Source organism: Mastigoproctus giganteus, chromosome 8 (genome assembly GCF_048544385.1).
Source record: "Mastigoproctus giganteus isolate SK-2022 chromosome 8, ASM4854438v1, whole genome shotgun sequence".
In the NCBI taxonomy this organism is placed as follows: domain Eukaryota; kingdom Metazoa; phylum Arthropoda; class Arachnida; order Uropygi; family Thelyphonidae; genus Mastigoproctus; species Mastigoproctus giganteus.
Window position 1 is genome coordinate 137,150,869 of NC_143582.1, and position 144,179 is coordinate 137,295,047.

Here is a 144,179-nt window from a genome sequence, read left to right on the forward strand (position 1 = left end):
GACTGGCTGCAAGAGTAGCTCATGATGTCTTTTCAATGATATACAGGAATTTTTCTAGCAAGTATAAGGAGGTGATTATTCCCTTGTATAAGGGAATAGTCGGGCCACATCTTGAGTACTGTATACAGGTCTGGAGGCCTCATTGGCCCGTCTGCCCTGCTCAGAGCTGCTGGAATGAGTACAGAGAAGGGCAAAAAAATTAGTGAATGGAACAAAGGGGTACTCTTATGAAGAAAGGCTTGAGTTTTGAAAATTACAGTGTCTGGAGACTAGGCACCAGCGAGATGATCTGATAGAGGTGGATAAAGCCTTGAAGGGTTTGAGCATGCTCAAAGTTGATGGGATTCTTCCTCTTGCTCAGAATAATCACCTGAGAGGGCATAAATTCAAATTGAGGAAAAAGACAGATGTAGGATAGGCGTGCGGAAATTTGCCTTTAGCCAGCCGGTACTTGGGTGGTGGAACAAACTTCCATCCCTTGTCGGGGAAGTTGATAGCCTAAATAAATTTAAGTCTCAGCTGGACAGGTATTTCGAACGAACGGAGGGGTGAAGTGGAAGTGGGTTTTTTTTTTTTTTTTTTTTGGCTGATGCTGCATAAGCTCGCTTTCTTGCATCATATGCCTCTATTAATGCTAATTCTAATGCTAAATCAACTCTAGAACTTTCCTAAAATGAGGCCTGAATACTTGTACGAAGTACTCATGGCGTGACTACACCATTGCCTTATACAAAGGGAAAATCACCTCCATTTCCCAACCAGCAAAATTTATTCATGTATATTATTGATAATACGACGTGACCTGTATTGGCAGTCTAACTGCACTGCTCACCAAACTTCATATCTGCCTGCACAATTACTCTCATATGTTTTTCATTCTGTACCAACCCACAATCTGTACGCTTTCCAGTGTTGCTTCTACCCATACGCAATACTTTGCATTTGCACTGTTAAACTTCAGTTGCGACTTCTCAGTCCATAGATGGCGCCACAGTCTGCCTCATTCTCCAAATTGGAGCAGTAGGGTATCAAGGGAAAGTTGCTACACTGCATAAAACGGTGCTGAGTGGGAGAAGACAGAGAATGGTAACCAATAGGCGCTGCTCTACGTGGATTGATTTTATTATAGGAGTCCCTTCGGCTTATGTCCAGTGGTAGAACTACCACTGGACATAAGCCGAAGTTAAAGAGGTCTTTCCATAGATGTATGATGTCGTCTGCGCGAGTAGCACAGTAGTAACGTCACCGTACTCCCACATCGGGTGACAAAGGCCTGGGTTTGAATCCCGTCGATGATGCGAGGAACTTTAATGATTTTTTTCACTCCATAGCAGAGTTAGCAAGGTTTTCCCCCATAAACTGGGGTTTTTCGTCCAGCAAATAGACAAATCAGCCAAAGAAAACACGCAATTAACAGACATTAGACACAGCATGGCAGGTGAATTTAATTATTCGGGGTAGCCTAAATATAATAGTTTGGTTTAGATGGATGATGTCACAGAGAAATATTAATCATACTGCATCGAGTGTTGTGCAGGATAAAGTTACTCGTGTTCATGCCTTAGGCAGAGGGGACGGTTCGAAAAATTAGATGTTGTTTCCCAATGAAGACAGTGGAGTGAGTGACTATCACAAGAGAAGGGCAAGACTAACCAGCCCCACCAACTGGAAATGCTTCCTGCGCAACTGCGCTTGTGACCAACCAGAAAGGGAGAAAACGCCAATGCATGAAGTGGAGCATCGAAATGAATACATACATCATGCAAGCCTACGAAATCACGAAGCTGGAGACATATGCCAACTTACCGGGCGAGATTGCTTGCCTAGTGGCTGGGACAATTCCCGGGTATTCAGGTCTGAGAGCTCCTGCAATCTTGGAAAAAGTCAAGCAGGAAGTGAGCGATCAACTACCAAGGAGAAGAAATATGGAACCAGAGGAGGAAGAACATACCATCACCGAACCAGAGGAGGACAGTCAGTGATTTTCTCGACCAATAGTAACACCAGACACAAAAACAACCAACCTGTATACTGGTAGCAATACCCGTCACGAGGTGGAACTCCCAATTAGGAAAAATAAATAAATAAAATAATAATAATAATAATAATTAACCTGTAGGATAGCCAGAGAGTTCCTACACCAACAGTAGCACCATACCTAACAACAACCACCCCATGCACTTGGTAGCAGGACTCTCACTAGGTGGAAGCCCCAATCCCAATCAGGGAGAAATAATAATAATAATGAGTAAAAGCAGTAGCACTCCACCAGGCCACAAGGAAGATAGAGAAGGTGTAAGGTGTATTGTTGTCATGCGGCCCCAGGGGTTTCCCCCATCTCCGCGTTGCTTTCTTTGTGGGTGTACCAGTTTCCTGGGAATGCCAGAGGTTTAAAAGTGTGTGGGTATTGTACCTGTGTAATGTCGTGTACCGTTGTTCATCTGGTCATTTAGCCGCTGGACCCCTGCTGGAGCCCAGCGTTGCCCCACCTTCGCCCCGTGGAGGCAGACCAGGAAACACCAGTAGACTAAGATTTACTCTGGCAGGTCCTGCCGCTTAATTTCCTGAGATTTCGGCAGCTAGGACCTAAAGAAAAAAAAAAAAAAAAAAAAAAAACTTATGTACACATACACATATATGCACATATACACAACAGTGATACATAATATATACGCATCCATGCAATCGTAATTACTTTGGATGTTTGCATACAGCAAGTGTGCATGCATTCATATGGCAGGAGTAGGGCATTGCGTAGGATAATTAGGCCGAGACTGGGCGAAGATTATTTTTTTGCTAGATTAAATTTAGTGTGTAGGGCGCTCGCGTTGTGTATAGATAGAGTGGGGGAGGGGAGGAAGAAGGTTGGGGGGGAAAGGCAGAAGTATGGGGGACACAGAAGAGATTCCCCCAGGTGGTCAGTGAGGCATGCCCATGCCTCACCAGAAGGAAAGGTGGGGTAGCAGGGGGCGAGGCGACTGGTCATCTCGTCCTCCTGCCAGGAAGGGATATTAAAGGAGAGCCAGGCTAGTGCTTGGCTCAGGCCGCCAGAACAGCTGCTATTCGTCCTTCATTCAGATTTTTTGTCTATCTTCATGGTTGCTTAGTAGTCCATCTTTGGTGTTATGCACATTTTGGCTTCTAGCCATTATGTGGCTAATGTGCATTCAGGTCCCGTCTTCTTCTGTACAGGGCTTCAGCGAACTTTGAGAAGGCAATATATTCCTGTCTCCCATCCAGGAGGTGTTGTTCTCTATCTCTGGGCAAAAAAGTGATCCGAGTGATGAGTTGGCAGCGGAGGTCATCATAAAGCTGGCATTCATGCATGAGGTGGTGCCAGCTCTCCAGCTCTCCACAGCAGCAAGTAGGGTCATCTGTAATGCCCAGGGCTGTAAGTTTAGCCTTAAAGGCACCATGTCCTGTTAGCAGGAAGGTCGCGTGGAGTCCCGGCGTGAACCATGCTGGAGCCATTGGATAGAGTTTTCCAACGTTGGGGAAGAATCGTTTGGTGACTTCTCCCTTTGGGGAATTCTCCCATCTGGTTTGCCAGGTTTTGCATGAGATGATTTGCAAGTCTCTTTTTCTCAGTCAAACGATTTGTGGTAGGATCTGCGTCGAAGCCGGCGAAGGTGCAGGCTCTTCCCTTGGAGAGTTCATATAATACTCCACATTTAGCTACTTCGAGGTCTAAAGGTAGATAGAGAAGCGGTATATTCCACTCAACGTTAGCGAAGAGTCCCCTCCCAACCAGCAGGTACAAATGAAACTAGAAAGAGGGGCAGAGAAGGCACGCCATGACAGACACTACTGTGATCTCCATCAAGATCACAGTAGATCACATAGATAAAATTGCTTCCAATGCATGGCTCACGAGCGTGACGCTCTTCTTCTTCGGGACTGAAGGATTCATGCTCGCCATCCAAGACCAGGTAATCCACACCAGGAACTATAGAAACTACGTCGCCAAGGAGCCTGGAGTGTTCGATGACACATGTCGACGATGCCACCTGGCCTCAGGAACGATCCAACACATCACTACAGGATGAAGGTGATCGCCCAGACTGAGTACACTCATAGGCACGACCAGGTAGCCAGGATAATACATTAGAAGCTAGCAAGGAAATACCAGTTGGTCGAAGAAAGTGTACCATACTACAAGTACGAATCCCAGGCATAGTAGAGACCCTCAACCCACAAGCTCTACTAGGACCGCATCATAATAACGGAAATAACGGATAGGACAATCCCGCACAACAGACCGGACATAAGCCTTGTGGACAAGAAGGAAAAGGCTACCTATCTTATTGACATAGTGGTTCCCAATATTGACAACATGCAGAAAATCCACGGGGAAAAAAATCCAGGAAGTACACGAATCTAAGACAAGAGATCAAAGAGACGTGCCATATGCAACAAGTCACGACCATCCCCGATCATCGTGTCAAAAACATTTATGGTGCCAAACCCCACATAACAGCCTAGCAGCAATAGGTCTCCCAGTGAACACCTAAAAGGAACTCCAGAAAGTCGCCATCCTGAACACCTGTAGGATAGTCAGAGAGTTCATTGATCAAGTAATACCAGAGATAACAACAACCACCCTGTGTACTTGGTAGCAATACCCGTGACGAAATGTAACCCCTAATCAGGGAGAAATAATATAAGTAGAATAATAATAATAATAAGTAAAGGTCATTGTTGCGAGTTAAGATTATATTTGAAAGTTTTTGTAATTCTAACCAGACACATACAATAGAAGAGATTGTATGAGGAGGGCGTTGTCAATAAATTCAGCCTTGGAGAGATTGTGGAAGGCTCATGGTGCAGAATTTTTCTTAACGTGGTATGTGTTTGTTAACACGAGAGACGGCTTCTACACGGATGGGATACATTTGATTGGAAGGTGTGCAAGTGTGTTGATGCTATCGTGGCAGTGTTAGGTGGATCGGAAAACTACTGTTTTGGAGGGATTCACAGCCTACAATATTAATAGTAACCAAAGGTGACACGGGTAATTACAGAACTGTGGGCTTACGTCCTGTTACGGCGAAAATAATGGAGACGGTGGTTAAAGAAGCATTGTAGGATAATTTAAAGAAGATTACAGTACAAACACAACATGGGTTTCTTAAAGGAAAGTTTTGTGTGACAAGTTTGATTGGATACTATGATGTGGTCACAAAGGAACTGGTTGCAAAAAATAATTTAGATATCATATGCAGTACTTGGCTTAGAAAGCTTGTGATACCGTTCCGCATGGACGTGACGGGTACTGCTACCAAGTACACAGGGTGGTTGTAATGTCTGGTGTTCCTGTTGATCGAGGAAATCTCTGACTATCCTACAGGTGTTCAGGATTGCGACTTTCTGGAGTTCCTTGTAGGTGTTCTCTGGGAGACCTATTGCTACTAGGCTGCTATGTAGAGTCTTTGGTTCCATATCGATGGTTGACACAATGATCGGGATGGTTGATAATTCTTGCATATGCCACATCTCCTTGACCTCACGAATCAGGTTCGTGTACGTCCTAATTTTTTCCTCATGGGTTTTCTGGACATTGTTAGTGTTGGGCACCACTATGTCAAACAGGTAGGTAGCCTTTTTCATCTTGTTCAGAATGGTTATGTCCGGTCTGTTGTGCGGGATGGTCTTATCCGTTGTTATGGCGCGATCCCAGTACATCTTCTGGATTCGCATCTCTAGTACTGCCTGGGGTTCGTGCTTGTAGTATGGTACACTTTCTTTTGTCAACTGGTATTTCCTCTCTAGCTTCTGTGGTATTATCCTGGCTACCTGGTCGTGTCTATGAGAGTACTCACTCTAGGTTATCACCTTGCACCGCGGTGTGATGGGTTGGTTCGTTTCTGGGGCCAGGTGGCATCGACGACGTGTGTCATCTGACATTCCGGGCTCTTTTGCGATGTATTTTCTATAGTTTCTGGTTGATTAACTGGTGTTGGATGGCCAGCATGAATTCTTCAATCTCGGGGAACAGCGTCCCGCTTGTGAGCCATGCATTGGAAGCAATGTTATCGATATGACATTGATGAAGGTCATTGTAGTGTCTGCCGTGGAGTGTCTTCTTTGCCCATCTTTCTAACTTCGTTTCTTGTACCGTCTGGGCGGGAGGGGGTTCCTTGCTTAGGTTGAGTGGGGTATAGCACTTATCTATCTTAATTATTGCCTGGTGGAGGGGTGTTGCATTGTTCTCGAAAAAATCCTTCAAGTTAACTATCGCTGTTTTCTGATGCTCTATCCAGGCCTCTTCCTCCCTCCTTCCGAGGCGTTGTTAGTCTCTCCAGTGCTGACTTCGGGTGGTGTTGGCGACTCTTCGTTATCATTGTCCTTGTATTTCGCATGATACATTCTAGCTCGGTGTTAGTCCAATCTATGAGCCCGAATGTATAAGTTAGTACTGGAGCTGCATAAGTGCTTATGGCTTTAAACTGTGTTCCCTCCGTTCAATTTGGCTTTCAGTAGGCTTCTGAGTTTGTGATGAAATTTCTCGGTCAGGCACTTTTTGATTTACTTGTGCTATAACTGATGAGCCTGCATCATCTGTAGGTATTTGTAGGTCTCTCCTGTTATAGCTTCGATGCCTTTTCCAGTCAGCAGCTGGCAGTTTCGGCCAACTAATTTTCCCTGCTGCAGTGTGTGTGTGGGTCTTGCATTTGTTTATACCAAATTCCATTCTGATCTCCTTGCTGAACTCTACGATGATCCGGAGTAGTTTCTGGAGTTGCTTCTCGGTTGCCGCATAGAGCTTGATGTCATCTATGTACATCAGGTGGGTGAGGGTGTACAAGTTCTTTCTTCCTTCTTTTAGATTATATCTATACTTGCTGCCGTTAAGCATGGTGGATAGCGGATTGAGTGCTAGACAAAACGCAGTGGGCCCAGAGGATCTCCCTGAAAGATTCCTCTTCTAATGAGGATTGGTTTGGTTGTGATGTTCTCGACCTTAATGGTGGTACTACATTTCGCTATTGTTCCCCCCTAGGAAGTTTGTCACTATCGTATTGACCTTGTAGATCTTCAGGGTACCTATTAGCGAGCTATGAGGTTCAGAGTCGAAGGCCTTGCGGTAATCGACGTAGGCCTTATGGACTACATTAGGTATAGGTTGCGGTGCTTCTTGTAGGCTTGCTCTATGACTGCAGTATGTATGGTTAATTGCTCTTTGCATCCTTTGCTCCTCCACGTGCATCCTTTATGCTCTTTGGCCATTACGTTCTGACTCTCTAAGTGGTCTGATATCAGTTGGTTATGCAACTGGTCAGGATCTTGTGCATCGTTGGGAGGCAGGTGATTGGCCTGTACTTCGCCGGGTTTCTTGTATCTTCGTCTTTAAGCTTCAGATATGTGACTCCTTCGATGAGAAACTTTGGGATTGTCTCCGGGTGCCTTATCATTCGAGTGAACTGCTCGGCTATGCGCTTGTGTGTGCAGGTGAGCTTCTTGTACCAGTGGTTGTGCATGTTATCAATTCCTGGGGTTCGCCAGTTGTTGCTGTTCCTGATCGATTGTTTTACTTCTTCTTCTCAAATCCCCCACTCTCTCATCTCTGGTATGTGCTTGGTGTTCTTCGTTTGTACTTCTATCCAGGGTGCTCTGCTGTTAAGTCTTATTTCACTGCTCCAGATATTACCCCAGAACTCCTCGATCGTCTTCTTCTCGGGTGGTTCATTTCCTGCTTTCTCATCTTCACCCAGTTTCCTCTTTGGTCCTCATCGAAGATTCGGTCTTTATTTTTCTCTGGGAGCTCTCTTTGTATATGCATAGTCTCTTGCTGATTGCGAGAAGGTTCGGCTTCAGTTTGTCCAAGTATTCTCCTATTCTCTGAGTTCTGGTCTCATGTTCGCTTTGGACACTGTCTCACTTGAGGATGCCCTTCACCTTTCCAATCAATTTCTTACTTCTATTACCCTCTTGGTATTGGGTCAACTGACCTATCTTGTGTCAAATCTTCCACCTTCTGCTGAAGTCTTATTTTCCAAGCTGGCGGTTAATTCTGTTTTCGGTTCTTCTGCTGCTGCTGCTGGTCTCTCGTTTCTTTTCCATTAATTCTAGTATTAGTATTAGTATTAGTATTAGTATTAGTAATTGGCCGCATGGTGCAAGAAAGCCTATGGCTTATGCTGCACCAGCCAAAAAAAAAAAAAATCCGAACAAAACAAAAAAAAAAAAAAATAATAAAAATAATAAATAAATAAATAATAGTAATTAATAAAAAAAAAGGAAATTAAACCTATCATCCTATGCGCTTCCCTTACACGAAAGTACTGTCCAGATGACCTTTGAATTTCCCCAAACTCTCGGCCTCTACCACCCATGAAGGCAACTTATTCCAGTAATTTATAACTCGCTGGCTAAAATAAAACTTACTGCAGTCCAATCTAAACATTTCCCCCCATAACTTGACTTGAATTTATGTCCCCTAGTTCTAGCATCATTTATAATCTTGAAAATTTCGTCCTCATTCATTTTACTGATGCACCCAAGAGCCTTAAACACCTCAATCAAGTCTCCTCTACGGTGTCTAGTTTCCAAACTCTGCAACCCACATATTCGAAGTCTTTCTTCATAAGGACACCCTTTTGCCGATCTCACCAGGCGAGTTACCAGTCTTTGCACCCTTTCAAGAAGCTTGATGTCTTTCTTTAGGTGCGGTCTCCATACTTGAACACAGTATTCCAAGTGTGGTCTAACATAAGCCATATATAATGGGATTATCATGTCCCTATCTCTACTTGCAAAAGTTTGATAGATCATCGATAGGACACCATGGGCCTTCCTTGCAACCTGTTTACAATGCTCAGAGAATTTCATGTCTGACCGTATCGTAACACCCAAGTCCCTTTCCTCCAGTACTGGGTTTAGTTGAACTCCACCAAGTGAATACGTTTTTTTGGGATTACTGTTTCCCGTGTGTAACACCTTACACTTTGTTCGATTAAAGCATAGCTGCCATTTTTCTGACCATCCCTGAAGTCTATCTAGGTCTCTCTGAAGAAGCTCAGCTTGACAGTGATCGTTAACTACTCTACCAATTTTAACATCATCTGCAAATTTAGTCATTACGCCCTCTATCCCTTCATCGATGTCGTTTATGAAAATTAAAAACAACAGTGGTCCTAATACTGATCCTTGGGGAACCCCACTTCTTGCATCAACCCAATCTGAGGAATAGCCATTTATCACAACTCTCTGCCTCCTACCTTGAAGCCATCCTTCTATCCATCTAAGGATTTTCCCAGTGATTCCAACCTGTTCCAGTTTATAAAGCAACCGCTCATGTGGGACTGAGTCAAAAGCTTTGCTGAAATCTAAATAAACAATGTCGAAATTATTCCCTAAATCCAGCTCGTGAGTGACCCTTTCGAAATAGCGAACCAGATTTGTTAAACATGATTTTCCCTTTACAAAACCATGCTGAGTATCCTTGAGAATTTCAATTCTATCCAAATGATCCTGAATTCCACTCTTGATCATTGCCTCCATGATTTTCCCTACTACTGAAGTCAGACTGACAGGTCGATAATTTCCAACTTCACTCTTAGAGCCACCCTTATGTATGGGAGATACACTTGAACTTTTCCAATCCAAGGGAATCTCCCCAGAGTCAAGTGATGCTCGCATAATTAGCCTCAATGGTTCAATGCACTTACTTGCCGCCTCCCTTAAGATTATAGGGTATATTCCATCAACTCCAGGAGCCTTACTGGTCTGTAGGCTCGAAAGTTTTTTCATTAAATAATCTTGCGAAATTTCAATATCATTAATTACATTTTTTTTAACTTCGCTCCCACAATTTCCCATTGCCACAAAAGGCTTTTCATTTGTAAATATCAATGCAAAATAAATGTTGAGTTCATCTGCAATGGCAGCTGGTGTATTTATTACTATTCCCTTTCCCTTACGTAAAGGTCCGATCTGGTTTGTCCTGCTCTTCTTGGCATTTATATATGTGAAGAATTCTTTATCCCCCCCCCCCCTCTTTGCTCTGTTTTCTAGTGATTTCTCATAAACTGCCTTTGCCTGTCGATCCTTTTCTGTGGCTCTATTACACATCACCTTGTAGCTGTTATAGGCTTCATACTTTTTATTGCTCTGTAACCTTTCCATGCCACCTTTTTCTGCTCAAGTAATGTGGCAACTTCACTATTCATCCAACTTGGAACCATCCTCGTGGAGTATTTTTTTAATGGTATATACGCATTTTAATGGTATATAGTAGCTATTATGGAAGCACAGTATACGGCTGTGTAGATAGCCTCCAGCGTTACACCATTGTTGTTAAGGTAATGTGGCATTATTTGCCGATTGAGGTGGTCTGTTACTCTTCACCGGTTTTTATTTGGCCTCTGCTTATGTATCACGTGGGTCCTTGTGGTGTCCATTCCGACGAATTCTCTTAGCGCGTTCTCCCACTCATCTTCTATTCTGGATATCACGACTTCGTCTCTTTCCATTTCAGCTACTCTGGGTTGTATTTCTTCTTGCTGTTCCACCTCTTGTCCCATGGTATGATGTTCCTACTCTGGTTCCATATTGACCATATACTTTGTGCTTTGTAGTTGATCACTGACATCCTGCTTGATTTTTTCCAAGATGGCAGGAGCTATTAGGTTCTTCGTGACGATGGCCCTTCTTTGGCCTGCTAATCACTGTTCTGTGACCTGAATATCCGGATATCGTTCCAACCACTTGGTATGTAGTCGCGACTTGTACATTGTCATATCAGTCTCTAGCCTGGTTATTTCATAGTATGCTCCTAGGATGTACGTATTCATTTCAATGCTTTGCTTCATGCATTGGCGTTTTCTTCCTTTGTGGGTGGCCAGTACCGCAGTTGTGTAGGAAGCACTTCCAGTTGGTGGGGCTGAATGGTGTTTCTCTTCTCTTGTGGTAGCCTTACAGGGGACAGTGCCATTTGCTCCACTGTCTTGCTCAGCAGACTGTCTCCAACTTTTCGAACCGACCCCTCTGCCTGAGGCCTGAACGCGAGTGAATTTATCCTGCGCCACACTCGATGCAGTATGAATAATAGTTCTCTGCGATATCATCCATCTATGGAGGTGGACTTATTTAGCTTCGGCTTAGGTCCGGTAGTTTTTTAATCTATTTTTAGTTCTGGCGAGTGATACCAGATGGCGCCACTATCTGCATCAGCTGTCACTCCGACTTAGGGAAGGTAAATCCAATGAGGTAACTTTCGCGATGTTTTTTTTTTATCACCATTTAATGTATTATTATATCGGTCTTCCACTGTGGTAGAGCCGCGTTATTATTAATATTATTATGGTGCAAAGAAGCCTGAAGCTTATGCTGCACCAGCCAAAAAAATTACCCCGAATTACCCTGAGAGAGAGAGAGAAGTAGAAAGGAATCGCCAAGAAATAAAAAAATAATGATATCAATCTCAGGACCTTGTGCCCATACTCATCAGACGTGAGCCCCTGTTCTTGTTAAGTAAATCTGCAAATCTCCTACTCTTATCATTGCTGTCAACGTTCACGACAAAATCATCCTTTGGCTCCTAAAAGATGCTATCTACGCTAAAACCTCATCAATGTTTGCCCATGGCAGACATACCCTGGTCCTAAGCCACGTATCCTTTTTGCACACAAAAAAATCAAATTATTATATTATGGTCACCTAATGTCCCTAAATTGTCCCGATATTGCGTGCGTTCTCTGTCGATTTGCCTGTTTTGCTGGAAGAAATAAACCCCAATTTCTGATTGAAAAATTCTTGCTATCTATTAGTGAGACCGACTAACTCAGTCACGGAGTGATAAAAGCCCATTAAAGTTCCTCGCGTCATGGACGGGATTCGAACCAAGGCCTTTTCCACCCGGTGTTGGGAGGACGGTAACGATACTAATGTGCTCCCGGTGTAGATATGCTTTTTGGAGAGGAGACCGTCGCATTCTCACTCAGCATGTCAGTTGAGTGAAAAAGTGCTCTACTACTATATTGGTCTAATTTTAATTGCCTGAATAGTTAATAGCAGTGCAATTTGGGATCATCGGGAAGAGGAAAATTTATTCTGCAAAATGAATTTATCAGCTTCTGAAAGAAATTATCAGGTAAAGTTATTTTATTATGTTTTAGATCTGCATAAGCAACCTTACTGACAAAAGATTATCCAACACATGTAGTTCAACTCGTACAAGAAGGGACAATTATGCTGCACCAGAGTCAAGTTAGCGCACATATTGGAGCGATAATTTAATTGCTTCCTCCCTGCTACCCTTTGTCTTATGCTTATTTAACCATCTGACGTGAATAACCTCAAGGGTAAAAACCCTTGATCCCACAGAATTGCCTTTTGTTGCTAAAAATTGCAAAGTTTCAAGATGACAGAAGCTATTAGTGAAGCTATTAACTTACCCTGTGATAAAGGAGACTTCTCCTCTCTGGATTCCACCCAAAACCCCCAACGTGGAAGAAAATACTGGCGCCACTAATTTGTCGGTTACACCTATGAGTTTCCACCTCTAGTTTCTTCACAGGAAGACAGTTATTATTATTGTTGTTATTGTTATTTGGTTTTTTTTAGGAGCATTAGCAACTAAGGCCATATTGCTCCAGGATATGCGGTGGTCATTCCCTGACCTTTCCGAATCCTCTGTATTTGGTGGTGACGGGCTCGAACCCTGGTCTAGGAAGAAAGTAAGATAAAGGAAACTACAAGTGTAACCGCTCCTAAGACTAAACCACAACATCTTGAATTATCAAGTAAAGTACCAATTTCTACCACCACAAATGTCGCTACTGATTCTTCACAAATAAAACATTTTAGTCCTGACACGTTGACTAGGGCTGCTACTTCAACTGCCAGGAAAATTAAAATACCAAACGTCGGGACTGTCTTACTTTCAGATCTTTCCCCTGTCGATGTACTTACTTTCCTGCGAGCAGAAATTGAAACTTACTTATTAAACGACAATAGTAAGATCACCAAAACTGCCATCAAAGCTATTCTTCATTGTTGGAGCAGTCTTGAACTAGTTGTGAATGGTTTGATTACCGAAAACGAAGCTCTTAAGATGAAAATTAAGATGTGGCAGATATGAAGTGATGACTCAAAAACTATGCCCACACCTCTCTCATATGCTTCGGTGGCAAACTCTTCAACCTCTACAGAATTAGTTGATGCTTCTTTAAACGTAGTTTCTCCTGAAAACTTATCTGAAGCTACCGCACAATCCCTTGCAAAATTTCTATTAACCAAACAGCAGCCTGAAATCCGCTAATGTTAAAACTATTTCAACTAGAAAACCATATTTATTATTCCTAAAGGCATCTGAGAGTTATACTCTTACTACGAGCACTGATATTAAAGAACTTGTAGTCAAAACCATGAAGCAAGGCTTGAAAGAAGTCAAAGTTAAAGCTCTCTGTCTCATTAAAAACAAAGGCGTAATTTTAGAAACTAATTCTCGTAAAGATTTGGATACCATCTTTTCCTCAAAAATCCTCTGATGTTGGAATCACCCCTGAGATACCTAAGAAATTGAATCCAACCTTATTGGCATCCAATATTGATAATGATTTAACCAAAGACTTCAAAAACCTGAAAGAATTTAAATTCACACGTGAAGAAATCTCATAAGAGCTCACTTTCCGATTTAAAATTAGCTCCAAATCAAAGAACACTTCGAATTGGGTGTTTGATTTTATCCCACGTAACTTTTCAGCTATTTCTACTTTAGACAGGTTATTTATTGATTGGACCGCTCACCGATTTAAGCCTCCATTGTTGTGAAGAAGTGCTATTGTTGTCTTGCTTTCGTACACACTTCAAGTACATATAAACAAGAAAGACCTTGTGGATATTGTGGAAAACAAGGCTATATCTTTGCCCCAGAAAGGATTTACCGTCTGTCTGCATTAATTGCAAGAGGCAGAAACATGATGCCAATCATTCAGTCAGAGATATTAACTGTCCTGAATACATAAAGGCTCAAGGCACAGTAAAGCAACGAACAATTCCCATTTAATATCACAGTCTTTTCGAGTTCAAGCGCTTCCCAGCCAAATATCTCGGCTGTCAACTTAAAATTTCTGTAAGCCAATGCTAACCATTCACGCATCGTGGCAGAAGAACTACGTCGTGTCTGTGGAGGAACTCATTGACAATCTTATTCTTCAAGAACTATATCATAGAAAAGGACGAATTGTCGGATATCCTTGCTCTTCTCGGATTTTACAACCAACTCATCGAGATTCTAATGTTGCCATCGTAATATTTAATAAAAAATTTTGACGTTTTACTTTTGTCCTGTTTAACATCACAGCATGCCATATGCATTCAAGTCTTGCGCCCTAATCACTCGACTTATGTTATCTGAATATATTGCCCTGCGTCCTCTGACATAAATTCCTTACTTACGCTATATCGATTCCATATTCAGATTATTAGGCCCTATTCCTTTGTTAATTCTACTCGACTCAAACTCTAAGCCTGCATTGGGGCATAGTTCTTTCACAGATGCTCGGGGATTATTGCTTGGGGATACCATCTTCTCCAATCAGCTTACTGTCTTGAATCAACCAAACCAGCCATGTACCTTTTTTAATTTCCTGGGTGAATCAAATATAGTCATTTCTCTAGCTACAGGCCCTATTGCTCTTTATATTACTGACTGGCACGTAGAAACTGACATAACAACAAGTGACCATCGCTCTATCGTCTTCCTGCTGGGATCAACTCTTCCTCTTCACCAACCTATTCGTAATCTCATACGTTACACTCTCAGAAAAATAAAACGGTTTCGTTTTAATCGTTCGGTTCTCTCTGATATGCCTGAAGATAACCTAGAAAATTTTAATTCTCTTACCGCCGAACAATTAGCACTTCAGATTCAAAACATTATCATTACTGCAACTCAGAAATCTACGCATAAAAAGAAGCTAAAAACTAACTTGGAGGAACAACGATCTTTCTTCTACTCGGAAACTTGTACACAAAACCAGAAGAAATTTTCAACGCAAACGGCGTATTTGACCCCAAGAAGAAGTTGACAGATTACCTGAAAAATACAAAACTCTCAAAAACAAAAAAAAAAAAAAAAAAAAAAACGTAAAATTGATTCATGAAAGCAAATTGCAATCTTGGCACAATTTTGTCCGTACATCTGGGAATAATAATCCTTGGGGTGTCATTTATAAAATTTAAAAAATAAAATGACCCTTGGTGACATTTTTAACTAAATTATCTCCAACAGCATGGAAACTCTTACATTAACAGACTCCATAAATGACATCTTGGACCAACTGCTGCCTAATGATGATCTGACTATTGACACTTCATACTATCTATCTATTCGAAATTTAAACCAAAAATACCTTCCTTTAGAAGAAACAAGTCCATTCACTGCAGAGGAACACTTCAATCCTGAAAAAAATTCAGTCAAATAAATGTCCTGACGATGACCTAATTGATAATGTATTTATCAAACATTTTTATGACCTAAGGCCCAAAGTTCTACTTAAATTATTCAACAACTGCTTAAATACTGGAACGTTTCCCAAAACATGGAAACACGCCATGCTTAAGATTTTACATAAACCTGGTAAGCCACTAGACCCTACCGCCCTCTCTCACCTGGAAAAAATGTTAGCGAGAATAATCGCTAACAAATAATAATAAAATTACCACACTGCTGGAAGTTACAGGCTCCACATCCTCTCTTGAATAAGGTTTTAGGCAAGGGCTTGGATGCGAAATCACCTTATTGATAGCTCCACTTCCAAGTACGTTATGGCGACCTTTATCGATTTTGAGGGTGCTTTTGATACTTTATGGTGGAAGAGAGAGCCCTAAGTAGACCCCGTTCCAATCATTGCTCTCTTCAGCTTTATAATCTTGTAGAAACTACTTTGCTGATCGCACTGTCCCGTCATCACTAAAAGCATGAAGATTCACAGATCTCTCTCCCGTGGTTTTAGCCCAAGGATCAATTTTGGGTTCCTTGATTTGGAACCTAGTTCTTGATGATTGGCTGTTTATGACGACTGAATTTCCAAAATGTGCAACAATTTGCATATGCAGATGACCTTGTCATCTTGGTGAATGGAAACTCAAGATCTGATTTAGAACTCTATGCCAATAAAGTACTCTTTGAACTATCGTCTTGGTCCTTTAAGTACAAATCGAAATTATCCCCAACCAAATCGAAGATCATGATTTTTAAACACAAATTAGATTATGGCAGACCATCAGTTGCAAAACTTGACAAGAAATGACTTCCACTTGTCCGAAGCATCAAATTATTTGGAGTCATCATCGACGACCGCTTTTACTTTACTGCACATAATCAACCTCTGTCCGTCAAAGTCAACAGTTTTAGTGCAATGCTGCTCCAAATTACCAGACAACACTGGGGATTGAACACTAAAATCCTACATCTATTTTATAATGCTGCTTTAATCCCAATTACAACCTATGCTGCGAGCCTGTGGTTTAGATGTACTGCATTTAAAACTGTGCAAACTAAGTTATCCACTATTCAACGTTGTTTTCTCCTTAGTCTACTTCACGTTTGCTGAACAGTATCAGCTCCAGCTCTACAGACTCTTGCAGGCACTACACAATCCTCGAATTGCATGTTGTGTTTAGAAGTCTACTTCACGTTTGCCGAACAGTATCAGCTCCAGCTCTACAGACTCTTGCAGGCACTATACCCCTCGAATTGCATGTTGTGTTTAGAAGGTTTTGTGCTTTTACAACCGCAGTGGCATTTCTCCAGAATTTCAGGGAATTATTGTCAATCCTCGGGCTGATTCCAAAACTGAATGAACCCGATGCTGGAATTTGTCAGTGAACACCTGGCAGAATATATGGAATTGTTCCGAAAAGGAGCTATTAGCAAAAAATTCATTCCAGACGTAACTGCACTACTTTCATCATCCACCAGAAAATGGTTTTCACCCCTACTGTATACCTCCTGCATACTAACTGGACATGGTTCGCTTAACGCAAAATTCTACCAATTCAGATTTTCTAATGCAGTCTCCTGTCGATGTGTGCTACCGGAAGACGCCCCTCACGTCCTTTTCGAATGCTCCATTTAGGAGGACCTAAGATTGGCTCTTAAGGCAACAATACAAAACTTGTCTTCAATCAACGTGAAAACACTTCAATGAAAATGCAACCTGTTGTCTCGTTTGTCGTCCTGATTACTTAATGTCCAAAATTTTGCTGGTTTTCAAGAACCCACGAAGATTTTAACAGATGCTGTACTTTTCTGGTTATTCATTCTTTATCAAGACTCTGCACAACTAAATCCTTCCTCTACACAATGATACCATCATCAATCAGTGACTTCTGATACCACTCCAGATTAATAGAATTATATCTAGAACTTGTTCTTGCTGATCTGGTTTTTGAATGACATTACTACTGCTGTTTGACTGTACACCTTTTCTCTTTGTGGGCTACTTCGGGCAGCACTGCATAAAGACGTGGGCAAAGACATAGATAAAGATTTTATTCATTTTATTTTATTATTTTTATTTATTTTTGTTTTATTTATTTATTTATTTATTTTTATTTATTATTATTATTTTTTACTCTATGCTATTCTCTTTATTTTTTCTTTTGTTGCTGTCCTGTCTCCTGGGAGTGGTGTGTGTGTGTGTGTGTGTGTGTGTGTGTGTGTGTGTGTGTGTGTGTGTGTGTGTGACTGGGCAGGCTTTCCAGGTGATGGCCTACCTGGTGATAAAAGGGCAGAAACAACACAACAACTCACACACTGCATGAACATAATATTACACACATTTCAGACCTGTTACATTGCTCTGTAACCATGACAGTGTACAAAAGCGTAGTTGAACTTTCGTTCAGGTGCCGTCCTACACACGATACTATACATACATACATATTAACATCCTTTTTGCAGAATATATTTTCTATCTCCCTGACAATATAGTGGCAATCAGACAACACAGTGGCAATCTCCAAGTCAGAATGCGCCAGTCCTGGGACTGGCGCATTCTGACTTGGAGATTGCCACTGTGTTGTCTGATGCACAAGAGTGAACTCTGGTGCTGAGTTGGCAGTCTGAGAGCTTGATGGATCCCCCACTTTAATATCTTCGATGGCATCTAACTGAATCTTCTGACTCTCCTAAGCGCCCATCAGAACGCTGTGTTGGTGCATAATTTCTTGGCAGTCCCAGCAACTAGCAAACACAAAGACACAAACATTTCATATTTTGCACATTTTTTACGCTGTGATGCGTTGGAGAATCGCCCCCCTCGGTTCTCCCCCGATCCGCAGCACTCCTGCTAATTTGTGCTCGTTGCTTTGCTGATCTAGTCTGAGGCATGATGTCCAATTGATTAAAACGAAAATTAATAACTTTAATTAACTAATTATTAATGCTATATTATGCTATCTAGTTTTACGTTAGACCTACATATTTACCATAATTAAAAATTTGAATTCCTCCCACTTACTTTATACCACCAAGATAAAGTTACTACTCTGTGCTCTTTATTATAACAATGGAGGCAAGATTCGACCGAAACAACGGTTTTCAATTTTTTTATTATATTTATTACTAGCCATATAATGCAAGGAATCACGAGGCTTATGCTGCTACAGCTAAAAACAAATTTCTGAGTTACCCTGAGAGAGAGAGAGAGAGAGAGAGAGAGAGAGAGAGAGAATTACCAAGAAAGAGAAGAATGATGATATCCAGCTCAAGAACCTGAGTGTGCTAAGCCCGAATCCCGGAAAAAATATCCCCGGTTAATCGATTTTCATGAAATATTGTATTTGGCTTCTTCCCTCCTCCCCTGTTTTTTAAATAAACGTTTATCAAGTCATTACAAAATTCAAATCTGCCAGCTAGAAATTCGAACAAACAAATCAAGTGCTGTTGGGTGTATTTTTACCGGTTAGCGCCTAGGGTGTTTCTCCCCACTTGACGATGTTTTTAAATCACGAACTCGTTTACCGATTTTAAAACAGCTGGATAAGGGGAAAACACCTACCTCAGCTAAGACCCCCCCCCCCCTCGACGACACAAATTAATCAGGAAGAAAACGCTCTCGCCTTAACCGAATCACAAAATTCGACTGTACAATCAATCCATTTTTACCGGTTACAGCCAAACCTATACTCATCAGATGTGAGCCCGGGGGTTTTACGTATACTGAATAATAACCTACAAAATTTCTATCTAAATTAGAAATAAAATAACGCGCGTAACTAGGACTATAAAGCTACTTATAAAGTTCGATTTATTATGACAATTAACGGCAAAAGTCTTAAAAAATTTATGATTTCTTGCAGCTTGAAATTCACTTCCATCACTCGTAATGGCACTCAACGCCCTCTTGCTGAATGTGTTTGTATTCGTCTTAAGAGTTCTGTAGAATGGTTTGTGTGAAATTATGTCTAATGGATTGTTAAACAAAGATTTCAGCAAGGAAGAGGATGACTATGAAGAAAGTGACAATGATGATAGCGAATTAGACACTCATCGAATTTTAGAAGCTATTGATCCCCGATTTCACATTGCAGTTGGCGACTACACGAGTGAGAACAGATTCAACGGAACAAATAAAAGTAACACAAATGAAATGCATTTTCCGTACGTATGAAAAACTACTAGCTTATGTACTGTGGAGTTAATTTTTTTTTATCTAAAAAAAGATTTTTTAAGATGTGGATATTTTTGACCTTACAAAATGATCATCTTAAGCAGCCAAGAATTAGTATATTAATAAGAATAACAGGCATAATGAGCTTATTGAATTACAAGTGAAGTAAATATCGTCATGTAGTAAAGTGCGGATCGTCGTACGTGTGCTGCCAAGGGAACAAATTAGCGTTCGTTAAGATTAGTAAATTTTAATTAGTAAAAGTAAGATTAGTAAATTTTAATTAGTAAAAGTAAGATTAGTAGGTAATCGTTCACTTTAATGTGAGTCACGGTCAGCCCGCAAGTTACCGCCAGCTCGAACCTAGCGTGAATCATATTCTGAAGGGCAGTTCCAACTTGACTGAACATGCGCGACACTGGCAATATACTACATACGCGCAGTAATTTTTTATTTATTTATTTATTATTTTTTTTTTATTACTCCAAAACAGCCGAAGCCTTACAGAGGAGGAATTTTTCAGTAGCGATACAGTAATCATTCTATTTACAATCTGTACACAATGTCAGGTATCAATATACAATTTCAAATATACAAGGTAATTTACAACATATACAATGCATATCATATGTTACAAGCGATTTGCATTTGAGCAAAGCTGTGGTAACAGAGAAATTTGTTTTACTAAGCATTTGTTGTTTTCTTTTCTTGATAGTTAACAAAAAGTAGTTGCACTAATTGATTTGTGTTATTATAATCTTATGGTTATCCCTATTTTTTTTTTTTCTCAATCATTTTTTAAACTTAAAGCTAAGTAAACCTATCTTTATAGTATTATTATTGTTGTTATTATTAAATTAGTCATTTATTTTCATTCTCTATTAGTTTGATTGTAATACCTTTGTAGCTCTTTTTTGATATTAATGTTTTCATTTAGGATATCAATGTTGGATTCATTCAGCAATTTTGTAGTTCTGTTGAAGTAATGGAATCTGAGTTGATCAGTTCTGAATGGGTCTTGTGCCAGCATATTTTGTCTTCTCAAGACTCTTGGAGGACAGCTGAAGTTTATGAGGTAGAGCAGCTCGGGGGCATCCAATTTTCCAGCCACAAGATGCATTAAGAATTTGCAGTCTGCTTCAGCTCTTCTTTGGTATAGTGGTACAATCCCGAAGTGATTGCACCATTCATCGTAGGATTTTGTTTTAAATTCCAACCTAGATTTGTACACCAGGAATCTGACTATGGATTTCTGAATACGTTCCAGTTGTTTTATTAGAATTTTGGTGTGAGGATTCCAGATTTGTGAGGCATATTCTAGAATTGGGTTGATTATCATCATGCAAGCTGTTTTTATGAGCTGTACGTTGGTGAAATCGAAGCAGATTCTTTTAACCAGTCCAAGGGATTTGGAGGCCTTAGCTGTAGTTTTATTTACATGTTTGTTGAAGTTTCCCTTCTCAGAAAACCATACTCCCAAATCTGAAACCTCATGTATTCTCAATAGCTCATGATTATTAGCTTTATAGGGATAATTAATCTTGTGTTTTTTGTGATAGTCTGCGACAGACATGGTGCAGCATTTGTTTAAGTTTAGCGTTAGACCATTGTTTGTGATCCATCGGGTGATGGTGTCTAGTCCATTTTCCAGTGATTCACAGTCTTGTGTTGTTTTGTAAATTTTCAAGTCATCTGCATATGAGAGCACTTTGATGTCAACATGTTGCATACCATCTTGTATGTCATTAATATATACAACAAAGAGTAGTGGCCCCAGAGGAGAACCCTGTGGGACTCCCCTTTGTATATGGAAAGTGGAGGAGAATTTTCCTTCAAAATATACTCTGCTTTTCCTATTTTCAAGGAAGTTAGACATAAGTGATAAGGCATTACTTGATAAACCTATGTACTTTAATTTGAGCAACTTGTGTGGTATTATTGAATCAAAGGCTTTCTGTAGGTCCAGGTATATAATGTCTATCTGATTGTTATTGTCAAGGCTAAGTTTTATGTCATGTTCTATGGAGAGTAGGTTTGTCACTGTTGATCTGCCCATTAGGAAGCCATGATGAATGTGGCTGAATTTATTTTTCATGAAGGAGCAGAGTTGAGAGTAAAGGACAGGAGCGGATTAAGGTCGGTTGAGGCCCCGGGCGCAGATGAAAATAGTGGGCCCCTTAAAAAAAAAGAGAGAGATAGGGAAAATAAAAAAAAAGGTTAACCATTTTTTTAAATAAATAAAAAATATTATTTAATAGTAATGTTTTATTTCCAATAAAATTTGAATATAATATATGTATAATATAATTAATAATAGCATAATAATAATCACAAAGTTTTGAACATATTAGTTTAACTATTAGTTGAACTAATATATTCAACTAATTTGTTGGGGTTTTGCGTGGGCCCTTCAGAAGTTGGGGCCCAGGGCGGGCGCCTGGTGCGCCCGCCGTTAAATCCGCCTCTGGTAAAGGAGGTTCTCAATAATCTTGCTTAGGGGATTAGATTTCTGTATGGGTCGAAATGAGGAAGGTGTGTCTTTAGCCCCCTTTTTAAAAAGAGGGGTGATAGTGGTTCCCTTTAATATTCCGGGGAGTGATCCCTTATTGAAAATGGCTTTAATCAGATGTATAAGATGTTATTGCAAGACAACAAAGCAGTGTTTCCAGAGTGCCATGGGGAAACTGCTGGTGTTTGTGTCATAACTTAATTTAAATTTGTTGAGGGTATTCAATAAAATCTCTGCATTGACTTCAAATTGTGTCAGGGTATCACTGAAATACGTGGAGGGAGAGGTGTAATAAAGCTTACTGCTGTGATCAGCTTTTTCAGTATATAGTTCACTGTAGAAATTTGCAAATTCATCTGATTGAATGGTGTCCATTTTGTTCATGTTTTTGTGTTTTTTATAACCCATTTTCCAATGCTTCCAGAATGGACCCATCATGCCTGTTTAGCATTGCATTCTGTAGGTTAGCTAAGTGATTTTGGTAGGCCGAATTGATATCGTTTTTTATTTGCCTTCGTAGATTGGAGAACTGAATGTAAATCATGTCTCTGTGTGTTTTTGAAATTGATGAACATTTGTTGTTTTTTCTTGAATAATTGAATGATTTCTTTTGTGAACCACATAGGAAATTTATTAGTGTTTGCCTTTGCATGGCTCTTGGGTGTATAGTTTTTGATAAATAGGTCTAAGTTATTGAACAGGCGTTCTGGGTGTCGATGGATTGGCCGTGGTGGACCCGTTGCCTGGCCCCCACACTCACCTGATTTATCGAGCCTTGATTTCTTTCTATGGGGTGCCCTCAAATCTATCGTGTATGAATCGCCTGTGGAGACGGAAATGGGTCTCGTGGCAAAACTCGTCTGCGCTGTTGCTACTGTCAAAGAAACTCTAGGTGTGTTCGACCGTGTCCGCCAATCCATGCTGCGTCGGTGTCACGCATGCATTGTGTCTCATGGTGGAACCTTTGAGCATCTGTTGTAACATCATGAAATGCATCCATCTCGTACTCCATTGTTAATATTATATCAAATAAATGTTTGCCACTAATTACTGTCTTGTGTTGTTTCTGCTTCTTGTGCCTCTGCTACTACTTTCCCGTGACGTTTCCGGTTATGGGTTCCTATGTGATTCACATTCCTTTAGATGTTACCTACCTGCCCTAAACATTTGTACCAATATTTTTGAGACACCCTGTATATATATATATATATATATATATACACATATATACAGGGTGTCTCATAAAAATGGTATATATACACCATTTTTTTTTTTTTTTTTATGAAAACCCCAAACACAAAAGGTATCAAAACCTATAGCACTTAGTACCGTACATGGGTTGAAGGAGAAGCATGGGGAGAGGGGGATGCTGGAAACTTTGCTCTAGAGACTAAACATGGGTTTCACCACTTCAAGTCTCCAATAAACAAAGTGGTGGTATTTCACCGGTTGATGAAAGTCATCTACCACCTATCATGCACTGTATCTATAAATTATTTAAACTCAGTCATATTTTGCAAACCAAAATACACAAACATGCTTGTGGTAACAAGAAACATAAACTTTTTAAAAATATCAAATTCAATTTCTCCAATATCCCTAGTTCACGGGACCACACTTGATCTCCAAAAAATTTATTAATTCCTTTTAAGCATTAAAAAGTCTGTTCTTAAAGTACTTGTCTCATTCAGCCATAAATTCATGTTCACCAATATACAGTTTAAACACATAATACAAGACATTAGTCTCTAAAAATGGAACTATTACTACTCAGTGCATTGAATATTGTAACATCATATTTCTCCATAAATGGTTTGACGCTATGCCTTGGTCCTCTATTCTTAACAAATACAATTACCTACTACCATTTAATAACCTTACAAATTTGATATACATCACTACTGTTTCAATTATGATCGTCCATTAGGTTTAAAAATATGCAACTACAAACAACTTGCCGCCAACATAGGTAATACTTCACTTAATGATCTCCCATGCCATTGCAGTAATCCAGTATATGCCCCATTTGCTGATCAACATCATGGGCATATCATTACTGGAAATCTCAACATCATAAATGACCATAATCTAAAAACTGCTATGAGTAAAGGGTTCAAATTTAGACCCATTCACCAAGTTAATATTAATAACATCAACATAAAACTATATTTAAGTCTTACACATTTTGCCAACAAGCTTGCTTATAAATATACCATTCCACATGAAGCTTTTCAAAACTGGATAACCATTATCTACCAAGACTTCAAAAAGGCTATTGGCAAGTCCTACAAATTTTACAATAACCACTACACTCCATTCTGCAATCTGAAAAAACATATTATAGAATTACAAGACAATTTCATTATCACCCCAGTTGACAAAGCATCTAACAACTTTGCTATCTTTTGCAAACAATTTTACTTCAACCAACTCAAAACTGAAATTGAAAAGAGTTCCACATGTACACCATGCAGTCTTAATCCTCCTGCTACAATAAAAAGCTTATTGCTTTACATAAGAAACTGCATTCCAAAATAAAGAACACTACCCCTCCCTTCCTTTATATGATTTCCAAATTCCACAAACAACCAGTAGGTTTCAGATGCATCACCAGTTCCAAAAATAGTGGCTGCTACCTACCGTGCAAGCAATTCTTCAGACTACTCAAAACCATTTTTAACAATCTTACTGCTACCAGGGTTATTAACTATAACCAAACTGTTTTAGACACTGTCAGATCAAATTTCTCTATAATCAGTACAGAAACTTTTGATTTCACCAACCTTTTCACTTCCATCCCACATAACTTACTGGTGTTTGTGCTAAAACAACTGTTTCACAAATACCAAGAGAAACTTTATATTAATGAGAGTACTTGGGACAACCTTGTCAATCAGCACACTGTCATTACTGTTATTAACAACCCTGCAAACTTTGACACCTAGGGTCCTGAGCTGTATATCATCATTCTTCTCTTTCTTGGTGATTCCTTTCTACTTTTGACTCTCTCTCTCACAGGGAAACTCAGGAATTTTTTTTTTTTTTTTTTTTTTTGGCTGGTGCAGCAAAAGCAAAATAATAATAATAATTTTGGCATACTGAATAATTTCATTTTCGATGGAAAACAAGCATACAAACAAATTATTGGAGTTTCTATGGGTTCACAAATTTCCAGCCTTATATCTAACCTTTTTATACTATTATGAAGAATTATTTATTACAATCAATCCCAATCATAAACTTTTAGCTTTCAGATATGTGGATGACATCTTAGTATTAAATACAGACTTTGAATGCTTTGCTATAGATATTTACCCCTCTGAACTTAAACTTAATAAAGAAAATGCTGATAAATGCACAGCCAACTTCCTTTATCTGAATATTACACTTAACAATGATGCAGTTCCTCATCTAATAAACATATACAATAAAATAAATTATTTTAACTTTCAGGTCATTTACCTCACAAATTGGCAATCCAATATTTCTAATAAAAAATCCATTATTGTTTTTATAACTATCTACATTTATTTTTATTTTCAAATTCTTATGTAGAAAATTGTTATGTAGTCAGGAAATTTCCTGACTACAAATTCTTATGTAGTCAGGAAATTTTTATTCTTTTTGAAAACTTACTTTGAGTTTTCAAAAAATAAAATAAAAAATTACTGTGAGTATGTACATAGTACATTGCCAGTACTGTACCGTGTACGGACCGGCAGATACAGTGAGTGTTGTGTATGCAGCGTGACGTTTTCCCGACACACAGACCGGCAGAAGAATATGTGGACTGGCAGATACCGAGAGTGTCGTGCATGCTTCATGACAATTCCCGGCAGATACAGTGGCAACTGGCAGATAGAGTGAGTGTCACGCATGCTTAGCAAGTCAGAACTGCCCATTAGAATACGATTCACGACAGGTTGGAGCTGGCGGTGACTTGCAGGCTGACCATGACTCATGACACTAAAGTGCAGGATTACCAATTAGCAAATATAATCTTAACGAATACTGAATTTCTTCATCTAAGCATGCAACTCAACTGTGTCTCCATATCTCCCTATCGTCAATCCTCTTCATTTCCCTATATCCACCAACCCTTTTCAGTTCTTCTATCATAGTTTTTCTCAATCTTCCTTTGAACTTTATTCCCTCAGCTTCTCCCTACATTATGTCCTTCATCAGTCCTTCACCTTGTAACACTTGTCCAATCCAATTTCTCTTTTGCTGTGTGATATTTCCAAATCAAATAGCTACCATTCACAATGTCCATGTTTCTGCTACCCAATTCATCTATTGTAGTCTCTCTCTCTCTCTCTCTCTCTCTCTCTCTCTCTCTCTCTCTCTCTCTCTGAGCTTCTTTTCTCTCAGCTTCTCCCTACATACATCTGTCATCATTCCTTACCTTGCAACACATGTCCAATGCAGTTTCTCGGTAAAAATGCAGTGAAGCATGTGGTCAGACAACTAAGTGCAAAGCTATGTGACTTACCTTTGATGAAGGCGAGCAGGAGTGATGTCAACATCAATTGGCAGAAACAAGCCACATGCCATACGCTGCTTTCCTCTCCATTTACACGTGACACTAAGCTTTCTTCTATTATTCAATAAGGTCTATCATGGTTCCTCTTCTCCGGGCTGAAGTGAATCTTTCCATGGCATTTGACAAAACAGTGATGCCATACACTGAAGCAAACTGTAATTATAGAAAATGGACAGGCAGTGATATTATCAACTGAATGAGCAGTAAAAATATCGTACAGTGTGTGAAAGGGAAAAAAAAAACACAAAGTTTTTAGGATTTTTTTTTCATATACGCAAATTTTACCCCCCCCCCCACAAACTTCTTTTGCTTGAACCATCCCGAATTAGTGGCGTAAAAATCTAATCTTTTTTCACTAGCCAAAAATGAAAGTCTATTAAAAAACCCATACTTCTTTTGCTTGAATCCTTCCTGAAGTGGTATAAAAACATAACCTAACCTTTTTTCACTAATGAAAGTGTGAAAAAACTGACACTTTTGCTTGAATCTGTCCTGAAGTGATGTAAAAACCTAACCTTTTTTTATGAATATCTATTAAAAAACCTACTCTTTTGCTTGCATCCATCCCAAATTAGTGGCATAAGCTAACCTAATCTTTTTTTAAAACTACATAAAAAGAAAAAAATTCAACTTATATTTGAAATAGAAGCAAGCTTAATTATAGAAAATGTGGATGGCCAGTGATATCATCAGGATTTGAAAAGAGAACTAATAAGTGACATGGTAATAATCACCTCCCTCTCCATGATGACAAAAACAGCAAAATTTTAGTTAATTTAGTTGTCCCACTGCCTGCTTAACTGCATTCTAACCCAATTTCTCTGTTAACTTCTGATCATTTCAAACTCCTACAGAATCTTCTATCTTCAGTTCTTAATGCCCATGTTTCTACTACCTAAATTGCCACACTCCATGCCAGACATCATGCCAATAATTTCCTTTCCTTAAACAAAATCAGCATAATATTCTTCACTCCTCAAAAACTTTTTTACCCATTGTTATTCTTATTTTTGTGCTTCCTTTCATCTTCCACCATTAGTACCTGTACTCCTAATCCTTCTCTCTCTCTCTCTCTCTCTCTCTCTCTCTCTCTCTCTCTCATTTTAATATTTAAATCTTCCTCTTCCCACTCTCATGACTTTTGTCTTCTCGGTATTCAGCCAGTCACAGCAAGAAGCATGGGAGTGGGGGGGGGGGGGAAGAGCAGTAAAGAAAGTTTAGCTAACATTGAAATTTTTCTGTACTGGTGGGTGGGATGTGGGCTTTGGGTGTTTGAAAGGCAAGGAAAGGATTTTGAAAATCTCTCTCTCATTTCAATATTAAACTCATATCTTCCTCTTCCCACTCTCATGACTTGTCTTCTCGGTATTCAGCCAGTCACAGCAAGAAGCATGGGGGGATGGAAAGAGCAGTAAAGAAAGTTTAGCTAAGATTGAGATTTTTCTGTACTGGTGGGTGGGATGGGGGCTTTGGGAGTTTGAAAGACAAGGAAAGGATTTTAAAAACAACCTAAAATACCATTTCGTGTTAATCAAAGAATTTTGCCTATATTCATTTTTACCAGGACACGTGGAGGTCAACGATTATAACTGTAATTTTAAAAAGTGTAAATATTACACTCAGTGATCACTGAATTGTGACCACTTACCTAATACTGTGTTGGACCACCACTTGCACATATAACAGCTGCTATTTTCCCATGCATTGACTCCACTAGATGAACAGCATTTTTGTGTTAAGCAGTATTTTGTGTAAACTTTTTTGTTAAGCAAATAAATATACGTTGAAAATTTATAGGTGTTAGGATGAACCTAAGATGCTTTTTGTGTTAAGTGAGTTCCATTAGCATTAGTAGAGGCATATGATGCAAGAAAGCAAGCTTATGCAGCATCAGCCAAAAAAAAAAAAAAAAAACTTCCACTTCACCCCTCCGTTCATTCGAAATACCTGTCCAGCTGAGCATTAAATTTATTTAGGCTATCAACTTCCACAACAAGGGGTGGAAGTCTTCCACTAACCAACTACCCGCTGGCTAAAGGCAAATTTCCGCACATCTATCATACATCTGTCTTTCCTCAATTTGAATTTATGCCCTCTCAGGTGATTATTCTGAGCAAGAGGCAAAATCCCATCAGTTGAGCATGCTCAAATCATTCAAGGCTTTATACACCTCTATCAGATCACCTGGCCGGTGCCTAGTCTCCAGACATCGTAATTTGCAAAACTTAAGCCTTTCTTGGTAAGAGCAACCCTTTGTTCCATTCACTAATCTTGTTGCCCTTCTCTGTACTTATTCCAGCAGCTCTGAGCAGTGCAGACGGGCAAATAAGGCCTCCAGACCTGTATACGGTACTCAGGTGTGGACTGACCATTGCCTTATACAAGGGAATAATCACCTTATCCCTGCTAGAAAAATTCCTGTATATCATTGACAAGACACCATGAGCTACTCTTGCAGCCCGTATGCACTGCTCAGAGAACTTCATATCTGCCTGCACAATTACCTCCAGGTCCTTTTCATTCTCTACCACTGTCAGTGTAGTACAACAGAGTTGATATGTTGCTCTGGGGTTGCTGTTTCCCATATGTAGTACTTTACATTTGTCAATGTTAAACTTCATTTGCCACCTCTCAGCCCATCTGCTCAACCTTTCCAGATCCTGTTGCAGCAGCATAGTGTCAGTAGTGTCCTTAACAACCCTGCCAACCTTTGTATCATCTGCAAACTTGGACATTAAGCTTGATATACCATCATCAATATTATTTATAAATACAGAAAACAATAATGGACCCAACACTGAACCCCCGAGGGACTCCACTAATAACATTAGTCCACGATGAGCAGCGTCCATTGATTACCACTCTGTCTTCTCCTCCTCAACCACCCCTTTATCCATAGCAGCAGTTTGCGTCCAATGCCACACTGCTCCAATTTGTGCAGCAATCTTCCATGTGCAACAGTATCAAGAGCCTTTCTAAGATCCAAGTATATAATATCAAAGTTATTCCCTGCATCCAGTTCTTTTGTGACTGCATCATAGTATCCAATCAAATTGGTTAGGCAAGACTTCCCCTTAACAAAACCATGCTGTGTCCGAGCTATAACTGAAGTCTTGTCTAGATGATTCTGCAGTGCTTCTTTAATCAGTGCCTCCATTAATTTTCCAGCAACAGAAGTTAAATTCACAGGTCTATAATTACTTGTGTCAGCCTTTGATCCTCCTTTGTGAATTGGGGTCACATTTGCACATTTCCAGTCTATGGATACCTCCCCTGAGTCCAAGGAAGCTCTCATAATTATGGTAAGGGTTTGCTTACTTCCTTTGCCGCCTCCTTTAATATAACTGGATAGATCCCATTCACCCCAGGTGCCTTTCTTGTGTTTATCTTCAACAATTTCTCCTCCACTTTACTCTCAGTTATTACAAGATTATCTGGCTTACTGCCAGAGTTGAATACACCTCTGGCATTCCCCTCGCTGAATAACTCCTCATGCGTGAATGTCGATGCAAAATAATCATTTAGTTTGTTAGCTACCTGAGCAGGATCATCAACAGTTGAACCATCGGTATCAAGTGGACCAAACTGATTCATCCCCTTCCTTCTAGAGTTTACATAAGTAAAGAACTCTTTGCTGTTTTTCTTTGCATCCATTGCCAAAGATTTCTCGTAATCTGCCTTCGCCTGCCTAACCTCCTTTGTAACTTGGTTACAGATCAACTTATATCTATCATAGGCTTCTGTGTCACGTGTTAATTTATATGTATCCCATGCATTTTTCTTCTCTGTCATATGTCTCATTAGTTCATCTGACATCCATTTAGAGCTAAACCTTGAACAATATTTCTTAGTCGGTATGTAAAGCCTAGTAGCTTCCAAGATAAATTCTTTGAATGCTTCCCATTTTGAATTTGCTGTTGGTAACATCATCAGTTGGTCCCACTGTATAGAATTTAAATACTGTCTCAGACCATCGTAGTCAGTCGCCTTTACGAAAGCAATAACCCTTCCCTTTACCCCTGATGGTAGTTACCTCTTTGAGTAAATCCCACGTCAGCACACTGTGATCACTGCCACCTAGAGGTTCCTCTATCTGCAGATTCTTGATGCATGAAGAATCACTACTGATAATCAAATCAAGAGTATTACTCCCTCTATTTGCCTCCCGAACATGCTGATGTAGAAAACAGTCATCCAATAAATCCACAAAAGCCTTTCGAGTGTGTGAGTGACCAACCCATAAATTCCAGTCAGTATCTGTGAAATTAAAATTCCCCATTATAAGACTCTCTGATTTACTGGCCCACTCTATTTCCCTGTACAGTTTCTTATTATACTCATCAGAGTCATTAGGCCTATAGCACACACTCCTACTCTCAATTTTGATCTCCCAATGCTTATGTCACACCAAACTGACTCAACACTGCACTGTCCAGCGATGTCGACTGGGTTCACTTCCTTGGATTTTGTGTGTTTCTTAACTAATAGCATAACCCCTCTTCCCTTCCTATCCTGTCTATCCTTTCTGTAGATGTTGTACTCCCCAAATTCCAGTTCTGCATTCCTTATATCTGTGTGACACCACGTCTCTGATATACCAACAATATCCGCCTTTGATGCTTTGAGCAATACCTCAAATTCATCAAATTTATTTTCCAAACTCCTAGCATTGGTTACCCGCAAGTATACATGCACCTGTTCCTATTCTTAGCTATCCTAACACAACCCATGTGTTTACTTGTTCCGCAATGACTCCCAGCAGCCTCTGAAATACCCTGCATATTGGTTTCCAGGCTGCTGCTCATTCCAATAGAAGCAGTGCAAGAATCACTTTCACCTCTGCCAGTAGCTACTGTTAATCTATTAGTCCTTGTATCCCCCTCCCCAGGATAACAGTTTTCCGACCCACCGAATACTGCCTCGATAGCATCAGCAAATATTCTTGCACCCTTTCTATTTAAGTGTATACCATCCCTGTAGAAGCAGTCCCTACTGTTAACAATATATGTATATTCCATTATATGTATATTCTGGAGGTTAGTTCAAGTACACAAATTCTCATTTGAAATTATAATTTACAATCATTTTGCTTTATTTTGTGACATCACATAGATTTGAACACATGACATGTATAACTATGTTTGCTATAGGATAAATGTGGGCATAACCGTATGCTTATTCTTACTCCATATTTGCTGTATGTTCTATGAAGATTATTGGCTGGAATATATTCTATAAATTAAAGGAAAATAATCTGGAATTAAATCATTGCTTTATCTTCAGATTTAGCAGGTTTTTGGGCTTCATAATATAATACAATAATATTCTTGTAGCCTGTAGCTTTTAAAATTTTTTATTATATGAATTACTATATATTACATTATTATATTTATTTTTTATATAAAAATATTATTTATAAATTTTAAGGAAGAGAAAGCATGGACTTCTTGATTATGACCCAAAATTTTAATATATTTGCAGATTTTAGAAAAAAAGTCATTTAATTCATCTTAGGGAATCATGTAAATTATGTATTAAAGTAGTATAAATTAACTCAATATTACACAGAAATTTATTTTAGTAAAAACATGATATGTCAATAAAATTAATGTAAATTTCTTACAGAAATGTTTCTACTGAAAGAACTGCCAATGATTTCCATGATTTTATTGCAAGAAAGCTTTCTAATATGATTGACAGGTCAGTGCTGGTAAGAATTTTTTGTAATGTACTTTTCTGTTTAATATCAATACACATCTAAACAGTATTCAATTTATTTTGGAAAGAATTTGTTTGGGATTAAAAGAGTAATGCCATCCTTGATTATCAGGTGTTCTTTCCCCACCTCCATTTTATCCAGAGGTATTCAGTAACTAGAAGAATTATAATTATCATCGAGTGTCAGATGGTGTTGCATATTGCATTATATCATTTGAATTACAGCAGAGTTTATTCACTAAGTGAGTAATGTCTGTATTTGTACTAAAAAGATCTCCATCAATACTTGGATCCCTAGCACCCCATCATCCTGAATAGAATATACAATGCTCTTGGGCAGGGTTCATTGCATTCAGCAAGAAATAGATTTCTTACAATTTATGGAAGGCCCAGTACTGAATCCCTATGGAATAAAGATATCTTCCAGATTTTGGGTCCTGAGCTTGCTATGTACTTGTAATGCCTTATATATGTCAGGGAAGTATTCTTGGATACATTTTGCAGGTGAGGCAGTCATTTGGAATATAATTTTTCATAGCTGTAGTATCATAAAGTGGGATTAACTATATAATATTGGTGTAGATACGCCATAGTTTATCCATAAATTTAAACTACATGTGTAGCATAAAAGGCATCATTTTAATTGTATCTCATATTCTGGCTGCCTTCACAACAAGATACCATGTATTGCATTACTTTGAATAAGTAATGCTTTTCTAGTGGAGAAGACTACTGTTATTTATTCTCAGTGGATACCACCAACCAGATGGTACCATTTCAAAGCTGTTGGCCTATCATTAGTGGGTGGGCAGGTACCTTGGTATTGTGGAATCACTTTGCAGCTGTGATGATATGTTGCATTACCAGGGTACCTGCCCACCCACCAATGATAGGCCAACAGCTTTAGAGTAGAAATGGAAAGGCTTTTGTTGCTGTGGATAAAAGAAAAACAAATGAAAGGTGATACAGGTCCTGGAAAATACATTTGCAAATACTCAAAGCAGATTTTTGAGAACTAAAAGGCTAAAACAAAACACCTTTAACTAGTGATACATGATATGGGGACTTGAAAGCCAGCAAAAGTTGGTTTGACCTTTTTAGAAAAAGGTCCAATATTAAAAGTGCCATAAGGCATGGAGAGGCTTGCAATGCTGATCAGGAAACAGCTGAAAACTTTAAGGTGGAGTTTCAAGAGCTCATTGAGAAGGAGGGTTACCTTCCTCAACAAGTCTTTAATACAGACAAAACGCATCTCTTTTGGAAAAGAATGCCCAGGCAATCACAAAAGAAGAGACCTTGTTGCCTGGGCATAAACCTAAGAAGGATAGTCTTACTCTGCTATTGGGATCCAATGCCTCTGGTGATTTTAAACTTAAGCTAATGTTGGTTTACTACTCAGAAACTCCAAAAGTGTTTAAACAGCAAAAGGTCATAAAAGGCAGGTTGGGCGTCTTCTGCCTGGGTGACAAGACATCTCTTCAGTGAATGGGTATTTGAAGTGTTTTGTCCTTCAGTCAAAAGTTACTTAGAAAAGAACAAACTTCCTTTAAAGGCACTTAATTTTGGATAATTAACAGTAATAATCAGGCCATGATCCCGAACTTGCCCAATCTCTGTAGGAGCAATTTGACTTTGTTACTGTCAAATTTCTCCCAAATACCATCCCTCTGCATCAGCCGATGGATCAGCAATTGGTTGAGAACTTTAAAAAAAATTTACATGAAATAGATACTTGCCAAGTGATTTGAAGAGACTCAGGAGACAAAGCCACAGGGCCGTGCTGTGCTATGATACAGAGAGGTGGCACTGTAAGGAGGCGGCATTTCGAAGACTTGCATCATACTGAGAAAATATACCGCACGGCCCTGCAAAGCCATCACCTTAAAGGAATTCTGGAAGACCAGGTTTAACATCTTATACTGTGTAAAAATTATTGTCAATTTTTGGAATGAGGTTACAATGTGCTTCAATGCAGCCTGGAAGAACTGGCGGCCTTCAGTCATCCATGATTTTTAAAGATTTGAAGGTGCTCTAGAGTAGGAAATTATCACTCTTGGTGAGTCCTTGGCTCTTGAGATTGTTGTGGAGGAGTTAATTGAAGACCATGCAAGGGAGTTGACAACAGAGGAGCTCCAGGAATTAGAGCAGATGTGTGAGCATGACAGTGGAGATGAGGAACATGGGGAGGATGACCATGTAGCAACAACTTAAGAAATTAAGGACATGCTTGCTGTGTGGGACATTGTGAAGAGGACAGTAAGAAAAAACACATATATTGAGACCACTGAATTGATGATCTGCATATTTGAAGATCAGGTGTGAAGTTATGTCAAGAACCTTAAGAGAAAGTGCCAAAAGCAAAGCACTTTTTATACGATAAGTAGCAAGAGGCAGCGATCGGAAAGAACACCAGATCCTGAAGGTTGTCCTGATACCTCGATGGTAAAGGATTCTCTTTCAACTCCATCACCACATGACCATTGAAACAGCTTTTCCAGCGTAAGTTAAATGAAAATTACCATTTTTGATTTTTTTTATAATTATCAATTATCATTTTAAACAACATTTTGGGGAGAAGGGGCGTAAGTAAAAATGTGGCACCATCAGCATTTTTTTTCCTTTTTTTAAAATTTGTATCATGTTTCAGTGTTTATTCCGGTGTATAAGATGCACCACAATCTTAGTGCAACTTTTTTTAGATAAAAGATGCGTGGTACACACTGGAAAATACAGTATTCAGTATTCTATATAAAACTAATACAATTTCCATTATAAAAATCGCCTTTTAGCGAGATAAATAGCTTAGTTTTATAGCAAAAATTTCAACTTCTGAGGACTTGGAACGAATTACCAAAAAACAGTGTGTTATTGGGTTTACATTACAATATTTCAACGATATGATGGTGTCTCTGGAATGAATTAATATCATAAAGCAGGGCTCTACTGTATACGTAGCTTGGCTGTGACAACCATTTCTTCTTTACACCATATGCTTTTGAGTTTCTGGATTTGCGATTTCTCCCCTACCTCACTGAAGATCTGTTTTTTTTTTTTTTTTTTTTTTTTCACATTCAGGAAAGTTTATTCATTAGTATCTTCCACGCTTTTGGGCTATCCAGTCAGTTTCTGTACTTGACCATTTTTTAACAGTTTTTTTATTTAATATTTTATTTTTACATAAATTCGCTGCTGGTTCAATTTCTGATAATTTTTCATTAGAGGATGCTATGTGGCGTTTCTCTTTTGTGCTGACAAAAAGGTTTCTTATTTTATTAGTGGTTTGATAGCATAGGACTCACAGCCTTTCACCCCAGCTCCCAATTAAATCGAGGCATGTGATGCAAGAAAGCAAGCATATGTAGCATCAGCCCAAAAAAAAAAAAAAACATTTCACACATCCATTCACTTTAAACGTGTGTCCAATTTTCCTCCTTGAATTTATTTAAGCTATCAACTTCCAAAATGACAGATGGAAGTTTGTTCCGGCAATCAACTACCCTCTGGCTAAAGGCAAATTTCTGCACATATATTCTATAACTGTCTTTCCTCAATTTGAATTTATGCCCCCTGAGGTTTGTAATCTGAGCAAAGGAAGAATTCCATTAGAATTGAGACTGCTCCACCCATTCATACACCTCAATCAGATCACCTTGCAGGTGCCTAGTTTTCAGATGCTGAAATATGCAGAATTTAGCCTTTCTTGGTAAGACCACCCTTTCATTCTCATCACCAATCTTGTTGCCCTTCTGGATATTAATAGAAAAAGGAAAAAATGCTTCCTTTTTCTATTAATATCCTTCCTCATTTTAGGAAGGATGTAGAGTTGCTTGAGCTATATCCTTCGATACAGCTCAAGCAACTCTACATACTTCCTAAAATGAGGCCTCTAGACCTGTACACAGTACTCAAGGCGTGGCTTGACCATTGCCTTATACAAAGGGATAATCACCTCCTTTTCCCTACTAGCAAATTTCCTGTATATCACTGACAATACCCCATGACCTGCTCTGGCTGCCTGTCTGCACTGCTCAGAACATTTCATATCTGATTGCACAATTACTCCCAGGTCTTTTCATATTTGACTGCACAAATACTCCCAAGTTTAAAGGTTATTGAAATGCTATGTCTCTTGATTGTTTTGCATATTGGTGCCTTATGGTTCCTGAACAGATGAAGCCCCAGCAGATGAAATGCTTCCTTTTTCTATTATATAGTTTAATTGTACAGCCACTCCCTGACTTACATAAGTCGAATTTTATGTAAGTCGGAATTTCCCTAAATGTTTATGCAGCACTCGCAACTATGTGCACTGAATTTGATTGAAGCAAAAAAGAAATGTTCGACGAACATGTAAATGGAATTATTTATTCAATTTTTTTTATCTCATGTGCAGGAAGAATTACAAAAGTGTACAAAATTACAAAAATTTCAAAATCATAAAATTACAAAAAAAGAGAAGAGACAGGTGTAACATCAGCAAGTTTTACTTTTCATATATCGTTGACAGAATTAACCCTCCAGCTGATAAGAATGCTGCTTGCGGAAGATGAGGGCTGTGGAGATTTAGAAGGGGTTTTTTCCGACACATGACAAAATTTCTCTGCAGCTGCAGAATCGGTACTGGTGACTTCACCACATACTTTAATGTTTGGGAAACCAGCACGATGCTTGAACCTATTAACCACTCGTTGCTTGCTATAAACTTGGGTTGGGGTTCACTGTACTTATCCTTAATATCTTCATAAATACTTTTTGCTTTTGCTTGAATGGCCATCGGACTCAGAGGCACTCGCTTGTGAATCTGATTTTCTATTCACATTATTAATAGCTTTTCCATCTTCGATATAGCACCTGAACGCTGTTTTGTGATCACTGTTGATCTTAAATGCATTGATCCTTTAAAATGTTCTTTTATACCCACACTGTCCCTTAAAATAGTATTCACTGTTGAAGCAGTGAGACGTAATTCCGTGCAATAGATGACAAACTTTGTCTGCTTCGTACTTCTTAATTAATCATCTTCATTTCTTTTTGTTTCATTTCCTAGCACTGCCAGCACTTGCACTTTCCGTTGGTCCCTTCCCTTTAACCATTGTAATAAGTAAATAGGAATGAAGAGAAGATTCTGAAAATTTATGTTTTTATGTGGTTGAAGATTTCAGTGAAGTGGAACTCATTTCAGTGGAACCCATAATACCATAATGTAAAACCCCCACATCCAGTTATCTGTATTATTGCAAATGCAATAAGATCAAGTTTACTACCCATTAACAGAAAAGCCCAATAAACCGGAAAGTTCAAATTGTTTTTATTGTTTTATGGTAGTGACCTCCAGAAATGTGTTTTAGAAAAATATCACAAAGACATTCAACATTGATTCTTATAACGGAACACATAACGATGAAAGTGTAGTGCAATTTCCATTATAAAAATGACCTTTTAGAGAGAGAAATGGTTTAGTTATATAGCGAAAATTTCAACTTCCACAGTCTTGGAACGAATAACCAAAAAAAACAATGTGTTATTGGGTTCACATTATGATATTTTCACGATACTTCCATTTATTCCTACGGGATGCAAAATATATTTTCATGTTTTTTGTACCGACTGTCAAAAACTTGCCTATCGAATTTCCATAAGTTGGGTATTGTGTAAGCTGGAGAGTGTCTGTAGTTATCATATATCTCTTTAGCTTTTTAGTTCACAAATTCAAAAAATTTCAAAGCCCGTGGTGCAAAGGTCATCTCAGAAATCTGTGTACTTTATCCAAGATTAAAAAAAAATTTCTTTCTATTTCAACACAGTGTATCACTGTATTGTAATTAGCATTAGCATTAGTAGAGGCACATTTGATGCAAGAAAGCAAGCTTATGCAGCATCAGCCAAAAAAAAAAAATAAATAAATAAAAAATAACCACTTCCACTTCACCCCTCTGTTCATTCGAAATGCCTGTCCAGCTGAGCCTTAAACTTATTTAGGCTATCAACTTCCACGACAAGGGATGGAAGTCTGTTCCACCAACCAACCACCCGCTGGCTAAAGGCAAATTTCCTCACGTCTATCCTATATGTGTCTTTCCTCAATTTGAATTTATGCCCTCTCAGGTGATTATTCTGAGCAAGAGGAAGAATCCCAACAGCATGGAGCATGCTCAAACCATTCAAGGCTTTATACACCTCCATCAGATCACCTCGCTCATGCCTAGTCTCCAGACACTGTAATTTGCAAAACTTAAGCCTTTCTTCGTAAGATCACCCCTTTGTTCCATTCACCAATCTTGTTGTCCTTCTCTGTACTCGTTCCAGCATCTCTACATCCTTCTTGAAATGAGGCCTCCATATCTGTATACAGTACTCAAGGTGCGGCCTGACCATTGCCTTATACAAGGGAATGATCACCTCCCTATCCCTGCTAGAAAAATTCCTGTATATCATTGATAATACACCATGAGCTACTCTTGCAGTCCATCTGCACTGCTCAGTGAACTTCATATCTGCCTGCACAATTACCCCCAGGTCCTTTTCATTCTCTACCACTGTCAGTGTAGTACCACAGAGTTGATACGTTGCTCTGGGGTTGCTGTTTCCCATACGTAGCACTTTACATTTGTCAATGTTAAACTTCATTTGCCACCTCTCAGCTCATCTGCTCAACCTTTCCAGATCCTGTTGCAGTAGAATAGTGTCAGTAGTGTCCTTGACAACCCTGCCAAACTTTGTATCGTCTGCAAACTTCGACATTAAGCTTGATATACCATCATCAATATCATTTATAAATACAGAAAACAATAATGGACCCAATACTGAACCCTGAGGGACTCCACTAATAACATTATTCCATGATGAGCAGTGTCCATTGATTGCCACTCTCTGTCTTCTCCCCCTCAACCACCCCTTTATCCATAGCAGCAATTTGCCTCCAATGCCACACTGCTCCAATTTGTGCAGCAGTCTTCCATGTGCAACAGTATCAAAAGCCTTTCTCAGATCCAAGTATATAATATCAAAGTTATTCCCTGCATCCAGTTCTTTTGTGACTGCATCATAGTATCCAATCAAATTGGTCAGGCAAGACTTCCCCTTAACAAAACCATGCTGTGTCTGAGCTATAACTGAAGTCTTGTCTAGATGATCCTGCAGTGCTTCTTTAACCAGTGCCTCCATTAATTTTCCGGGAACAGAAGTTAAACTAACAGGTCTATAATTACTTGTGTCACCCTTTGATCCTCCTTTGTGAATTGGGGTCACATTTGCACATCTCCAGTCCATGGATATTTCCCCTGAGTCCAAGGAAGCTCTCATAATTATGGCTAAGGGTTTGCTTACTTCCTTTGCTTCCTCCTTTAATATAACTGGATAGATCCCATCCACCCCCGGAGCCTTTCTTGTATTTATCTTCAACAATTTCTCCTCCACTTTACTCTCAGTTATTACAAGATTCACTAGCTTACTGCCAGAGTTGAATACACCTCTGGCATTCCCCTCGCTGAATAACTCCTCATGTGTGAATGTCGGTGCAAAATATTCATTTAGTTTGTTAGCTACCTGAGCAGGATCATCAACAGTTGACCCATCGATATCAAGTGGACCAAATTAATGTGAATTTGTCCCCTTTGCTCACACACTTTTGAAACCATTGAAGAATGCTTTTGAACTTCAATAAAATTATTTAAATGGTGTAAACAGAAAAGAATTCTGAAAGTTGACAAACAATTTCCTGTGCTGTAAAGATTTTATAAGTAGAACATGCTACAAATATAACTTGTATTTTAGAAACAGGTACTTGCTTTAAGTGTATCAGATTTTCAGATTCTGCTAGGTTTTGAAATACGAGGCAAGGGTAGGATTGTATATAAAACCTAGTTCTTTATATTGACACAAAAAAAAAATCATAACTAAAATAGAACACCATGAAATAAATGTGATAAATATATTTAACAGTGTAAAAATACACATACAGCAGGCCCTCATTATAAAGCGGTTCGCTTCACGCTGATTCGCTATAACGCTGTTCTTATATTATAACCTGTATCTGACTATAATGCTGTCACAAATCATTATAATGCTCTTTTACAGATTGCATTTTTGGCGTATTTAACGAAATCATTTCATTTGATGGAGTCGATAGCTTGAAAATGAATAACAAAACAGCATTAAGGTTTAGGCCTAAATGGTTATCTAATGAACTAATGAGACTCGTAATAGAGAAGAAAAATGCATGGGATGCATATAAATTATCAAGCGACTCAGAAGCCTATGGCAGATATAAGCTAGTCTGTAATCAGGTGACAAAGGAGGTTAGGCAGGCGAAGGCAGATTACGAGAAATCCTTGGCAAAAGATGCTAAGAAAAACAGCAAGGATTTCTTTACTTATATAAACTCTAAAATGAAGGAGATGAATCTGATTGGTCCACTTGACATCGATGGTTCGACTGTTGATGATCCTGCTCAGATAGCAAACAAACTGAATGAGTATTTTGCGTTTACATTCACACATGAGGAATTATTAAGGTTTGAAAATGGCAGGAGGTTATCAAATTGTAGCAGGATACTTAATGATTTTGGAATAACTGAAAGGAGGAGAAATTGTTGAAGTTAAACATAAGAAAAGCACCTGGGATGGATGGGATCTATCCAGTTATATTAAAGGAGGCGGCAAAGCAACTAAGCAAACCCTTAGCCATAATTTTGAGAGCATCCTTGGTCTTAGGGGAGGTTCTCACAGACTGGAGATGTGCAAATGTATCCCCAATTCACAAAGGGGGATCGAAGGGTGACACGAGTAATTACAGACCAGTTAGTTTAACTTCTGTTCCGGGTAAAATAATGGAGTCACTGGTTAAAGATGCATTGCAGGATCATCTAGACAAGACTGCAGCAATAATTCAGACACAGCATGGGTTTGTTTAGGGAAAGTCTTATCTGACAAATTTGATAGGATATTATGATGTGGTTCCAAAGGAACTGGATGCAAAAAATAATTTTGATATCATATATTTGGATTTCAGGAAAGCTTTTGACACTGTTGCGCATGGAAGACTATTGTACAAATTGGAGCAGAATGGTATTAAGGGTAAGTTGCTACAATGGATAAAAGGATGGTTAAGTGGGAGAAGATAGAGGGTGGTAATCAATGGGTGCTGCTCTTCGTGGACTAATGTTATTAGTGCAGGCCCACGGGGTTCGGTGTTAGGTCCACTGTTGTTTTGTATATTTATCAATGATATTGATGAAGGTATATCAGGCTTAATGTCGAAGTTTGCAGATGATACAAAGGTTGGCAGGGTTGTTAATGACAGTAATGGCAGTGTGCTACTGCAACAGGATCTAGATAATTTGGGCAGATGGGCTAAGAAGTGGCAACTAAAGTTTAACCTTGACAAATGCAAAGTACTGCATATGGGTAGAAGTAACCCCAGAGAAACGTACCAACTGTGTGGTACTACACTTAAGGTGGTAGAAAATGAAAAAGACCTGGGAGTAATTGTGCAGTCAGATATGAAGTTTTCTGAGCAATGCAGACAGGCTGCCAAGGCAGGTCATGGGATTTTGTCAATGATATATAGGAATTTTGCTAGCAGGGAAAAGGAGGTGATTATCCCTCTGTATAAGGCAATGGTCAGGCCACGCCTTGAGTACTGCGTACAGGTCTGGAGGCCTCATTTTAGGAAGGATGTAGATTTACTTGAGCGTGTACAGAGAAGGGCAACAAGATTGGTGAGGGGAATGAAGGGATCCTCTTACCAAGAGAGGCTTAAGTTCTGCAAATTGCAGTGGCTGGAGACTAGGCACCTGTGCGGTGATCTGATTGAGGTATATAAGGCCTTGAATGGGTTGAGCACGCTGAATTCTGATGGGATCCTTCCACGTTCAGATTACGAACCTAAGGGGGCATAAATTCAAATTAAGAAAAGGCAGATGTAGAATAGATGTGCGGAAATTTGCCTTTAGCCAGCGGGTGGTTAATTGCTGGAACAAACTTCCATCTGTCGTTGTGGAAGTTGATAGGTTGAATAAATTTAAGGAGGAACTGGACAGGCATTTGGAGGCAATGGTGTGATTTTTTTTTTTTTTTTTTTGGCTGATGCTGCATAAGCTCATACACTTGCTTTCTTGCATCACATGCCACTACTACTACTACTATTTCCCATGCCGACTTGAGAAATTTTCCCACGCTCGGTGAAATTTTCTCACAGCTAATTTAATTGCCGTACAGTGACTTGTTACGTAGTTCCGAGATCAACATTTTAAAAAATGGTCAAGTATATTGTTTGTAATATTTGCGTTATAACACATTTATCCGAAGTATAGTCATCACTCAGTACAGTATTAGACATTGTGCATAACAGACAGTTTACTCGAACATTATATCATAATGCAACCAATGCAGTTACATTTTTGTAGAGTTAATAATGGCAGATAAGAATGAAAAAGCAACAAAGTCTGGACGCAGTACGAAGACTATAAATGTAAGAAAAAGACTGAATTTGAAAATTAAATTAGAAGTTTTAAAGCGAATCAATTCCGGTCAACGACAAGCGGATGTGTGCCATATTTTAGGACTGGCAAGTTTAACTGTAAGAACAATTATAAAAAAAATAAAGAATTAATTTTAGCAGTGGGAAAGACAGCTGTTCCACTTCAAGCAACTAGGACTGAGCCGGCTATTAGGATTGAAAGGGAGAGACTTTAACTAATTTTATTGAAGATAATATCCAAAGCAGAATTCAGTTAAGTTAAATATTATAAAAAAAAAAAGAGAGAGAGAGAGAGAGATTAGCCTATATGGATGATCTGAAGAAAACTCACCTAAAAAAAAGAAAATGTGGAACCATTTAAAACTAGTAAGGGCTGGTTATTATTTATTATTATTATTACTAGCCATATAGTGCAAGGAAGCCTCAGGCTTATGCTGCACCAGCTAAAAAAATTTCCGAGTTACCCTGAGAGAGAGAGAAACAGAAGGGAATCACCAAGAAAGAGAAGAGTGATGATATCCAGCTCAGGACTGGGTGTGCCAAGCCCATACTCACCAGATGTGAGCACCTGGGGTGAAATAGATTTAAAATCCAGGGAGAAGTTGAAAGTGCAGATCAAGGAGCCAAAAGTTTCAAAAAAGAACTTGTTAAAATTATTGATGAGGGGTATTATGTGTTATACTTCTCAACAAGTTTTTAACATAGATGAGGCAGAACCTTTTTGGAAATGAATGCCTAAAAGAAGTTTCATATTGAAAGAAGAAAAAACATGCCGGGTTTCAAAGCGGCGAAGAATCGGTTGATTTCATTGTTGGGTGGTAATGCTGTGAGGGATTTAAAATTAATACCCCTTTTAGTTTACCAGGAAGAGGGCCAAAGTACAACCCAAAATCAACACATTTTTCATGATTTTAATTGGAATTTTAAGCTTAATTTCGATACGTAAGTAGTTACCACATAATTATATACGTATGTAATGCAGAATATTTTATATGTACACAAATTTGAATATTAATTATTTTGACCGACATTTGTGCATCTTTTCACTACCGTTTATTATTGATTAGGAAATATCCTATGGCACCGACCAGAACTTACAAATACATGTTACTTTATGGGAATGCGGCACTCGCTTAGCGTGGATTCACTTAGCACTCTGTTTTTCCGGAATAAATTATCAGCATTTAGCGGGGATCGCCTGTAAAGAAGATTGCTTTATATATTTGAATCATGCAGTATGCTTAAAATTAACCTATAGTAATTTTCAACATTTAAACTGGCATTACTATTCAGTGATATATATATATAATGTGAAAATCATGTAGCTAATTTTATTGAACATCTGACTTCATCGTTTTCAGTCTAATTAATTGTCTGTTTGAGCAGTAATTCTCAGCCTATGATCTCTATGCTCTTTGGGGTCCAATGAGTATTTCTCAGGAGTCTGCAATCTTTTATGAAATAATTCATAAGTAACAGACAGAAAGTAATGAGTTTGAAAAAAAAAAATTCTGTGGATTTCACCATTTCAAGCCTCCAATAAGCAAAGTAATGGTATTGCACCGGTTAATGAAAGTCATCTTCCACTCTGCATAAGGCAGATTATACAGATCTGCCTTATACAGATTGTCCCTCTGTATAAGGCAATGGTCAGGCCACGCCTTGAGTACTGCGTACAGGTCTAGAGGCCTCATTTTAGGAAGGATGTCGATTTGCTTGAGCATGTACAGTGAAGGGCAACAAGATTGGTGGGGGGAATGAAGGGATCCTCTTACCAAGAGAGGCTAAAGTTCTGCAAATTGCAGTGGCTGGAGACTAGGCACCTGTGCGGTGATCTGATTGAGGTATATAAGGCCTTGAATGGGTTGAGCACGCTGAATTCTGATGGGATCCTTCCACTTGTTCAGATTATGAACCTAAGGGGCCATAAATTCAAATTAAGAAAGGACAGATGTAGAATAGATGTGCGGAAATTTGCCTTTAGCCAGCAGGTGGTTAATTGCAGGTACAAACTTCCATCTGTCGTTGTGGAAGTTGATAGGTTGAATAAATTTAAGGAGGAACTGGACAGGCACTTGGAGGGAATGGTGTGATTTTTTTTTTTTTTTTTTTGGCTGATGTTGCATAAGCTCATACACTTGCTTTCTTGCATCACATGCCACTACTACTACTACTAATACTACTACTTACGTGGTAACAAGGGATGGTGTGTGGATGCCATACTTTGACTCCTGCTTACGTTGGTTTACACCTGGGTATCACATCTGGTTCTTAACTCCAGTATGCTGGATACCATATTTCAGAACTTGTACATGAATGTTATTCCCACGATTACTAATAGTCCCACCATCGTGAAACTGCAAGCAGAGGAGTTGGCTGTCGCAGAACAATTGGGCTTCTCCGAAGTTCAGTACATTTGACTCAGATGTCATCTGAATATTAGGTTCATCAGTGTTTTACACTGCCAGGCAGCTAGCCTGGCAGTGTAAAATTTGAACAATATTTCTTAGTTGGTATGTAAAGCCTAGTAGCTTCCAAGATAAGTTCTTTGAATGCTTCCCATTTTGAATTTGCTGTTGGTAACATCATCAGTTGGTCCAACTGTATAGAATTTAAATACTGTCTCAGACCATCGTAGTCGCCTTTACGAAAGCAAAAACCCTTCCCTTTACCCCTGATGGTAGTTACCTCTTTGAGTAAATCCCACTTCAGCACACTGTGATCACTGCTACCTAGTGGTTCATTTACCTGCAGATTCTTAATGCATGAAGAATCACTACTGATAATCAAATCAAGAGTATTACTCCCTCTAGTTGCCTCCCAAACATGCTGATGTAGAAAACAATCATCCAATAAACCCACAAAAGCCTTGCTAGTGTGTGAGTGACCAGCCCCCAAATTCCAGTCAATATCTGGGAAATTAAAATCCCCCATTATAAGACTCTCTGATTTACTGGCCCACTCTATTTCCCCGTACAGTTTCTTATTATACTCATCAGAGTCATTAGGCCTATAGCACACTCCTACTCTCAATTTTGATCTCCCAATGCTTATGTCACACCAAACTGACTCAACACTGCACTGTCCAGCGATGTCGACTGGCTTCACTTCTTTGGATTTTATGTATTTCTTAACTAATAGCATAACCCCTCCTCCCTTCCTATCCTATCTATCCTTTCTGTAGACATTGTACGCCCCAAATTCCAGTTCTGCATTCCTTATATCTGTGTGACAACACGTCTCTGAAATCCCAACAATATCTGTCTTTGATGTTTTGAGCAATATCTCAAATTCATCAATTTATTTACTAAACTCCTAGCATTGGTGTACAAGCAAGTATACATGCACCCTAACACAACCCATGTCTTTACTTGTACCCCAATGATTCCCAGCAGTCTCTGAAATATCCTGCATCTTATTTTCCAGGCTGCTGCTCATTCCAGTAGAAGCAGTGCAAGAATCACTTTCACCTCTGCCAGTGGCTACTGTTAATCTATTAGTCCTTGTATCCCCCCAATCTAGCAGTTTTCCGACCCAGCTAACACTGCCTCGATAGCATCAGCAAACATTCTTGCGCCCTTTCTATTTAAGTGTATCCCATCCCTGTAGAAGCAGTCTCTCCTGTTAACAAAATACAGACCAGGCTGAAAAAAATTCTGCCCCTTGAGCCTTGCACAATCTTTCCAGGGCTGAATTGATCGACAGGGCTCTCATCATATACTCCCTCCTATCGTGTCTGGGCAGAATTGCAGGCACTTTCAAAGTCAACCCTAATTCACAGCATTTCCTTAAACTTAAACTGTAAACTAAATTATATAAGGAGAATAACGATATATAAAAAGGAAATAGATAAAATTTACCTTAGAAATATTTTCAGTTTGGTGTTATGACATGAAATAAAGGCGGATTTCATATTTGATAGAAATAGGCAAAAATCATAGGTTCCCCTGAACTAGACCAACTATTGGAGGGGATGGAGAGGTAAAATGTTTTTTTTTTTATTTTGCTGATACCATCATTTGCTCTTATTATTACTAATATTAATTCTAATATATGTCATTCATTAGGATTGTGTTAATGTCCACTTCATTCAAAATACCAGTAATAAGTAATATCTTTACAGAAACATACCATCTTCCATCATGAAGTATTTTGAAAACACTTTGTGGCATTTGATATATGCTGTAATTTTAGTTCTTGCCTCAAGTAACTTCCATTGTTGTATAGAACTCATAAGGGGTTCTGCTTGCTCTTTAGGTAAGTTTAAATTATGAATTGTCATTCAGCTCTTCTTGCTTAATTACGTGTAGCACATTATAATTTTCTCATTGTTTCTTGATGTCCCAATCTGTTGAAGTGACTACTCCAGCAAAGTCTGTAATACAAGAATCCTCACTGTGTTTATCACGGCTTACTTTTATCCCTTATTTTGGGGGATCTGATATTGGCAGGTCTTCATTATGTGCAATAGGCCTTATTGCAGAAGATATGTTAGGAGATTTGATACTGTGCTTTCTTTTTTCTGGACAACCCTGATTTTGTCATCCAGAAATAGCGATCGTCGATGTGGCTGCACAGTTCTTACCACACCATAAGAATAGCAAAAGTCATACTTTTAATTTTCTCAGTTAGCCAATCCTCAGATTTATTGTGCAGGTAATATATATCGGACCTCTATATAATGAAATTGATCATTCCCTTAAAAAAATTCGTTATACAGAAATTCCGTTATAAAGAAATTTGACCTTTTCAACCATGAAAAATGCTGTAAATTCAGAAATATAGTAAAAGATGGGAAAGAAGTGGGAATGAATAAATTTTCTAACCTTTTAAAACAATTTATTAATACATACATATTTAGAAATGACTACTTACATGATGCCCACAATTTATTAGTACACTTTTCAGAATTATGTCGTAAAATATTTGGTTATTTTTTTGTTCTACACTGGATTTTGCTGTACATCTTTCATTGTTGTTATTGTTTGTTATTTGGTTTTTAGGAGCATTAGCAACTAAGGCCATATTGCTCCGGGATATGCGGTGGTCATTCCCTGACCTTTTTGCATCCTCCGTATTTGGTGATGACGGGCTCAAACCCCGGTCTAATCAAGAAGTGTGTGCTACGCACTGCTGCTCCTTCCCACCTGGCTACGGAGGCTCAACACATCTTTCATAAAAATGTTCGCATTTTTTTAAACTTTAAACACTCAGATATATTTTCTGTTACATTTTCTTCCCACTGAAGGCCTCGATGCAAAGTTTCAAATACTGCCAACATTTGTTTGGAAGGTTTAATATCATTATTCTTCTCTTTCTTAGTGATTCCTTTCTCTCTCTCTCTCTCTCTCTCTCTCTCTCTCTCTCTCTCTCTCTCTCTCTCTCACACTCACAGGGTAGCTTGGGAATTTTTTTTGGCTGGTGCAGCATAAGCCTCAGGCTTCCCTACACCATATGGCTAATAATAATAATAATATTGCCTTAATTTTCATCCAACTCATTGTCGATATTGTCACTAGTTCTTTAAATATGCTCCAGAATGTTGGAGCTAGGATATTCAGCTACTATGACATAATTATCAACACCTAAAAATTCGTCAAGAACAATTTCTCCACTGATCAAATCTCGCTTGGAACTCTTCTCAAGATTGCTCAATGTCTTCTAGTAGTTCATCCCTTTCATCTCTGTTAATTAGCATTTTAGCAAAACCTGCTTTTGCAATTCTTAATTGTTGTTTCTGCCACATCTTGACTCCACACTTTTAGCAACTCTGATATGCACATCCACAAATCTAGAATAGAATCTATAGGTTGATTGGTTTCTATTCTCAGTATAATTTTTTTCAGTATGTGCCTTCGGTAGTGCATTTTCAAATTGTTGATTAATGCCTTGATCCATTGGCTGCAGTTAAGACGAATTATTCAGAAGGAAAAAAACAAGCGTTACACTTGTAAGTTTCGAAATTATCGAGTGAAGGTGGGCAGGACAGTTTTCGACAATCAACGCAATTTTTCTGTTTTCTTTCTTTATCTTTCTATCGAAATTTAAAATCCACTGCTCAAAAATTTTGCTTGTCATTCGAGGTTTTTTGTTGTAGTTGTAGTCCAACTCTAACGACTTTACTCCTTTGAAATATCGGGGATATTTACTTTTGCCTAATACCAAAAGCTTCAGTTTTTCATTACCAGCCATATTTGCACCAACCAAGAATGTAATTCTATCCTTACTACCTAAACATTTATCACCTTTAAAAGTCAGTGTCTTGTTCGGCAAACATTTACAAAATAGACGTTTCATCGATGTTTGAATATGTCTTTAGACTCTAAGTCCTCCATAATTTTTTTCAAAACTGTTTCTTTCCAATGGGTATAGTCTTCTTCGATTGCAACTCCACTTTCATCAGAAATAACTTTTTCAAACAAGCCATAATGCTCTTTAAATTTGTCCAACCAACCAGAACTGGCTTGAAACGTTTTGTGCCCCAGAAAAGATGCATACTCCATAGCCTTTTCTTTTATTAATAGCCCTGATATCGGCATGTTTTGGTCTCAAATCTACTTCATCTACATCTTCCAAAAGGCATAATTTCGCACGCTTCTGATTGGGTCACGTTTCCTCAAACAGTTTGAGAATTGAAACAGGGTTTTTCAGAATGGTTGACACGCTACTGGCAGGGACATCAAATTTTAAAGCGATTTCTTTTTTTTTAACCCTGCGATCTACACTATTAAGCACTTCCACTTTTTCACACTACACTCAAGGATTTCCTCTTAGACACTAAGGTTACTTGCACAGCAGTTAAAACTAAGCTGAAATTAGGGACCATTTGTAGTTCCATGTAAACAGAGACTGAAATTTAGTGAAAATGTGGATGACTCATTTCTTCGAAACAACAGATGAATTTTCGAGATAAAGGAAAATCATTCTCTAATAGGATTCTTATGGTAGAAAATAGGTTGACCAGAGCCAATGCCTGCATCGGGAATATGCCTTAATCTTTGCCAATGGCTGTGGACAGTTGACCAGCGGGACTTCTTAGCATAGTAGTGCATAAGTTGTATAGATTTTACTTCTTTTTAGCCATTGCTGACCCACTGCTGGGCAAAGGCCTTTTCCATCTTTTTCTATCCCATGCCGTGGTTGGCCAGTTTCCTCCTGCAGTGTTTTACAGGTACCATTAAATTGTAAAATGTTTTACCTCTTAATTCTTGGAATTAAAGCCATTAGCTATTAAAAGCTAAAGGGATTAATGCTTAATCCTTTTAGCTCTTAATTCGTGCTTTCTACAGCATCAGCTTTATTGCCTAAAGGCCAGAGGTGCGAACAATGCATACCTGGGTCTCTGGAAATCAGTTCGTTATATGGAAATTTTCAGCGTCATACGGAAACTATTTTCAATGTAATGACCAAGGAGAAATCAAAAAAGTTCGCTACGTAGAAAATTCAGCTATAAAGAAGTTCGTTAAAGAGAGATCCAACTGTACATATATCTGTATGTATATTATATTGCTTCTATTAGAATGAGCATCAGCCTGGAAAGCAAGGTGCTGGGGATTTCCAGGACTGCTGGGAGGCATCGTAGAACACGTAAATACATGGGCTGTGTTAGGCTAACTAAGAGTAGGAACAGGTGCATGTTTACTTGCATGTACACCAATGCTAGAAGTATAGTTAATAAATTTGATGAGTTTGAAGTGCTGGTAAAGACATCAAAGGTGATGTTGTTGGGATATCAGCGATGTGATGTCACACAGACATAACTAGTGCAGAATTGGAATTTGAGGAGTACAACGTGTACAGAAAAGATAGACAGGGTGGGAAAAAAAGGAGGGTTATGCTGTTAGTTAAGAAACAAAAAATTTGAGGAAGTGCATCCAATTGACATTGGCAGACAGTGCAATGTTGAGTCAGTGTGGTGTGACATATTAAGGCCACCGTAGCCGAGTGGTCCTTGGACTCAGGGGAGGAACCCATGGACTGTAAGTGTGCAAATGTATCCCCAACTCACAAAGGGGGTTCAAAAGGTAACACAAGTAAATATAGACCTGTTACATTAACTTGTGTTTTGGGGAAAATAATGGAGTCACTGGTTAAAGAAGCATTGTAGAATCATCTAGACAAGACTGCACTAATAGTTGTGACATCATGGGTTTTTTAAAGGCAGGTCTTGTCTGACCAATTTGATTGAGTACTATGATGGGATCACAAAGGAAATGCATGCAAAAAATAATTTTGATATCATATATTTGGATTTCAGGAAAGCTTTTGATGCCGTTGCACATACAAATTGGAGTGGTATGACATTAAGGGCAAGTTGCTACAATGGATAAAGGGATGATTGAGTGGGAGATGGCAGAGAGTGGTAATCAATGCCCTTCGTGGACTAATGTTATTAGTGGAATTCCCCAGGATTCGGTGCTTGTTCCATTGTTGTTTTGTGTATTCATCAATGAAGGTATATTAGACTTAATGTCCAAGTTTGCAGATGATACAAAGGTTGGCAGGGTGTTAATGACAGTAAAGACAGTATGCAACTGCAACAGGATTTAGATAAGTTGGGCAAATGGGCTGAGAAGTGGCAACTGAAGTTTAACATTGACAAATGCAAAGTACTGCATATGGGTAGCAATAACCGAAGAGAAATGTACCAACTGTGTGGTGCTATACTCAGGGAACTGGAAAGTCAAAAAGACTTGGGGGTAATTGTGCAGTAAAATATGAAGTTTGCTGAGCAGTGCAGATGGGCTGCCAGGGCAGGTCATGGAGTCTTGTCAATGATATATAGGAATTTTACTAGCTGGGACAGTGAGGTGATTATCCCATTAACACGCAATGGTCAGGCCACACCTAGAGTACTGTATACAGGTCTGCAGGACTCATTTTAGGAAGGATGTAGAGTTGCTAGAATGGGTACAAAGAAAGGCAACAAGATTGGTGAGGTGAACAATGGGGAGGGTGCTCTTACCAAGAAAGGCTTAAGTTCTGCAAATTGCAGCACCTGGAGAGTAGGCACCTGCGAGGTAATCTGATTGAGGTGTATAAGGCCTTGAATGGGTTGAGCAAGCTGAATGCTGATGGGATTCTTCCTCTTGCTCAGATTAATAACTTGATGGGGCACAGTTTAAAATTGAGGAAAGACAGTTGTAGAATTGATGTGCAGAAATTTGCCTTTAGCCAGTGGGTAGGTGATTGATGGAACAGACTTCCATCTTTTGTTGTGGAAGTTGATAGCCTAAATAAATTTAAGGCTGAGGTGGACAGGCATTTGGATCGAATGGAGTGGTGAAATGGGAGGGTTTTTTTTTTTTTTTTTTGGCTGATGCTGCACAAGCTTGCTTCCTTGCATCATATGCCTATGCTAATGCTAATCTCACAAAAAGGATTTTTCTGCTTATATGCTTATCTTCGGTTACACTGATTTCTATGCAAGATCATATATCTCTGTTGGGATTTATCCTGACTTCTAACCTCTCTTGGCATAAGCACATTATAAATATTGCTTCCTCTGCATCTAAAAAACTGGGTTTTCTCTTTCACTCTCAGTTACTTTTCTTCCAAACAGCTGTTCACTCTGTACAAATCACAAATCCACTCTACCATGGACTATTATTATTATTGTTGTTGTTGTTGCTGCTCTTATATTATTTTTCCCTGATTGCGGGGTTCCACTCCGTGACGGGTACTGCTACCAAGTACACAGGGTGGTTGTAATGTCTGGTGTTACTGTCGGTCAAGGAAATCTCTGACTATCCTACAGGTGTTCAGGATTGCAACTTTCTGTAGTTCCTTGTAGGTGTTCTCTGGGAGACCTATGCTGGTAGGCTGCTATGTAGATTCTTTGGTACAATACCAGTGGTTGACACGATGATTGAGATGGTGATACTTCTTGCATATGCCACATCTCCTTGATCTCATGTCTCAGGTTCGTGTACTTCCTAATTTTTTCCTCATAGGTTTTCTGGACATTGCTAGTTTTCGGTACTGCTATGTCAGTCAGGTAGGTAGCCTTTTCCATCTTGTCCACGAGGGTTATGTCCGGTCCGTTGTGTGGGATGGTCTTATCCGTTATTATGGCACGATCCCAGTACAGCTTGTGGGTTCAGGTCTCTAGTACTGCCTGGGGTTCGTACTTGTAGTATTGGTACACTTTCTTTTGTCATCTGGTATTTCCTCACTAGCTTCTGATGTATTATTCTGGCTACCTGGTCGTGTGTATGAGTGTACTTAGTCTGAGTGGTCACCTTGCACCCCGCGGTGATCTGTTGGATCGTTTCTGAGGCCAGGTAGCATCATCGATATGTGTCATCTGTGTGTCATTCCGGGCTCCTTTGCAATGTATTTTCTATAGTTTCTGGTGTTGATTACCTGGTGTTGGGTGGCCAGCATGAATTCTTCAGTCTCGGGGAAGAGCATACCGCTCGTGAGCCATGCATTGGAAGCAGTGGTGTCGATGTGATCTTGATGGAGGTCGTTGTAATATCTGCCATGGTGTGTCTTCTTTGCCCATCTTTCTAACTTTGTTTCTTTTACTGTCTGAGCAGGAGGGGTTTCCTCGCTTAGGTTGAGTGGGGTATATCACTTATCTGTCTTCCTTATGGCCTGGTGGAGTGGTGCTGTGTTGTTCTCGAAGTAATCCTTCAGGTTAACTATCGCTGTTTTCTGTTGTTCTATCAGGTCTGTCAGGCCCCTTCCTCCCTGTTTCCGAGGTATTGGAGGCGCCTCCGTAGCCAGGTGGGAAGGAGCAGCAGTGCGTAGCACACGCTTCTTGATTAGACCGGGGTTCGAGCCCGTCACCACCAAATACGGAGGATGCGGAAAGGTCATTCAGGGAATGACCACCGCATATCCCGGAGCAATATGGCCTTAGTTGCTAATGCTCCTAAAAACCAAATAACAACAACAACAACATCCGAGGTATTGTTATTCTCTCCACCGCTGACTTATTATTATTATTATTGGCTATATGCTGCAAGGAAGCCTGAGGCTTATGCTGCACCAGCCAAAAAAAAAAAAATTCCCCAGTTACCCTAAGAGGAAGAGAGAGACAAAAGTAAAAGGGAATCACCAAGAAAGAGAAGAATGATGATATCCAGCTGAGGACCCTGGGTGTGCCAAACCTATACTCACAAGATGTGAGCTGTTCTCAGATCTAGGGTGGTGCCCACAAAACCTCTCTCTCTCTCAGGCTTCTGTATTCCATTCAGAAGAGGGAAGTTAAGTTAATTAATGACTCATCTCTAACAGAGTCTCTTCACTATCTCATAGATGTTCTGTTTCTGTTACATGCCTTTTCTATAGATACTTTCAAGGACACTGTTCTTCTAAATTGGGGTCTATAATTCCTGCTCTCTCTCTCTCTCTCTCTCTCTCTCTCTCTCTCTCTCTCTCTCTCTCTCTCTCTCTCTCTCTCTCTCTCTCTCTCTCTCTCTCCCTCTCCCCCTCCCAAAGCAGTTCAAACACGTGCTGCAACCAGTCAACATCCTTTTACTGTCCAAATTCAAACTCACAGAACCAACTTTTCTTCTTCCTCATTCTACAGAAGTTCCATTCTAATATTAACAAATATTTTCTTTCATCTTCTCAACCTTCAGCTCACACACGGTACTAAGTACTATAGTTTCTGTTACCTCTCGTGTTTGGGGTTTTAATTTAAAATCAGGAGCCAAGTAAGTTTCCGTCATTTTTTTTCTTTTTTTAATTAAAAAAAAATGTCCACTGTCCACTCTTTGCTCTTTCCTGGTGATTTAACCTGTTCTTTTGAAACCAGGTGTAGGGCTTTTGAGTGAATAAACAACAATTGGCTGCCAATATGAGATGAGCCATTTAAATTGAATAAATTATAGACCAACCACCTGTCACTATGTTCACAAAACAATTGAGACTCTTGCCAGTTGGGACCTCACCCAGGTCTACAAGGTTTCCCACTACTTGTCAGGGAACCACGACATGCACATGCGTGCGCGCGCGCGCACGCACACACACACACACACACAAGGTGCTCAATATGCTGCTGAAAATGCTGTCAATATAGTTTCCATCAATGTTAGAAATTTAAGCAGCAAAAAAGTGGAATTATCAGAAGATAAGGTTAGTTTGAAATCATAACAGGTATCACAGAAAACCAAAGGGATGAGTACTGGAATGCTGTTATTAAACAATAGTTATAAATTCGTTTATTTTGGAAGTACAAGATGCAGGACAAGGTCAGTTCTGCTATAACTTGCATTTTCCCATCGCGAATTTGCTCCAATGCGATTGATATAATAGGGACGATGTGAGTATAATGTGCTTTTTGCGTTGACTCATGCGCTATTTCATCTGCAAGTAACACCACGTGAACGTAAAACCCAGCACCAAGCTGAACATAGCGACCTGTGCAGCAATACATACAAGTTTACGAAGCTTAAAAAATATCAAATGTCAAATATGTGAGAGCTATATTTCCCATTTACTGTAATTGTATTGGTTGGAGACACTGTTATCAAACATATCATTTGCTGTATTCACAAGGATTTCTGTTTTCTAACAGAAATTTTGTGAGGCGGGATAGCGTGAGCGGAGGAGCACATTTCTGGAGGTCACTACCATATAAACAATAAAAACAATTTGTAGTTCCTGGTATATTGGGCTTTTCTGTTAGCACAGTCTAATTATAAACGAGTAGCAAACTCGATCTTATTGCATTTGTAATAATACTGATAGCTGGAATTGTGGGTTTTTACGTAATGGTGAGATGTATTGCCCCGTTTCTCTTCAGTCATGTAAAAAACACAAATTTTTAGAATCTTCTCTTTTGTGCATGCTGTGTTCATCGTTATTGATTGCTCATCTTTTTTACTGTTTTAAATTTTACAATCCAAAAAAAATGTCAGTCTACAGAAATATCAATAAAACAAACTTTTATATCTTGTCAAGGTAAAGTGCTATATTTACTGTAATATTTATTTATTTATTAGAAATTTAAGATGTTTAAACCTCTCTTAGCAAAGTTATTGGGTTTCTAACTTTGTTTTACTTACCAGAACTGAATATTTTTGTTTTGAGTGCTCTGCCCCTATCCCTATCTTTTCCAATAAGCCCTATTGTTTTTAATTCGCAAAATACCATAATGCAGAGATTTTTAGAAACACATGTACCGCATTATAACAGAACTGACTATAATAGCTTTTAGAACTCATTCTTACACTGATGATACGATGATCCACTTGCCAGTCAGTTCATTGAATTTCAATGAAGTCTGGTTGTTCTGCAACAACTAAATTCTCTGCTTGCACCTTCACGATGGCAGGATTGTTGGTAATGGTCTATCCCCCATGTGCAAGGCCTGAAACACTACACTTAGTATATGGGAAGTGATCACCCATGTGTGACCAATGTAATCAGGAGTTGAGGTGTGGCACCCACATCATATAGTGGAATGCTGCCTCTCTATCATCAGGCAGTTACTAGGTGGTGGATGACCCTTGTCATCCAATGCAATACCACTGCTTTGCGAATTGGAGGCTTGAAGTAGCGAAACCCATGTGTAGTCTCCAGAACAAAGCACTGGCAGAGCTCTTTAATTACCTTTCTTTGAAACTTGACTTTATCCAGTCTAACTTTCCTAACAGTTAAATGATCTCATGAGATGAAACATTAAAATGATCTCATTTTAATGTTTGCAGCTCGAACTGTTCATTTTCTAGCTACATGGACCTCCAGCCGGTCATGATGTTGAGGTTTTGCAATTATTAATAATTTCATATTGCTTGTTCATTTATCTACCATACAATCCTAACCACACACACGTGCGTGCGCGTACACACACACACACGCACACGCACACAACATTCTTGATCTGTTTATTACCAACATTCCTCAAACTACATGGTCTATGTTAGTGGTCCTCTAGGCATGTCAGATCATGACTTGGTCCTTATCCAGTGGAACCTCTTTAATGGCCTTCACAGCCCTTGTGTTGTTTACATTATGGGAATGCTAAATGGGATGAGCTGCATGATTTTTATTCTTCTTTTTCTCAGTTGGATTACTATTTTAAATCTTGGCATAAAAGTGTTCTTAATAAGCTCCCATCTTATTAATTGCCGACCATTTATTTGCAATTGAGTATCCAGTTTTCTCTCTGACTGCTTACTGTGAGTGGTAGTAGATGGCTCTCTGTTTTCTAACTTCCCTAGTGCTGGTGTTTCCCCAAGGAATTGGTTCTTGCTCAAACAGCCTCAACTTCTTGACCACCGGCAATTCCTTAATTGCCAAATTCCAGGTAATTTTCCAGTGGAGCGAAGAAAACCTACCTACGTAATCTCTATGAAGGATTTGAGCTCTCTCTCTCTCTCTCTCTCTCTCTCTCTCTCTCTCTCTCTCTCTCACACACATGCACAAATGCACATGTGCACACATACACACACAAGCCACTCAAATTCCTGCTTGACTGCTAAATACAGTTAACAATTGTATCCATTCTTGAAATGATTAATCATAAACTCCTCTAAGCTAATGATTGTGCCAGAGTATAAATAGATACATTTTACATACATGCCACCTCTCCAGATTTATGCAGAGTACATCATTTTTAACTTCATTTGCCCCTTCTCTGCCTCACTATTGTAGTATATTTGGTGACTAAGAGTTTCTCATCTTTTTTGCAAAAACTCAGTTTATCTCTTTTTTTTTTTTCACAAAAAAATAAATAAAACTACATTAAAATTGTGGGTTTTTTGTCACGTTTTGCTCATTTGCAGAAATGAATTGACCACCAGGTGTTCTCTGGTAGTCTAAATAATAAATTGTTCACTGTAACATGTGATATTTAAACAGATTGTGCAAAACTAATTAACAATGTCTTACAGTAAGATGCCAAAAATGTATAAAGTAAATTTTCAGAAGACGAAAAAAATATATAAACAAAATTTTCCATCTATTGTAAAATCTGAAAAAGGTAACATGCAGTGTATCGAAAGAAATGCAAATATGGATGCATTTCATAGTATGATTATGTCATATGCACCAAATACTTATTTTCATATTTTGCTATAGAACAACATAATCTTTCTCTGAGTTGTACTGATCATGCAGGGACATTGTTCAGAAATATGTTCCCTGATGCAGAAATGGAAAAAATAAAAATAAATATATATAGTAAAAGAACAAAAACAATAGGCATTGTTTACTAAATTACACAGATGATGAGAAGTAGTGATAGCTCTGAAAAATGAGCCATTTTCAATTGATAGTAATAGCAGTACACTCAGGGTAGGGTAGGGTAATGGAAAATGACAAAGACCTGGGGGTAATTGTGCAGTCAGATATGAAGTTCTCTGAGCAGTGCAGGTGGGGTTTTGTCAATGATATACAGGAATTTTGCTAGCAGGGATAACGAGGTGATTATCCCATTGTATAAGGCACTGGTCAGGCGATGTCTTGCGTATGGGTCTAGAATCCTCGTGGAGTTGCTGGAATGAGTACAGAGAAGGGCAACGAGATGAGCAAGCAGAAAAAATGAAATAGAAGTTCTCTTACGAAGAAAGGCTTCACTTCTCAAATTTCAGCATCTGGAGACAGCACCTGCGAGGTGATCTGATTGAGGTGTTTAATGCTTTGAATGGATTTAGCAAGCTCAGTACTGTTGAAATTCTTCCTCTTGCTCAGATCACATACGTGAGGTGGCACAAATTCAAATTAAGGAAAGTCAATTGCGAAATAGATGTGTGTAAGTTTGCCTTTAGCCAGCAATTGATTGATTGCTGGAACAAACTTCCATCTGATGTTGTGGAAGTTGATAGCTTAAATAAATTCAAGGAACTAGGCAAACTATTGGAGGGAATGAATAGATGAAATTTGTTGGTGTCTTTTTTTTTGGTTGATGCTGTATAAGCTTTCTTGCTTTCTTGCATCATTTGCTACTGCTAATGCTAAATAGTTGATTAAGTCAATTTCCAATTTCCAATTTTGCAGAATATTGGATTAAGTAATCCAATATTCTGCAAAAAACCATAGAATTGTGCTCAGAAAAGTAGGGGACTAGTTCTCATTCTCTGTATCTGTACCATGAGAAAAATGTCCCATGTGCTAAATTTTTTGACTTAAGTCTAGAACCAAGGGGTTCTGCAGATTCCTTTGGTAAATTTAAATCTCTGACGAGATCATTCAGTTCATGCTGCGAAAACAGTTGAGAGCTACACTCAATGTCTCCAGGTGTGTAGACTTCACTTTCATCTTCGGAAGCTTCACTTCTCTCTGCATTCTCCAATATAAGTGGATGGCATAGAATTAGCAGGTTATCTGCATGTGGGACTGATGTAATGGCAGATGGAATATTAGGATACGCAATACTATTCTTACTCTTTGCATTGTATCCCTCTACATTTAGTAAGCAATAGTAACATTTGTCATGGTGGTTTGTAGACTCCCACTAAATCATGGGAATTGCAAATGGCATAGTCTTTTTTTTTTTTTTTTTTTTTTTAGTGCAATCTCAATTGTTTAACACAGGTTTGGTAAACTTTATATGAAGCCCATTGTTTATCTTGGTCACTCAGTTTCATTCCAAAATAACCACAATACACATTTTTTACAAATTCTTTAATATTTTGTCTTTACTTCAGGGCTACATAACTTTCGTAAATATAACACAATAAGTTTGGATTGTTCAAACACTTACTTGAAGACATTTTACTCGCTTTTCAGCATTGACACAATAACCTTAAAAATAAACTGAGCTCACATTGATAAACACTGCTGCATGGAGCTGGCAAGGTCAATAAACAAATGACTGAAGGCAGTGTTGCCAACATGTGAAGATTTAGTTTACAAATTACCAGAATTTACTCTTAATTTAATACATTCAATAATACAACTCATGACATCACCTTAAGTGATTTGTGAAAAAATGGTACATGGTAGAAAAAAAAGAATAACATTTCTGAAATCAGCTTAAAAACTGAGTTAAAAACAGATATTAGTTTACAAACATCAAAAACCATGCAGTGTGGTGTTATTAATGAAATTAGAGATCTAGATGTTATATTTTCGAATAACTGTTAATTTTCTTCATAGGTAGATCATCAGATATATATCTGAGTAGGTTTCATTAAACATTATTCATCATCCTTTTGCAATACACAATTAACCAAAATTTTATTTACCACTTTAGTACTTCCCATATTCAAGTTCACATGCTCTCTTTGCTCTTTGAGACTTTGATTCTCGCATCAGTAAATTAAAAAATTTGTAAAGAGAAACGATCAAATATTTAATCCGACATGCTTTACAATTATCATAGATCGGATAATGACCACTATTTGAAGGATATATAATTTAAGATCCCTCCACCAAAGAAGACAGTAATTAAGGTTGAAGTTCATGTATGAAGTCATTAACAAAACATTTCCTTTTACACTTCAATTTTTAATTACAAAAATAAAATACTGTACTTTTTTTTTTTTTTTTTTTTTTTTTTTTTTTTTTTTGAAGTGTCAAACAGATTATGGGAAACACAGCCAAATCTTTTACTTACTAAGTTTCTAAATAAAAATTATTTTGATCCCTTTTATTCCTATTAATTTATTTATTCATTGTAATGATATAAATTTTATTTTGTCCCATTGAATTTTATATTATGATTTTTTATTGCATTTTATATTGTGTATTTTATGTTGTCTTTATTAACTCATGAGATTAACTCATAACTGATGTATCCATATTCTCACATACTGTAAATGGATCAAACTGTAATCTGTGGCAAACAAATAAATATCCAAACAGAATTCCATAGATGGAAAATCTTTTAAAAGCAGTAGTGGTAAACGATCCTGTTGCTATAATTTAATATGAAATGTTTATTTTACTAGTGAATTTTAATTTCTATTGCAGTGTGGACTTTAAAAACCTCTGCTTTTTTAAAAAATCTATTTTCTTCCTGCTCACAAATGCCTTGCCTCTAGCATTTTTGAAAATCAAAAGTTGGTAACTATGGTTTCTGTTCTGTTCTGTAAGCACATTGAGATTTTCCTGAACAAAATGATCTGCCTGCAGTGATTGTTAAAGCAAAATCTCCTTCACCTCCATGATGTCAGCACCACTGTAAATTATATTAAAACTATGATCTGTCCAACAAAAATTGAACTGCCTGGTGGTGTTGATCAGCAGAAATTTGGGCATCACGAAAAAATTTGTGCAGCAGAATACTGGTTCCCCAAGTGGTCAGCACATAAACACCATCTCCCCTCCTACGTACATACAAAAGAAATGCCCACAGTTTCAACTTCCAAGTTTCTTAACCACAGTAAATAGCAGATGATTCATAGTCACTACCAAACACCTCATGGTGTAATATGAGGGGCGTTCAATATATTAATTATTAGTTCAATATATATATATATATATATCAATATGAAGGAAATGAAATAGAAGCAAAAAATCTGTTTTTATTTTTTAATGTAACTCCACTAGGCGCCTCCGTAGCCAGGTGGGAAGGAGCAGCAGTGCGTAGCACACGCTTCTTGATTAGACCGGGGTTCGAGCCCGTCACCACCAAATACGGAGGATGCGGAAAGGTCAGGGTATGACCACCGCATATCCTGGAGCAATATGGCCTTAGTTGCTAATGCTCCTAAAAACTAAAAATAAACAAACAATAATAATAGTAACTCCACTGAACTTCAATACGCTTGTTCCATTTTGTTGGCAGTGAGGAAATACCAGATAAATAAACCACTTTGCCCTGTCCATCAAAGAACACAAAACAACAGACTTTAGTTTATTATCATCAGCAAAGCAACGTCTGCATAAGTTTTTCTTGATGTGTGGAAACAGGAAATAGTCACTGGAGGCCAGATCTGGATTCTAAGGTGGATGGGTAAGTTCTGTCAAGTCAGTCTCTCAGAGCAGCAACAACGGCATGTGACCTGTGCACTGGTGCATTGTCCTGAAGAAGCAGCACATCTCTGGAAAGTTTTCCGTGGTGTTTTTCCTTTATGACATCTCTTAGGTTGTACTGTAGGGATGCATATGAATCCCCAGTGACTGTCTGCTTGTGTTCCAAGTAGTGAATGTACAAAATTTCCTCAGCATCCCATAAAATGGTGGCCGTAATCTTGCCTGCTGAAGGTTGTGTCCGAATTTTTTTGCTTGGGGAAGAATCCTTCCATTGCATTGATTCTTGCTTGGTCTCAGGATCCCAGTGATGAACCTGTTTCATTACCCCATAACAATTCTGGAAATGAAAGTTTCAGGATCCCTTCCATAAAGCTCTAAATTCTCTTCACAACACTGTACTCTGAATTGCTTCTGCACAGTTGGCAGAAACCTGGGGACCCACCTTGCACTGACCTTACTCATCCCCAAATGTTCATATAGAATGGTTATAACTGTTTCCTCATATATGTCATATTCCCTAGAGATTTGGGACACCTTTAAACATCTGTCATTCAGCACAAGTGTTTCCACAGCTTGGCACATTTCTGGAGTGGTCGCTGTAACTGATCTTCCTGGACATGGATCATCTTCGATGGACTCTCTATCCCATTTGAATTGTTTTGACCAGAATTTCACCTGGTTCTTCAAAGGTGAACTGTTGCCATACACAGCCACAATCCTTTCATGAATGGCTTTTGGCCCATTTCCTTCTTTGGTGAGAAACTTGATGACAGAATGATGCTCCAATTTCAGCAAATATATACAGTAATTTGATACAGGTGCCTTCCATCTTTCTGTTATTGCAGCACAACCTAAAAACATAGTGGGAACAAAATTAGTATGATACAAGTTGAGATATGTAAGAACTTGAAAAATTATGAATCATTGAAATATAACTAGGTAGATAATTATGTAGATAATTTATGGAATGCCCCTCGTATCATCCCCCAACAGCATGGAACTGTGCTGCTGGTAAACTCCTTATCTGCTATGACCACTCCAGTGCTACTTCCAAAAGTTTCATAGGCTAATATCCAGCTGTTCCTCAACATCTTGCAAATATGCCAGATGTTGGATAACAGAACAGAGCAGGTCCCTGTTCTGCTGAACATGTAAATACCACTTAGTGGCTGTGCTCTTGGACAAAAAAGACTGTCCTGTATGCCTTTTGTGTTTTATTTGCTCTAACTATTTTATAGCATTCCCTGTATAGTCTAAAATAAACCAGTCTTTCCAAAAAAAATTATCCAGTTACCCATTTCTTTGAAAAATGGAATATTAGCCATAAGCTGGTTAATTTTCTTTCATTTGATGTATTATTTTAGAATGAAAACTGTATTTCATCTTACTTCATTATTTCACTTATTTATATTAGCATTAGCATTAGTAGAGGCATATGATGCAAGAAAGCAAGCTTATTCAGCATCAGCCAAAAAAAAAAAAAAAAAAAAAAAACCACTACTCCCAATTCACCCCTCCGTTCGTTCGAAATACCTGTCCAGCTGAGCCTTAAATTTGTTTAGGCTATCAACTTCAACAACAAGCGATGTCTATTCCACAACAGTCTATTCCACAAACCAACTGCCCGCTGGCTAAAGGCAAACTTCTGCACATCTATCCGACATCCGTCCTTCCTCAATTTGAATTTATGCCCTCTCAGGTGATTATTCTGAGCAAGAGGAAGAATCCCATCGGCATTGAGCATGCTCAAGCCATTCAAAGCCTTATACACCTCTATCAGATCACCTCGCCGATGCCTAGTCTCCTGGCTCTGTAATTTGCAAAACTTAAGCCTTTCTTCGTAAGAGCAACCTTTTGTTCCTTTCACTAATCTTGTTGCCCTTCTCTGTACTCGTTCCAGCAGCTCTACATCCTTCTTGAAATGAGGCCTCCAAACCTGTATACAGTACTCAAGGTGTGGCCTGACCAATGCCTTATACAAGGGAATGATCACATCCCTGTCCCTGCTAGAAAAATTCCTGTATATCATTGACAAGACACCATGAGCTACTCTTGCAGCTCGTCTGCACTGCTCAGAGAACTTCATATCTGCCTGCACAATTACTCCCAGGTCCTTTTCATTCTCTACCACTGTCAGCGTAGTACCACAGAGTTGATACGTTGATCTGGGGTTACTGTTTCCCATATGTAGTACTTTACATTTGTCAATGTTAAACTTCATTTGCCACCTCTCAGCCCATCTGCTCAACCTTTCCAGATCCTGTTGCAGCAGCATAGTATCAGTAGTGTCCTTAACAACCCTGCCAACCTTTGTATTGTCTGCAAACTTGGACATTAAGCCTGATACACCATCATCAATATCACTTATAAATACAGAAAACAACAATGAACCCAACACTGAACCCTGAGGAACTCCACTAATAACATTAGTCCACGTTGAGCAGTGTCCATTGATTACCACTCTCTGTCTTCTGCCACTCAACCATCCCTTTATCCATAGCAGCAATTTGCCTCCAATGCCACACTTCTCCAATTTGTGCAGCAGTCTTCCATGCGCAACAGTATCAAAAGCCTTTCTAAGATCCAAATATATAATATCAAAGTTATTCCCTGCATCCAGTTCTTTTGTGACTACATCATAGTATCCAATCAAATTGGTCAGACAAGACCTGCCCTTAACAAAACCATGCTGTGTCTGAGCTATAACTGAATTCTTTTCCAGATGATCCTGCAATGCTTCTTTAACTAGTGCCTCCATTAATATTAATCATCGTTTTAATATTTTACTGTTATTGTAGCTCTTATTTTTAACCCTTTTATTAATTCTGTATCATGCAACTTAAATTCTAAGGCTATTGATGCTGTTTTGTGAATTTGTAATTATTATTATTATTAGCCATATGGTGCAAGGAAGCCTGAGGCTTATGCTGCACCAGCCAAAAAAAAAAAAAAAAAAAAATTCTGAGTCACAGAGAGAGAGAGAAGTAGAAGGGAATCACCAAGAAAGAGAAGAATGGTGATATCCAGCTCAGCACCCTGGGTATGCCAAGCCCATATTCACCAGAGGTGAGCCCCTGTGGTTATTCCCAAGGGATGTAAGACCCCTATTCTTGCTGGCTGTAGTGGATTTCAGTGTGTGTGTGTGTGTGTGCGCGTGTGCGTGTGTGTGTGCGCGCTTGTGTGTTGTCAGAATGGGTAAGTACCATGGCAACCAACTCCTACAGTTTTCAACCTATGCAGTATACAAAAATATTCAAAGAAACATTTAAGTTTTGTCCCACATATCTATAGATGATTAAGCAAAGCTGTGCAAATTGAATTTATAATACAATTTATAATATTCCTTTGTAATGACTAAAAACTAAAATTATTTTAACTTGATTAGTTTATATTACACCTTTAAGTTTGATGGCAAAACTGATTACAATATTTGGCTGAATAAAATTTTTTCCTCTTTCTGAACTAAAGTGGGCAAGTAAGTGTGTTCAATTGCAATACTTAGGGTGAAGGGCTTTTCAGTGAAGCAGTGACTTTGATTATTAAGATAATTGTAATGATAATGAATCTTGTTTTGAAGGAAGGTAGAAGCTTCTCTTTTGAGATATGAGTGGGTGGATCGTCAAAGTAATTTAGTACTAGGAAAATGTATGGAAGGATGAAGTTTAAGTAGCATGAGAAAGTCAACCGAGAGCCAAAATATTTCAATGGGCAGACATCTCTATACCCTTGTGGCTTTGAACAAGGTACAGGATTTTTATCCAGCCAAGACTTAAAATCAAAATTTTGAAAGTAATTAAACTATTAAAAAATATAACCCAAGGTTTCAATGTACTTATAAAAATAAGTTGGTTATGTTGGTTGATTATTAGGAGTTTTATGGCGCATCAGCATCTAAGGCTATTGTGCGCCATAAAAATAAGTACTAGTCTACTTATTTTTATATACGCGAGTACATAAAAATAATAATCTGGGTCATATTTTCTGTCTGTGATGAATTTTCTGATTTGTTTACATCTAAGAGTGTTAATTCTTCCAAAGTTTTTTCATGTTGTACAATTCAAATTATAAGCAAATTCAGTAGTAATTTATTGCACTTGTTTTGTATTACTGTTTTTTTTTTTTTTTTTTTTTTTTTTTTTTTTCAGGAAACTGAAAGAAGAGTCCCTTCTCCCAAGGAAAGGCCTAGATTTAAATTGCAGCAAACAAGGTTTGTTTATTATCATCTTAAATACAATTTCTACAAGAAATGTACTGCATTGTAAAGCATTAATAAATAGACCTTTATCTGAAAGCATAGATGCCGCTGAGCTCTGATAGCAGAATGTATCTCCTAGGATTGCACACAATTCTTTGGTATGTTTTCATCCGTTGTGCAGTCTATTGTTTCTACTTGCTCTCATAACATTAAAAATAGATGCGAATGTCTTTTTTGAATGCATTTTTAAAATTTTCGGTTAACTAGAAATGGTGTAACTAGAAAGTTTCAAAAATGGCTTTTGTGACATACTGCTGCCACAACCAATGGCAAAACTGCCACTGGACATTTTATAGTGTTGTTAACTGTCTGTTTGTCACCCCAAAACAACATGATATGGAACCTCTTAGAGCATACAACAAAGAATACAACTTTATAGATGTATCAGTTAGCTGTTCTTATCATGTGTTGTAGCTATGTTATACAGGAATTTTTCTAGCAGGAACAAGGAGGTGATTATCCCCTTGTATAAGGCAGTGGTCAGGCCACGCCTTGAGTACTGTATACAAGTCTGGAGACCTCATTTTAGGAAGGATGTAGAGCTGCTGGAATGAGTACAGAGAAGAGCAGTGAGATTGGTGAATGGAATAAAGGAATATAATTTCTGTTACAAAGAAAGGCTACAAATCTGTTCTACAAAAAGTTCTACAAATCTGGAGACTAGGCACCTGTGAGGTGATCTGATTGAGGTGTATAAGGCCTTGAATGGTTTGAGCAAGCTCAATGCTGATTAGATTCTTCCTCTTGCCCAGATTAATCACCTGAGGGGACACAAATTCAAATTGAGGAAAGGCAGTTGTAGAATAGATGTGCAGAAATTTGCCTTTAGCCAGTGGATGGTTGATTGTTGGAACAAACTTCCATCTGTCATTGTGGAAGTTGACAGCTTAAATAAATTCATGGCAGAACTAGAACAAACATTTGGAGCGGATGGATGGGTGAAATGGAAAGCGTTTTTTTTTTTTTTTTTTTTGGTTGATGCTGTATAAGCTTGCTTTGCCTCTACTAATGCTAATGTGGCACTCTATTCCATATCACAAACATAGAAATTTGAATATTCAATTATACCAGGATTGGCCAAACTTAATAACTCTGAGAAGTGCACATAATCTATGCAGACTTGAGAGTATAGTGCAAACTGCTTGGTTTTCATCTGAAATATCTGATGTCTGGTTTATACCTTCAAGTGAACAGATCTTGTCCAGTTTTTATAACTAATCTTTAACCAGACACATTTTTTTGCTGCAACCACCTAGTAGGAAGTGGTAATCAGTATATTACATTTAGTTTGGTGAGATTTTCAGAAGATAATGGTAGAATAAAACTATTGTTTTTAAGAATGATCACAGCCAAAATTCTTAAACGAAGACATAATTGTTGTTTATTATTTTGATATTTCAGATATCAAAATAATTTGTTCCTTCTTTGTTCCTTCCCACATATTATGTATAACATAAATAGAAAAAAACTATGAATAACTTTAAAATAACTATAATTTATTTTACATAATTCACTTGAATATATTACATAATCGACTAGGTGAGGGCTTTGTTAAGCTTTTATTTATATTTTATTTTGATGAAAATGAATATTGTTTATCGTTTTTTTTTTTTTTTCTTTTTTTAATAAATCCACATAGCATGAAAATTTATTTGTTAAAAGTTTGTTGAGCATTTTTAATTAACATCATCATGCCCTCCTCCTCACCCCGAGAAGTGCTCATCTGTTCCAACTTTTTACACTTACTGCATTATTTTCAAGTCATTCATAAAAAAAAATCTAAACAATAAGATTGATGATAATCTAAACAATAAGAATTAAATTTTTGATAGCAAAAAAGTTCTGTTAAATTTTGCCAACATTGGCTGAGGTCTGATGTAGCCTTTTGTAAAAAATCAATGCTTAAGACCACATTGGGGACGAATGAATGCAAAACTCCAATCAGTTCTTGTCGTGACTGTGAGAAATATCTATTTTGAATATATTTTTCTCAAAATAATGGTATACGCTTGGGTAAATGTTCAACCAATAATGAAATGTTTGTTTCTGAAAAAAGCTGACAGAAGTAACGTAACAGAAATTCTTACTCACCCTAAGACAAATACGGGCATCACTTTCTCTTTGTAAAAGACGGTTGGAATTGAAAAATCCCAATCCAGTCTAATTAGCCCGCCATACCATAAAAGCGCGAGATCATAGAGGAATACCATAAAAGCAGGAGATCATATTATAGAGGAAGCAAACACATGGGAAAATGAAACAAGTTTTTACTTACGTCTGATTGTGAGATTCATATCACACAGATTTCAACAAATTTTCCACGAAAAAAAGGTTACTGGTATGTATTGTTACCATAGATTGTAACCACTGATAATTGTTAAAAATATATTTCAACAGATAAATCTTAAGTAAAATTGGTGTGAATTTCAAAGGGAAGTTTTCAGAACTCAGTTTACCGGCACTGCGTCACCGAAAATGCATTGCCAGTAGTCTTTAGGCCTAATCTAACATTGACCATATAAGATGCATGGTGATTTTCCGAGTATTTCTTCGCGAAAAAAACAGCGTCTTATAAGCCGGAAAATACAGTATTTTAAAGTTTCATAGTAGTACGGGTTTAACGCTTTTAATGTATAGTATTTTTTAAAAGTTTTTATATGATTTGATATGAATTCATATGATTTATGGTATTTTAAATTATACTACATTTCACAGTCGATTTTACTTATTTATTTTATTTGTAATTTTATTTTATTTATGTTTATAAAGTTATAATTGGTCAGAGTTGGCGGCATCAATTATGGATAGATTTCCTGACCAGAGGCCTTTTTAGTGATCTATCAGCAAAGGAAGTAAGCAAACCCTTATAATAATTATGGGGGCATCCTTCCATAGCCAAGTGGTCAGGAGCGGGGGTGCAGTAGCACACGCTCTTTGAGTAGACCAGGGTTCAAGCCCCTGACTGCTGAATGCGGTCGATCTGCCAACCCACACTGGACCAGCGTGGCAGGTTATGGTCCATTTCCCTCAGCATGAATTGTTGAGGAGGCTTTCATCCTGCAGTGGGTTGATAATGGCTGCAGTTTATCTTTACCTTTTTTTACCTTCAACTCGGGAATTTCCCACAGACTGGAGATGTGCAAATCTATCCCCAAAAGGAAATCAAAGGGTGACACGTGTAATTGCAGACCTGTTGGTTTAACTTCTGTTCCAGGGAAAATAACGCAGTCACTAATTAAAGAAGCATTGCAGAATCATCTAAACAAGATTGCAGTTATAGTTCCGACACAGCAATCTTTTGTTAAGGGCAAGTCTTGTCTAACCAATTTGATTTGATACCGTGAACATAAATAATGTGGTCACAAAGGAACTGGATGCAAAAAATAATTTTGATATCATTTACTTGGATTTCAGGAAATCTTTTGATACTGTTACACATGGAAGACTACTATATAAATTGAAGCAGTATGGCATCAATTTGCAAGTTGCTACAATGGATAAAGGGATGGTTGAGTGGGAAAAGACAAAGGGCGGTAATCAATGGACACTGCCCTTCATGGACTAATGTTATTAGTAACATCCTACAGTGTTTGGTGTTGGGCTCTTTGTTGTTATGTACATTTATCAGTGATATTGATAAACATAGTCAAATTTTGCAGATGATACAAAGGTTGGCATGGTTGTTAATGACAAAAATGACTGTATGCTACTACAACAAGTACTAGAAAAATTGGGAAGGTGGACTGAGAAGTGGCAATTGAAACTTAACATTGATACATGCAAAGTACTGAATATGGGTAGCAATAACCCCAGAGAAATGTACCAACTGTGTGGTACTACACTAAGGGTACTTAGAATGAAAAAGACCTGTGTATAATTGTGCAGTCAGATATAAAGTTTTCAGATCATTGCAGATAGGCTACCAGAGCAGGTCATGTGGTTCTGTCAGTAGTATACGGGGTTTGATAGTAGTGATAAGGAGGAGATTACCCTTTGTATAAGGGAATGGTCAGGCCACATCTTCAGTACTGCATACAGGTCTGGAGGCCTCATTTTAGGAAGGATGTAGAGTTGCTAGAACGAGTGCAGAGAAGGGCAACAAGATTGGTGAGAGCAGGACCAAGAAATTTTGGCACCCTGGGCAGAAAAATTTTTCAGTGCCCTTTTACTAAGAATATATATATTTCTTGCCTCATTGTTCTTCCGTTTTTTGCTAGCCCTACTAGCTCGTGCCTTAATCCAGCACTGGTTGGGGGAAACAAAGTGTTTCTCTTACCAAAAAGGCTTAAGTTCTGCCAATTGCAGTGTTCTGGAGACTAAGAACCTGCAAGGTGATCTGAATGAGGATCATGTTGAAAACCCTTTACCAGGTCACATGCAGTTACTAAGAACAAGGATTGCAATCTGCTCAATTCATGTCATTAAATGATTCTCTCATTCCATGTCTAATGTTTTCACAATAACTCTCTCCATCCCACTATCCATTAATTCCTAACAGAGAATTCCAAGTCATCTTTGGGGCACTGGGCAAAAATTTTCATTTGTGCCCTTCCATATTGATTAGTGGTGGAAAAGTCTACTTTTTCTGTAAAAATTATATAGAAGTAGTCAGATAATGTTTTTTTGTTATATTTTCTTTCTGTTTATGAATATGATTCATTTTTATTTCTGTTATCTAGTATGGATTAATTTCTTATTTGTCATTTGAATTACTTTCCCCTTGTAATACTGATTTTATGTTTATGTATTTAATTTTATGTATTCAATAAAAGAATTAAAAAAATCATTAATATCATTAGTCATTATTTCCCACATTATTCATGTGGGGAATAATGATATTAATGAAGTACAGGGGAAAGATTCTTACAATTCACATATAATTGTTTTAGTATATATTTTAAAAACATTAAATAATAAAAAATTGTGGAAGAAGCTAATATAATGTAATGCATAACATAAACTTTAACACTTTTAATAAAGTCTTTTACGGACCTAAAGGGTGCAACTATTCATTATATTATAGTACATTATTTTAGTACATTATATTGTACATCTAATGATTTCTTAGTACAGTCAGTCTTCGTATAGCACGATAGTTGTGTTCCTAGAAACCCTTGTGCAATGCAAAATCATGCAATATAAACAACAGGCCCTATAGGAAAAATAGGATTAGGTGCCGACCACCCAAGATTGAACACACATTTGTAACCAAAACATTACCAAACACAATAAATAATCATAATAAAATACGTATGTATTTTATTACGATTATTTATTATTATACGTAATAAAATACGTAATACGTAAGTATTTTAAGTAATGCATAAGTATTTTATTACGACTATTATGTAATAAAATATTGCTAATGCTTTTGCTTCTATCGTAAGAAAACTTGTTTTTTGTTTGAATTTCTATCGAAACAGATGACAGCCGTTCCATCTCTTCCAATTCTTTGTGTCTTAATCTAATGGATTTTAATTACACTTTGAGTTGTTCCTGCTATGAAAGTTGTTTTTATTTTCTCTGCCTTCTTTCTAATTCTCGGCGTTGCCTCATTTAGGTCTGTAGCACGTGCAATATCACATGGTCTTTCATTTCGCTCAAAGCGTTTTACAATTTCATATTTTTTCTTTATTGAAGCTTACTGGCCATAAATAAGCCTTACCGGGGAAACCCCGGTGGGCCGGAGGCCGGTGTAGAATTTTTGACCTAGTCCGCCTCTGTTTATCGATATTGCTTTTGTTTTTCTCTCTGAATCTGCAGTGCCTTCACCAGGATGCTTCGTTTACACACCTTTTAAGTATTTTACTAATTTTTAGGGAATAAAGCACAATTACAAAACGAGGAGGCACGCTTGATACACATAAACAAAGCTATAGCAACTGAATAAACAACACCGTAAAGGCAGAGATACACTATTAACACCTCACATTTTACTAAAGCACATTTCTAGGGGTTACTACCATAAAACAATAAAAACAATTTCCAGTTGCGTTTCTGCGAGGGAATCTGTTATAAACTCTATCTAATTGCATTTGCGATTATACCGATAGCTGGAATTGTTGGTTTTTACGTTATTATGGTGAAATGTGTTTCCCCTTCACTGATATAAAAAACATAAATACATTTTCAGAATCTTCTCTTCGTTCTTATCGTGTTGCGTTCAGTTGGGGTGATTCTGCGTTTGACTGCCATTTCTTGTAAACACAAAGGCGAATCGTGCATAAGCGAATTCGGTTCGTGTTATATAAGATATCATTCCCCTATTTATAAATCGTGTATGATCGAATTCGTGTAGTGTAAACACATGTTATACGAGGACTGACTGTACAACTATACAACTATTATATCACCACGAAATTAAATACATAAAGGTTAAAAGAAACAATCTTTTTAATTTTTAACAATGAGTAAAACCCTTCTTTCTTGCTTTCAAATCAGCAAATGTATAAATTGCTTCATCAAAATTCAGTGTTGCTACAATCATTTTCAGTGAAACGACTGAATTGCTAAATAATTTAGTCATTCCTGTTGCATACTTGAATGAAGTTAAATCATTATCAGTTTTAATTTCCTAAAACTTCTCTAACAGATTGCGGCAGTTACTGGTATGGTTAACAGCATTCTCAGTTCAATGTATAGTTTGGGTAATGTGTCACGTAAGTTGTGTGAATTGATGAAATGTTAGTACCTCTGAAGCACTCAAGTTTTTATGATAAAAAAAGCTTTAATATTTTCTATTTACAGAGCGTAGTCTCCACCATTTAAACATTGTTATTTTTTAATACATCATGAAGACAAACATTTCTGGAATAATATGTCATGATTTCAGTTGTTTAAATTAATTAAGAACCCCTAAATTTTTTAAAACTCCTGCACTTTTGAAAAACAATCTGACACTGAAATTATTGCCTGGTCGATAATAACATTAAAAATGTGTTGTTTTTTTTTAAAATTTGCCCGATGTCCCCAGTAATTTTTTTAACTTTAAATTTAGGTTCTGCTCCTAATGCTATTGCTAATACTGTTGCCAATTCAACTGCTGATTTGTACCTTATGTTTCTGTACTTATGTGTAACATTCTTCCAACAAGTTGATTGCACTGCCTAAAGGCGCCTCTGTAGCCAGGTGGGAAGGAGCAGCAGTGCGTAGCACACGCTTCTTGATTAGACCGGGGTTCGAGCCCGTCGCCACCAAATGTGGAGGATGCGGAAAGGTCAGGGAATGACCACCGCATATCCCGGAGCAATATGGCCTTAGTTGCTAATGCTCCTAAAAACCAAAAATAACAATAACAATAGTGCTGCCTAAATCTGAGTCGTTTTGCTGCAGAGATTTACTTCCTATATTTATTTTTTGATAAAACATCACACCATACAGACAATGATGTTAAAAAATCCTTCAATATCACTTTTGAATCTAAATTATTTTCTTTCAACAGTTCTGTTAAAGCATATCTTATTGGCACTATTTCAGTGCCAATAAGAAATGCTTCAATTACTTTTAGTTGCTTTAATGCAATCAAGTCTGCATTCCCACCTTGTTTTGTATAGTGGTTTTGGTGTTAATATTTTAATGTGTTGTTTCATGATACTCCACCGTGACAGGGAAGCAGACAAGATTACAAATAGTCTTTGAATAATAACACAAAATGATAGCACTGTTATCAAACTCTTCACAGCATCCCCAATTAATATGTTTAATGAATGACATCTGCATGACATATAAAATGCTTACTGCTAAGAATTTAAAAATCTTGCTTGGACTCCCTTTTCTCCCTCTTTCAAATTTGATCCATTGTTGTAGCCCTGACCACGACAGTCATCAATGTTCAAATGGTTTCTCTAATACATCAACTATAGCTTCACATATTCCAAATCCAGTTGTTTCTATTACAGGTTGATAAGTTATTAAGTGTTCCATTCCTTCAAGATCAAAGAATCTTAAAGTAAACAAAAGTTGCTCTGTATAACTTGCATCATTGGTACTGTAATGCTTTATGATTGCCCTTCTTGCCCATTCTAATATTTTTGTAAGAGTTAAATCCAAATGTTTATTTATTAGTTCATTTTTGACTGTTTTCCCGTAGTAGTAAACATGGGTTTCTTTGGTTACAACTTTACAGAGATGTTTCATTTAAAACAAGGATTCTCAATGGGGCAAAAATTGTTTTTTGGGGGGCAAAAAATCGTGTATATTACAATGGTTTGTGGCCCTCCAAAGTTCAACCCTATCCGATGGCATCTTATTCCTTAATATTTAATTTCTCTCATTGGGTTTTCTTCTCCCCTGAGACAACTGATTTTTAACATATAGGTATATTATATAAGAAGTGAGTGAAAAATTTTGATAAAAGGAAAATAGTGGGCATGATTTAATTCAACCACCTTTGCTTTTCATAGGCATTAAATGCCCAAGTACTTTAGAGATAATGTCTCCGAAATCCTTGCCTTTTGTGCCTCTCCGGCAGCTGCGACCTTGGCGGTGGCATGGTGGGCATGGTTTATTTATTTATTCTTTTGTTTCATTGGTCAATATATGAGGCATGAATGAGATGTGGAAATGTTTCAGTCTGTTTTTACTTTTTAAGCAACAGTTAGTATTGATTTATTGTTTTCTTGTGGAAGTTGTTTATTTTTGATCCGCAGTGTTTTTGTGAGTGACATGGGCTATAAGAGTTAAATAAAAATAGTTTATATTTTATTATTTAATTCTTTGTAGTTATTCAACCCATCATCAACCATGTCAAGTGCCAGAAAGAAAAAGTGTCAACAATATCTGGATGAATATCTAGCTTATGGTTTTATTGAAAGCCCATTCGACTCAAGACATCCCATGTGTCTTATGTGTAATAGTTCTTTTTCAAATGAGGCTATGAAACCATCAAGTCTTTTAGATAACTTAAAAAGGAAATATCCTGATAAAGTTGGTAAACATATTGAATATTTTAGAAATTTTAAACAGAATTTTGAGCAACGTAATGTTGTTACTTCCCTATTTAAGAAGAACACACAAATGGAATGATTGCATCTTATAAAATTGCAGAAATCATTGCAAAAACTGGTAGTGCTCATACAGTTGCTGAGACTGTTCTTTGACCCACATTAGAGACTGTAATTTTAACACTGATGTATCAAAATCCTTCCAGCATTGCCATTGATCAACGATTCAATTCAAAGACAAATCGGTGAGACGTCAGTTAACATTGAAAAGCAGCTAATTGAGCCAAGAAAATTTTCTATTCGGATTAATGAATTCACAGTTACTGACAATAGTAGCCTTCTAATGGCAAGCCGTTATTTCAATGATGATTGTAAATTGCAAGAAGAAATGTTGTTTGTAAAATGTATAGAACCTAACTGGCGCATCCATTTTTGCTGCCATAAAAACATGGTTTGATGAAAAACAAGTACCATTGGAAAATTTGGTATCCTGTGCCATTGATGGTGCTTCCTCCATGTTTGGAAGACATAAAGGTTTTGTAGCCCACCTAAAGGAAATATGCCTCGAAGTTCTTGCAGTTACACTGCATTATGTACCATCATCTGGCTGCAAAAAATATTAGTTCAGTTCTTTATCAGTCTCTCAGTATAGTTATTAAAACCATCAGAAAAATAAAGTCACATAGCAAATATGATCATCTTTTCAGAAAATTTTACGTTGAAAATGAACAGTATTTGAGCTTCTTTTACATAGAGAAGTCATATGGCTTTCTAAAGGAAACTGTCTAACAAGATTTGCAAACATTTTTGATACGATAATTAGTTTTTTAGGAAGTGAAGGAGACACAGATTTAGCAAAGGTGATCAGCAAACACAAAAACAACAGGCCCCGAGTGCCAAGCGAGTGATCTAGCGATTTCCAAAGCGATTTTCAAAGAGTATTTTCTATAAAGAAGTAGTTAAAATTTCTAAAGTCTTTTCCTTTCAAAGTTATTTATTTTCTGGCTGTTTATAAAGAAAGAAGGAAGCTTCCTACAAGAAAGGAAAAACACCTTTCTTTTGTGTATATATATAACTAACTCTTGTAACACACTAACCACTAACTTTTTATCGCTTGGTCACTGGTGGCACCGCTCCTGCCTCCACGTGGCGGGGCCGGTAACCTGGGAGAAGGAAGCTCCTCTCCCGGGGCGAAAAGGAGCAACAATGGATTGCAACGAATTTCCACCAATAGAGCCAACAGGCTCTCAACATATTGACACCCGTAGAAGGGAACATGATCCTAGTCTCTCGAAAAGAATGAGAACAGATTCTAGCAAACCAGAACCACCAGCTTTTCTGATAATGCATTCATTATTGAATCAACCAGTAAGCAATTTGTCTCCCTTTGTCATTCAAAGATGTCTTGAAAATTCAGCAGGAACACCAAAAATGGTAAAACGACTCCAGTCAGGAGATCTATTAATTGAAACCACGCAGGCAAGACTCTCTGAACTGTTATTGAAACTGTCAACTATAAGCGGAATCCCAATTAAAGTCACGCCGCATAATACACTGAACTCCTCTAAAGGAGTAATAAGTGAGTGGGATCTACTAAACGTCACCGAAGAGGAAATAGTTACGGAATTACAAGAACAAAAAGTAACACAAGCAAGGCGAATCATGATCCGGAAGGACGATAAACTAGTTCCAACACGAAATATCATACTGACCTTCAGTACACCAAATTTACCAAACTCAGTAAAAGCAGGCTACCTCCACTGCTGAGTCCGGGCATACATTCCAAATCCCTTAAGGTGTTTCAAATGCCAAAAATTCGCTCATTCTCAAACAACATGCAGAGGAGAAATTACATGTCCTAATTGTGGTTCGAAAAATCATTCTCAAACAGATTGTACTGCAAAATCTCCAGAGTGCCCAAACTGTAAGAATGATCACCCAGCTTATTCAAAATCATGTGATCTGTGGAAAATGGAAAAAAAATATACAGAAGTTTAAGATTGAACACAAAGTATCATATCAAGAAGCAAGAAGACAAGTCAAGGTAACTATGCCAAAACTCAGCTATGCTATTGCTACCCAAAACTGTCAAGCTGTTGCTACCCAAACAGAAGTGTCAATACCACCTAACACATCCATTGCAGAATGGGCACGATCTGTACTTTTGACAGATCAGCCCGCTAACAAACCTGTTTCAATCGACGAAGTAAACTCTCAGTTCCATCTAAAATTACATCAATCGATAAATTACAAAGGAAACCACAAAGGCAACGTGCCTCTGAATTGAAACAACCAAATTCAAGCAGAATGGACAGCGAAGCTGTAAATGCACAAGAAGAAACAGTCCTTGATCTTCATGCAGAAGATGACATGGAGACTGGATGTTCATCTACTGGTACCGATGAGGTAGAAGGGAGTACAGAATATGGACGCCCTTATTTTCCAAGAAAGGATAAGATAAAACATGATTGTCAAAAGCAAACTGCTCCCCCTTACAAGAAACAGACAGAATCATCTTCCCTCTCTAAAACCAAATAATGATGCACATCGTGGGATTTACTCAAGGAGGTAACTACCATCAGAGGTAAAGGGAAGGGTTTTTGTTTTCGTAAAGGCGACTATGATGGTCTGAGACAATATTTAAATTCTATACAGTGGGACCAACTGATGATGTTACCAACACCAAACTCAAAATGGGAAGCATTCAAGGAACTAATCTTGGAGGCTACCAGGCTTTACATACCAACTAAGAAATATTGTTCAAGGTTTAGGCCTAAATGGTTGTCAGATGAACTAATGAGACATGTGGCAGAGAAGAAAAATGCATGGGATACATACAAATTAATGGGTGACATGGAAGCCTATGATAGATATAAGTTGGTCTGTAACCAAGTCACAAAGGAGATTAGGCAGACTACGAAAAATCCTTGGCAAAGGATGCAAAGAAAAACAGAAAAGAGTTCTTTACATATTTAAACTCAAGAAGGAAAGGGATGAATCAGATTGGTCCACTGGATATTGATCGTTCAACAGTTGAGGATCCTGCTCAGGTGGCTAACAATCTAAACGAGTATTTTGCATCTACATTCACGCATGAGGAGTTATTCAGGAAGGAGAATGATGTAGGTAAAGTAAACATTGGCAGTGAGCTGGGATTATTTTGTAATAACTGAGAGGAAAGTGGAGGAGAGATTGTTGAGGATAAACATAAAAAAGGCACCTGGGGTGGATGGGATCTATCCAGTTATATTAAAGGAGGCAGCAAAGGAAGTAAGCAAACCCCTAGCCATAATTATGAGAGCTTCTTTGGACTCGGGGGAGGTACCCATAGACTGGAGATGTGCAAATGTAACCCCAATTCACAAAGGAGGATCAAAGGCTGACACAAGTAATTATAGACCTGTTAGTTTAACTTCTGTTCCAGGTAAATTAATGGAGGCACTGGTTAAAGAAGCACTGCAGGATCATCTAGACAAGAATTCAGTTATAGCTCAGACACAGCATGGTTTTGTTAAGGGCAGGTCTTGCCTGACCAATTTGATTGGATACTATGATGTAGTCACAAAAGAACTGGATGCAGGGAATAACTTTGATATTATATATTTGGATCTTAGAAAGGCTTTTGATACTGTTGCACATGGAAGACTGCTGCACAAATTGGAGCAGTGTGGCATTGGAGGCAAATTGCTGCTATGGATAAGGGGATGGTTGAGTGGCAGAAGACAGAGAGTGGTAATCAATGGACACTGCTCAACGTGGACTAATGTTATTAGTGGAGTTCCTCAGGGTTCAGTGTTGGGTCCGTTGTTGTTTTCGGTGTTTATGAATGATATTGATGATGGGATATCAAGTTTAATGTCCAAGTTTGCAGATGATACAAAGGTTGGCAGGGTTGTTAAGGACACTACTGACGCTATGCTGCTGCAACAGGATCTGGAAAGGTTGAACAGATGGGCTGAGAGGTGGCAAATGAAGTTTAACATTGACAAATGTAAAGTACTACATATGGGAAACAGTAACCCCAGAGCAACATATCAACTCTGCGGTACTACACTGACAGTGGTGGAGAATGAAAAGGACCTGGGGGTAATTGTGCAGGCAGATATGAAGTTCTCTGAGCAGTGCAGACGAGCTGCAAGAGTAGCTCATGTTGTCTTGTCAATGATATACAGGAATTTTTCTAACAGGGATAAGGAGGTGATTATTCCCTTGTATAAGGCAATGGTTAGGCCACATCTTGAGTACTGTATACAGGTCTGAGGCCTCATTTCAAGAAGGAGTAGAGCTGCTGGAACGGGTACAGAGAAGGGCAACAAGATTAGTGAATGGAACAAAGGGTTGCTCTTACGAAGAAAGGCTTAAGTTTTGCAAATTAGAGAGTCTGGAGACTAGGCACCGGCGAGATGATCTGATACAGGTGTATAAGGCTTTGAATGGTTTAAGCATGCTCAATGCCAATGGGATTCTTCATCTTGCTCAGAATAATCACCTCAGAGGGCATAAATTCAAATTGAGGAAGGACGGATGTCGGATAGATGTGTGGAAATTTGCCTTTGGCCAGCGGGTGGTTGGTTGGTGGAACCGACTTCCATCACTTGTTGTTGAAGTTGATAGCCTAAACAAATTTAAAGCTCAACTGGACAGGTATTTCGAACGAACGGAGGGGTGAAATGGGAGTGGTGTGTGTTTTTTTTTTTTTTTTTTTTTTTGGCTGATGCTGAATAAGCTTGCTTTGTTGCATCATATGCCTCTACTAATGCTAATGCTAATGCAGAGGTTTATGCAGTAATACCGATGATATATACGATTTGATCTCACAATATAATCCGGTAGCCATTTGCTTGCAAGAGACTTATTTAAATCCACAGGTAACTTATTCGATTAAACATTTTACAGCCTATAGAAAAGATAGAATTAGTTCAAGCCATGCACATGGTGGAGTTGCAATTCTAGTGAATTGTAAATTTCCAGCAAAAAACATTTCTGTTCAGACCCACTTAGAAGCCATTGCAGTTCGTGTAGCAATGAGAAAAACAATAACTCTCGTCTCATTGTATCTTCCACCATTGTATCTTCCACCTACACGTTGAAAGAATTAGTAGATCTTATAAAACAGATACTATCTCCTTTTTGTCTTCTTGGTGACCTAAATGCACATCATCCGCTATGGGGATCTGCTTACATGGATAATAGAGGGCACTTGCTAGAAAAACTCATAGACCAACTAAACCTAACTTTGCTAAACACTGGTCAAAACACCTACACTCATCTCTCCACGGGATGTATGTCGGCAATCGACTTGTCTGTTTGTTCCCCTGAGTTACTTCCTATTATTGATTGGACGGTTTTGAATGATCTGCACAACAGTGATCACTTCCCAATAATATGCAGAATTCAAACAATGCAGACATCTTGCCCCGATCATCGGGTATTATGGAAATTTTCTAAAGCAGATTGGGAAAAGTTTTCTGTCTCCATCTCCTTTGATAGCCAATTGATACAACTAGGGTCCCTTGATGATGCCACCAAGCACATTACCAAACAAATACTAGCAGCAGCTTCCAAAGCAATACCACTGTTTTCTGCTTTCAAACACAGAAACCTTAAACACTGGTGGAATGACGCTTGTACCATAGCGAAAAAAGAAAAAAATAAAGCCTGGAATCTGTTCCGTAAGTTTCCAACCACTGACAACCTAATTCAGTTTAAAAGGCTTAAGGCAAAAGCACGACAAATAAGAAGACAAGCCAAAAAAGAATCATGGATACAGTTTGCCTCTTCTATCACAAAAGACACTAGCAGTAAAATTATTTGGAAAAAAATTCGACAACTAAATGGAAAATTTTTACCGGTTTCTGCTCCAATTTTTACCAAGAACGGACAAGAAATATCTTCACCACAAGAAATAGCCAACGAGCTTGCAGAGACTTTCTCCAAAACTTCCTCCACTACAGCTTATGATACTTCCTTTCTACAAACTAAAGCCATAGCAGAAAAATATAAGATAAATTTCCAAACTACCCAGTCTCTAGCCTACAATCAACTTTTTCGTCTTTTTGAACTCCAAACAGCACTAAACAGATCACCAAATAGCGCTGCCGGAGCTGATGGAATCTATTATGTAATGATGAAACATCTAAACAATATAGCTCTGAAATTGCTGATAACATTCTTTAATCGGATCTTCCTTGAAGGTACCTATCCCTCCTCCTGGCATCACTCCGTTATTCTAGCCTTTCCCAAACCAGGAAAGGATCAATCACTCACACAAAATTATCGACCAATCTCCCTCACCAGTTGTCTAGGTAAAACTCTAGAAAAGATGATACACAGGCGACTTACCTGGGTTCTTAAAACTCAAAACTTGTTAAACAACAATCAGTTTGGATTCCGACAGAACAGATCCACTTTAGACCTCATGGTGAAAGCAGAGACTAACATTTGTAATGCTTATGTGAAAAATGAACACCTTGTAATAGTAAGTTTGGACATTGAAAAGGCTTTTGACACAACCTGGAGGTATGGCATATTGCGAGAACTTCATTCCCTAGGATTGCGGGGACATTTACCGAAATTTATTCAAAACTTCCTCCAAAACAGAACTTTTCAGGTTCGTTATCAAACAGTACTTTCTCGTATTTATACCCAAGAAGAAGGTGTCCCACAAGGGTCAATACTTAGCGCTACTCTTTTTTCACTTAGGCTGAACACTATAACCCACAACATTCCCAATACTGTCGAATTATACATGTACGCTGATGATCTCACTCTATCTTGCAGTTCAAAAAATATTCATACTATTGAAAGACAGCTGCAACTCTCCATAAATAAGCTAGAAATATGGACACAGCAGAATGGATATCGTATGTCAGAACAAAAAACTGTTGCAATTCACTTCTGCAAAAAACGCAAGCTGCATCCGGAACCGGAACTACGGCTAAAGAACCACCTGATACCACTCACCAGTAATCTTTGTTTCCTAGGTTTAATGTTGGACACCAAACTTAACTTTGTTTCTCACATAACATATCTCCGAACTGTATGCTTAAAGAAACTAAATATTCTTCGGTCCATTTCTGCCATGAAATGGGGTGCTGATAGATACTCTCTCCTACATCTGTATTGTGCTCTTATCAGGTCCCGATTAGATTATGGAGCTGTTGTCTATGACTCTGCTAGGAAAAGTGCACTAACCAGACTGAACACCATCCAACACAGTGTCCTTCGTACTTTGCTAGGAGCCTTTAGAACATCCCCTGTCCAGAGTCTGTATGTAGAGGCGTATGAACCTCCACTTCACCTTAGAAGGAAAATGCTGCTCCTCAATTATGCAGCCAAAATTCAAAGCCTTCCAGCCCATCCTGTTCGACCATTGCTTCTCAACCCTGATTGGATCACGTTCTACAACAGCAAAGTTACAGAAAATAAACCCACTGGTATTCGATTAAAAGAACTGATACATGTACATGCCTGGGACATAAACTTTGACAATATGCTTCAAGAGAATGATGTACCTGATCCACCCTGGTCTGTAACTCTCCCTCACTGTGATAACTATTTTCAGCAATGGGGGAAAAAATCCCTGCCATATGAAAGTATTAAACAGCTACATAAAGGCCATGCCCTCAACAATGCTCAACGCTGTATAATATATACAGATGGTTCGAAAACAGACTCTTCTGTTGGTGCTGCAGCTGTCTTTTCCTCTTTCACGCTTTCAATATCATTACCAGTTGAGTGTAGCAGTTACACTGCAGAATTATATGCAATAAAATTAGCCCTAGAAAATATAAACACTTCCCACAATACTAGCAGTATAATATACACAGATTCCATGAGTGCAGTATCCGCTTTGGACAATAAACTTTCAATATCGCATCCCATCATAAAACAAATTTTTTCCTGCTTAAACCACCTACGAAGTAAGAATCATGCAGTGCTATTTTGCTGGATCCCAGGGCACTCTGGTATCACAGGTAACGAGAGAGCAGATCAGGCAGCCAAACAACCAATCAGTGCAATACCATCACATTACCAAGTACCATACGTAGATTATTTGAAGCACATTAAAAAAATCAATACAATCCAGTGGTCTGAAATCTGGAGGTCACAAATGAACAACAAATTGCTTGAAATCAAAGAGAAACCAGCACTATGGAAATCTAGCTTAAGAAAAAACATACAAGAGGAGGTTGTGCTAGCAAGATTACGCATAGGGCATACACATCCAACCCATATATATCTACTCAAGCAGGAGGTCCCACCTCAGTGCACTCATTGTGCTTTACCACTTACCGTCAAGCATATACTCTTAGATTGTAAGCAGTATTCCTATTTCCGAAAAAATAGTTTCCCTTCACTGTCACAACTGAAAGAGCCTCTATCACTTGCCCATATTATTGGAAACAATGCGAATTTAAAAGAACTATTTACCTTTCTTAAGCAGATAAAAATATATGATTTTCTATGATTACAAACTGGAACCAAATTTTATATAAAAACATGTCATAAGAACAGGCACATTTTGGCCCTAGTTACGATTGTGCCCAAAATACCAATACCAATACAAAAACAACATGCTATATGGCTGGGATTTCTCAAAAACTTAATGAAGTATCACTTCAAATTGGAGGGAAATTAATTATGGTGACAGACTGCAAATGTGTATTAAAAGCCTTCACTGAAATACTGGAGATATTTGAAAACAATTTCATGGTATGCAAGAGTTAGCTGAAATCAATGAATCTCTCACCGAGAATGGTCTTTAGGATTATTCAGATCATTTGTGTTCTTTTAAAGGAGAAATGAAAAATAGATTTTCAGATTTATTTTCTTTTGAAATTTGTTTGTTTGTTTGTTTGTTTGTTTGTTATTTGGTTTTTAGGAGCATTAGCAACTAAGGCCATATTGCTCCGGGATATGCGTTGGTCATTCCCTGACCTTTCCGCACCCTCCATATTTGGTGGTCACGGGTTCGAACCCTGGTCTAATCAAGAAGCATGTGCTATGCACTGCTGCTCCTGCCCACCTGGCTGCGGATGCACCCTTTGAAGTGAAGCCTTGGATGTTAGATCCAATTGGATGCGATGCCTAGTCTTCTTGAATTTCTTCACTGCTAGTGAAGAAATTCAAGAACTCATTGAATTAAAATGTAATGAAGGATGCAAATATAAATTTGAAAAGGGTGGAATGGCTGAGTTGTGGGAATGAAAAACAACTAAACTTCTTTATCCATCAATGTTGTCTGAACTGGCCAAAGTACTTTGTTTTCCAAAGTCTTATATGGTTCAAAGTGATTTTAGTTAGTAAATAAATTATTAACAAAGAAAAGGAACAGAATTGACATAACTTCAAGAGGAGACATTAGAATTAAACTTACTAATATCATGCCAAACATTGAACTTTTAGCTAAAAAGCATCAAGCTCAGAGATCCCATTGAATAAAAAACAGTAACTATAAAGAATTTTCTTGTTTAAAATTTCATGCAGGGGGAGGCCCAATTAGGAAATAAAATTGTCTAAAAAAGCCCTTTAGGCTGCGATAATTAAAAAGAGGTTGAGACATTCTGATTTAAAACAAAGTCATATCTACCAAACAAACTAACTAAAGTTTGTTTGGATGCCGTTATTTGGTGTAAATAATTTATCAGATGTACTAAAAAATGGAAGATTATTTTTCACTAGGTATAATGTTATTCTTTTCTATCTAGAACAGTGTTTCTCAACCTCTGTGCGACGAGTATGCTTCAGGTGTGCAGCGGAAAATGTAAATAAAAAAAGATAATAAATCCAAGTTTTATAATAAAAATTAATTCAAATAAAAAAATTGTTTATTTACACTATACTGACCGAGCCCCTTCCAGCAGTCAATGTGATGTCACATTTTGATTCCCAGAAGGGTTTTTTTTATGAAAACCCCAAACACGAGAGGTATTAGAACCTATAGTACTTAGTACTGTGCTTTGATTGGAGGTTGAGAAGACGAAAGAAGATATTGGTTGACATTAGACTCGAACTTCTGTAGATTGTTATTTTCAGGAAATACGTATGAAGGAAAGCCGTTCCAGAAAACGGCAGGTGAATGAATAAACGAGGAAGATGAAAAGTTGGTTCTGTGAGTTTGAAGTTGGACAGTAAATGGATGTTGGCTGGGGGTAGCACGTGTTTGGTCTGTTTTGAAAGAGAGAGAGAGAGCAGGAATTATAGAAGCCAATTCAGAACAGTGCCCATGGAAGTATCTGTAGAAAAGACATGCAGCAGAAACAATACGACTATGAGACAGCGAGTGGAGAGATTCTGTTAGAGGTGAGTCATTAATTAACCTAACTGCCCGCTTCTGAATGGAATCTAGATGCCTGAGAGAGGTTTTGGGGGTACCGCCCCAGATGTAGGAACAATATTCCATGGTAGGGTGGATTTGCAATTTGTACAAAATAAATAGCTGTTTGGAAGAAAAGTAACGCGAAGACCAAAAGAGAAAACCAAGTTTTTAAGATGCAGAGGAAGCAAATTTGTAATGTGCTTCTGCCAAGAGAGATTAGAAGTCAGGGTAATCCCCAAAAGAGATATATCATTTTGCCTAGAAATCGGAGTGTGAACAAAGATAAGCATAGCAGCAGAAGAATCCTTTTTGTGAGATATAAGACAAGACCGAGTTTTAGAAGAATTGAAATCAACTAAGTTGTCTTTTCTCCACTGGACAACTACCTAGAGATCGGCATTTAAGGAACTGGTAGCAGATTTTCGAGAAGTTGAAGGTGATTGAGCAGGACAAGGTTTCTCAAAATGGAAAGTGGAATGTAATGTGCTATCATCGGCAAAACTATGGATAGGATTTATAGTCAATGGTAGAAGGTCATTGATATACAAGAGTAAAAGAGTGGGGGGAAAGAACTGAACCATGGGGGACACCGGCATTAGTGGAGAAGTTAGAAGACAGAGGGCCATCTACCATCACCCTCAGTGAGGGATCAGAAAGAAAACTGGATAACCAATTACAAAAAAATGTTGGCAAACCATAAGATGGAAGCTTGTTTAAAAGACCTTTATGCCAAACACGATCGAAAGCCTTTGAGATGTCAAGAACAACTGCTTGTGTTTCACCGAACTTTTCCATTGAATTTGTCCATAAATGGGTAATATAAGGAAGTATATCACCAGTGGATCGACACTGGCGGAATCCATACTGGCAATCGTTGATCAGACAGAAAGTTTCTAGGTAGTTTGAGTTGGCGGTTAATTGATTTCTCCATTACTTTAAAAAGAGTACAAGTAATTGCAATGGGACGATAATTGGATAGGAGGGATTTGTCACCCTTTTTAGGAACATACTGGATATGAGCAAATTTCCAAGCAGAAGGAAAAAACACCTTTGGAATAAGAAAGTGAAAAAAGGTGGCAAAGAACAGGAGTAAGTTCAGGAGCACAGGTTTTGGGAACAAGTGGAGAAATACCATCAGGACCTGGAGCTTTCTTAGCATCAAGATTGACGGAAGACCACAGGAGGCATTGAATGGAGCGTGGTGGGAATGGTGGGAGGTGTTTTACCAAGATCATTAATACATGAGTTGGAAGAAAATGGGATGCTAGCAGGTCAGCTTTATCCTTGGCTGAAGTGACAACAGAGCCATCTGGTTTTGACAGAGGTGGGAGCAGAGATGGGCAAAAGTTGTGGCTTATTTAGAAGGATTGAAATCAACTAAGTTGTCTTTTCCCCACTGCCAAAAGACCAGAATGCTTGGCTACCATTAGGGCAAGAAGCAAGTTTTCTACTCTTAGCCTGTTCAAAATGTAGTTTGGACTGATTAATACCTGCTGTACAATTGTTGCGAGCTTTGGTGTAGGCAGAAAATGAAACTGAAGAATTGGAAATAAGCAAATTACGATATGCAACTTTCTTCTCTTGAACAGCCTTAGCAAATTTATTTGAAAACCAAAGATTAGATAAAGGACGAAATTTTAAAGTGGAGTGTGGAATATAGAATTCCATTCCTACAAGAATAAATTCACTGACATGATCTGTGCAAATGTTGACATCAGATGTTTTGAAACAGTAATCCGACCAAGGAAAAGAAGAAAAGAAATCTCGCAGGTCAATCCATTTTGCATTCTTGTAATGCCAAACAATACGAGGTTGGGAATAGGCATGAGATAAAGGCTCCATTGGAGAAGAGACAATCACCAAGTTGTTGTCTTAGTTGGCTAAAAGGCCACTTCACTTCGATCGTGTATTAGAAGGGTTGTTTGTGAGAAAAAGATCAAGCGTGTTGGCTGTATGGTTAGGATTCCGGTATTCTTGTAGGTAAATGAACAATTTGCACAAGGTCATTAGTAATTGCAAAAGCCTCAGCATCTCGACCAGCTGGGTCGGTGTGACTAGAAAATGGAAGCCAACTGGAGTTGTGAACATTAAAATCACCAAGAAAACTTACCTCACTGTTAGGAAAGTTGGACTGGAAAAAGTCAGTGCTCCAAGTGATTAGTGGATTTGGGAGAACGGTAGAGATAACTGATGAAATTGACACGAGGTAGAGAGAAAGATTTTAATCCAGAGAAGGTCGAAAAGAGGAGATTCCAAATTACCAAGTCTCTGACAGGGAATATCGGAACGGACATATGCACAAGTACCACCTTTGAGGCGAAAGGAATTATACAGTGAATAATTTGGGCAACTGAGATGAGCAGTAGCTGAATCAACCGATAATTGAGATTCTGTCAGAAAAAGTACATGGGGTTTGGCAGACAGCAAGTGGAAGTGGATATTGTTGAGATTAGAATTGAGACCACGTATATTTGTGAAATGAACTAGGAAGTGTTTGGGAGGTTTAGATCTTTTCCCAGATAAGCTTACTCTATTAGTTTGACAATTCATGGTGTATTCACTAGTAAGAAAAAGTGGGGGGGGGAGACACTGTATGAAGTAATGAAATTTTTGGATAGGGCATACATATGAGAAGAATATACCCAGATCCTTGAAATAACGTGTCCTCGACAATGCCCCCCCTCATACACACTACTCAGACCCCCTGCAGTCACTATTTGGCAGAGTAGAGGTAGCAAGATTATACACTAGCTGATCCGGACGCCTCCTAAAGAGTTACCAATAGGTTTCGTCCGGTGTATTAACTAGCAGCTGGCTTGCAAACACTGTTTTAAAGCCGTACCCTCAAAATGTAATGAAGATTGGATCTCGCCATGATGTTAATCATAACTTCAAAAGTCATCAGTCATACTGCATGATGGAATAGATGGGGAAGGGTTGACCGGAACTTAGCTCTGGAGACTGAACATGGGTTCCACCACTTCAAGCCTCCAATATAGCAAAGTGGTCGTATTTCGCCGGTTGATGAGAGTCATCTACCACGTAGAAGTAGATCTGTTCACCTTTATTTGGCCATTCTTATCACTTGAGGGTCTCTCCCGGGCACTCTGCAGTTGTATAAGCGTAACTTGTAAGCAGATAATAAGAAATTTCCTTTGTGTTTTAAAACTACTTTTTGTGCTTTTATATCTCTAAAATGTCATATTCAGTTAATTCGTATAGAACAGGTATTTTAAATTAACTGTAATAGTACATTCTAGAAGTAACTAATTTTTTTTTAGAAATTATTAGCAATGGATAAATTTTTAATGAAAGGAAATCAGAACAGGCAAATTGATAACAACGAGCGTGGAGAAAATGACAAAAACAAAATCAAGCAAACATCAAAAAAGAAGAAAGTATATTATTATAAATGTGATGATGATTATTTGGGGATGAGATTTTCATATGCTGGTACCCAAGATTGTCCTCAACCTTTGTGTGGCAGTGGTTTAAAATTGTCGAATGAATCAATGCCGCCGAGAAAATTGCAGCGTCATTTTTCTGTGAAACAGGAGAATTTATCATCCAAAACTGTAGAGTATTTTAAAAAACTGCTGGCTTCTACTAGAAAACAAGCTACAGAATTTTATAATATGACTAAAATATCTGATCAAGTGCAAGAAGCCAGCTAATTTAGTAGCCGAACTGGTGGCAAGAAAAAAAAAAAAAAAGAAAGAAGTTTCACCTGATTGCAGAAAGTCTGATTTTACCAGCATACCTGGTAATCGTGAAAAGTATTTTGGGAGAGGAAGCTGAAAAAGAATGACTGTACCACTTTCAAACAACACAATTAGCAGGCATATAAAAGAAATGTCCGATGATGTTGAAGAACAAGTTGTTCGAAATATTAATAATTTTGGGTGACTGTTTGCATTGCAAGTAGATAATTCTACAGACATTAATGGGAAAACCCAATTAATAGCATTTGTCAGGTTTATCAAAATGACACAATTATTATTATTGTTTTTGTTGTTGTGACAAACTCAGTGAAAGAACATCCGGCCAAGATATTTTCAAAGTAATGAATAATTATTTACAAAAGTGTGGTATATTATGGAAGTCGTGCATTGGCATTTGTACCGACGTTACTCCTGCGATGACAGGAGCGCTAAAAGGATTTGTAAACTTAGTGAAACGACACAATTCAAATATTATTACAACACACAGTGTTAGACACAGAGAAGTTCTGGTAGTGGAGACAGCCATACCTGATTTAAAACTTATACTTGATTAAGCGGTTAAAATGGTCAATTATATCAAAAGTTGACCACAAATAATACATATTTTCGGAAAATTACACAAGGAACTGAAGTCTGCATCATTTTTCTTTAATGATGCATACTGAGGTTCAGTGGCTATCAAAAGCAAATGTACTTATGCATATGGACGAGTTGCGTGAGAAAATGCTCATATTTTTTTCACTGGAGCGATCAAAATTTTATGATTATTTAAGTGATGAAATTTGGCGCTGTAAATTAGCTTTTCTAACAGATTTATTCGCACAGCTTAATGAATTAAATATCAGTATGCAAAGGCCCATAGGAAAATTTACTCACTTCTACTGACAAGTTGTTTGCCTTTAAAGAAAAGTTGAGTATATGGAAAAAATATATCAATGTTTTCCTTGACTGCCAAAATGAATTATACTAATATAATTAATGTAATAAGTGAAATATTAGAGCTGTTAAAGACAAAAATTGAACGTTACTTTCCATCCCTTGATACCAAAAAATATTTGTGGGTAAGAGACTCATTTGCAACAAGAAACCTTCCGATGTTAGAACTTAATCTGCAAGAGGAAGGAGAATTGGTTGAGATCTGTAGTGACCAGTCACTGGAAATTCACTTTAATAGCGCCGATATTAGCAAATTAAAATATTAGCAAAATTCAAAATGAATATCCACGAATTTGGAAAAGGCAATTAGAATTTTATTGCCATTTTCTACTTCCTACTGCAAAACAGGGTTTTCTGCTTTAAACAAGATTAAATGAAAAGAGAGAGAGAGAGAGGCTAAAGTCGGTAGAAGAGTTGAAAGTAACCTTATCCACAATTAATCCTTTTATTAAAAAACTGTGTGTTTCCATCAAACCCAACCGTTTCACTGATTTAAAATGTCATAATTGTATATTTGTTTGTTTTTATATTTAAATATGTTAATTTTTTCATATTGTCTCTTAAATTTCATGTATGTTCTTTTAATTAATTTCTTTTCTTTTAAATTTCATGCAATTCATGTATGTTTAAAAAATAACATTGAAAGCATTTAAAACAAATAATAAGTGTATTATTAAATATACCTAACAGAAATAACTTAGTTTGTGAATACAGTCAGACCTCCATATAACAAAATCGGTCATTTGCTTTAAAAAATTCGTTATACAGAAATTTCGTTATAAAGATATACGATCTTTTCAATAATGAGAAATATTGTAATTCAACTCAGAAATACAGTAAAATATGGGAAATAAATCAGAAAAAGTGGGAATGAATAAGTTTTCTAACATTTTAAAACAATTAATTTATTAATACACACATTAAGACATGACTACTTACATGACGCACACAATATATTAGTACACTTTTAAGAATTATGTCGTAAAATATTTGGTTATATTTTGTTGTACACTGGATTTTACTGTACATCATTCATAAAAATGTTCGCATTTGTTTAAGCACTGAAATATATTTTCTAGCATATTTTCTTCACACTGAAGGCCTCGACACTGTCAAATGCTGCCAACATTTTATGTTTGGAAGGTTTAATGTTGCCTTCGTTTTCCTCATTTTCATCCATCTCATCAGTGGCGTAGGAACGCCTTGGCATTGGGGAAGGTGCCAAGGTCGCCACTGACAGACTACATCAGTACAGTGTCAAGCTATTTTGACACCCGAGGCTAGCTGACGAAATGACAATGTCGCCCCTCGATGATGTCGAATCAAGATGACAGCACAGGGAGGGTGAAAATTAATTTTCACATTGTGATTCAAGCCTGCATGCATCCTTGCATCTGAATACATATTGCATAGCATCATAGATGCTATGCAGCATGTGGACACAGATGCTGGACATTGCTGTCCAGAATGTAACTTTGAAGGGACCAATCAGGCAATCGCTTCATCAGCGTGTGCTCGAATGCATAGTAGTTCGCAATTCACACATTGTGTACAAATTGAATAAGTTATAGTGTTTTTGTGATTGCTATATAAACAGGTAATCATGAATATTATGATTTATAATTTAAATAAAACAATAAAGGCCACATTAATTTTAGACATGCCACCAAAGAAAAAAAGGTGGACATCAGTACCACGTAGAAAGACAGCATAAAGAGGAAATTAGAAAAAAAAAATTCCGCTAGTTTACAAAACTGGCTTACAATAAGCCACTCCAAACCTGAAAGTGATGAAGAAAACAAACATGATTCGAATGAAGATGAAACAAATGATGATGCCACTGAAATGGAAGTCCAAGAAAAAGCTCAAACAGTTGAAGTTATTTTAAAAGAATTATAAAGTGTGGACAATAACCAACAACAGTTGGCAGAAGAAAATGATGGCAGCAATAATATTAACATGTAAGTCTGAATTTTAATGATCCGACCACTTGGAACTTTAATACCCACAAAAACAGATCTCTTATTGTGCAACACGGTCCCGAACATATAGTCTTAAATACGTATCCTGTCACTAATGGCCATTGTTTCAATAATTCATGGAAATACAAAAATGAAGGTATTGAAAAAAAAGGAGAAGAAATGGTTATTTTATTGCAGAAACAAAGATGCAATATATTGTTTTCCCGTGCCTATTATTTGTATCTAGCACAAATAATGTTCCATTTTGCAGCTCAGATGGATTTAAGGATTGGAAACATCTAAACCCAAACATTCTTTTTCATGAGAATTTGTTACAACACAAACAATTTCACAAAATAGAAATTATTAGAAAAAGGGTCTTCAAAAAGGTGGACTAATTGATGACGCTGCACAAGCAGCACTAAGAAGAGAAATTTCAAAATGGCGTCGTATATTGAGATGTATATTGTTCTGTGCTGACAATAATTTGGCATATTGTGGAGATTCTAGTAATATCGATACCGAAGAAAAAAAATTATGGTGTATTTTTAAACTTGATAAAATTTGTCAGTCAATTTGAAGTTGGTATGAAAAATGCTCTGGAATCGCATATTAAACACCACACTAATTATTTATCTCCAGAAATTCACAATGAATTTATTAATTTGTTAGCAACAAAAGTATGAAGTGAAATAATTTAAAATTACTAAATGCAACAAGGCATAATATGTTAAGAGTAAGAGTTTTATATTTATATAATATCGGTGTGGATACACCATAGATAACTCTTAAGAAAAAACTATGATAGTAGTGTGGGAGGCATCATTTCCTCTGTATCTCATGTTGTGCTCGATGATAGGCCAATAGCTTTGAAATGGTGCAGTTTCACTTCCACGAAACAACAGATGACCGCTTGTCGGGATAAAGGAAAAACCACTTTTCTAAATCTCTAACAGGATGATTGCAATAGAAGGTTGACCTGAGCCTATTGTCCGAATGTTTAATACACCTTGGTCTGCCCACTGGCTATGGATACACAGAAAGTAATTGACCGGCTCGACTTCTCGGTATGTGGGACAGGTAGTCGGATAGATTTTACGGGTCCCACTGAGTTGCAGATGGTAATCTCTTTATCTTTTAATTCGAGCGTAACAACAATACTATTGCTTGCTTGGAGGCAATGGGTGAAAATTTTCATTTCCAGAAAACAAAGAAATAAAAAAATTCCGTAAAGAATAAAATTCTATTTAGCGAATTCTAAAAAAATTCGGCAAAAAGAAAACATTTATCTCTAAATAGAAAAATTCACTATAAAGAAGTTTGTTAAACAGAGGTCCGACTGTGCTTCTTATTTATTATGATTTTACCAATTATCGAAAAAAGGCGCGTAGCCACGAATTTGCCAAGTGTGCTGAAAACCTAGCTACGCTTCTACATCTCATCATCGATATTGTCACTAATTCTTTGAATACTCTCCAAAATGTTGGAGTCACTCGGATATTCAGCTACTATGACATCGTTATCAATTCCTAAAAATCCTTCAAGAACAGTTTCTGCACTGATCAAAACTCTCACTTGGAGTTTGTCCCAAGATTGCTCAATGTCTTGTAGCAGTTCATCCCTCTCATCACTGTTAATTGGTGTTTTAGCAAAACCTGCTTTTTTCAAAACAATTCTTAATTGTTCTTTCTGTCATATATTGACTCCACACTTTCGCCAACTCTAACAGAATCTATAGGTTGGTTTGGTTTTTATTCTCAGATCGTAAGGAGGAAGTTGTTCTAGCTCGCCTCCGAATAGGACATAGTCATCTTACACATTCTTTTCTGCTGAGGGCAGATGACTGTCCTATGTGCGAGAACTGTGGCACCATTTTATCTATTCATCATATTTTAATTGAATGTCGAGATTTTAGCAATATCCGTTGTACCGCTTTTAACCATCTGACTGAGCCATATACACTCAGTCAGATTTTATCCGACAATGACCATGTGTCTGCTATTTTTAATTTTCTAAAATTAGTTAACCTTTTTACTCATATTTAAAAAATCTTATTATTTTTTAAGATTTACTACTGTTACAGTTTATACTTGTTTTTATAATGTGACGTAGTGACCTAATTCACTAGGTCACTGACATTTACTTTTTATAACTAGGGTTTGGCGCATTATAGCCATAGCTGCTGATGCGCCAATAAAAACTCAATCAAATCAAATCAAAATTTTATTCTCAGTATAAGTTTTTTCAGTATGCACCTTCGGTGGTGCATTTTCAAATTTAATTAATGCCTAGGTCCATTGGCTGCAGTTTTGACGAGGTATTCAGAGGGAAGAAAACAAGCTTCACACTTGTAAGTTTTGTAATTACCGAGTGAAGGTCAGCAGGACAGTTGTCGGCAATCAAAGCAATTTTTCTGTTTTCTTTCGTCATCTTTCTATTGAAATTTAAAATCCACTGTTCAGAAATATCCCTTTTCATCCAAGGTTTTTTGTTGTAGTTGTAGTCCAACTCTAATGACTTTACTCCTTTGAAACATCAGGGTTGTTTACTTTTGCCTATTACTAAAAACTTCAGTTGATCATTACCAGCCATATTTGCATCAACCAAGACTAATTTTTTCCTTACTATTTTTACCACCTAAATATTTGTCACTTGATAAAATCAGTGTCCTCTTTGGAAAACATTTAAAGAATATACCTGTTTCATCAATGTTGAATGTTTTTGAGCTTGTAGTCCTCCATAATTTTTTTCAAAACTGTTTCTTTCCAATGGGTACAATCTTGTTCAATTACAACCCCACTTTCACTGGAGTAAGCCATGGTGCTTTTTAAATTTGTCCAGCCAACCAGAACTGGCTTGGAAAGTTTTATGCTCAGGAAAAGATGCATACTCCGTAGCCTTTTCTTTTATTAATTGCCCTGATATTGGCATGTTTTGGTCTCAAATCAACTTCACCCACTTAAAAACTGGTTCATCTATATCTTCATACAGGCATAATTTCACACACTTCCAACTGGGTCCGATTTCCTCAAACGGTTTGAGAATCGAAACAGTTTTTCAGAATGGTTGACACACTACTGGCAGGGATACCGAATTTTAAAGCGATTTCTTTTTTTTTAACACCCCGATCTACACTATTAAGCACTTCCACTTTTTTCACTACACTCAAGGATTTTCTCTTAGACATTGTAAGGTTACTTGCACAGCAGCTAAAACAAAACTGATTTACCACTTGTACCTACCATACAGAGACAGGTGAAATTTAGTGAAAGTATGGATGACTCATTTCTGCCAAACAACAGGTGAATTTCCGGGATAAAGGAAAATCACTCATAATTCTCTAATAGGGTGCTTGCAATAGAAAACAGGTTGACCAGAACCAATGTCCATGTCAGGAATATTCCTTAATCTTTGCCAATGGCTGTGGACACATAGATAGCAGTTTCCCAGTGCGACTTCTTGGTACAGTAAATGCTTTACAGGCAACACTAAATTTTGGAATGCTCTTAAGAATTAATGCCTTTAGCTATTAAAAGCTAAAGTCATTAATTCTTAATCCTTCTAGCTCTTGATTCGTGCATTCTACATTGTCAGCTCTTTTGCCTAAGGCCAGAGGTGCTAACAACGTGTACCTAGGTTTCTCGAATTCGTTATATGGAAATTTTCTTCGTTATACGGAAATTATTTTCAATGACCAAGGGGAAATCAAAAAAGTTCACTACATAGAAAAATTCACTATATGGAAGTTCATTAAAGAGAAATCCAACTGTATTTTATATTAATAAAATTATAATATATATATTATTTATCATTTTTATTTATATATATAGTATTATAAATATGTATATGAGTACATATAAGTTGTTTGTATAATAGTAATTATAGTGTGCTGCAAAATTTAGTGTCTTTAAAAGTGTGCCGCATCAACGAAAAGGTTGAGAAATACTGACCTGGATGAATTTTATTAATTTTTTTGATTAAAAATTCCAGGGGGTATCCTGCTGTTTTCCCAGTCTTCTCTTGTGCTTCAGGCTGATAACTTGATATCACATAAGAATACAGAAAGTCACAACAGTAATCATTTTAAAAGGAAGAAGCTAAAGAAACGTAATGGGTAATTTGAGCTTAAGTAGAGATGTGTTTTAACTCAAGGATAATTTTATATTTCAAAAATTTTTATAGTTATTTTGAAGATGGGCTTATTTCTCCTTAATTTGTTTGAAGTACATGATAGTGCAATAAGAAATTTCAAAGCATTTTATTTTTTTATTTAATATTAGTATAGTAAAGTGATGAAAATAAACAAAGCCTATGAAATAACAGTATAAAAAGGTAAATGAATAAACTGAAATAAAGCAATAAAAAATAATGTTAATTGTAACCAATATTTCCTTCATTAGTTTTGTTTTATTTGTTTATCCAATCTCTTTTTACATAATTTTTTATTGTACTGATCATGTACAGTAGTTGGGTTTAGCTTTTAAATCAAGCATTTTAAAAGTTCTTTGAACTTCAAGAAAACTTGCAATGTACTTTGAATTAAATCAGGATAATTTAATTCAGTGTTAAATTACAGGTAACCCTCGTATAACACGGTAGTTAGGTTCCTATAAGATCTCATGTGGTGCCAAACCGTGTTATATGGGACTAAGAACCAGGACAAAAAAAGGCGAGGTTACGTTCCAAAAGCACACCATTTTTTTTTTATAACTATCAGAAACAATCTTTATTAAAAATAGTAATAACTGAACAAATGTCTTGCAAACTGTGATACTTATATGTCTGATAATGTAGTTCATTTAATTTTCTTTCTCTTCATCGCTGCTAAACACAATCAAACAATAGCATTTTCTCTGTTGCAGAATATCTTCACCTTCTGAACTTTCTTGTGCAGCACCCAGATTTCGTGTATCTTCTGCTCTCTTTAAAAAATCAGTAATCTGGGTTTGTTTGCTTTTGCTTGATAGATCTTTGGTAATTTTGTTGGAGCTAAGCATTTTTGAAGTTTCCTTTTGAACTGTGTGCTCCTTTCAGTCAAAGGATCTCCAAAAAAAAATAAGATTCTAATTGCTCAGCTAAGTTTATGCCTTCCAGTATGCTTTTTAGTGTAAAACTTGGAACTTCAGAATTTTTGTTTGCACTATTATCTTCTGAATTTATTTGGTTTACCTCCGATGCCATTTCCACCAAATCCACTTCGCCAGCCTCTTTTTCTACCAGTAATTCTTGAATGTCTTCCATAATCATATCATCAAAACCTTCCTCTCCTACCAATTTAGCAAGTTCTACTATCGCACCGATTCCATTTTCTTCCAGTTCAACCATATTTCCAGAATGAACTGACTCTGGACATACATTTTTCCAACACACATTTAATGTTAATGGTTTAGCTTCTTTGAGCGATAAAGCTGATTCCGATACAGACCATGATTAAAAAATGTTTCCTCCATCGCTTCAGTAGATTCGGAATCAATTTTTTTCAAAATCCATTGTAACAATTTTCTGATGTAACGAGTTTTAAAGGTAGATATACTTCCTTGATCTAATGGCTGAATTAAAGAAGTTGTATTAGATGGTATTACGTCAACGTTTGGATGACTTAAATCTTTTGAATGGCCTGGAACATCATCCAATAGTAATAAAACTTGAAATCTAGATTTTTTCGCTTTAAATAGTTTTCCACAGCTGGCACAAAACAATTTTGAAACCATTTTTTAAATAAATCAGCAATTACCCAAGCTTTTTTATTTGCTTTCCCATGTACCGGTAACTCATTTTTATTTATACCTTTCATTGCACAAGGATTAGAGGTGCCTATAAACTAGCATCAGTTTTATCATGTAATCTCCTGTTGCGTTACTGCACATAAGTAATGTTACATGATCTTTTGATGCCTTAAAACATGGTGCAGTTTTCTCTTTTTTTGTAATAAACGTTCTGTTGGGCATTTTTTTCCACCAACAACCTGTCTTATCGGCATTGAAAACTTGATGGGTGTGTATCCGTGCTCTTCAATAATTTTTTGAAATTCCTCTGCATACTTCTTGGCAACTTCATTATCAGCTGATGCACTTTCCCCTTGAATTCTTATGTTATGTAATGAGAAGCATTTTTTAAATCTCTCAAACTAACCTTTACTGGCAACAAGCTCCAGGTTAACAAAAGAGTCTCCATTTTCTTTTAAATGGTTATAAATATTTAGCTACTTAAGTTTAATTACATTGCAATCTAATGGGATCCATTTTTTACTGCTGTCGTCAATCCAAATACTGAGTGCTTTTTCCATTTTCTTAATTATTGGTGCTGAGTGACAAGCTCTCGTATTTGTGGAAATGAAAGATCCAGCAGTTCTAATGTTATGTTCATTTTTCTTTATGTTCCAGATTGTTGCTTCATTTAAATTTAAACTTTTTTCAATGTATGATATCTTTTCCCTTTTTTAAAACAATCCAAAATTTGTATCTTTCATTCTAGTGAAATAGTTTCTTTTGAGCAGTGCTTTTTTACTTTATTTAGGCATAATTTAGGGCTATGAATTTAATTCACAACGAAGAAATTATTCCAGTATGGTTCTTAAGAACAGAGTTTAGTAATACATATCTGGAAAAATTTATAAATGATCAAATAAAAACCAAAATAACCTTTCAAAACCTTAAAAGTCGCAAACTGCATGCTTTGAGGTCACAATTTTTTATGGTCTCAAACAAGCACAAGTTCAATACCACAGAACCTAACATGGGGATTTCCCAACATAATAAAATACAGGGATATCCTAATGATTTTTTTTTTGCATAACGACTGGCAAGTCAATGGCAGGGATTCACAAAAAGGAATGGAAATGTTGAAAAATTACATTTAACTTAATAGCAGGGTTCCCCCCCCCCACACAAGCTCAAAAATGCTATGCGGGGTTTGCATTCTCTAACCACGTTAGAGCAAAACCATGTTTTTATAAGTACCATGCTGTGCGAGGATTGCCGCAATTTATCAATCATGTTAGAGCAAAACTGTGTTGTAGAAGTACCGTGTTATATGGGGTTTGCCTGTACAATAATGTGGGATTGTAAACACGAAATTTTGATTAGCATCATCTTTCTACATGAAATTGAAAGTAGAATATTTTCAGAAGCATTTTGTTTATTGTAAAGAACATTTTATTGAGCGTTATCAAAACTGTCCTTTATTCTACATTATCAAAACTGTCTTTGAATATGTTTTTTCATGATATTGGCCTCAAGTTTTGCATCTATAAGGATAAATCATATATGATTCAAAAAGCCGCAAACGAGAATCGAGCTTGTAATGATGTTACTCAGAATTTAATAGTTAATTTTTAAATACAAAATTAAGTAATTGATGTATTTGTGCATTATAAATTATTTACAATATAGTAAACTAACTACAATGTAAATTAGGATATTATACAGACAATACAAGCAGTTGAATCAGCAGTGCAATAAGTAGACTGTCGAAATAATGGCACATTGAGATTGGATGTATATGTACAGCACAGATGTCTTGCAGTGCCGATAAAAGAAAATGGCAAATCGTGATTACTGTATTTGTTTACATTTGTCATTTTCAAAGTGAATTCTATACTGATATCATAGATTATACCACTGTTTTACATTTATTTTAAATTAGAAACCCCTCACTATGGCTCCTAAAGTTAATAAACCTCATACAGAGAAGAAAGCTTAGAGCTTTCTTCTTTTCTTCTCGCTAAGCATTAAAGTTTGTCGCTAAGCATTAAAGCTTAGCGACAAACTTAATATAATCCTAACTCTTACATTAGGTTCATCTGGAATGTTAATTCATATACCCATGTGTATTGTGTCTGTAAATTGCGTGTTCTCTGCTCGATTTACCTGTTTTGCTGGACTAAATTTATTATAAGTGATCTGATATGGAAGCATATCAGATCTGATAAATCTGATATGCTTCCATTGGTATGATTAATAAATATAGAAGCCAACAATGGAGCCAGCATTGTACCATGGGGACTGCACTAATAACATCAGTCAAAGAAGAGCAGTGCCCATTGATAACCACTCTGTCTTTTCCCACTCAACCATCGCTTTGTCTACAGCAGTAACTTGCCCTTAATGCTACACTGCTCCAATTTGTTTAGCAGTCTTTTGTGTGTAACTGTGTCAAGAGCTTTTCTGAAATCTAAGTATATGATGTCAAAATTAATTTTTGCATCAAATTTCTTTGTTAGTGGGCCATAGTATGCAAGCATATTGGTCAGATAAGATAAGATTACCCCTTAACAAATCCATGCTCTGACTGGTATAACTGCATTTCTGTCTAGATCAGTGTTTCTCAATCTTTTTACTCTCGTGGCACATTTTCCAAAGAAGAAAAATTTCGCGGCACACCTACGTAGTCATAGAAGAAGAAATTTCTAAATTTCGCGGCACACTTGGAAAATTTTGCGGAACACTAATGTGACGCGGCACACCCTTTGAGAAACACTGGTCTAGATGATACTAAGAGTACAAACAGGCACACAAATACTTGTAAAGAAAAAAATAAAGTTAAAAAAAGCATATAGATTCTAAATAGGCCAAATGGCTGATGAGTATAGTGAACAATGATACACACAAATAGTGTGTACCTTTAAATCAGAATGTCTTGATCATTGGGGATTTTAACTTTTTAGATATTGATTGGAACTTGTGCGTTGGTCACTAACTTAGTAGCAGAACATTTCTGTATTTACTGGATGATTGTTTTCTATACCAGCATGTCAGTAAGGCAAACAAGAGAAAGCAATACTCTCATTGACTCCATCTTCAGGAAAAGAAACCATTAGGTAGCAGTCACAGTGTACTGATGTGGGATGTATTTAAAGATAAAAACAACTCTCAAGAGTAAAGGAAAAGGATTTTGCTTTCGCACAAGTGACTACAGTGGTGTTAGACAATTTTGTTTTTAAATTCTTTTCACTGGGACAAATGATGGGGTTTTTTTCGCAAATGCTAAATGAGAATTATTTTCAGTAAAATTAAACTCAGTTATATTATAAGAATAAGAAGCAAAAGAGGGAAACAAACTTTTAGCCATAATTTTGACAGCATCTTTGGATTAGAGGGCATTTCTACAAATGTGCTAACATCTCTCCTATTAGTGGGGGACTCGACTACTGTTATTTGTGGAGTCCCCCAGGGTTCGGTGTTGGGCCCATTGTTGTTTTCTGTATTTATCAATGATATTGATGAAGGTATATCAAGGTTGATGTCTAAGTTTGCAGAAGATACGAAGGTTGGCAGAGTTGTTAATGACAGTAATGATAGTACGCTACTACAACAGGATCTGGAAAAGTTGAGCAGATGGGCTGAGAGGCAGCAACTGAAGTTTAACATTGACAAATGTAAAGTACTGTATACGAGTAGTAGTAGTTTTTTTTTTTTTTTTTTTGTAAAAATAATAGGTGCTGGTACTCATTCTTTGTTATCAGGAAAAATTAAAAATTAAAAGGATGTGAAAAGTACTCTAAAATTTTTTTCCCTGATATTGTTACTTTAGAATTTTTTTTGATAGTTGTTGGTGCATAGGCTTCTGTGGCCATAATGCACCTCCCAAGGTTTTTGCAGTACTTTGATGGTGCCTCCGTAGCCAGGTGAGAAGGAGCAGCAGTGCGTAGCACACACATCTTGATTAGACTGGGGTTCAAGCCCGTCACCACCAAATACGGAGGATGCGGAAAGGTCAGGGAATGACCACCGCATATCCCGGAGCAATATGGCCTTAGTTGCTAATGCTCCTAAAAAAAAACCAAATAACAATAACAATAGCAGTACTTTGATCCAGGCGCGAGGCGGGAATCGAACCCGCAACCTTTGGGTTGCCAGGTAGGCACTTTACCCACCCAGCTAGCCCAGTTGGCTGTTACTTTAGTAGTAATGTTTTTGGAATAAGAACAACAAATTAAGTATATTAATGCACAGTTTATTAAGCATAAATAATAAAAAATAAGTAAAATGTGAGTAAAATAAGTAAAAAATAATAAAAACATAAGTAAAAATAAATTCGTAATAAAGTTTTGTAGAATATTCCAAATTTTTATTAAGTTCTCATCCGACACCCTGTGCCGACTTCTGTTCTTCCTCTTTGTGTGTCGGTTGCTAAATGATGTTTCCGAAGCAGCCACAAATCGACATGTTTTGCTGGATCGAAGGTTGTCAGTGGTGGGCCTACAATTTTAAGAAACAGTAGTTTCTTAAAATACTCTCTGCCGAATTTTGGCTTCTAAAATGGGCCAACAGCAAACTCCACCTTCCCCCAGCTCTCAGATCAACGCAGTTAGCAGAAGCTCTTCAACTACGCAGGCTCTGGTCCTACATCGGAGAAAGAAAGTTGCTGTTCACCATCAAAATGGCCACCGGTAAAATTACAGAGCCGAACTTCTGGGATCACTGCTCTTGGCGCATTCCTTCCCCTTATCTCTGGTCTTCAGCACAGCTGCTAGCAAACCGTAACCGGCTAGTACTAACCGACAGATTCCTGCCAAAGCAAATGCTGCCCTCACTGCAAGCCATCGACGGGGACCTCCAAGAAGTGGTCAATAATAAAAAATACAGGAAGGGTATCCTCGTCGAACTGAAAATGTAAAACTGTGCTTTGTTAATAATCTGATGTAACTTATGTTTTTCTCATGTATCTTTTGTAAATATGTTTTGTAAACCCCTGGCACCACCATGCCGTGACGGGACTAATTGTATGTCTATCATTGCTGCAATTAAAGATTCTATTATTATTATTATTATTATTTGTGAAAATCCTCATTCACATTCACTCGATGAAATTGGTATCATACTCAGAGCGTTCATCAAATGCTTCAATTCTTCTAAAACTTTCTTATCAATTAGGTATCCACGAATTGCATCTCTCTCTCATTTAACTGTAACCTAATTGACAATTTTCTGACTTCATTTTCACCAAATGTCAATAATTCATGTTTAGAAGGATTAATACCGTCATTGTCCTCGTTTTCCTTCTTTTGCCATCGGTACTGTCACTAGTTCTTAAATTTGAATTTTTTTCCTTTCTTTTTTTTTTTTTGAAACTATCCAAAATGTCGGTGTCATTCAGATATTCAGGTGCTGTGACCATGTTAACAGAGATAGAGAAAATTCACGGAACAATGTGGATAACGCACTTCCGTGAAACAACAGATGATTATTTGTCGGGGTAAAAGAAAATCACTTTCCTAATTCCCGAACAGGGCACATAAAGTTGATTCACGGAGGTGTCCAACCTACGGCCCGCAAGAAAGTGAACTAAAACAGTATTTTTAATTTTGTTAATTACCAAAAAAATTTTCTCATTAAATGTTTTGTTCAGTAAATGTAATTGTGTATTGAAATTAATAAAATTTTCGAATGTTTTCAGTTTTACTTTTACATGCAACAAGATATGGAAAATGTAACACATTAAAGAAATCTAACTTTGAATATGGCCCCTGTATGGGAAAAGATTGGACACCACTTCAGTAGAAGGTGGGCCAGATCCCATTGGGAATACACCTTGATCTGCTGACTCTTGACTAGCGCGACTTCTCCGTATGTGGGACAAGTGGTCAGATAGGATTTACCAGATACTAGTAAATTGTAGAATGGTAATCCCTTTAGCTCTCTTAATTCGCACAGCAGCACTGATTGCCTAAATTGCCTGATGGCCAGAAATGCAAACAGTGCATACCGAGTCAATTCTTTCCTAATTCGTTCTTTATATGAAAATTTTCATTGCTCAGCGGAAACTATTTTAAATGTAACTTCCAGGGGAAATTCAAAATAATTCGCTATAAAAGGACTTCATTAAACAGAGGTCCAACTGAGTAATTTAGAATTATAAAAGTGGTTATACAGTTTTATATAGAAAATATCTTAACAATAGAAAGTAAAAAATGCAAATTTAGTTAAATAATTTTAAGCTTATTTGAATAATAGGTAAACATGTGAAAAAAAATTTACAGAATATTACAAATTTCGAAGTGCACTGCATCGAAATGTCACACGTCATTGTTAATAAAGGTACTGGTATGCCGTACTGTTGTGTACCATCCCAAAAAAAGCACTAGGTAGTAGTAACCCCAGAGTAACATATCAAATGGGTACTACACTCAGGGTAGTGGAGAATGAAAGAGACCTGGGGGTAATTGTGCAGTCAGATAAGAAGTTTTCTGAGTAGTGCGGACAGGCTGAAAGAGTAGCTCGTGGGGTCCAGTCAATGATATACAGGAATTTTGTTAGTGGGGACAAGGAGGTGACTGTCCCCTTGTATAAGGCAATGGTCAAGCCACACCTTGAGTACTGTATACAGGTCTGGAGTCCTCATTCTGGGAAAGATGTAGAGCTGATGGAACGAGTACAGAGAAGGACAACGAGATTGGTGAGTGAAACAAAGGGTTGCTGTTACCAAGAAAGGCTTAAGTTCTGCAAATTGCAGCTTCTGGAGACTAGGCACCTGCAAGGTGATCAAATTGAGGTATATAAGGCCTTGAATAGTTGAAGCAATCTGAATGCTGATGGGATTCTTCCACTTGCTCAAACTTCCATCTCTTCTTGTCAGACTTCCATCTCTTGTGGAAGTTGATAGCTTAAATAAATTTCAGGCTGAGCTAGAGAGGCATTTGGAGTGAATGAATGGGGGTGAAATGGGAGTTTTTTTTTTTTTTTTCCGGCTGATGCTGCACAAGCTTGCTTTCTTGCAACTAATGCTAATGCTAATAATTCGCTTTACTTTGTTAGGCATACAAGTAAATAAAATAAACTACAATGTGTCCTTCGTAGTTCATTCTAAAAGTTTCAATGAAGATTTATTTAAATTATTATGTTCCTTCCAATTACACTATTTTAAGGTTACCCTCATATTCATAAATATAAAATTAAAAAAAGTCTTAAATGTTTCTTATTTTATTCAGAATAACACTGAAAATGCTTTATCTGAATGTAAAGAAGTCATCGAGATTAGTGAAGGGAATGAAAGGGGGAGTTCTTATGAAGACATGCTTCAGTTCTGCAAATTACAGTGTCTGGGCACCTACAAGGTGATCTGATTGAAGTGTTTAAGGCTTTGAATGGATTGAGCAAACTCAGTGCTGGTGGCATTCTTCCTGTTGCTCAGACTACATATGAGGGAGCATAAATTCAAATAAATTCAAATTGAGGAAAGACAGTTATAGAATAGATGTGTGGAAATTTGCCTTTAGCCAGTGGGTGGTTGATTGCTAGAACAAACTTCCATTTGTCGTTGTAGAAGTTGACAGCTTAAATAAATTCAAGGCTGAACTAGACAAACTTTTGGAGTGAATGGATGGGTGAAAATGGGAAGGAATTTTTTTTTTTTTTTTGGCTGATACTAAACAAGCTTGCTTTCGGGAATCATATGCCTCTACTAATGATAATTACTCACCTGAGGGGACATAAATTCAAATTGAGGAAAGACAATTGTAGAATAGATGTGCAGAAATTTGCCTTTAACCAGCAGGTGGTTGATAGTTGGAACAAACTGTCATCTGTTGTAACGGAGGTCAACTGAAATAAGTTCAAGGCAGAACTAGATAAACATTTGGAGTGAATGGATGGGGGAAATGGGTAGTATTTTTTTTTTTTTTTTTTTTTGCTGATGCTATATGTGGTGGGAAGGGATAAGGAGGTGATTATCCCCTTGTATAAGGCAACACCTTGAGTACTGTATACAGGTCAGGAGGCCTCATTTTAAGAAGGATGTAGAGCTGCTGGAATGAGTACAGAGAAGGGCAACAAGATTAATGAATGGAACAAAGGGTTGCTCTTACAAAAAAAGGCTTAAGTTCTGCAAGTTGCAGCATTTGGAGACTAGGCACCTGTGAGGTGATCTCATTGAGGTGTATAAGGCCTCGAATGGTTTGAGCATGCTCAGTGCTGATGGGATTCTTCCTCTTGCTCAGAATAATCATCTGAGAGGGCATAAATTCAAATTAAGGAAAGCCTTTAGCCAGCGGGTGGTTGATTGCTGGAACAAACTTCCATCTGTCATAGAAGTTGATAGCTTGAATAGATTCAAGGCAGAACTAGACAAACATTTGGAGTGAGTGGAAAAGTAAAATGAGAATTTTGCCGATGCTGCATAAGCTTGCTTTCTTGCATCATATGCCTTTACTAATGCTAAAAGACTAATGTTACTTATTCTAGGTGGTAGATGGCTCTCATCAACCGGTGCAATACCACCATTTTGCTTATTGGAGGCTTGAAGTAGTGAAACCATGTTTAGTTTCTAGAGCAAAGTTTCCGACATCCCCCTCCCCCATACTTCTCCTTCAACCCATGCATGGTACTAAGTACTATAGGTTTTGATACCATTCGTGTTTGGGGTTTTCATTAAAAAAAAAAAAAAAAAAAAAAATGCCACCACCCAGACAGCACCATTTCCAGGCTTATTGGCCTATCATCAATGGGTAGGTAGGTACCCTGGTGTTGACGATACGTACACAGTTTCCATGTACGTATGTACATGGAAACTCCGTACATATCGTCAACACCAGGCAATTACGTTCAGACAATTATGTATGCAGTTTCCATGTACACATTTGGATGTGGAAACTGCATACATAATTGTCTGAACTTTTATATCACATTTCTCTAGCATCGTAATGAAAGACACTATCAATTAGTATTAGTATCAGCTATTTACTGCAGGAAAGCCATAGGCTTTTTCAACACTGGCAAAAAAAAAAAATAAATAGTGGGCCGATGGTAATCGATGAGATACAATTAAATCAATGCCATTCTTACTACTTTGTAGTTCACTACGAACACAATATTGTGAATAATCACTGCCAGTTCAATAGTGAATTTTCATGCATAGTTCTATTGCCTTGTGCAATTATTTACCTTAGTTTTATTAAGAAACATTAAATTTTAGTTGCCATTTTTCAGACCATTTATATATAACCATTTCAAGTTCTTTTAAAGCAATATGGCTTGTCTCAGATTGACCACTCTTCCCACCATCAATCATCAGCAAATGTAACAGCTTCAATATCTTCATCAATATTGCTTTATGAAAATTAGAAATAGGAGGGAACCCAACACTGATCCCTGAGTCCCCTTCTATTTCTGATATTCATAGATATTGATGAGGATATCCAAGGTAAGCTGTCAAAGTTTTCTGATGTATACAAGCAGAAATGTAGGCTGATCAACACAGAAAATGGAACTACAAGTATACTTTTATTCTGATCGTATGCAATTCTCTGTATATTCCACATTTAAACTAACTTTCTGTAATTTTGATTTCATTAATATCTCAAATCTTAGGTCTGTAAAAGGATACAGCATGGAATCCAGAAATGTCAATTATTCACTAGTTCTAATGAGTGAATTTAACATACTTATGGTATTACTTTTTGCGAAATAAAATTCATTTGATAACAACTCCGGTGACTTTCTCCAGTTCAGCTTTCCGAACAGTGAAGTAATTTTCCTTGGTGATTTTAATGTTCACAACTCCAGCTGGCTTCAGTTTTCTAGTCACACAGACCCAGCTGGTCAAGATGCTGAGGCTTTTGCCTCAGCATCTTGACTAATGACCTCGTACAGATTGTTCATTTACCTACCAGAATACGGACAACCCTAACCATACAGCCAACATGCTTCATCTTTTTCTCACAAACAACCTTTCTAAGTACACGGTTGAGGTGAGTGGACCTCTAGGCACCTCAGATCACAACTTGGTGATGGTCTCTTCTCCAAGGGAGACTTTCCTCTCATGGCCATCCTCAACCTTGCATTCTTTGGCAATACAAGAATGCAAAATGGGATGATCTGCAAGATTTCTTTTCTTCTTTATCTTGGTAGGATTACTGTTTCAAATCTTCTGATGTCAATTTTTCTCAAATTGTGTCAATGAAATTATTCTTTTAGGAATTTCAAAATGTAAGAGCAATGAAGCCCAATTTAACGTATAAAAGGAGTATCATTTTCAACCAATTTCACAATCCATATAGATATAGTTCTACACAAGAAACCCTTAATGACGAGCTCAGGGAACTTACAACAAGATTTTTAAACAGGGGATATACACTGGGCGTAATTAGGAAACGTCAATGATAGACGAAACTAAAATCCGAATCGGTTCCAGTGATTAAAAACACCACACATAAATATTTTATTAAAGTTCCTTATGTACAAAAATAGTATGAGCAGTTAATTAACATTTTTAAAAATACAGAATTCAAAATAGTTGCACAACCGATTAGTAAACTTCAGACAATATTGAAGGCAAGGAAACCAACCTCAGTCTCTAACATGGAGCAAACCAATATTGTCTATAACATTGCTTGTGGGGAGTGCAACTCCTTTAACATCTCCTTTTACAACTCCTACTACCCAAAATTATGTGTTTACAACAATACAAGGCATCTGTGAGGGCAAAAAGGACAGATGCATCTGAATTTTCCTTTCACGCCATTCAGGAGAACCACGTTTTTCTGTTTAACGAAGCTAAAGTAATAAATTCACAGAAAGAATACATAAAACTGTTAATAGCTGAAACACTTGATATGAAATTAAACTGTTGTTCTTTAAATGTACGGAGACCATATACTATTTCGGATTCGTGGACCTTCAAGCGCATGTATGAATAGCACGATTCACATTGGTTAACGGTAATAATCTTGTCGCGATGCCCCTATTTTAAAGTATAAGAGAGTGGATGTTGTTTTAACTCGTTACTTCTTGTGAGCATGGTTTACAACCAGAATACCTGGTCGTGTATTAAGAAGTTCAGCCTAAGAATATTTTACTACGGTTTTAATTTAATATAGTTTTAATACAGTTTGACAATTGTTTTCTCTTTCTGGTCTATCATTGCTGATGGGTTTAGTTTGGAGTAGGTTGATGTGCATTGGCTGTGCTTGGCTCTTCCTTGATAGCAGTTAGCAGACTATGTGAATTGAAGACAAGTTTAATTTTATATAATATCATATAATTTAACAATCCTTTAATACGGATATGTTCGCATTTTTAAAGATTTTGTATTACATTAACCGGATTAGTTTGATGTGAGCGTCAGATCAAGATTTTCTACAATAAAAGTATGATATCGATCTTATATTTAAACAAAAATCTTTTAGGAATGAAATACTTAATTCCACACTCCACTTTAAAATCTCATCCTTTATCTAAACCTTGGTTTTTACATAAATGTGCTAAGGCTGTTCAAGAGAAGAATGTTGCATATTGTAATTGGCTTGTTTCCAATTCTTCAGTTTCATTTTCTGCCTACACCAAAGCTCGCAACAATTGTAAAGCAGTTATTAATCAGTTCAAACTAGATTTTGAACAGGCTAAGTGTAGAAAACTTGCTTCTTGCCTTAATTGTAGCCGAGCATTCTGGCCTCTTCCCAAAGCCATTGACCGCAACTTTTGCCCATCTCTGCTCCCACCTCTGTCAAAACCAGATGATTCTGTTGTCACTTCAGCCAAGGATAAAGCTGAACTGCTAGCATCCCATTTTTCTTCCAACTCATGTATTAATGATCTTCTATCATTCCCAGCATGCTCCATTCAATGCCTCCTTTGGTCTTCCATCAAAAGGATGTCAGAAGGATTTTGACGAATCTTGATGCTAATAAAGCTTCAGGTCCTGATGGTAATTCTCTGCTTGTTCTCGAAACCTGTGCTCCTGAATTTACTCCTGTTCTTTAGGCACCTCCATAGCCAGGTGGGAAGGAGCAGCAGTGCGTAGCACACGCTTCTTGATTAGACCGGGGTTCGAGCCCGTCACCACCAAATACGGAGGATACGGAAAGGTCAGGGAATGACCACTGCATATCCTGGAGAAATATGGACTTAGTTGCTAATGCTCCTAAAAACCAAATAACAGACAAACAAACTCCTGTTCTTTGCCGCCTTTTTTCACTTTCTTCTTCCAAAGGTGTTTTTCCTTCTGCTTGGAAATTTGCTCATATCCAGCCAGTTCCTAAAAAGGGTAACAAATCCCCCCCATCCAATTATTGTCCCATTGCAATTACTTCTACTCTTTCTAAAGTAATGGAGAAATCAATTAACTGCCAACTCTTAAACTATCTAGAAACCTTCCATCTGATCAACGAATACTAGTATGGATTCCGTCAGTGTCGATCCACTGATGATGTTCTGGCTTATGTTGCCCATTTATGGACAAATTTAATGGAAAAGTTCGGTGAAACACAAGTAGTTGCTCTTGACATCTCAAAGGCTTTCGATCGTGTTGAGCATAAAGGTCTTCTAAACAAGCTTATGGTTTGCCAACTGTTTTGTGTAATTGGTTATCCAGTTTTCTCTCTGATTGCTCACTGAGGATGATGGTAGATGGCTCTTTGTCTTCTAACTTCTCTACTAATGCTGGTGTCCCCCAAGGTTCGGTTCTTTCCCCCCACTCTTTTCCTCTTGTATATTAATGACCTTTTTCCAGTTTGAGACACCTCGCCCTGCTCAATCAGCTTCAACTTCTCGAATATCCGCTACCAATTCCTTAAATGCCGATCTCCAGGTAATTCTTCAGTGGGGAAAAGACAACTCAATTAATTTCAATACTTCTACAACTCAGTCCTGTCTTATATCTCACAAAAAAGGATTCTTCTGCACCTATGCTTATCTTTGGTGACATTCCAATTTCTAGGCAAGATGATATATCTCTTTTGGGGATTACCCTGACTTCTAATCTCTCTTGGCAGAAGCACATTACCAATATTGCTTCCTCTGTATCAAAAAAACTTGGTTTTCTCTTTCGCTCTCAGCATTACTGTTCTTCCAAACAACTGTTCACTCTGTACAAATTGCAAATCCGCCCTGCCATGGAATATTGTTCCTACGAAACTGTTCATTTAATCATTTAATTCATATTTAATTAATAATTCTGTTTCATTGATACTAATGAACAAACATAATTTATACTAATGTACCTGTATTTCATTTAGTCAGTTAATTTACATTTAGTATTTGTTTAATTTGAGTATCTAGCAGTCATGTGATCGCTAGATACTTTAAAGACATGAGAAGTATATAATTATTGAAATTATTAAAAAATATATGTATGAACCTACAAGCCAGTAAGGCTCCTGGGGTTGATGGCATATGCCCTATAATGATTATAAATATATGATTATATATGGTTATAAATAGTTATAGAACTAGAGGCCATAAATTAAAAGTTGCCGGGAATTGGGAGGGATGTTTAGACTGGATTGCAGAAAGTTTTATTTTGGCCAGCGAGTTATAAATTACTGGAATAAGTTATAACTTGTGAGTGGTAGAGTTATAACATGGGTGGTAGAGGCTGACAGTTTGGGAAATTCAAATGTCAGCTGGATAGTTACCTATGGGAGAGGGAAATGCACAGGTTGTCTACTTCCTGTTTTTATTATTATTTATGAACTATTTTATAATAATTTATTTTTATTTATTTATTTATTTTTTTGGCTTGTGCAGCATAAGCCTTAGGCTTTCTTGTACCATATGGCTAATACTAATTAGCAGGTCAGAGGTGTACTGTTAAATCATCATTGCGTGACCTTTGTTGTTCTGGCAAAACGGATAATCCGAGAACCTGTACTTAAAAAAAGATAAAAGCATTTTTAATTTAATACCAATGAATTGCAAATGCAGTGTGGTGTACCCTTTTACTAATTCATTGGTAATTTCTTGATCTTCAGTTTTAAGTTAAATATATATTTTGTTTAATTCATTATGTAAATCTATAGGTAATTTAATATGTTGGAGTAAGCAAATAGATTATTCCTAAAAAACTGGTCATGTTTATTCTCACTTTAAAAAGTGGCATTGTATTTTTAGCATTGTTCAAAATAAAACTAGCTAGAAAAATGCATTTTGTAACAATGTGTTTTGATTCAGTTAGATAGTAAAAAAATTAAAAGATAGTTATACTTAAGGAATAAAATTATTTGCTAGGTCTACAGTGAAACTACAAAAATGTAATTTTGTTCTTTTCAGGGATGCCAAAAATGAAATGCAGCACCTTAAAGCAGCTGCTGTTACTGCAGAGTGGGTGATTAAAAATTCTCTGTTTACCTCAAGTAATTGCAATGGTGTTACTTCAACATTCAACAAGCACAGTTCTGAACAATTTTCACTGGATATTGTTAATTCAAAAGAACACAAGAAAAAAAGAAAGAAAGTGCAGTTAGAAACAGTACATTATTAATATTATTATTAATTTTGTTTATTTTTGTTTAGTTAAACTCTTCATTAATGAATACCATTGTTGGTCATCAAGTAAATAAATGGCTTTATTTTGATTTTAGGAACATATCTTTTGAGACTTGAAGAGGGGGGGGAAACATCACTACAATAAATACTTAAATCGTTTAAAGACTGTGCCAAATAGCTTTGTGTTACTTTCATTTTTTAAAACTGTTGCACGGTATAGTGTAGCATCAACTTGGAAAATAGCATATAAGTAGAGAAAGATCAAAGTACAATTAACATTTTACAAATATATTTTTAAATTCCATTTAAAAAGAACAGTATAATTTTATTTAAAAATAGGTGATGTTATCATTGCTTGGCCACATAATCTAAAATGTCTGTATAATTCACTGACTTTCTGTCACTATTCTAGGTTACACACTTGGAAAAGTTGATACGAATCAAACAAACAGGTCTGCTTTTCGGAAGCCACCTTATCATCACAGAGCCCCCCCCCCCTCTCCTTTCCCTCATAAATACCAGGTAGGCTTATCATGTAAGATGGCCGTGCACCATTCCATTTTCATTGTTGATCCAGATTCCTGTGCTAGTTTTTGTGTTGTTGACTGTATTAAGTTTATGTTTTCTAGTATTTTTAAATTTCTTATTATTATTACTATGTATGTCTACATGTCTTATAACCAAGGCAATTTAATGTAACTTTAAGATGCAGCACCCCAAACATCAGAGTTACCAGCCGCCACTGCTCTACAGTAACTTCATCTTCTCCTGGGGCTTTCTGATTCTTCATTTTCTTTAACACATGTTCTACCTCATCAGGAAGAATATCAGGTATGTCATATATGTTACTAATTTGTGATCCATCTTCCCCACTGCTGGCATCATTCCCTCACTCCTTGTATAATTCTATGTAGTAGTCTTCTGCTATTTGAATTATGCCTTCTCTGCTATTTATAAGTACACCATCACTATTCTTCAGTTTCAGTATCATTTGTCTTTCTGTATTGGCTGCTGATTTAAGTCCTTCGTTATCCCTTAATGCTTGTTCTACTTTTCTTGTGTTAAATCTTCTTATGTCCTCTCTGAGTCTCTTTCTAATCGCTCTGCATAACTCAGTATACTCAATTTTATCCTTGTAAGTGTTTATCTTGCTCCTCATTTGTTGTCTTCGGTTCATCATGACAAGTGTTTCTTGACTAATTTTTTCTTCTTTGGATTTCTTTTTACCTATAGGTTTCTTAGGCTTTCATGGTAAAGATAAACTTTCTGTTGAAGATTTTTGGAAGCACTATAACATCAAGAAAGTGATTTACAACGTTGGAGATGCATGGACAGAAGTTTCAGTGTTGCATGAAAGGAGTTTGGAATGAGATTTGGCCCGATGTCACTGAGCTCATGACTTTGATCCTCCAATTCACTACATGATATTGTTGCCATTGCAAGGAGAGTTGGGTTTGAAGACATAGATTAGACTAATATGGATGAGTTGCTTCTATCCCGTACAGGGGAGCTTACCAGTGAGGACTGGAGAAAGACTTAAATGAAGAAGAAGATGACCCCCTCAGTTGAGCCTGTTAAACACCTTTCAACAAAACAAATGGCTGAATTTTTTAAGCATATTGACAATGCCATTAGTATCATTAATGAGAATGGTCCTAATACAGAGAGAGAGAGAGAAGCACTAATTCAGAATTCTTTGGCCTGTAACAAAGAACTCTACAGGGAGAGAAAAAATGCCCTCCATCAGCTCTCTCTTTACCATTTCTTCAACAGAGATGAAACTTGTCAGTCCACTGACTCGGGGCCAGTATCAGTTGATGAAATGGTAATGAAAAGTTGATGAAAAAGTTGATTCATCATCTGATTAAATTAATTACAGTATCAATGTGCTAATTGAAGAAAAAATAAATAATGCATTTCTTTCTAAATTTTAGAAAATAAAGCCTCTCATGGTCTACGACTCCAAAAACCCACAAGCACTGAATGGTTATTCTAAGGAGCATTTGCCATTTTGGAACACATCCCTGTTTTACCCATGTAAAAGTCTGTTCACTTTACATGCTGAATTCTCAGAACCAATTAACCACATAGTGTGAGGGACACCTGTACATATATTTTTTGACATTAGCTGTGCATCATGGCCTAGGTTGCCAATGTGCCACAAAACATCAAATCCTCATCAATCAGTATAACCTGTCATTTATTTTGCTACTTTTTAATCATTTTGACATTTCAGGCCTGATTCTAATTTAGGTTTTTCTAAGGGTTATGCTAGAGTTTTGCTAAGAAATAAATATTAATACTAGGATGTAGTTTTATTGGGAGATTATTGGAAAAGGAAACAGGTAACATTTTTTGCAATAAAAATAGGCTCTAGAACCAAGTTAAGTCTGCCTGAAGTGAAAATTGATGATGATATAACAATGAGTTGTTAGTTTTTAAGAGCTCTAAAGAGAGTATTATTGTTCATGTAAGAACTAAAAATAGAGTATTATTGTTCATGTAAGAACTAAAAATATTAATTGTACATTAATTGACTGTATGGTGGATAGATATAGGAACATGCTAAAAAAATGCCACAAAGCCAAAATGTACTTTGCCTTCAAGCTTGTCCATGCATGACAGGAGGGTCTATATACTGAGACGTGGATCGATTCAAGACTTGAAGAACACCACAAAGGCTTTAGGAGAAAATTTTAACGACATGAATCCCAAATAGGTATAAGATCTTTCATTTGAGATGAGAAATCTTTTATATCTTGTACAATTTAACAGAGATGGTACAAAATAATTTGCTGTTGCCATTGAAGAAGCCTTAAATGCAGGCAAATGCTAGTTGTGTGTGTGTGTGTGTGTGTGTGTGTGTGTGTGTGTGTGTGTGTGTGTGTGTGTGTGTGTGTGTGTGTGTGTGTGTGTGTAAGTGCCAAACGAACTAAGGCTATAAGGTGATAGTATATCATGTATGTAAATTACATGTATTCTGTGGTCAATTTGCCTGTTTGTTGGACAAAAAATTGAAGTGTCCAGGAGGAAAAAACCATGCAACCTTTGTCTGAGACTGACTTACTAGCCCGTTGTAAAAAGTCCCCAAAATTTCTTCTTGTCATTGATGGGATTCAAACTAAGGCATTTTCTACTGGATGGTGGTGAGGGGGGGGGGTAATATGCAGTTAGATATAAAATTCTCTGAACAGTGCAGATGGACTGCTAAAACAGCTCATAGGGTTTTGTCAGTGATACACAGGAATTTTGTCATATCTGCTTTGCCACTTGCAAATGTTGGAGGTGTACTCAATTTCACCATGATGAAAACATCACTCATACTGTGTGGTGGAAGAAATAGGGCTTGCTATAGCTTTGCTCCAAATTTTGAATGGGTTTCACCATTTCAAGCCTCCAGTAAGAAAAATAGTGGTATTGTGCCTGGTGATACAGAGCAGCAGCATTCCTCTCTGATGTAGATGCCACACCTGAACCCTTTCTTACACACCTTTCTTACACCATTGGTACACACCTAAACACTACACCCAGCATACTGGTCATTTCCAGTATGCTGGGTGCAGTGTTTCAGACCTTCACTTTGGGGGATACAGACCATTGTGAAGCAAAGGATCTGGTTGCTGCAGAACAGCTGGATTTCATCACCAAAATTCAGTTAATTTGAGATCCACTTACAGGACCTGAATATCAATTATATTAGCACTTTAGGCTCCCAACAATATGGCATAGTTTGTCATACTCGAAGGAATATCTATGGCAAGCCTCAAGGACCATGTAAAGTTTATATATATTAAATATATTATGAATTATTAGAAACAAGAGACCAAGTAAGCAACAAAGGAGTACAATTTTTTTTTCTTAAATTTAATGATAAGTTATAATGATAAATTATATAGCACTGTATAATAGTGATATAGTGCTATATAAATATAAATTTGTAGTGCTATAGATCAGTGTTTGTCAAGCTTATCCAGGATATATACCAGGATAGTAGAGCTAGAGTACATAGTGCAGCTGGAGTTAGTGATGCCTTCACTGTTAATGTCAGCTTGCCCTTAGCCCATTTCTATTGATCATCATAATGGACACACTAACCAGAGACATTCAGAGCAATGGCTCTGACAGTTACTCTTTGCAGATGACGTCATGCCTAGTGGCAAATCGCGAGAGAGAGTACAGGCAAAGCTAGAGAGACGGGTAACAGTTCTAGAGCTGGAAAGTCTAAAAGTCAACAGGGACAAAACAATACATGGAGTGCTTTGGCAACTGAGACGGCTCTCTCAGCATTAGCAATGTACAGCTTAATTAGGGTTAACAACTACAAGTACCTTGGGTCAGTGCTAGACACAACTGGCAGCTGTGAACAGGACGTCTGAAGTCAAATAAAATCTGGATGGGCCAAGTGTCAGGAAATGTCTGGTGTTTTGAAAGACAAGAAGATGCCAACTAAACTGAAATCAAAAATTTACAAACAGGTGGTAAGACCATGTATGTTATATGGCTCGGAGTGCTGGGCTGTCAGTTGAATAGAACAACAAGCTTAAATGCCAGCAGAAATGAGAATGCTAAGGTGGAGTTTGGGAATAACCATGAAAGATAGAAGGCGGAATGAAGATGCAAGACAGGAGATGAAAACTGCACCCATCAACTTGAAGATTAGGGAGAACAGACTTAGATGGTGGGTGCACATCCAGCACCATGAGTTTACTCACATTACCAAGCATGTGCTTAGCTGCCAAGTTCCAGGTCGAAGGAGGAGGGCAGGCCAAAGATGACAAACGAGAGCAGAGTGCAGCAAGATATGCAGGAACTATGGCTTACTCCAGCAGACTGTGCCAACTGTACTAAGTGGAAGCGTTCCATCCATGTCGCTGACCCCTAACTTGGACAAACAGCATGGATAAAATAAAGTAAGTATAGATCAGTGTTTCTAAACTGTGGTCCAACAACTCCTGGTAGTCTGTAACCATACTCCAGTGGTTCCACGTATGATGTCAAAAATTCTTATAAATATAAGAAAAAAAATTGTACTCCTTTGTTGCTTTATCACTACAGCAAGCCCTCGTTATAATGCAGTTCGCTTTACGCTGATTTGCTATAATGCTGTTCTTATATTATAACCTGTATTTGACTATAATGCTGTCACAAATCACTATAATGCTCTTTTTACAGATTGCATTTTTGACATATTTATCGAAATCGTTTTATTTGATGTAGTCAACAGCTTGAAAATGAATAGCAAAACAGCATTAAAACGTTTCCCACACTCAGTGAAATTTGCTCGCACGCTAATTTAATTGCAGTACAGCGACTTTTTACATATTCCGAGATCAACATTTTGAAAAATGATCAAGTATATTGCTTGTAATATTTGCGTTATATGCATTTATCCGAAGTCTAGTCATCACTCAGTACAGTATTAGACATCATGCGTAACGGACAGTTTACTTGAACATTGTATCATAATTAATGCAATCAACGTAGTTACATTTTCGAAGAGTTAATAATGGCGGATAAGAATGAAAAAGCAACAACGTCTGGACTCAGTACGAAGACTATAAATGTAAGAAAGGGACCGAATTTGAAAATTAAATTAGACATTTTGAAGCGAATCAATTCTGGTCAATGGCAAACAGATGTGTGCTATAATTTAGGACTGGCAAGGTTTAACTGTAAAAACAATTATAAAAAAATAAAGAATTCATTTTAGCAGTGGGAAAGACAGCTGTTCCACTGCAAGCAACTAGGGCTAGGCTGGCTATTAGGATTGAAATGAAGAGACTTTAACCAATTTTATTGAGGATAATATCCAATGCAGAATTCAGTTAAGTTAAATATTATAAAAAAAAAAATGAATAGCAATGACACTGATTCTTAGGGTGAAGGCTCCAAGGTTTCAGGACAGTTACCAAGTGAAGGCAGAATTGATGGGCAACATTGCCCCTGTTCTGCCAATGGTCAAAATAATGACCATTGGCCATTCTGCCAATGGTCAAGATAATCGCTGTGAGACCTATCAGAAATTGGCATGTGGCGTAGCGGCCACAACTGAGAAGGACATTAAAAGAATCAAAGATTGTGCTGAATCATAAATTGGGACTGGAAGTAGAGAGAGAGAGCATTCCATTCCATCCCTCTCTCATCTTCCATACTTTTTTAGTCTTACAGCTTTACAGCTTATGGCATAAAACCGTAGTGGATAAAAACAGGATGTTTTTATCCACTACGAACATTATGCTCATATACACCGACGAGCCAAAACATTATGACCACCTACCTAATATGATGTTGGTCCTCCACGTGCAGTCAAAACAGCTCGTACCCGGCGAGGCATGGGCGCTGCAAGATTTCTAAATGTGGCTTGTGGTATCTGGTACCAACACAAAACCAGCAGATCCTTCAACTTCTGTATGGTACGTGGTTGAGACGCCGTAGATCGGAGTTGCTATTCCAGCACAAACCACAGATGCTCGATGGGATTGATGTCTGGGGAATTTGGAGGACAGGGCAATACCTGGAAATCTTCCTCATGTTCCACAAACCGGTCATGAACAATCCGGGCGGTTTGGCAGGGCGCATTATCCTTCTGAAAGACGGCACTGCCAGAGGGGAAGACCGTTGCCATGAAAGGATGTTGTAGGGGTATGCCTTGGTACTGTACTATATATATCTATAATTATTTAATTAATTTATGTTTATATTTTTTTTCCACCTACTGTTATTTTATTTAGGTAACTATATGTTACCCTTGGGCCTCTGGATATACAAGTCCAGGGATTTTGGGTTAGCTAGAATAGAGTGAGACAAACAGACACATTCACATATATAATTGAAACATTGTTTAATATAAGGGTTCAAACTTAGGTACATAAATTATTGTAATTAATAAGGGTTAATTTTACAATTAATTGTCCAGTAAACTCCACAGGGATGCACAGTTACCAAGGTTTATACTAAATCTCATCTACTACGAGGAATAATTACAGTTCTCAGTAGTTTTAAAGACATCATTTGGGTGTTCTCCTTCCATCATACAGGTTAATCAAGTCATTCGCAGATAGGAATATAGAGTGCCTTATTTTGTCATTCTCTTTAGTTCCAACATTATGTTACTTCTCTCCCGAACTATATCTCGGACTATGTATAATAAAAATAAAGAGTACTTACAATTAATTGTCCCCTTCTCCAGGTTGGGCTAGCTCCTTGGTTTTAGGATGATTTTCCATTCGGGTTTTGATTTTCAGGATTCCTTTGTTCTGTACTTCCTCTTCCCACTTTTTACTATCAGATCGAAATCCTGTGTTAACAGACTATCTGGTTTTTGTCATTTTTGACATATCCTAAATTCAGCTATTTGGAATCCACTCAAAATTCTCTCCTTGCCTATTCCAGTTAAACTTTACTGATTTATACCCTTTTAGACATATTTCCCGGTACACTACCTCTCGTCTCTTAACATCGCCACTACACTTTTTCCAAAAAAAAAAAAAAAAAAACTTACCACCCAACTTATCCCCAAACGACCACCTTACTCACTCTTTCCCGCCGACCAAATCCTTATATACCCCTTATTTTAATATAATCCCCGATAAATTCCTTTGCCCTTGTCCTCCTAAGCTCCTTTAACCCGTTTCTCTGTATCCTTCTCCTGGCTCGGTCCTTTTCGAGGAATTCTGACCTGACCTTTTGTAGGTTGAAGTTCACCGTCCTAAGAAATTTGCTTCGCCTTTAAGTACATTACTAAACCATTAATACCTGATTCTATTTTAATCAATCGTTGTCTTGTTTAATTAAATGATTGCTGAATCAATCTGTTGTAAGAAGATATAATATTCCAATGTTAAATATATATATATTATTTTATTTTATTTTTTTTCATTACTAGTAAGCCAAAGCTTACAATCCCTCCTCAGCTGTAGAAAATTCCGAGGGATTTTCTAGGATGTCGTTTTACTCTTCAGCTTCCGTATCAAAATTTCCTCACCCCCCCCCCTTATCCTTGTTTTAATTTCGGACACAGAAATCACCCCTGTTCAATTTAAAATAGTCGGTCCTTCTGACTGCTCGGTGCCTACCCAGGGGTTCGGTTTTTTTGCCTCCTTTTCCCCTCTGGTGCGTTCCTTGACTCTTAAGTTTTCCTGGGTTTCTCCTCTTAACTATGAAATCCCTGAAAAGATAGCTCTTTAACCTGTCCTTGTGTTCCACCCTAGTTTCTCCACTTCACCCAATTCCCTTACTTTAAATGTAATATCCGATAACCTTTCCATTATTCTGTACGGGCCCCTATCCCCCAGTTTCCAACCCCCCCTTCTTCCAGTTGCTGTATTTAAACTCCCAATGCCCTACTGAAAATGCCTTCTGTTTTCGCCCCATATTTAGTCTCTCACTCTGTTTTTGGCTACTTGCCTACCACTCATCTCTTAACGTCACCACTACACTTTTTTCCAAAAAAAAAAAAAACTTACCACCCAACTTACCCCCAAACAACCAACTTACTCACTCTTTCCCGCCGACCAAATCCTTATATACCCCTTAAAAAGGGGTATATACTGGCAAAAACTGTTTTTGCCAGCACTCTTCAAAAGCCTTTTCAAACCTAGCAGCGATTTCCACTTTAAATTCACTTACGTCCCTGTATTCTGTCCAGGGGTCCCTGTACCTCAAACTCAATGGGCAACCAAGGGTCAAATCCCATTAATAAATAGCTTGGTTTCTCCTTCACACTCTTATGTACAGTGTTCCTAATCGCAAAAAGGCAATAAAGCAGCTGTATGTCCCAATTGTTTCCAGACTCATTTGTTAGGGATGTCAAGATCTTAATAGTCCCATTTAACCGTTTGCAGAGTCTTACTCTGTGGCCAGTATCGGGTTGTGCTCAACTTCTTTATCTGGAGCATCTGGCATAATTGAATTATCAGCTCAGACTGAAAATTAGTCCCTCGGTCAGTAAGTATGTTCGTGCAGCATCCGTACCTGCACACGATATACTCTACAAACACCTTGGCCACTGTTTCCACTCTCTAATCCCCTAACGCAATTGCCTCCGGGTAGCAGGTGAACGAACATGTCCACGATAGTGAGAATATATCTTTTCCCTTGCTCTGTAGTTGTTAACAGTCCTATGATATTTAACGCCATGGCTTCAAACGCTTGGGTTGGTTGAATGTGTCGTTGCAGTGGGGCTTGGCCCTTGAAGGGCTCGCTCACCTGACACATATGGCATGTTTTACAGAATTGCTTCACGTCTGTATTTAAACTTTCCCATGTATAATTTTCTTGTATTCTCCTCTGAAATTTATCCATTCCGTAATGTCCCATGACCTTGCTTTTGTGATGTGTCTCTAATATCCACTGCTTCATTTTGTTTGGTACTACTAACCTAACTTTTTGCTCTCCCCATTTGTCTGGCACCTCTACCTGTACTAATAGACCCTGGTGGTTCACCTGGTAGCCCATTCCTTCTCTCTTGAGTTGTATCCACTTTCCTACTCTTAGTTCCCTTAATTTAGTATCCTCCTGTTGGGCCTTCCTTATTGCCTCTACATCCCAATTGGCGTTTCCAATTATCAACATTTCGCCTTCCCTCTCTCTGTCAGTGTCGCCACCTCTTCTCTTATGTTTCCGTTGGAGCCTCCCTCAATATTTTCATAATCGGCCACCACGTTCTGTCTGCCATGAATGTAGGTTACCTGTATGTCGTATTCTTGTATTTGCAAGCTCCAGCGGATCAACCTCGCATTTTTATCCTTTATCTGGTCCAATATTCAGAGAGGCTGATGGTCGGATAACACCCTCACCATCCTTCCATACACCAAGTATCAACTTCCCTAGAGCGAAAACTATCGCTAAGGCTTCCAGTTCGCATGTCTCGTAATTTCACTCATGCTTATTTAGGGATCGTCCACAGTATCCAATAGGTTTCCTCTCCCCTTCTATCTCTTGCTCCAGAACTCCAGCTATCCCGTTCGTATCAGATAAAATACTTTGTTAGGGTCCGGGTGGATCAGGATAGTCAGACTAATTAGTAATTTCTTTACTTTAGTAAATGCCTCCATGGCCTCTTCAGTTTCGTACTGACTAAAAAGGGTGCGAAACAGAATTTTGCACCCTTTTTTGTCAGTACGTTTTCAGCAGTTCGATGCTGTTAGGTATGTATCTTTTATAAAAGTTTACTGTCCCTAAGACTCATTTAACTTCCCTTACATTTCTGGGGGGCCTTAATCTAAAGATCGTCTCTATGTTTCTATTGCTAGGGTGGATACCTTCCCGTGAAATAGTATGTCCCAAGTATTCTACTTTGTCCACTATTTACATTTCGATCTCTAGTTTTAAATTTGCTTCCTCCATTTTCTGGAACACATTGTCCAGCAGTTCTAGGTGCCTTTCTCCAGATTTGGAGTAAATCAAGATATCTTCAAGGAAACAAATTACTCCCTTTACCCAGTAACTCTGAGAGTATATTACTCATCATGCTCTGGAATGAGGCCACTGAATTTTTTGCCCCCTATGGCATTCTGGTTAGGTTAAAATTTCCAAATGGTGTGCTGAATGCAAATATTTCCCTCTGCTCCATTTTTAGAAGGATTTGATAATACCCTGCATTTAAATCAATTTTTGAAAACGCCTTAGCACTCTGTAGGCTGTTCATTATCTCTGCTATGTGCAGAAACAGAAAATCAGTAGGCCTAGTGATCTTATTTATTTTTCAGAGGTCTAACACTATCCTTACCCCCTCCGGTTTATTTACTACTAATATTGGACTATTTCAGTATGAGGTTGACCTCTCTATTATCCCATTCGCCTCCATGTCCTTCAGTTCTTGCCCTAACCTTTCTGTGCCTGCGGTATACAGTATTGCCTGGTATAAATTGGGTGCTGTTGGGTGAGACGTACCATATGCTCCATTACCTTAGTCACCCGTACTTCTGTTATTTTTACGGCGAAGATGTGGTTATACTGTTCTAATAACCCTTGTATTCCTTGCTTTACAGTTTTATTTTCCAGATTATTGCTACCAACCAATTTTACTCCTTCCCCCTTTAACCCTTCCTACTGCCTGGTGTCTACCTGTGTTTTCACCCATACGGTACTGTTGGCTCAATCGATGCAGAAACCTGCTTCTTGCCAAAAATTTAATTCCAGTATGGCATCATATCTCTTCCCCCCTTATCCCCTTGAATACCAAAAATTGTGTATATGGGGAGCTTCTCCCATTTCCAGCATCGCTGGGGCCATGACCTCATAATCGGACATTCTCTCCATACCCTGCAACAGGGATTACCGTATTCCCTGTAAAATGTAACTGCCGCAGGGCTTTATTCCAGAAGTTTCGTTTCTCTTCAACTGCGAAATATTCCCAGGTTAAGACTGATTTCATGTCCCCGGTGCCTACTAAATATTTTCCATGACAATTGCCAATCTTCCTTTCCACGTACATTAGGCCTTTGTTCACCACAACTTTATCCATGGTCACCAACGAACTTAATATTGGTATTGCTACTACAAGCCTGTCTGAAATTTGGTGGGGTCCCCTCCCAGCCGGGCTTCCTGTGGGGGCCTTTCTAGTTTAAAGGAGCTCTATTACTTTCGTTCATCTCTCCTTTGGAGTGTTTTTGGAATGGTCGCCTCTCAGTCTTTGAGTGTTGTGGGCACCCCTTGACTATAATTGGGCCTCAGTTGCCATGGTCCCGCAATATCTCCTCTCCCAGTTTGCTCCATCTGTTCCTTGAACAAAATCTGGCCCAGTAGTTTGGACTATTGCCCATATCCCTTCTCATTGCCCATAGGGTGCTGTACCCTCCCCCCCCCCCCCGCTTTACATCCCTTTTCGGCTACTTGGGTTCTTCTCTGCTCCCTCTTGCTAAATTTTTCTATTAACCAATTGATATTTTTTTCTAGTTTGTCTATCCGGGTTTCTTTTTCGGCGCCTTGTTTGTCCCCGTTGCTCACATTTATCGTGTACATTTCTAAATTTATCGTTTAACTCTTTTATAAATTGCCTGTTAATAACTTTTCAAATGCCCCTTTTTCCGTGGCGTCAATCTTCGTATTCATTCTTCCAGCTTTTAGCCTCTGTAGGAATTTCGCTACCAATTCCCCCCTTGCCTCTGAATACCCACCTAGATTGGTTACAGTCATGAGAAGTGATTCTCTTTTTGCGAATAATTTTCTCATGACTGCTAAATTCTCCCAGCAAATTTACCCATTATATCAAGTTTCTTGCTGGTACTTATTTAGGGCTGTACCTTCCAATTTGAATTCTGCGAAGATTACTATTTCTTTGTCCCCTAACCCGTCCACTCTCTTTATCTGCGCTAATTTATTTAAAAATATTTCTACGTTCTTGTGTTTGAATACCATTAGGTAGTCTCTACCCTTAAAGTTAAAATTTTTTCGTCCCTCCCTACTGTATAGTGCTTGAGGTGCTTCTGCCATTTCACCTCGGGCATTTGGGGACTGCTGGTCTAGGTGTGCTGGCCCTTCCTGACTCCCGATTCCATTTCTTCTATTTCCCCCAGGCATTCTGTTTTCCCGTACAATTTTTTCACAAATTAATTATTCTGCAATATTTTACACAAATTATTTTTCTGGCTCGCCAGCTGGTTTATAAGTCTGGCAACTATGGTAAAATTTCAATGTACAATTCCTACGTTTACTATTAACAACTCTTTTTCTAACCGTTTTACTTTACACTTCTTTACCAACCATCTCAATATCTAATTCTTATATTAACCACATCAATTCATAAATCATTACTAACCATATAACCTTTCAAAATTTACAAATCAATTTCTTGTTATCGTTGTTTCACTCTACTGTTTTCTAGCTATCCTGGCTGACAACTTCTCCAATTTTAGGGGTATGCCTTTGTACTGTACTATATATATATAATTATTTAATTAATTTGTGTAGATATTTTTTCCACCTACTGTTATTTTATTTAGGTAACTATATGTTATCCTTGGGAGTCTGACTGCATATACAAGTCCAGGGATTTTGGGTTAGCTAGAATAGAGTGAGACAAACTGACATTTACACATATATAATTGCAACATTGTTTAAAATGAGGGTTCATACTTAGGTACATAAATTATTGTAATTAATAAGGTTAATTTTACAATTAATTGTCCAGTACAAGAAACTCCACAGGGATGCACGGTTACCAAGGTGTATACTAAATCTCATCTACTACGAGGTATAATTACAATTCTCAGTAGTTTTAAAGACATCAGTTGGGTGTTCTCCTTCCATCGTACAGGTTAATCAAGTCATTCGCAGATAGGAATATAGAGTGCCTTATTTTGTCATTCTCTTTAGTTCCAACATTACATTACTTCTCTCCCGAACTATATCTTGGACTAGGTATAATAATGATAAAGAGTACTTACAATTAATTGTCCCCTTCTCCAGGTTGGGCCAGCTCCTTGGTTTTAGGATGATTTTCTATTCGGGTTTCGATTTTCGGAATTCCTTTTTTTTTTACTATCAGATCAAAATCCTGTGTTAACAGACTAACTGGTTTTTGTTATCTTTTGCGTATTCTAAATTCAGCTATTCGGACTCCACTCAAAATTCCCTCCTTGCCTATACTGATCATATTCCAGTTAAACTTTACTGATTTATACCCCTTTAGACATGTTCCCCGATACATTACTACCACTTGTCTCTTAATATCGCCACTATACTTCCACAAAAAAAAACTCTCAACCCAACTCACTCACTAAACAACCTACTTACTCCCTAAACAAACAACTTACTTACTCTTTACTGCCGACCAAATCCTTATATACCCCATTTTGTTCGGAAGTCTCCTCCCCTTATTTTAATATTATCCCCGATAAATTTCTTCGGCTTTGGCCTGCTAAGCTCCTTCAGCACGTTTCTCCATATACTTCTCCTGGCTCGGTCCTTTTCAAGGAATTCTGACCTGACCTGAGAAATTTGTTTCACCCTTAAGTACATTCCTAGATCATTAATACCTAATCATATTTTAATCAATCGGTGGCATGTTTAATTAAAAGTGTATTGAATCAATCTAAGTGTAAAGAAGATATACTGTTCCAATGTTAAATATATTTATTATTATTTTTTTTCTTTACTAGTAAGCCAAAGCTTACAGTGTACCCTGGTCAGCAATGAACTTTAGGTAAGGTGTATTTAGTGTTAGACGGCACCAGGCGTTTCCCCCATCTCCACGTTGTTTTCATTGTGGGTGTACCATTTTTCTGGAAATGCCAGAGATTTAAAAGTGAATGGATATTGTATATGTGTAGTGTCGTGTATTGTTGTTCATCCGGTCGTTTAGCTGCTGGACCCCTGCTATGGCCCAATGTTGCCCCACCTTCTCCCCTTGGAGGCAGACCAGGAACCCAGTAGTTTTAATTTCATTCTGGCACGTCCTGCTGCCTAATTTCCTGAGATTTCAGTGGCTAGGACCTAAAAAAATATATTCTTGTTGTATTTTGCATATACATATATACACACATACACGTACACACACACATATATATACACACAATGTGCATACACATGCCAGCGTCAATCGTGGGGGTTAATGTCGCTTAAGTTGATAGGCCGGAACATGGACGAAGATATTTTGGATGTTTTTAAATTTAGGTGTGTGGGGGCTTTGCTAGCGTGAAGGTAGAGAAAGCGGAGGCTGAAGACTGGGGGGGGTAGAGAGAAGTATGGGCCGATAGGGAAGACAGCTCCAAGTTTCAGTGGGGCATGCCCATGCCCAACCAGAGTAGAAACGAGGGTGGGGGATGACAGAATTGTCCCCCTGGGAAGTAGGGTTTAAATGTGAAGGGGGCTAGGGTGCCCTCTTCAGGCTGCTGTAAGTCTTTGGCAGCTAGACTGCAGTTTGCTCTCTCTCTATTCCTGTCCACTTAATTCAGGTTGGGACACTCACTGGGCAAGCCCCGTCCTTTTTTCCCCTTCTCTGTTCATTCTTTTTTCTTCCGCAGTATTCTTTTACAAGAGTTCTCTCTGACTTGTGCGATTTGTTTTCGATACTGTACTATCAGTCTCGACGTATGGCAGTTAACACCTTTCTCCTTGTGAAGAGGGCCTGTGCATACATTGGGATCTATCCAGTTATATTAAAGGATGCAGCAGAGGAAGTAAGCAAACCCTTAGCCATAATTATGAGAGCTTCCTTGGACTCAGGGGAGGTACCCACAGACTGGAGATGTGCAAATGTGACCCAATTCACAAAGGAGGATCAAAGGCTGACACAAGTAATTATAGACCTGTGAGTTTAACTTCTGTTCCAGGAAAATTAATGGAGGCACTAGTTAAAGAAGCACTGCAGGATCATTTAGACAAGACTTCAGTTATAGCTCGGACACAGCATGGTTTTGTTAAGGGGAAGTCTTGCCTGACCAATTTGATTGGATACTATGATGCAGTCACAAAGGAACTGGATGCAGGGAATAACTTTGATATTATATACTTGGATCTTAGAAAGGCTTTTGATACTGTTGCACATGGAAGACTGCTGCACAAATTGGAGCAGTGTGACATTGGAGGCAAATTGCTGCTGTGGATAAAGGGGTGGCTGAGGGGGAGAAGACAGAGTGGTAATCAATGGACACTGCTCGTCGTGGACTAATGTTATTAGTGGAGTCCCTCAGGGCTCAGTGTTGGGTCCATTACTGTTTTCTGTATTCATAAATGATATTGATGATGGTATATCAAGCTTAATGTCGAAGTTTGCAGACGATACAAAGGTAGGCAGGGTTGTCGAGGACACTACTGACACTATGCTGCTGCAACAGGATCTGGAAAGGTTGAGCAGATGGGCTGAGAGGTGGCAAATGAAGTTTAACATTGACAAATGTAAAGTACTACACATGGGAAACAGCAACCCCAGAGCAACTTATCAACTCTGTGGTACTACACTGACAGTGGTAGAGAATGAAAGGGACCTGGGGGTTGTTGTGCAGGCAGATATGGAGATCTCCGAGCAGTGCAGACGGGCTGCAAGAGTAGCTCATGGTGTATTGTCAATGATATATAAGAATTTTTCTAGCAGGGATAAGGAGGTGATTATTCCCTTGTATAAGGCAATGGTCAGGCCACACCTAGAGTACTGTATACAGGTCTGGAGGCCTCATTTCAAGAAGGATGTAGAGCTGTTGGAACGAGTACAGAGAAGGGAACAAGATTAGTGAATGGAACAAAGGGATGCTCTTACGAAGAAAGGCTTCAGTTTTGCAAATTACAGTGTCTGGAGACTAGGCACCAGCGAGGTGATCTGATGGAGGTGTACAAAGCCTTGAATGGGTTGAGCATGCTCAATGCTGATGGCATACTGCCTCTTGCTCAGAATAATCACCTGAGAGGGCATAAATTCAAATTGAGGAAAGACAGATGTAGGATAGATGTGCAGAAATTTGCCTTTAGCCAGCGGGTGGTTGGTTGGTGGAACAGACTTCCATCCCTTGTCATGGAAGTTGATAGCCTAAATAAGTTTAAGTCTCAGCTGGACAGGTATTTTGAACGAACAGAGGGATGAAGTGGAAGTGGTTTTTTTTTTTTTTGGCTGATGCTGCATAAGCTTGCTTTCTTGCATCAAATGCCTCTACTAATGCTAATGCTGAAGTACTCAGTACAACTCTTCCATGTCAATGAAGTGATGTTCGAGTCCTTTGGGTCTTTGAGTCTTTACTGCCACTCCTGAAGGGGTTGGTTTGTAGTCAGACTCTTTCCATTTTATGACTGCTTACTGGATTGATTGTGAAGTCCTGATGATTTGCGGCCACTCCCTTTGAGTGCAGGTAGGGCAGTCTTGCTTCGCAGCTTCTAAAACCAGGGGGAGCGCACCTACACTGCAGGTGTGCTTACCGTGCAGCAAGCTCGTGTGGTTGTCAATAGGATGATCCTATGTGTCATGTCCAGGATTTTCTTGTTGGTTATTAGTGATGTTTTGGCATACCATACTGCAGATGCGTAGGTTATTGCTGTGATGAAAATTGACTTTTAATAGCAAAAGGGTTTGTTTTTTCGATCCCCAGTCCTTGTAATTCTAGCCACTAGGGCTGACTATCTTCTTATTTTCATTCTTATGTATTTTAAGTGGGGTATGAAGATTATTTTGGATTATTATGAAGATTATTGAAGATAGATTATTATCTAAGATAACTCCTAAGTACTTCATTTGGTTGGTGAGGTTGATTGTCAGCTGATTAATTTTTATTTGGAGCGGCCGCTCTACCTGAAGAGTTCTTTTCAGCAGGATGGATATGGTTTTCATCGGTGCAATTTTAGCTGTTTTTTTTTTTTTTTTTTTTGTGGCCTAGTATTGTAATTTCTGCATTGCTTGATTACCGATGTTTTCCAGTTGCACTTTGGAATCCACCTCAATAATAATGATGATCATCCGCCTAGGCCTTGGCCAGCCCCAGGTACTGACACACGAATTTGTCCAAGACCATGTTTCAAAGGAGAGGCCCAAAGAAAGACCCCTGTGGACAATCCCTTTGAATGTTTCTTGTGATTTTTTAATAATTTGTATTTATTTCCACTCTTCTGCCTGAAAGGTAGTCTTCCATTGCTTTGTATAAGTTGATGGATACTGCAGCTTCTCTCAGGATGCTCGGCCACCAAAGTATGTCGAATGCCCTGGCAAAATCAACTGAAATGAGTAATAGATATTTTTTCTCCTGCATTCTTGTGCTTTCCTAAGCAGATCTTCAAGGGCATCCACCATAGAAAAAAAAATCAAACTATTATATTTAGGCCACCCGAATAATTAAATTCATCCGGCACGCTGTGTCTTATGTCTGTTAATTGTGTGTGTTCTATGGTCGATTTGTTTGCTGGACGAAAAACCCCAGTTTCTGGGGGGAAAACCTTGCTATCTATGCCTGGGACCAACTAACTCAGCCATGGAGTGAATAAAGCCCATTAAAGTTCCTCGCATAATCGACAGGATTCGAACCCAGGCCTTTTCCACCCGGTCTGGGGAGGACGGTGACAATACCACTGTGCTACATGCACAGACACATCCACCGCAGAGGATGATAGACATCAGGGTGCCCAGCAAATGGATAACTGGACCTATGGCATCCCAGCAGAACATCGCCCAAAGCATAACACGGCCAGCTTGTCGCATGGTGCATCCAGGTGCCATCACGTCCCCAGGTAAACGATGCACATGTACCCACATGGTGCAACAGGAAACGTGATTCATCGGACCAGAAGACCTTCCAATCACTCAAGGTCCAGTTTCGATGCTCGAGTACCCATTGTAGGCGCTGTCGCCGGTAAACTGGTTAGCGTGTGCACTTGTAGGGGCCTGCAGCTATGCAACCCCATTTTCAGCAGGTTCGATATATGTGGTGTGACACATTATTCCCATCACCAGCATTTCAATTACCGGCAAGTTGCGCCACAGTCACCCTTCTGTTGCCGCGTACCATCCAGGAGAGCCATTGCTCACCTCGAACATTGATGAGCCATGGTCGTCCAACAGCTTGCTGGCGGTTCGTCGGTTTTCCCTCTTTGGACCGCTTTCGGTAGATACTAACGATGGCTGACTATGAGCATCCCAGCAGCTGTGCTGTTTCAATATGATCTGGCCATTACAATTTGGCCTTTGTGAAACTTGCTTTAGTCTGTTGCCCTTCCCATCTGAAGAACAAGAGTAACGCTGTTAATGGAATTCAGTATCAGGTGTTTTTTTATACTGTGTACTGACCCATGCACGGAGCATAGTTCATCTGCAGTTGCTTCAATTTGCATAATGACTCGCTGGCCATAAGGTTTTGGCTCGTCTGTGTGTATATATATATATATATATATAATTTTTTTTGTTGTTGTTTATTCATTAATACAACATAAATTATTAACATTATCATAGACTGTTTTCCTAACTGCAATGTACATGTTCCATGTGTTCAAATAAAATTTTTATGTTTTTAGTGGCTGTTTTGATTACATGAAAAACATTTTTTTATTGCAAAAACAGTTTCTGAAATATATAGACTTTAACTTTTTTTTTAAATACAGTCGGGATTTTGGGCTGCACCGATAGTTGTACCCAGCGTAACATACGCCTTCTTTCTGATTATCGCACAAATAGTTTAATCTAGATCATTGTCTTCACCATTCTTGTTTAGTGGTGATATACCCAAGGGGCTCACGTGTGATGAGTATGAGCTTGGCACCCAAGGTCCTGAGGTGCCTCTGTAGCCAGGTGGGAAGGAGCAGCAGTGCGTAACACATGCTTCTTGATTAGACCTGGGTTCGATCCCGTCACCACCAAATACGGAGGTGCGGAAAGGTCAGGGAATGATCACTGCATATTCCTGGAGCAGTATGGCCTTAGTTGCTAATGCTCCTAAAAACCAAATGACAAACAAACAAAACCACGGTCCTGAGCTGGATATCATCATTCTTCTCTTTCTTCGTGATTCCCTTCTATTTCTCTCTCTCCTTCTCAGGGTAACTTGGAAATTTTTTTAGCTGGTGCAGCATAAGCCTCAGGCTTCCTTGCAATACATGGCTAATAATAACAATAATAAGTGCTTGATGGCCCAGTGGTTAAGACACTGGACTACCAGCTTGATGGACCCGGGTTCGAATCCCGCATTGATGGAAGCAAACACAGCTCTATTACGCTGGGCAACCAATATAATAATATTATTAAATGATAAAAAACATGAAAGTTACCCCATTGGACTTACCTTCCCGAAAGTCAGAGTGACGGCTGGGGCAGATACATAAGCATGGACATAAGCCGAAGCTACACAAGTCCACCTCGATAGATCGATGATGTTGCAGATAAATATTCATACTGCATCGAGTGTGGCGTGGGATAAAGTCACTCGCATTCGGGCCATAGGCAGAGTTCGTTTCTAAAAGTTGCAGACAGTCACCCAAGCAAGACAGTGGACCAAGTGGCACTGTCCCATGTAAGGCTACCAAAAGAGAAGGGCAAGACCATCCAGCCCCAACAACTGGAAGTGTTTCCTGTGCAACTGTGATAGTGACACCCAGGAAGGAAGAAAGCGCCAATGCATGAAGTGGAGCATTGAAATGAATACATACATCATGTGAGCATACTATGAAATAACCAGTCTAGAGTACGGTATGACAATGTGCAGATTGCAACTACATACCAAGTGATTGGAACGATACCCGGATATTCAGGTCACCGAATAGCGATTAGCAGACCAAAGAATGTAATAGCTCCTCCCATCTTGGAAAAAATCAAGCAGGATGTCAGAAATCTACAAAGCACAAAGAATATGGTCAATATGGAACCAGAGGAGGAACAGCAAGAAGAAATACTACCCAGAGTAGCTGAATTGGAAAGAGACAACATCATGCTATTCAGAAAAGATGAGTGGAAGAAGGCCCTGACAGAATTCGAAGGAATGGACCCTCAAGAACCGAAGTGATACCTAAGCAGAGGCCAAATAAAATCCTGTGGAGATTAACAGACCACCTCAATCGGCAAATAATGCCACATTACCTTGACAACAATGGTGCAAGGCTGGAGGCTATCCACACAGCCATAGCAGCCACTAGGATTAATGGAAAAGAAACGAGAGACCAGCAGTAGAAGAACCGAAAACAGAAGGAACCACCAGCTTGGGAAAGAAGACTTCAGCAGAAGATAGAAGAATTAAGAGTCAAGGTAGGTCAGTTGACCCAGTACCAACAGGGTAATAGAAGTAAGAAATTGATTGGAAAGGTGAAGAGCATCCTCAAGAGAGACAGTGTCCACAGCAAACATGAGACAGAAATCAGAGAATAGGAGAATACTTGGACATACTGAAGCAGACCTCCTTGCACTTAGCAAGAGACTACGCCGATACAAAGAGCTCCCAGAGGAAAATAACCGAATCTTCGATGAGGACCAAAGAGCCTTCTACAGGAAACTGGGTGAACATGAGAAAGCAGGAAACGGACCACCCGAGAAGAAGACGATCGAAGGGTTCTGGGGAAATATCCGAAGCAGAGAAGTAAGACATAACAGCACCCTGGATACCAGTAGAACGGAAGAAAATGAAGGACATACAAAAGATGAGAGAGTGGGAGATTCGATAAGAAGTAAAACAGTGTTAGGAACACCCACAAGTGGCAACGCCGGGAATTCGGGAATTGATAACATCCACAGCTGCTGGTACAAGAAGCACACACAAGCACCTAGCAGAGCAATTCACTCGAATGATAAGCAACTCGGAGAGAATCCCAAAGTTTCTCACTGAAGTAGTCACATAGGTGAAACCTAAAGGTGAAGATAAAGAAACCTTGTGAAATACAGGCCAATCACATACCTCCCAATGACGTACAAGATCCTGACCAACTGCATAACTAAGAAGACATCAGACCACTTAGAGAGTCAGAGCACAATGGCCGAACTGCACAAAGGATGCAAGAATAGATGTCGCAAGCCTTCAATAAGCACCGCAACCTATACACGGCCTACATCGATTACCACAAGGCCTTCGACTCCATACTTCATAGCTGGCTAATAGAGATCCTGAAGATCTAAAAGGTCAATCCGATAGTGACAAACTTCCTAGGAGCAACAATGGCAAAATGGAGTACCACCATTAAGGTCGAGAACATCACAATCAGGCCAATCCCCATTACAAGAGGAATCTTTCAGGAAAATGCTCTGAGCCCACTATGGTTCTGTCTAGCACTCAACCTGCTATCCACCATGCTAAACAGCAGCAAGAATGGATATAACCTGTACACCCCACCCACCTGATGTACATGGATGACAAGCCCTACACGGCAACTGAGAAGCAACTCCAACAACTACTCCGGATAACTGAAGAATTCAGCAAGGACATCAGGATGGAATTTGGTCTAGAAAAAGGCAAGACCTACACACCGCACCAGAGATAATTAGTTGGCCGAAATTATCAGCTGCTGACTTGTAAAGCGATCGAACCTATGACAAGAAGAGACCTACAAATACCTAGGGATGATGCAGGCTGAGCAGTTAGAGACAAGGAAATCAAAAAGTGCCTGACCGAAAAATATCATCAGACTCAGAAGCCTACTGAAAGCAAAATTGAACAGAGCGAACACAGTTAAAGCCATAAGCACTTATGCAGGTGCAGTACTAACACACATTCGGGGTCAAAGATTGGACTAACACCGAGCTAGAAGATACCATGCAAAAAGCAAAAGCAAAGACAATGATGACCAAGAGTCACCAACACCACCTGAAGTCAGCAGTGGAGAGAATAACAATACTCGGAAAGAGGGAGGAAGGGGCCTGATAGACCTGACAGAAAAGGACCATCGTCACGAAGAACTTGAGAACTCCAGCAATCTTGGAAAAAATCAAGCAGAACGTGAGCGATCAACTACAATGAATAAAGAATATGGAACCGGAGGAGGAAGAGCAAGAAGAAATACAAGCCACAGCAGCTGAAGTGGAAACAGATGATATGAAATTCAGAATAGAGGACGAGTGGAAGAAGGTCCTAACAGAATTCGAAGGAATGGACCTCGCATGATACAGACCCAGAGGCCGAATAGAACCTTGTGGAGAGTCACAGACCACCTGAATCGGCACATAATACCTCATTACTTCAACTGCAATGGTGTAACACTGCAGGCCATCCACACAGCCGTGTATTTTGCTGCAGTAGCATCCACTAGGTTTAATGGAGGAGAAGTGAGAGACCAGCAGCAGATGGTACAAGAATTAAGGGTCAAGGTGGGCCAATTTACCCAGTACCAACGGGGCAATAGGAATAAGAAATTAATTGGAAAATGAAGAGCATCCTCAAGAGACAGCGTCCAGAGCAAACATGACACAAAAAATCTGAGAATAGGAGAGTACTTGGACACATTTAAGCAGAACCATCTTGCACTCAGCAAGAGACTACGCCGATACAAAGAGAGCTCCCCAGAGGAAAATAAACAACCAAATCTTTGATGAGGATCAAAGAGGCTTCTACAGGAATCTCGGAGAAGATGGGAAAGAAGGAAATGGGCCACCCGAAAAGATGACGATTGAGGCGTTCAGGAGAAACATGGAGCAGGGAAGTAAGACATAACAGCTGAGCCACCTAGATAAACCTAGAACGCATGATAACCAAGGATGTACAAGAAATGAGAGGATAGGTGATTCGGCAAGAAGTAAAACAGACGATCAAGAACTCTCATTACTGGTAAACTCCAGGAATAGAAAACGTCCACAACTACTGGTACAAGAAGCTCACTTGCACACACACACACACACACACAAGTACCTGCCAGAGAAGCTCACCTGAATGATAAGGCACACAAGTGAAAATCCCGAAGTTTCTCACTCAAGAAATCATATATCTGAAGCCTAAAGACAAAACTACAAGAAACCCAGGGAAATTTAGGCCAATCACCTGCTTCCAACAATGTACAACCTGACTAGCTGCATAACCAGGAATAGATCAGACCACTTGGAGATCCATAACATGGCCGTACAGCAGAAAGGATGCAAGGGATGCAAAGAGCAATTAACTATAGATGCCGTGGTTATGGAGCAAGCCTACAAGAAGCAGCACAACATGTACACAGCCTACATCGATTACAGCAAGACCTTCGACTCCGTGCCTCATTGCTGTCGAACAGAGGCGCAGGAGATCTACAAAGTCAATCGGATAGGGACAAACTTCCTAGGATAAACGATGGAGAAATGCGGTACCACCATTAAGGTCAAAAACCAGGCCAATCCTCATCAGGAGAGGAATCTTGCATGGAGATGCCCTGAGCCCATTGTGGTTCTGTCCAGGACTTCACCATGCTCAACAGTAGCAAGTACGGATATAACCTCAAAGACGGAAGGAAGAACCTGTACACCCTCACCTATTTGATGTACATGTATGACATCAAGCTGTATGCGGGAACTGAGAAGCACCTTCAGCAACTACTCCAGATCACCGAAGAATTCAGCAACGATATTAGGATGGAATCTGATCTAGACAAATGCAAGACCTGCGGATTGCATCAGGGAAAATTAAACCATGGCAGAGGGAGAGGCCTACAAATGCTTGGGGATGATGCAGGCTCAGCAGTTTCAGCACAAGGAAATTAAGGCCTGCTTGACCAAAAAATACCATGAGAGACTCAGAAGCCAACTGAAAGCAAAGCTGAATTGAGGGAACACTGTTAAAGTCATAAACACCTATGCAGTCCCGGTGCTTACATACTCCTTTGGGTTCATAGATTGGGTTAACAATCTATGAACCCAAAGATTGGGTTAACAATCTATGAACCCGAGCTGTAGGATATCATGAGAAAGACAAGGGCAATGAAGACCAAGGCCCGCCAACACCATCCGAAATCTGCCGTGGTGAGACTGACAATTCCCTGGGAAGAAGGAGGAAGGGGCCTGAGAGACCTCATTCAGCAACAGAAGACAGCTATAGTTAACCTGAAGGATTACTTTCAGAAACACACAGCAGCACTCCACCAGGCTATAAGCAAGATAGACAAGAGGTATACCCACTCAACCTAAGCGAGGAGTCTCCTCCCAACCAGGAGGTAGAAACGAAGCTAGAAAGATGGGCAGAGAAGACACTCCATGGCAGACACTAGAATGATTTCCATCAAGATCACATAGATACAATTGCTTCCAGCGCGTGGCTCACGAACGCGATGCTCTTCCCCGAGACTGAAGGATTTATGCTCGCCATCCAAGACCAGGTAATCGACACCAGAAACTATAGAAAAGACATCGCCAAGGAGCCCGGAGTGTCTGATAACACATATCGATGATGCCACTTGGTCTCAGAAACGATCCAACACATCAACGCGGGATGCGAGGTGATCACCCAGACTGAGTACACTCGTAGACACAACCAGGTAGCCAGGATGATACATCAGAAGCTAGCAAGGAAATACCAGTTGGCCGAAGAGAGTGTACTGTACTACAAGTACGAACCTCAGGCTGTACTAGAGACCCCTACCCACAAGCTGTACTGGGACTGTGATTTAATAACGTATAGGACAATACTGCACAACAGACCGGGCATAACCCATGTGGATAAGAAGGAAAAGACAACCTATCTGATTGACATAGCAGTACCCAACACTGGCAACCTTCAGAAAACTCATGGGGGAAAAATCAGGAATTACACGGGAACGTAAGACAGGAGATAAAAGAGATGTGGCATACAGAAGTGGATTAAGGTGGTTGAGGCCCTGGGCGCAGAAGAAAATATTGGGCCCCTTAAAAAAAGAGAGAGATAGGGAAAATAAAAATACATGTTAACCATTTTTTAAAATGAATAAAAAATATTATGTACTATTAATGTTTTATTTCCAAAAAATTTTGAATATAATATATGTATTATATTATATTCGCGTCTTTTTTTTAATTTGTCTTTTTTCAGCCCCTGATAGATGTCGTTTCATTTTTCTAGCTGCCCTTGGTAGCCTACCAATGAAAAGAAATATATAAAATTTAATAGTCTGAATGATTAGAATATTAGAGAAGAGATTTTTCGTTATAGTCCAATAAATTAATTAAAATTCAAAAATTATTTATAAACTACGAAAATCCAGGCGCTGATGTAACAACAGGAATTAATTTTATCTTAATATAATTTCAACAATATACGATATACGCGTATTTGCGTATATCGTAAGTCTGCACTGCAGGAGAACCTTTGTAAGTACAAAGTAGCAAATATGATTCTATTGCTCCGATGAATGGTAGCGCAGCCGCGCGGGGCCTATGTAGCGTAGTATGTGTATGGTATGCGGCGTAGTAATGAAATAATGAAAATAAGCGAATATAAACATACTATCAGGTTTTACCGCCGATTGTAAACTTGTACGTAATTAAAATTGTACATATGAAACCAAACTTGGTGTCATTAGAAAAAAGTGTAAAGTTGGGGTTTTGAGGGGACCTTCAGTGGCCGGGGCCCAGGGCGCGCGCCCGGTGCACCCACCGTTAAATCCGGCTCTGGTGGCATATGCAACAAGTAACGACCATCCCGATCATCGTGCACTGTCCCACAATACGTACACTGTATTGTGGGACAGCATTTTATATGTGCACTGTCCCAATAGTATTCTCTGTCGAAGCAGGACAAAGTTTGTCATCTATTGCACGGAATTAGGTCTCGCTGCTTCAACAGTGAATACTATTGTGGGACAGTGCACATATAAAAGAACATTTTAAAGTATCAATGCATTTAAGATCAACATTGTTCACAAAACATCGTTCAGGTGCTATATCGAAGAGGGAAAAGCAGATTCAGAAGCACGTGCCCCTGGATGCATTGGCTTGGCGATTCAAGCAAAAGTGAGAAGTATTTAGGAAAATATTAAGGATAAGTACGGTGAACCCCAAGCCATGTTCGTGGCAAGCATCGGGTGGTTTATAGGTTCAAGCATCGGACTGATTTGCAAAACATTAAAGTATGTGGTGAAGTCGGCAGTGCTGATTCTGCAGAGAAATTTTGTGATATGTTGGGAAAAACCCCTTCTAAATCTGCACAGCCCTCAACATCCTCAGCAGCGTGCTTATCAGCTGGAGAGTTAATTCTGGCAACGATGCTCGAAAATTAAAACTTGCTGACGTTATGCCTGGCTCTGTCTCTCTCTCTCTCTCTCTCTCTCTCTCTCTCTCTCTCTCTCTCTCTTTCTCTTTTTGTAATTTTATAATTTTTAAATTTTTGTAATTTTGGACATTTTTGAAATTTGTCCTTCACATAAGATTAAAAAAATTGAATAAATAATTCTATTTCCATGTTTTTCAATCAAATTCAGTGTGCACAGTTGCGTGTGCTGTGTTAGTTAGCATTTAGGGATCCGACTTACTTAGAGTTCCGCGGGATGCAACCCTAACATAAGTCGGGAGTGGCTGTATATATATATATATATATATATGTATATATATAGAGCCAAGGTGGAGTTGGCTTTCTGGTCAATAAAGATATAAAAAACTAAATTTTGGAATTCAAAAGTACATCACCATGGGTGTTAAGACTGCTTTTCAGGGTTTCTAAGCGGTACAAACTAAAGGTTATAATTATTTATGTACCAACGTCGAACCATAACGACGAAGAGGTTGAACAAATAAACACTGAAATTGAGAGACTTCTAGATGAATGAAAAACTCACTACACCGTTATTATGGGGAACTTCAATGCTAAAGTTGGAAATAGATAAAATAGTGCAGTAAGGGAAACTATAGGACATTTTGTAATTGGTGAAAGAAATGAAAGAGGTGAAAGGCTTGTGGAATTTGCTGAATCTCGAGGAATGTCCGTAATGAACACTTTTTTTAAGAAAAGGGTGAACAGAAAGTGGACATGGAAGAGACCAAATGGATTAACAACTAATGAAATAGACTTCATCCTCACTAACAGAAAATATATTGTGAATGATGTCACCGTTCTGAACAAGGTAAATGCTGAAAGTGCTCACAGAATGGTAAGATGCACACTTGATATAGATGTAAGTCAAGAAAGTAAAAAACTGACTCGAGTAAATAATACGAAGGTCTTTGTGATAACAGAAGAGGAGAAAAAGCAGTATGTACTGGAACGTAAGAAGAAATTTGAGTTTCTGCAGACCCTTTAGCACCAAGATATTGACAAGGAATACAACAACTTTCTGAAAGTGATAAAGCCCGAGAAACCTATAGGTAAAAATAAATCCAAAGAAGAAAAAATTAGACAAGGAACACTCGTCATGATGAAGAACCGAAAACGACAAATGAAGGGCAAGATAAACTCTGACAAGGGAAAAATTGTGTATAGTGAGTTATTCAAGGCCATTAGAAAGAGCCTCAGAGAGGACATAACAAGATTTATCACAAAAAAAGTAGAACAAGTATTAAGGGAAAACAAAGGACTTAAATCAGCAGCCATGAGCAGTAATACAGAAAGACAAATGATACTGACACTGAACAATAGTGATGGTGTTCTTATAAATAGTAAAAGACTACTACATAGACATACAAGGAGCGAGGAAATAATGCCAGCAGTGGGGAAGATGGTTAACGAATTAGTAACATATACGACATACCTGATATCCTTCCTGATGAGGTAGAACATGTGTTGAAGAAAACGAAGAATAAGAAACCCCCAGGGAAAGATGAAGTTACTGTAGAGTTGTTAAAATTGGGGGAAAGAGACATGACACAGAAACTGGCAAGACTCTTCACAAAATGCATCAGAAAAAGGCGTGACGCTTATGGAGTAGAATAATGAAATCATAGTTTTGTTGCATAAGAAAGGAGATAAATCAGAAATTGGAAATTATAAACCAATTAGCTTGTTATCCCATATCTACAAGTTGTTCACAAGGGTCATTACTAACAGATTAGAAAGAATACTTGATGAGAATCAACCAAAAGAGCAAGCTGGCTTAAGGATAGGATTCTCAACTATGGATCACCTTCACGTAATATCGCAGCTAATGGAGAAAGCAAATGAACATAAAATACCATTATGCCTGCCATTTGTGGATTATGAAAAGGCATTTGACTCTATACAGCACAAAGCAATGTTTCGGGCACTGTAAAAACAAGGCATAGATATCTCATAGATTGATATTGAAGAAAATATATGAGAACGCTACCTCTTTATTAGACTAGACAAAGACAGTAGCAATTGAAACTTGAGAAAGGAGTTCGACAAGGAGACGCGATAACTCCAAAGTTGTTTACTGCTGCCCTTGAGGAAGCTTTCAGAAGATTAGACTTGTTGCAGAAAGGAGTCAATGTGAATGGAGTGTATCTAAACCATTTACTATTTGCAGATGACATTGTTGATCGTAAGATGACTTGAATCATAAGCCACGATCCCAAAGAATTTTAGGAAAATCTTAATCAGTTATGCAGAGTTAATTAGGATTTCGGACTAAAGATGAATGTGACTAAAACAAAAGTAATGATGAACAAGTATGCCACAGAAAGGGATATAATAATTGAAGGAGCAGTAATTGAAAAGGTGGATTCGTATCTTATATAAAAGGTGGATTCTTGTCTGGGACAAGTCATTAGCTGTAATAATTATAAATTTCTGATCCACAAAGATATAAAAAACAATGTTTTGGAATTCAAAAGTAAATCACCAAGGGTGTCAAGACTACTATTCAGGGTTTCTAATAGGTACAAGATAAAGGTTATAATGATTTATGCACCAACGTCGAGCCATGATGATGAAGAAGTTGAAGAAATGTACACCGAAAATGAGAGTCTTCTAGATGAGCAGAAAACCCAATACACTGTCATTATTGGGTTTTCAATGCTGAGGTTGGAAAGAGACAAAACTGCGCAGAACGGGGAACTATAGGAAATTTTGGAATTGGTGAAAGAAATAAAAGAGGTGAAAGACTTGTGGAATTTGCAGTATTCCGAGGAATGTCAGTAATGAACACTTTATTCAAGAAAAGGGTAAACAGAAAGTGGACACGGAAGAGCCCAAATTGATTAACAACTAATGAAATCGACTTCACATACTGAGGAGGAATATCCCAATTTGTCTGAAACGGAAAATAATGAACCAGTGTATTTCCCCACCATGGCTTATGGACGAGAAACTTGGGCATTAAACAAAAGAATGGAAGAGAAGCTGAAAACTACACAGCGAAGAATGTAACGAATTATAATAGGAATCAGACTGTTGGATAAGAAGAGAAACACATGGATTAAGCAGCAAACACAATTAAAGGACATTCTTACCAAAACTAAAGAACTGAAATGGACGTGTGCAGGACACATAGCTCAAAAACATGATGACAGAAGGACTAAGAAAATAACAGAATGTTGCCCAAGAGTTGCTAAAAGAAAACCTGAAGACAACAACGGAGTTGGTCATATGAAATTCATAAGTTCATGGGTAGTAAATGGATGGCCATTGCACAAAACAGAAGAAACTAGAAAGTTGCTGGAGAGGTCTTCATCCTGCAGTGGATTGAAAATGGCTTTTGATGATGATATATATATATAACGAGATAATCAATTGCCAGAAAATTATGGGGTATAAATTTATTAAACACTTCACTGAATCTGTGTAAAATGCTAATACCAGAAAAATTAATTAAAATTATAGAATTAAATGACATGCAGCAAGGATTTATGAGATATAGGTCATATATAAATGCAGCATTTATGATGAAGGGTATAATATGAAAATATTTAGAATTATAAATTACTATAGTAGTCAATTTATATGTGTTTCGTAGAGAACAAAAGCTTTTGGTAGAGTTAAAAGATGTAATAGAAGTCTTGAAAGCTGAGAAAATTTCCTAAACAATAGAAAAAAATCAGAGATACAACTGTAGATGCATAATCAAAACAGATCATGGAAATACAGAGAAAATTGAAATAGCTAAAGGAATAAGACAATGAGACTTTTTGAGTCGCACCCTCTTCAGCTTGATAATGGATGAATTAGTTAAAGAAATTTTTTACAAAAATTAATACAATCTTTTATGCAGATGATTCAGTACTAATGGCAGAAACTGAAAACGAGTGCAAAGAATGCTACATAATTTTAATAAAAAGTCAAAAGAGTATAATATGGAATTTCCAATAAGGAAAATAGTCTAATAGCAAAAGACGGACGTGAATTAGAAGGAAAAATAATAGAACCAGTAATGAAATTTAACCACCAAGGAATACAGATAAATAGTCAAGGAATAACTCAAAAAAACAAACAGAACAAGCTTAAAAGGGAATAGAACTATAGGGGTGTTAATATAATTTGGCTAACCTAACCAAGCATTAATTGGAATGCTAAAATTAAAATATGTAAAACTATAGTAAGACCCACGATAATATACGCAGCTGAGGCAAGAGGTACATCAAAAATAAGACAAATGAAACCATGGAAATAAAAACACTAAGGAAAATAACTAATAAAACATTAAGAGATGATATTAAAATTGGCAAAATCAGGAAACAGTCTAAAATACAACCTATTAATGAATGAATATATATTAGGGAAAAACGGCTAAAATATATAAATAGGATAAATAATGCCAGGTGGGCAAAAATATTAAAGAGCTGAAGACCTAGAGGAAGCCCAAGAAGATGGAAAGGTGATCTACCCTAACTCAACAAGCAGCATGCTTAATAGAAAAATGAAAAAAATATAAAGAAATGCTTAGGTGACAAACTCAGATGACAGAAACAAGGCAACATGAATTTAAGAATGGTTGCAGAAGAGACTAATTGACTTTTGGAATAAAGTTCCACCTAGTGTGGACGTCGGCAGATTCAATAAATTTAAAGTAAGTTTATACAAATTATTGGCAGGAATGGGAAAATTAAGCGGTATTTTTCACCCTTGCATCGTGTTGTCAATACTTAACCAATAAATATCCAGGGAAAAATATTTGAACTTCAATAATAGGATAATAGATGAATATAGCAAACAAATTTTATATATTTCATTGCACTCATTTCATGAAAAATTATTGTTTCACCCATCTCAGCACTAGTTGAAAATACATGTACAGCTGAATTCAGTTAAGATTTCTCTCTCTCTCTCTCTCTCTCTCTCTCTCTCTCTCTCTCTCTCTGTTGTAATTTGATTTCTTTTTATAACATTCTGAACCTGAAGAGAGATTTTATTCTGAAATGTGCTGAGTTGAATCCGAAATTCGGTTTTGTTTTCACTAGTTAAACAAACCAATGTTTCCAATACGCTCACTATAGTGGCGTTTCTTTACGCCAATAAAAAACATTCCGATCCAAATACATAAGACTTATGATTTATATTTGTGGATTAGGTCATCTCATTGTGGAGGCACTTGCATTAACATTATCTTTGATAAACATAAGGTTTATCCCATGTCATATTTTTGTTTACAATGAGTAATCCAAAAGATATTTGCTCTTAAGCATTGCTGGTTACAGCAAAAGGAGAATGTCTGGATAAAATAGATGTTCAGTAAAAGACATTCTAAAGTTGATTGCCTATATTTATTGAACGTTTATAATACAATATTATTTTTAGTATCACGACCTACTGAAATTTTGGAGTTAATGATATTTCTGAAAACTTGCTGAATCTGTGATCTTTAGGATCTAATATCATTTGCAAACGTCGATGGATGAATCGCGATAAGTGCGTCGTCAGTGATTCTTAACCCGATGTACAATGACAAGTT

At 38.0% G+C, this 144,179-nt stretch overlaps 1 protein-coding gene across 1 annotated transcript; it reads left to right on the forward strand.

Moving 5' to 3' along the window:
- Positions 1-19,359: 19,359 nt before the first annotated feature.
- On the forward strand, positions 19,360-112,077 carry LOC150081844 (uncharacterized). The gene is made up of 5 exons (XM_090380341.1): positions 19,360-19,612; positions 32,300-32,374; positions 65,893-65,954; positions 95,875-95,998; positions 111,867-112,077. The coding sequence occupies exons 1-5, from the start codon at positions 19,413-19,415 to the stop codon at positions 112,075-112,077; spliced, it is 672 nt and encodes a 223-aa protein (XP_090236467.1). The 5' UTR covers positions 19,360-19,412.
- The last annotated feature ends 32,102 nt before the right edge of the window (positions 112,078-144,179 follow it).

Bases quoted from the DNA above. Each gene is read 5' to 3' on its own strand.
- LOC150081844 (XM_090380341.1), top strand. From the start codon at position 19,413: ATGTCTAATGGATTGTTAAACAAAGATTTCAGCAAGGAAGAGGATGAC. The intron at 19,613-32,299 runs GTACGTATGAAA...AATTTCTTACAG, and splicing joins ACAAATGAAATGCATTTTCC to AAATGTTTCTACTGAAAGAA. The intron at 32,375-65,892 runs GTCAGTGCTGGT...TTTTTTTTTCAG, and splicing joins CTTTCTAATATGATTGACAG to GAAACTGAAAGAAGAGTCCC.